The sequence below is a fragment of the Acomys minous genome (genome assembly GCF_964271855.1).
Source record: "Acomys minous genome assembly, chromosome: 12".
NCBI lineage: Eukaryota > Metazoa > Chordata > Mammalia > Rodentia > Muridae > Acomys > Acomys minous.
In genome coordinates this window covers 111796428-111932847 of record NC_140493.1, presented here as the reverse complement: position 1 = coordinate 111932847, position 136420 = coordinate 111796428, and the positions used below count along the sequence as shown (strand labels likewise).

Below are 136420 nucleotides of genomic sequence, written 5' to 3'. Positions count from 1 at the left end.
TTATCTCACCGGCTGGGAACAGGGTTTCTTTGGGGCGATGAGTGGACAGCAGCCCAGGAATGCTGAGGCCGCACTGGATTTACAGCACGTTCCGCACTGGTGACAACAGTTGGGAGGCAGGGACAGAACACATACCTAAACCTGTCCTGCAGTGTTCAGTTCCTGCCTCCCTCCCCACTGGGACGCATGACTCCCTGTCACTGGATGCCTGAGAGGGGGGTGCTGGTTATGAGCCCACCCAGCCTGTAGGCACTGACCACGAACTGTCTTCACCTTGATCCCTGCAGCAGGCCATGTCTGGGCTGGGAGCCTGTGGAAACTGGTCCTTTGTCCTACAATCCATTTGAAGGCTCTGGATCCCTGGAACCTGGTTGTCCTAAGCTGCGGGATCCCAGGATGCAGGGTCTCCTTCCTGCTCCCCACTGCCACTTGCCTGCACCCAGCACGGACTTTCCCTCTGATCTAGGTAAGGAAGGTGTGCCTGGTTCTGGGCTTTGGGGCTGAGAAGATGGAGCTGTGTGTCTGAGGCAGGCCCACGGGTGACCATGGAACCGACGCACCCGGAAGATAAGACACTGAGGCCCAGAGAGGGAGCACAACCTGTCGGGGGACACACAGCTCACAGGTGGAAAGCGGCTGGAACCCCAGGAAGTCAAAGCAGGTGCTCCACATGAAGAAGGCAGAGCCCGAGTTGGTGCCGGAGGCCCACCCGGACTCCTGGTTCTGAGCCTGGGAGACAGCCAAGCTGGCCCCAGACAGTGGCCTGCGGCCTGTGTGGGTGTGGGAGGGAGGCTGCAGCCAGCCACACCTGTCCTGCCGCAGGCCTTGGGCTGGGGGTTTCATCTGCTGCTCACTTCACCTGGGTGCAGGGAAGTGGGCACCTGTCTAGCCGCCCCGCATGAGTCATCCATCCCCCCCACTAGGCTGACAAACAGGGAAAACCAGTGGGAGCATCCTCTGTGGAGGCAGAGAAGCTCCTGCATCCTCTGTGGAGGCAGAGAAGCTCCTGCAGGGCGGTGCTGGCCCCCAAACTCCAGCCAGGCACCTGCACTGTGGGGAAGGTAATGGGGCGTCCACATCTCAGCTAACCCAGGCCTGGTGGCCTGCAGCCCTAGACCTGGTGGCCTGCAGCCCTAGACCTGGTGGCCTGCAGCCCTAGACCAGGCCTGGTGGCACATGCCTGTAATCTCAGTCGGGTGTAGAGAGGTGGTTTTTTGTGTGTTTTGTTTGTTTTGTTTTGTTTAGGTTTGTTTGTTTTCTGTGTGTGAGTGTTTTGCCTGCATGTGTACATGGCCGCATGTGGGTTCTGGGAGCCGGGAAGTGCTCTTAACCACTGGGCCAATCTCTAGTCCTACATAGAAAATTTGAAGCCAGCTTGGACTACATTACTTCTGAGGCTAGGCTACACAGTGGGACTCTAACTCAAACAACCAAGACATAAAACAAAACAAAAACCAAGGTGGCACCCCTGCCGTCTATGTCCCCTGCCCTGGGCTGCAGCCATTCACACTGTGTCAGTGCTGGCTTCACCTACCCTATGCTTATAATGTGAGAGCCACATTCTATTCTGTCTTCAACTGACAGATAAAGAGATGAAGAAACTGAGATACAGTGAGGGAGCTCCGAGCTCCGGCCTGTGGCTGGGGAAGAAACAGCACGGGTTCCGAGCTCCGAGCTCCGGCCTGTGGCTGGGGAAGAAACAGCACGGGTTCCGAGCTCCGAGCTCCGGCCTGTGGCTGGGGAAGAAACAGCACGGGTTCCGAGCTCCGAGCTCCGGCCTGTGGCTGGGGAAGAAACAGCACGGGTTCCGAGCTCCGAGCTCCGGCCTGTGGCTGGGGAAGAAACAGCACGGGTTCCGAGCTCCGAGCTCCGGCCTGTGGCAGGGGAAGAAACAGCACGGGTTCCGAGCTCCGAGCTCCGGCCTGTGGCTGGGGAAGAAACAGCACGGGTTCCGAGCTCCGAGCTCCGGCCTGTGGCTGGGGAAGAAACAGCACGGGTTCCGAGCTCCGAGCTCCGGCCTGTGGCTGGGGAAGAAACAGCACGGGTTCCGAGCTCCGAGCTCCGGCCTGTGGCTGGGGAAGAAACAGCACGGGTTCCGAGCTCCGAGCTCCGGCCTGTGGCTGGGGAAGAAACAGCACGGGTTCCAAGCTCCGAGCTCCGGCCTGTGGCTGGGGAAGAAACAGCACGGGCTCCGGCCTGTGGCTGGGGAAGAAACAGCACAGGTTCCAAGCCACAGAGCTGATTTACTTCCTGAACACTTCACCCCTTTACAGAACTCGCTGGGCCCAGAGAAGGCACAGGACGGAAGGAAAGAGTCTCATGCAAGGAGGGTCCCGCCGGGGTGTAGCTCGTGCCTGGTGAGTACAGGGCCTGGGGTCCAGCCCAGCACTGCATATGATAAAACATAATAATAATAAAACAAAATCTGGGCTGAAAAGGGAAGAGAGGTTTGGTGTCTCCTAAAAGTTCAATATAGAAGCCAGGTGTGGTGGCGCACGCCTTTAATCCCAGCACTCTGGGAGGCAGAGGCAGGCGGATCGCTGTGAGTTCGAGGCCAGCCTGGTCTACAAAGTGAGTTTTGGACAGCCAAGGCTACACAGAGAGACCCTGTCTCAAATAAATAAATAAATAAATAAAGTTCAACATAGAATTGTCACACCCCAACAATGCTGCCCTCCCCACTGTAGCCACCCGACCTGCATTGCTCTCTGTAGCCTCCTGATGCACAGGCTGAAGGAAGGAAACAACCCACGGGCAAGCCTGCCCATGGAGGAGTGGACAACAAAGTGTTCTGGGTCCAGACACCAGGATAGCACGGAGTCAGGACCGGAGAGACGGGCCAGGGGTTAGAAGTGCACACTGCTCTTCCGGAGGACCTGAGTTCGGTTTTCAGGACTGTCATGTTGGGCAGCTCACAGCTGCCGGTCACTCCAGCTCCGGGGCATCTGACATCGTCTTCCGGCCTCCACAGGCCCCTGCCCTCATGCACACATACTCACGCACAGACATATGTGCATACGCATACTTTTTTTTTTAAATACTAAACCAAAAATACGTTTAAAGAAAAGAATTCTGGGGGCTGGAGAGATGGCTCAGAGGTTAAGAGCACTGTCTGCTCTTCCAGAGGTCCTGAGTTCAATTCCCAGCTACCACATGGTGGCTCACAACCGTCTATAATGAGATCTGGTGCCCTCTTCTGGCCTGCAGGTGTACATGCAGGCAGAACACTGTGTACATAATAAATAAATAAATAAATATTAAAAAAAAAAAGAAAAAAGAAAGAAAGAAGAAAAGAAAGAAAAAAAAGAAAAGAATTCTGGTCCCTGTTAGCATACAGACCAAGCTTGAGGACAGGATCCACTCCTGTGAAATACCTACAACAGGCAAATTCCTGGAGACAGAGGATACCAGGGCCGGGAAGCCGTTGCCTTTAACAGTAATTGAGTCTCTGTTTGGGAGGATGAGAAATTCCACAGCAATGTGGCTGTCTGGTGCCAGGGACTATGTTCACCTGCAGGCCAGAAGACAACACCAGATCTCATTATAGATGGCTGCGAGCCACCAGGTGGTTGCTGAGAATTGAACTCAGGACCTCTGGAAGAGCAGTCAGGGCTCTTAACCTCTGAGCCACCTCTCCATGTTTTTAATCCCAGCACTCTGGAGGCAAAGGCCAGCAGATCTCAGAGTTCAAGGCCAGCTTGGTCTACAGAGCGAGTCCCAGGATGGCCAAAGATACACGGAGAAAGCCTGTCTCAGAAAACCAAGACACACACACACACACACACACACACACACACACACACACACACACAGAGGGAGAGAGAGAGGAGGAGGGGTGGGGGTGGGGGAGGGCACTGGGGTGATGGAGTGCTTGCCTAGTGTAAAGCAGATATGATTGTACAATGCTTGTAATCCCAGAACTTGGGTTGTAGAAGCAAGATTAGAAACTCAAGGTCATCTTCAGCTGTATGAGGAGTTTGAGCCTAGTCTTCACTATGTGAGACTCTGTCTGAAAAAGAGAACAGAGGTCCATGGGGGCCTTGGAGCTGCTGGCTGAGGGTTCCTCCTTGGCAGGTCTCTCCAAGGGAGTCCAGAGCCTCCTCCTAGTGCACCACCCCCCACCCCCACCCCGGCCCGGCCATTCAGCAGGAGACTCAGGTCAGCCCTGCCTGCTTTGCTTTGTGTTCAGAGACTGGATGGCAAGCAGAGTTTGCCAGTAGTGCAGGTGGGGTATGGGTCCTCTGTGACTCTTCACGGTGTCCACTGCCAGGACGCTATTGCTGCCCCCCAGGCCGGGGACCACAGGCAGAGCTAGCCCTGGTCATGAGGTAGCATCTTTCTCATCGTTGCCCCAGGAAACCTCTCTGAGGAGCCGCTCAGCTCTGTCGGTGCTGTTACAGCAGCCTACCATGATCCTCAAGCTGTGTCCTGGCCCATGGCTTTGGGAGGCAGTCCCCAAAGTATGACCTGTGTGCGGCTCCTTCTGTCCCTGCTCACTGTGTGACGATGAATCACGTGACAGCCCTTCTGGACTGCCTAGTCTGCACGGGGAGTTTCAGGTGAATGACCCTCTCCACGGACAGACACTAGACACTCGGGCTTAAGGCAGCACTTGGGGACAGTGTTCTCCTCTTGGCCAGGCGTCCATGCCCATCTTGGCCAGGCGTCCATGCCCATCTTGGCCAGGCGTCCATGCCCATCTTGGCCAGGCGTCCATGCCCATATTTCTGGACCTGGAGGCATCGAACTTCTATTGACTCGTTTCAGACTTAGTTCTACCGCAAAGCGCCGACCGCGAAGCCAGCTCATTTCACAGCTGTGCTGCCTCAAGGAAGATTGCAAAAAAAAAAAAAAACCTTGCCGGGCGTGGTGGCACCCGCCTTTAATCCCAGCACTCAGGAGGCAAAGGCAGGTGAATCACTGTGAGTTCAAGGCCAGCCAGGTCTACAAAGGGAGTCTAGGACAGCCAAAACTACATAGAGAAACCCTGTCTCAAAAAACCAAAAAAATCAGCCCGGTGTAGTGGCGCACACCTTTAGTCAATCCCAGGACTGTGGAGACAGAGGCAGGTGGATCTCTGAGCTCTACAGAGCGAGTTCCGGGACAGATAGAGCAAAATACACAGAGAAACCCTGCCTCGGACAGTAGCAAGCACTCTTAACTGCTGAACGGTCTCTAGTCCAGTGCTCCTCAACCTGTGGGTTGAGACCCCTTTGGCAAATCTATCTCCAAAAATATTTACATTACGATTCATAACAGTAGCAAATTACAGTTATGAAGTAGCAACGAAAATAATGTTATGGTGGGAGAGGGTCACCACACGAGAGGGGCTGTGTTAAAGGGCCGCAGTGTTCAGAAGGCTGAGAACCGCTGCTCTAGTCTCTCACTTAGGGATCCTGAGATGAGGCCATGTTGGGTTGGAGTGGGTCCCTAGCCCAATGGGACATGTTAAAATAAGGCAGGTGATAGAAGGAAGGCCCATGCCAGCAAAGACCCAGCTGCTGGGACAGGCAAGAGCAGATCTTCCCAGAGCTCCCGGGGGACCGGTGCCACACACCCTGATGCTGGGTTGCTGCTCCGTGCTGTTTAGCTCCACAGGCTGTTGTCAACTGTCACAGCTGCCTGGGTCCCACACGTGGCCAGCCACCAGCACTGTGCTCTCAGAGTGGGGTGCACTGTCGCCTGATGTCCCCCAGCTTCCTTCCCTCCGTAGCTGTGGCCACCACTGCTCCCCCTGCGGAGGCATCAGAGACACTCTTGCACCCTTATCTGCTGGGCTTTCTTTCTGCTCCCTGAGTCACCGGGAGCAGCTGGGCTGTCCCCAACGTCCTGTCCCAGCCTGTGACCCCATTGGCTTTCTTTGTTATCCTGTTTCCCACCTCCTACCAAACCGTCAGCGCCTCCTGTTGGGCCCCAGGAGGACAGTCAGAGCTGCTGGCCCCTCCAGCCCTTGCTGGTCACGCCCTGTTAACCTGTACCCCTGGAGGCCAAAGGTCAAACTTCCAGGCTCCTTTACAGGGGGGGGGGGGAGGCCGCGTCTTTGGAGTGTGTGGTTCAGAAGCCGGGTCCAGCCCTCCTCTATCATTGGGCATGTGGCACCTGGACTTTTCGTGAGCTTCAGTTTCCTCCTTGGCTATTAGTGCTGTCCTCAGCTTACTCCAGCCACGGAGGAGTCTTTTGTGTGGATGGAGAGGCCTGGGAGCCTTCAGAGCCCATCTTGCTAAAACTGCAGTGGGCATTACATCTATCTCCCCCAGCGACGAAGGCCCCAGCACTGCCATACTGGAGTGAGGTAGAGAGAAGACGGTTAGGCCCCTGGGCTAACCTGGGCATACCTCTGCGGGCCAAGTTTTAGCCGCAGTGCAGTGCAGTCCCTGGCTCCCTATTTGACCCTCTGAGGCCACCACAGAGCTGATGGACCACAGAGAGAGGGGAGAGGGGGAGAGCCTAGCCCGCGATCCTGACCGTGGCTGCCCTGGCAGAAACCAGGCCAGACGCAGAGCCCAGCCGGGGTGTGCCGGGGTGCGCCGGGGTGTGGGGCCCGTTTATCCGGTAGCTTTGTGGCTGATCAGTTGCAGGTGAAAGGGTGGCACGTGGTTTGCGTTGTAACAATATTTTGGGACAATTAGATTGAAACCACATTGTTGGCGGCCCTGCAGGAGGCTGGCCGCCACACTGCACTCTCTCTGCCCTTTGCGGCTCCTGGGATGTGGAGCCTGCCCCCAGCTCTCTGGGGCCCAGGGCCAGCCAGGCCAGGGGACCAGGGGCGGGGGTGGGGTGGGGGGATGGGAGTGGCTCCTGCGGGAGGGGTAAGGCTTCCCTCAGCCTGCTGGCCTCCTAGTGACCCCAGACTCTACTTGTTCCAGAAAAACATCTACTGGAACCATGCATGGCAGAGTAAGCCTGTGGTGCCAGCACTCGGGAGGCTGAGGCAGGAGAATTGCAACAAGTTTGAGGTCAGGCCTGATTACATATCAAGTTCCAGGCCTGCCACGGCTACGCAGTGAGACCCTGGGGAGCTGCTTGAGACATGTTGGTAGGGGCAGTCCGGGGGCTCGAGTGTCCAGCTCCCAACAGGGTCCCATCACTCGCCACCCCAGGAAGAGAACACAAAACTGCAGCCCTGTCCGCTGTCCCCACCCCACCCCCACCACACCTTCTCCAGGAAAGCAGATCAGAATCCTGGGGTGGAGGCCGACCAGGGGGGCCTTCTGCTCATCTCCTCACCCCCAGGCGCTGGCCAAGGGGAGCTAGAGGCCGTATGAGGAGCCTTCAGCGGGCCTGTCCTCCTATGAGGAGGGAGGTCCTTGGCGTGAGAGGCCACAGGTACTGAGCGTAGGGGCCCGAGTGGGGACCAGACCTGCCCCGAGCAGCTAAATCAATAACATCACCTGGACAGGGCTGCTACAGTTGCGACTCCAAATCCAGGGACCACACAGCCCACCTGGATGTGAGGCGGGGAGAGGGGGCCATGGGGTGTGGCTGTGAGGGGTCTAAGTGGTCAGGTCACACTGTAGGGAACCAGCCCAATCGGGAGCATCCTGGGCAGACCCTGGGTGGAGTGTGGGGAATTTTGCTCCCACTGTCCGTGATTCTGCCTGCCAGGGGGGGAGCTCAGGCACTCTCAGCGACCAGGAGGCTGTGTGACTTGGCAGTGGCATCCAGTGAGGCCCAGGCTTCTCTAGTTCAGGTGGGCTCCCTGGGGTCCTGAAGAGTAGGGAGCTGTGAAAAGGGATTTTCCTGCAGTTCTAGTCACTGTCCCCGCCTCAGCCTTGGCCTCCTCTCCTCGAGGGCCTGCAGGTCTCTCTGCCTGCCCAGAGTGCCTTGCTGTGTGACACAGACTGCTGTGCCTTCCTCTCAGCAGGGAGTCCAGGCGGGTTGGGGTGTTGGCAGGTAGGTGGATTGCCCTACCCCGAAGACCTGGCAAAGGGTGCTTCCACTCAGACCTCGAAGGAAGTGACACGAGCAAACAGACTTGGATTTCCTGTGCCATAGACCAAGCCACTCTATACCCCCAATGTCTCTAGGCCTCACCATGAACGACAGTAACGCTCCTGCATCCACACATCCAGGCGATAGACACCTATCCCCAGGGAGGGAGTGTTCCCGGTGCCCATGGTCCTCAGGAGAACAAGGAGGCTCAGGTGCAAAGCTGTCTCCTCAGAACAGGTCCCTTGCCCCGACACTCTGGACTGACTGTGGTCCTCCTGACACTCTCTCCCATAGACAGAGGCTTCTGGGTCAGAAGTAACTCCAACTCTGACGAGGCAGGGCTGGAGCCATGCTGCAGCGGCGAGATGACGAAAGCCTTTCATGTTGGGATGAAGACCTTGAGCCAGACAAGGTACCAGTACAGCTTTCCCTATTGACCGCTCTGGTTGTCAATCACGGTGTTTTAGCCCCGCCCAGTGTGACCAATCAGAGCCGACTATGCTTGATTGCCGCATCAGTCAGCCTTCCCATCAGAGACTGGGGTGGCCAGCAGAGGGCATCATTTGCAGGTTGGTCCAGTAGTTTTGGGATCTGCAGAGGTAAAGCCCCCTGGACCCCCAGCCCTGTCTGCTCTAACACGTGACTCTCCATTGCATGCCTTCAGTCGTCTTGGCTGCAGAGGGGAGGGCTAGGCTTCTGGGAGTTGTACCCAAGGTTAGACCCTTCCCTACGCCACAGCGCAGGCCGAGAAAGAGAGGCCCACAGTGTTGACTGCCTCCAGGGGGACTTGGCCTGGAGCCGTAGTTCTGAGTGTGGCCCCAGGCTGCTCTGCAGACCAAGTTGGAACCGTGTCTGGATGGCAGGTGGGACCCTGACAGGCCAAAAAGACCGGATCTTCTAAGGCGCTGAAACTGGCAGGGCGACACAACCCACACAGAGGAACAAGCATGCCTGTTAATTAAGAGGAATGTTAATTCACAACATGGCTGCTCTGATCACATCCAAAGACCTTCTGGGTCTGTGTGATACGGTTGGAGATCCAGGAGACTGAAACAAGCGAAGAAAAGTTCCTTTTACGCTGGGCGTGGTGGCGCAGCCTTTAATCTCAGCACTTGGGAGGCAGAGGCAGGCGTATCGACCTGAGTTCGAGGCCAGCCTGATCTACAGAGGGAATCCAGGACAGCCAAGGCTACACAGAGAAACCCTGTTTCGAAAAACAAAACAAAGCAAAAGGTCTTTTTACACATGTCTGATCTGTAAGAATATCACATCAATAGGAAAAGAAACTAAGACAGAAATTATGTGTACAGAATTTCACGGCAGGAGTGTGTGGTGCAGGAGGCCTGTTGCTCTGTAAGGAAGCGTTGCAAAGTCAGGAAACATAAGGGGTCCATATGTGTGGCGATCAATGACGGCCACGGGACAGAGTCCACTTGGGTCTGGTGGTTGTGGGCTTCTGATGGCCCCTAGTCAGGAGATGGAAGCTGAAGGATTGAAAGTTCAAGGCCTGCCTGAGCCACACAGAGCTTTTGAGCTCCGCCTGGGCGGTTTGGTGAGAGCCTGTCTCAAAACAGATGGTCAACAGAGAGCAGGGCCCAGCTCAGTAGTGAGGTGCTCACTGGCGCCCGGGAGGCCCTGGATTTGCTCCGCAGGACCAGAGCGAGGAGAAAGTAAAGTCGAAATCAAAGGCTAGGTTGCCAGCGGCAGTGAGTGGGGCCCCCGACCCACTTAAGGCCACGCCTCCCTGTCCGGCCCATTTGCAGAGAGAAAGCTTAGGCCCTGGAGCCACTTGCCCCTCCAGAGCTCTGTGTCATGTCCAGTTGTGCTAACAGACTCTCCTCCTCTGTGTGTGTATATAGATTTTCATAATTAAAAAAATAATAATATTTTCTAGGAAGTGTGACCTTGGTCCGCAGGCAGAGGCAGGTGGGTGGGGCCTCTGAGTGACAGCCGAGGTAGGCAGGCTGTGGGGCGGAGAGTCCAAGGCCGAAGTCTCGAGCAGGAGAGGAAGGCAGGAGAGGGAGGGTGTGTTTAAGTTCAAGGTTGGGCAGATGGAAGCAGGAGATTTCCCATCGTCCTCCTTTCTTTCCGGGGAGGTGGATCAGGGTCCTGGACCCACCTTCCGGAGCTTGGCCCCTCCTGCAGCAGGCAGCCTTGGGACTGTTAAGCAAATTGCCTGGTGGGGCCCTGGGCCTGGCTAATTCCAGAGTCTTAATGAGTGGGAAGATGAGGTTTTATTCATCACTGGGGCTTTAAAAATTGCAGTAAAGTGGCCCACTTTATAAAGAAAAAAAAATCAATCGCAAAAAGAAAACAGGAGTATGTAAATGGACGGGGTGACAAAAAGCGGGCCAATTACCCCCAAAATGAGCCGCAGTTATGGCTCCATTAACTCAATTATATTTTCTAAAGGATTTCTTACGAGGGCCCCCACCCCACCCCAGCCGTGTGCCTGTAATTTTTACATCAACTTCAAGCCATTAAGTTGCATTAAACTATTTTGTGGGAGAGAGCTTGTGTGTCTGGGAAGAGAGGGCTCCAGGCAGGCTTGTCCGGCCGCATTGGGGACCGTGAGTCCGGTGTAGGCTGGCAGAGGCAGCGGGCGAGGGAGAGCTGCGGCCTCAAACCCTCGGCCCTGAGAGAAGATGGGAAGAGGCCACTGTGCCTCCCACCCTAGCGACTGAAGCACAGGCTGCCAGGCACCAGCTTTGTTTCAGGTCTTCAGCCTGCAAGCCTCCTCACCCCACACAGGTGCTATCGCCTCCCAAACCGGAAACACCAGCCCACACGGGCCCCTAACTTTGCTGGCTTCTTGAGTTTTCTTTTGTTCCATCAGTTAGAAAACTTAAATTTTTTGAGACATAGAAAATAAATTTAGAGCCAGGCATGATGACGCACGCCTTTAATCTCAGCACTCGGGAGGCAGAGGCAGGCGGATCTCTGTGAGTTCGAGGCCAGCCTGGTCTACAAAGTGAGTCCACGACAGTTAAAGCTACACAGAGAAACCCTGATTTGAAAAACCAAAAACAAATAAATAAATTAATTTAATTAAATGCATTTCAATATAAAAAGAACACACACACCAAAATTCAGACCCAAATGGGACTATGTTTTGTGCCTATTTGCTGTACAGGCCAAGGACGGCCTGGGACACGGAAGGTAACCTCAGCATGACTTGTTTGTTCACGTCCAGTCACCTTTGGGTTTTCTCAGATGCCCCCAAATCTCAGTGTCTCCTGGTGGCTACTCACTGTTTCTTATAGCACGGTGGCCTCAGGCCTGGTGGCTGCAACCTGCTTTCCATGTCAGGTGGCCTCGTGAGCCGGGGCTGCCCTACATAAGTCTACTCCTGCGCCGTGGGGATCCGGGGCTTAATATCCTGGAGTTCAGATGGAGCTGAGAAAGAGGAGGGGGGAGCACAGGATGAGGGGGTAGAGAAAAGGCGGGGGGGGGGGGGCAGCCGGACAGATAAGAGGGCAGTGACCAGTGTGCCCAGCTCAGAAAGCTTGGGCACTGAGTTAGGGTGACCCTATGGTACAAGCCAGCCCTACTCAAGAGTGCAGGGCTTGCAGGGAGGTTAAAACACTAACTCACTTAGGCCAGGGGAAACACCGACCAACTATGCATTGGGAGTCAATTCCAGGAAGGCTGCAAGAGGGACCGACACAGGACCAGTCCGAGAGGGTGTGATCGAAGTCGGGGGCGGCAGAGACTGGTCCTGTGAGGGTCCCTCCAGCACTCAGGTCCCCAGAGGCTGGGCAGCAGAAGAAATGAGGGCAGAAGACAGATAAGCAAAGGCATCCACTGGACCCTGGACCCGAGGAGCCATCTTGTGAGATAAAAGCACGGGCTTCAAACCTCCCCGCCTCGGGGGCTGGAGAGATGGCTCAGTGGTTAAGAGCACTGCCTGCTCTTCCAAAGGACCTGGATTCAATTCCCAGCACCCACATGGCAGCTCACAACTGCCTGTAACTCCAAGATCTGACACCCCCTACACTAATGCACATAAATTTAAAAAACAAAACAAAACAAAACAAAACCTCCCCGTCTCAACGCCCTGCTCTTGCTGAGCACGTGGAGCTGCGGGGCAGGTCCCCACAAACCTGAGGGCACGCTCAGCCTATATTTGAGAGGACAATGGGGGTGCATGCACGTATGTACTTGTGTGCATGCATTTTTATTGATATAAGAGTGCACAGCCACTGGCCGAGGTGTAGGGACAACCAAGATGCTTGGAGTGGCCGTGGTAGCCCTGGTGAAGAGGGCCGGCTTTCAGGGAGATGGGGAAGCTGACGCTGGGGAGCCAGGAGATTTGGGCTGTTCTAGGGTCCTAAAGACCTCAGCCTGGGGAAGCTGGGAGTGCCAGGGATGGGAGTGCCAGCAGAGCCTGGACCTTTACAGAACTTGTTAGTCAGTAATTAAGGGCTGACAACCTATAGCTGTGCTAGCATGCCTTGGGCTTGGGCTAGCAGCCTAAGACCTCAGAGAAGCAGCTGAGAGAGCCTGTGTTCGGCGGTGCCGAAGGATGTAGGGAGGAAACGGGTGTGTTTGGCCCCCAGTCGGCACCTGCAGAAGAGTCCAGGCTTAGATCTGGTGGGAACTCTGGTCTGGATGAGCCCCGAGAGGAACACACCTCCGCTCCCCGGATGGAGGCCGTGCAGCCTGGCGTTCTCCTGGAAGACTGGCGCATACTCAGTCCCCGATCCCCCAGGTGGTGCCAGAGCCCCCTGTATCTAGACATGCAGGGGTTCAGGAGACAGGGTGGAGAGGAGGTCTGGGCAGTACTGCACCCCCGCAGGGCTGGGAGGCCCTGACCAGCTTTGTGTAGTGAATTCTGCTTCTGGGAGGGCAGTCGGGCTGGCTCAGCCCTGACCAGTCACTGACTTCCGCTCTTGGCTGTGCCCATCTTCCTGCCCTTGACTGCTCCTCTGGCTATGTCTCTTGCTAGATCTTCACCTCTGTCCAGCCCTTCCACTAGGCACGTGATCTCCATAGTCTGTGGCTTTGGCCATCCAGACCTGCCTGAGGGCCATGAGCCCTGTGGTCCCCTCCCCTGTAGACTGCCTCCTCCTAAGCCTGGGAGTTGTGCTCCAACCCTGCATCCTTCTTAGACTAGTACTAATAGAACATCTTCTCCCTGACCCCTGGTCATCAGGGAGGCCCCATGGTGCTCGGGGAAGGTTCCTCCCTCTCCTTGTCTTGGCTTTTGCCAACAGACAGAACACTCACCTGGCCTCCTAGAGTGTGCGAGGTGGCAGGTGGCCCTCAGGCCTTGGGAACACTGCAGCTGTGGCCCGGTGGCCAGAGGCTGCTCATAGCTGGGGAGCATTGAGACCTTGGGAGTTTGTGAGGGACACAGATGGACAAGATCCTAGGCCAGCCTGGCTGTCCACTAAGTGACTTTAGGGCAGCCTACAGAGCTGCCTTCTCTATGGGATAGTGGGCTGACAGCACACAGCTGGGTTTGCATCGGAAGCAAATCTGTAGATCAGGGCAGCTGAGCTCCTGGAGTCAGTGGTGTCAGCCTCCACTGTCCAGAGGGAGGGGTTGCAGAGGACCCTGCCTTCAGCTCAAACCTCAAGGGCCCCAGCCTAGGTTTCTAGACTGCCCTGGGCAGCTGCAGGTGGTGGGTCGCCGTGGATCGCCGTGGAGGGGGGCAGTTTCTTTTCACACCACAGCCAGCCTTCTCCCCCTCCCGCACCGTGATCTGGCTCCCAACACAGTTATTCAAGGTGAGAAGGGTGTCCTTGCTGCCTCTGGCTGCCTCACACTGAGGTCTGGGCACCAAGGTCACCTCCAGGAGTGCGGGAAGAGGGGAGGAGTGACTGGAGGTTATGGTCTGGAGGGAGGAGGGAGGGCAGAGTGGGGGGAAATAAAAAGAGATTACATTTTTTTTTTTAAAGGCACTCGAGCTGTCTTCCGACACCGTGCCTGGTCTCCGTCCGGTTTATAGCTTACAGGCTCTGCAGCTGGGCCTGTCTGCCAGGGGCGGGTGGAGGGGGTGAGGCCAGGGAGCTAAGCGCCTTGGGCTGCCTGGGCCAGGCCCCTTCTCCCTGGTGCTGCTGGGTGGTTGTAGTGTGCTCAGTGTGGGGGCGCACAGTGCAGGCGGGACCCCGGAGGTGGTGCCGGTGAGGCCCATCTATCCCCCCCGACAGGTCAATTTTCTCTTGTGTTTTACAGGAGCTTTCAGGGCAGGAAATGTGATAGGGCAGCTGATTTATTCCCACACCTGGTCTTTGTTCACAAACCCTCACTCCTGCCCCACCCTGTGGAAGTCTGAGTGCTCTTCTTCAGAGGGAATTCCTGCCCTGGTTCCTTCCAGTGACAAGCACTGACTGCTGGGTGTGGAGGTCACCTCTGAGATGGGGACATGATAAAGCATCTATGGTGACCCTCGCGGTGTGGTTCTTTTCTTTTTTTAAAAAAAATTGTTTTTTTTTTCAGTCAGGGTTTTGCTCTGTAGCCCAGGCTGGCCTTGAACTTTCCTGCATCCTCCCGTCTCTGCCTCTCAAGTGCTGGCATTGCAGACATATATAGCTACATTCTGCTTTGAGGTATGTGTTTGCCCAGGGGGTGGTTTGTGTGTATGTGTGTGTTGTTGTTTTTTGTTTTTTGTTTTGTTTTGTTTTTCAAGACAAGGTCTCTCTGTGTCAGGCTTGGCTGTCCTGGACTCGCTTTGTAGACCAGGCTGGCCTTGAACTCACAGCAATCCGCCTGCCCGGAGTGCTGGGATTAAAGGTGTGCACCACCAAGCCCCGGCCCTCCAGGGGGTGTTTTTTCTTGGTAGCATCTGGCTTTGTGTCCCGGTCACCTGCAGAGACATGGACAGGACCTAGGATTGCCCTCTCAGCCTGGTCTGTGAGGAGTTCTGAGGAGGGTGGGTTTTGTTACTTGAACTCAGAGCTCCTCTGTTATGCTGTACCCGCCTCTGCCCATCACATGTGGGGGATGGGTGCTTGCACCCCCCTTTTCTGTAGCCCACAGAGGCCTCCAGTCACCACTTTCCCGGCCACTCCTGAGAAAAAGGCCATCTTTGGTTGGAAGCTCTGATTTACTTATTTTGGTTTATTGAGACAGGGTTTCTCTGTGTCGCCCTGGCTGTCCAGGAACTTGGTCTGTAGGCCATACTGGCCTCAGACTTAGAGACCCATCTGCCTGAAATTAAAGCATGTGCTACAACTGCCTGGCTCCTCTGGTTTCTTTCAAATAAATATTTTTTAAAAAATATTTTCATTTAATTTTAATTTATGTGCATTTGGTGTGAGGGTGTCAGATCTTGGAGTTACAGACAGTTGTGAGCTGCCATGTGGGTGCTGGGAATTGAATCCGGGTCCTTCGGAAGAGCAGACAGTGCTCTTAACCACGGAGCCATCTCTCCAGCCCTCAAATAAATGTTTTTAAACGCATTTGTGTATGTCCCCAAGCGTATGTATGTGTCCCACATGTATGCAGTGCCCCATGGAGGCCAGGAGAGGGCGTCGCATCTCCACAGAGGCCTGGCATGGGGTCTAAGAGTGAAGCCCAGCCCGTTGCCAGAGCGGCAGTGCACTTGCCCGCTGGTTCTGCTTTGGATGGAGCAGGCCCAGAACGTACTTAGAAAGCTGTGAAGTAGAATCTGAGAGGGAGAACAGCCTGGCACTGCACAGCCCCTTGCTCAACCCTCCTCTGCCAGCTGGTGCCCTAATTTTTCTCAAGGAGAGTTCCAGAATGTAGGGTAAAGCTCTTGCTTCTTTCCCAGAAACTCCCTGTGGCTTGTCATGGACGGGTGCTGACTGGGGTCACACTACTTAACAAAAACAACAAGCCAAGCCAGGCATAGCAGCGCACCCCTTCAATCCCAGCACTTGGGGAGCGGAGACAGGCGGCTCTGGGAATTTGAGGTCAGCCTGCTCTACACAGTTCTAGGACAGCCGAAGCTGCACAGTGAGACCTGGTCTTGGAAACAAGCAAACAAACAAACCAAAAATCAAACTGAAAAGAAAAGAAGGAAAGAAAGAAAAGAAAAGAAGAAAAGAAAGCAGGGTCACAGGGCTAGAGGGACGGCTCAGCAGTTAAGGGCGCTGGCTGCTCTTCCAGAGGACCCAGGTTCAATTCCCAGCACCACATGGCTGCTCACAGCTGTCTGTGACTCCACCTATCTGATGTCCTCACCCAGATGTGCATGCAAGCAAAGTAGCTATGCACATTAAATAAATAGTAAATAAAAATTTAAAACTTTTTTTTTTCAAGATGGGGGTTCTCTGTGTAACAGTCCTGGCTGTCCTGGACTCGCTTTTGTAGACCAGGCTGGCATCAAACTCACAGCGATCCACCTGCCTCTGCCTTCCAAGTGTTGAGATTAAAGGTGTGCGCCACCACGCCAGCAATAATAAATAACTTTAAAAGTTAAAAAAAGTAAAAAAGCAAAAAACCAGGGTCTCATGTGGCCAAGGCTGGCCTTGAACTTTTGATTCCCGACTTCCACCTCCCTAATGCTGCTGGGATTATAGGCTTGAACACAATACCGGGTGTGATGCTGTCATTCCCAGGCAGGTGAGGTGCCACCCTTAGCGCTTTTCCCTAGGGCCTGGGGTCCTCTGTTCAGGGGTCTGTGACTCCCCACTTTCTGTTCTCACCAGGCAGCCACATGCTTTATAGTGGCTATGGGGACATAGGCCAAAAGTTCACCAGCCTGAAGTGGCTCCCTCAGTGTTCAAGATACAAATACCGTGTCTGGAAACCCCGCCGCGGGGTGCCGGGTTCTGCTGTGGAGACTGTTGGGACCGCTATAATTTTTGGCCGTGAGAGAACCGCTGCTACTATGGAGTCCCTGGTGACCAAGCGAGCAAGCAAGTGAGTTAAGATACTAGGCCCACTCCCTTGCTGCTGGGACCCCTGTGTGACCCAGGCCTCTGCTGGCTGGCAGGCTTTCCATGGCTCCTGACTAAGTCACTAGGTGACCTACCAGACAGAGTACAGATGGGACAGGAATCAGGCCAGGCCTGGCATCCTCTCCTGGCTTAGACTTGGCCTTTCCTAGACCTCCTGGCCACTGATGACACCTTGCCCTAAGCCCTTCTCTGCCGTCCCAGGCTCTGCCTCCATGCAGCCCCCCTGCACCCCCCCTCCCCAGCCTCGTCCACTCCAGCCCTGTCCCTGTGTAAGCCTATGGGAGCCCTGTGTGCACTGCTTCCCTGCCAGGGCCTTTCCTAGGAGCTCTGTGTGCGTGGTCTTTGGCACAGCTCAGGAGCTGGGGAGCTGGGCCTGGGCCTGCTGCATTCCAGCATACCTCCCTGGGGCTACTGTAGAGCCACCTTTGAGAGTGTGGGAGGTGCGGGGAGCTCGGGGTTGCAGCTGCTGCACGGGGACCTGGATGCAGCCCAACTGTGCCCCAGGACTCTCAGCTGTGTCTGCTTGATCTTTGCAGCCCCATCACGGCCCCATCTCTCGGCCTAACAGAGTGAAGGAGCACCTGGTTGGGGGGTTGCGGGGTGCGCACCAGAGGCTTCTATAGTGGGACCCGGCAGGGAGGTTAGGAATTCCCTCATAAGGTGAGACTCGCTGAGGTCCAGTTACCCTGTACCAGAAGCTCATCCGTTCCCTGGAGCTATTAGCACTCATGTTTTCTAGATGCGTCCTGACTGAGGCACAAGTTTGGGGGAGACAGGAGCACCCTCTTCTCTTTGGTCTGTTGATGGGACAAGCCAGAATTGAGCAGAGCAGACCTGTCAAGGTCTGGAATATGGCTCAGTGTAAAGTAGGTATCTAGCACGAGCAAAGTCCCTCAGGTTGCGTCCCAAGCACCATAGGGGGAGAAAGGGAGGAAGCTGGATGGGCCCCAGCCCTTCGCACCCACGCTGCAGGAAGCCCTGAGCAAAGCAGCCTTTCCCTTCTACGAGTTCTACGAGGGAGCATCACTATTTTCTTGTTTGCTTTTTTTTTTTTTAAGATTTATTTTATTTATTATTTATACAGTATCCTGCCTGTACACAGAAGAAGAGGGCACCCGATCTTATTATAGATGGTTATGAGTCACCATGTGGTTGCTGGGAATTGAACTCAGGACCTTTGGAAGAACAGCCAGTGCTCTTAACCTCTGAGCCATCTCTCCAGTCCTGAGCATCACTATTTTCATACATGGCCAGAGCCCTGGGGCGCCACCTCTCCCAGGGGGGCCGCCTCTCCCTGGCACGCCTGGGGATGGGGGTGGGTGCATCCACTACTGCTTTTCCATCATGCCCCACCATTTGCGGTGCAGTGTGAGGGGTAGGAAGTTGAGGGATGTTTTGTGATGTTTCCTCCCTGGCATTCCAGGGCCACGAGGTCCCTAGGGCAGGAACATGCATGGCTGAGTGCACACTGGCTGGATCTCAGCTCTGGCAGCACCTATGCTGGGGCCTGGACAAGGTGGCCCAGCTGCCTCCAGCTTGCTGCCCTAGGGGGGTGGAGGCCTGTGCTGGAGACAGCGTTGTTTCTGAGCTAGGCCTGTCCCTTCTGTCCCTAGGCCTCTGAGGCTCTGCCTCTTGTCTAAACAAGACACCTGGCGTGTAAGTTTGCTGGGGAGGAGGGCTGAGATGGTGCCTTTCCCACCAGGAGAAGTCTGCAAGGAGCTCTGGGGCAGCTTGTGCACGTGCCCTGTTGTGTTTCTATGTAGGAGGCGCAGACAGATGGGCTTTCTGCACAGAGACCAAGCCCACCTCTTTCATCTGGAATCTTAAGAAAAGGAGGGAAAAAAAAAAAAGTAGATGAAAAGCAGGTTTTCCATCTTGTCGGATTCTCAATGGCGCCCACTAATTACAGCATGATAACGTGAGGTTCAGGGGACATTTCCTCCTGGTGGCCAAGATTGTAATCTGCAGCCTTTGTCTGAGCTGGGGACATCTGCAAAGGTCACGCTGTCAGGCTTTCCCAGTGTGGCTTCTGGGTAGGGGGTGGGGGCCTGGCCACCCAAGCTCTCAGGCCCCACTTAGAAAGACAAAGACTTGAGTCTGCTAGGACAAGGCACCCCTCTTGCCCCCCACCTTCTGGGACTGGCCGTGGCTTGCACCTCAAGACCACTCCAGGAGAGGCTTTTAGGACCCAGTCCCCACTTCTGTGGAGGCCCACAAAGCTGGGCCCCAAGGCCCCACCCGGGCTGTGCTCTCCCTACGGCACAGTGAGCCCCAGCACAGCTGGAAACCTGCTCGACTCAAAGAAGGTGGGATGCAGGTGGCCCTGCGAGGTGACCTGTGTGTGTGTGTGTGTGTGTGTGTGTGTGTGTTATAATGATTTATTTAATATGTATACAGTGTATATTATGTATACAGGCCAGAAGAGGGCATCAGATCACATTATAGATGGTTGTGAGCCACCATGCGGTTGCTGGAAATTGAACTCCGGACTTTTGGAAGAACAGGCAGTGTTGTTAACCTGTGAGCTATCTCTCCAGCCCCTTGAGCACCTTCCTAAGCTTAGGGAGGACTCACCAGCACAAGTCAAGCGGAGGCGGGTTAAGGGCAGAGAGGAGCTTGGGGCGGACTGTGCACTGTGCAGGACACCTGCAGGGACCCAGCTAGGGAGTGGCGTGGATGGGGTGTAGAGAACCAGTCCCAGAGAGGGGGACCTATGCTGGCCAGCATGTGGGAAGGATTGCAAGCTTTGTCCCAGGTGAAAGCAGTCTTGGAGGGTTTTGCCCCTTGGAAACACACCACGGACTGACTAAATGGAGCCATCCTGGGTCTGAAATTCAGGAAGTGGACAGGAGTGGGGGGTGGGGGTGGGAGGGGTGGGGGAGGGGGACGGGCTCCAGCCGGGCTATTGTGTTTCTAATCGACCATTGATGGGGGCAGGGATGCTGACCCAGACTGACCATTGCACGCCCAGGAGAGATGCAGGCAGAGGAGAGAAAGAGAAGGCTGCAGCTTTTGGAGCAGAATCGCATGTGGATTTGGGGACCAGACCAGCGTGCAGGCCAGAGACACCTGGGGATCCGTCCCGTGGAACAGATACCGGAAGGTTTACTCTTGTTTCCCTTTTTTTTTTTTTTTTTTTGGTTTTTCGAGACAGGGTTTCTCTGTGTAGCCTTGACTGTCCTGGACTCACTTTGTAGACCAGGCTGGCCTCGAACTCACAGCGATCCACCTGCCTCTGCCTGCCGAGTGCTGGGATTAAAGGCGTGCGCCACCACGCCCGGCCCTACTCTTGTTTCCCTTTAACCCTTTTTCCTTCTTACATAGGATTGTTGGATTGTAAATAAAGTCTAATTGTCAAAACACAGAGCCAACACCCATGTCCCATTCCTGAGCAATGCGTCCTGGACTATCAACCTAAAAGGAGGTTTATCTGTGGCTCTGGGTACCAGAGGTTCAGTCCATGGTCGCTTGGCTTAGTTGCTGTGGTAGGGTAAATCAGTCACGGAGGGAGTGCCTCAGGGTGGTTGGGGAGCCAAGAGCGGTAGGGAGGGAAAGGAGGGGCTCTTCCACAATGACTTCCTTACATTAGGCCCCGCCTCCTAAAGGTTCCCTGCCTCCTGACAGCCCCATGCATGAGCCTCAGTATGTGGAGGGACCCTGGCGGGGCCATTTAAGACCACAAGTGTATAAGACAGCAGTGCTAACCCAGACTGAGAGACAGCATCACAGGAAGTGGTAACAACTCTGAAGGCGGGCTAGCCATGATTTCCTGGTTGTTTCTGGATGAGAGGTAGTGATGACATTGAAGTCAAAGATGATTCCACAGAGGTTGTGGAGACGCCACACATTATTGCCTCTGCGCCCCAGGCAGCAGGCCAGAGGGCTGGAGGGAGAACCAAGCATAGCCGAAAAGGCTTCCCTGAGACCCACTCCACCTTTATGGTTCTTGGGTCATAGGACCATGCCTGCCTGCCTGTCCTTCTGCCTGGCTGGCTTCAGTCTCTCTTCATCTAGTCAACGGAGCATTCACTGGGTTCCCCAACAGACTACGTCAGCCCTTCTCCTCCTAGGAAGACCCTTTTCTTTATAATATTTACTTATTTTTATTTTATGTGCATTGGTGTTTTGCTCTCACATGTATGTCGTGTGCAGATGTCACATCTTGGAGTTACAGAAAGGTGTGAGCTTCCATGTGGGTGCTGGGAAATTGAACCCAGGTCCTTTGGAAGAGCAGCCAGTGTTCTTAACTGCTGAACCGTCTCTCCAGCCCTGGAAAGACCCTTTTCTAACTTGACATTATCTTGGCCCTGTGTCCCGGTGCTGCTCAGTGAAGGAGGCCAGACTGAGAGGCCAATCCCAATGTCCCCAGTGTCTGAGGGGAAGGTCTCTCAGTCTTTGGGGGCTCAGGTCTCATGCTCAGTGCTCTTTCCCTGGTGGCAGATTATGCGGGTGTCGTGAACTTGGCTCCATTTGGGTGCCAACTGGCTTTGTGGTTAAGGGGTCATCTGGAGTGAGGCCAAGTCGGGGAAATAGTAAACACACAGGAGATTGCAGGAGGGATGACCACAGTGGTCAGGTGACTTAACAGGAAGGCTGTGGGAGCCTCATGCGTGTGCACGTGCAGCCATGTGGGCTGGGACCCTGAGACACGGCGTGGACAGCCAGCCTTAGTTGTTCATGTGTACTGGGGATATGAACTCAAGTCCTCTTGTTAGGTGACAAGCACTCTTACCTGTTAAGCCATTTACCCAGCCCCTATTTTATATATGTATTTATATATTCATTACTTTATTTAGTGTGAGTGGGGTGTGGTGGCGCAGGCCTTCAATCCCAGCACTGTGGGAGGCCGAGCAAGGTGGATCTCTGAGTTCGAGGCCAGCCTGGTCTAGAAAGCGAGTCCAGGACAGCCAAGGCTACACAGAGAAATCCTGTCTCAAACAAACAAACAAACAAACAAACAAAAGAAGACCAAAACAAACAAACAAACAAACAAAAAACCAACCAAACAAACAGAAGAAACTTTTTAGTTTTTGTGGCTTAGTTTTGTGGTTTTGAGCACAGAGGTGTCCATGTGTGGACGTAGGAGGTCAGCTTCAGGTGTCATCCTGCAGGGGCCATCCAAACTAAAACAAACAAACAAACAAACAACCCAAAACCAAACCAACCTGTAAACTTTATGTTTCTGTGTCTTTTTAATGATTTATTTATTTATTTAATGTATATGAGTGCTTTAGCTGCATTCCAGAAGAGGACACCAGATCACATTATAGATGGTTGTTAGCCACCATGTGGTTGCTGGGAATTGAACTCAGGACCATTGGAAGAGCAGGGGCCCCTCTTAACCACTGAGCCATCTGTCCAGCCCATTTCTGGGTGTTCTGCCTGCGTATGTCTGGTCGCCACAGTTGTAGAGGCAAGAGGGTGTTAGATCCCTTAGAACTACTGTTACAGGCCGTTGTGAGCTGCCATGTAGGTATTGGGAATTGAACCTGGACCCTCTGGAAGAGTGGCCAGAGCTCTTAATCCCTGAGCCATCTCTCCAGCCCCACCTTGTGTGTTGGGATAGGGTCTCTCACTGAACATGTAGCTCACTGAGTCTGCTAGGCTGTGTGGCCAGCAGGTGTCAGGGATCTTCCCCAGGACTGGGGCTGGAGTATGTGGCACACCCTGCTTTCCAATAGCGTTTTTTTTTTTTTCTGAGACATGGTTTTTCTTTGTAGCCTTGGCTGTCCTGGACTTGCTTTGTAGATCAGGCTGGCCTCAAACTCCATCTGCCTCTGCTGGGATTAAATGAAGGTGCTACCACCAATAGAGTTTTTTTTTTTTAAATTAAAGATTTATTTATTACGTATACAGTACTCTGCTGCAGGCCAGAAGAGGGCACCAGATCTCATTACAGATGGTTATGAGCCACTGTGTTGTTACCAGGAATTGAACTCAGGACCTTTGGAAGAGCAGCCAGTGCTCTTAACCTCTGAGCCATCTCTCCAGGCCTCCAATAGCGTTTTTAAAGTGGTGCTAGGGATTGAGCCCAGTTCCTCATGATTCCCTTTGTAGACTAGGCTGGCCTCGAACTCACAGCGATCCACCTGTCTCTGCCTTCCAAGTGCTGGGATTACAGGCATGCGCCACCACAGCCTGTCTGCATCCGCTTTGTTAACTGAGCCAGTCTCCAGTCTCCAGGCCTCTTGTATTTATCCCAGTGACATTGCAGCTAGCAAACACTCAATTCAGCAGGACCCTTTGACCTCAGTCTAACTAGTGACATCTTCAAAGAACCAGGTTCCAAAGAAGGCTGTATTCTGAGGTAACCAAGACTTCAGTGTGTGGATTTGGAGGGCAAAACAACATATATAGAGAGGAGCTACAGATGGAGGCCCCTTATCAGTTGTAGCCCCTACAGACTGGATGGTAGGAAACTTGGGATGGGTCCTACAGACAAGGGACAGGTCAATAAAACAGAGAACACAACCCAGACAGCATGGTGGCGCACGCCTGGAACCCCAGCACTCAGGGAGGCAGAGGCAGGCAGATCTCTGAGTTTGAGGCCAGCCTGGTCTATAAAACGAGTCCAGGATAGCTAAGGCTACACACAGAAACCCTGTCTTGAAACCTCCCTCCTAAAAAAAAAAAAAAGAAAAAAAAAAAAAAAAAAGAACAGAACCCAAATCATATCATGAGACTGATTGCAGAAAAAAAAGCCCTTGGAAAATATGTCCCCTTTAATTCCCACAGCCTGTGAGAACGTGTCTATAGAGCCTTTGTGTGTGTACTTGAGGCAGTAGGCCCTGGAGGCAATCAGAAACTGTCCCCAGCTGAGGCAAAGATGCCACATAAGAGACATGATTGTCCCTCCCTTTGTCGGTGACTTGGGAGATGGTGGTGGGGACCCCTGAGCCAGGGACACTCGTAACTACTTTCAGCTTTTCAGGCAGCAAGAGAACGGGTCCCTGATGCCTTAGGGAACCAAGCTCTGCCAACTGCCAAAAGAGCGGGAGCCAGGCTCGCCTCTGAGTCTCTGAGAGAACCAAGCGCGCCCACACTGTGAATTCAGTTCAGTGACACTGACTAACTGATCTCTGCCTTCCAGAATCAGGAGACAATATCCTCGTATCCAGAGTCTGAAACCGTGTGTATTGATAGTCACATGTGTGTGGGCTCCCTTGTGTGAGGGTGTGTGTACATGTATGTATGTGAAGCCAGTGGTTGACAGTGGGCGCCCTTCACGATCACTCTGCCTTTTACGTTGGGTCACACACAGTCTGTTACTTGAGGCAGTTTGTTGGTTTGCTCTGGGGACCTGTCTCCACCACTAGAGGGCTGGCATTGCGGGCAGGTCTAGGGCCCTAACTGGTCCTCAAACCACTGCAGTGAGCACATCACCTGTGGAGCCATCTCCCCAGTTGGTGCATTTGTAACTGTTACAAACCTGATGTGATGTTGGGATACAGCAGACAGACCCGGAATGCATGGCCACAGGGTTAGTTAGCAAGCACACAAGCGGAACCCAAAGTTCCAAAGAACAAATTGCTAAAAAGAAGAAGGAAAAAAAACAGCATGCATTTCACCAAAGAATAAATAGATGATTAAAGATATGAACAGATGATTAACCTCAATCATAATTAGAAAGAAGTTCAAAGCACAACAATATTTTTCGAGACATCAGATTGGCCAAACATAGACTACAGCCCTTAGGCTAAATTGGGTAAGCTCTTTTTTGTTTTTGTTTTTTGTTTGTTTTTGAGACAGGGTTACACTGTGTAGCCTTGACTGTCCTGGACTCACTTTGTAGAGCAGGCTGGCTACACTGCCTGGCTGCAAGCTCTTGTTTTTATAAATAACATTTTATTGGAATACTCACCTACTCGCTTATAAGTTGCTCATGGCAGTGTCTGAGCTACAATGGCAAAACTGAATAGTTGTGGTCTGAGAGGCCATTCCAAAGGCAGTCCATTTTATTTTATTTTTATTTATTTATTTATTTTTGTTTTTCAATCCAGGGTTTCTCTGTGCAGCCTTGGCTACCCTGGACATGCTTTGTAGACCAGGCTGGCCTCGAACTCACAGCAATCCACCTGCCTCTGCCTCCTGAGTGCTGGGATTAAAGGCGTGCGCCACCATGCCTGGCCAAGCGATCCAATTTAATGATAAGCTTGTTGCAGTGCTGCAATCAAACCCAGGACCTAGTGCATGTGAGGCAAGTGCTCTGCCTCTGAGCTGCTGAGGGACGGATGAAGCGGTCATTCCCTCCTAATAGAAGTTGGATCGCCTTTGAAGCCAATCAGGAGCCTTCTAGAGACTTTGAAGAGCAACTAGGCGACCAAGAGAGGCCAGAGTAATGTGTACACACTTGAATTTGCATTTCTACTTCTAGGTGTTTACCTGAGAAAAACTCTAACATGCATGCACACATTAAGGAGACAGTGGAAAGCCAGGGTCTCCTTTGGCCCCAGCTTGCTATATAGCTGAGGATGACTTTGAACTTCTGACCCCTCTGCCTCGGCTTCCTGGGTTCTGGGACCCTAGGTATCCACTGCCACACCTAGTTTCCGCAGTGCTGGGGTTGAACACAGAGCTTTTGCATACTAGGCAGGCAGTCTCCCAACCGAGCCACACCATAGCCCCATACTTTTAGTGGAAAATAACTGGAAATAACTCAGGTGCGCTGCGCAGAAGAAAGGGGACGCGCTCTGGGGTGTTGGCAGTAAGAATGAAGGACTCAGTGCATATTCAGGACGAGGGGGAGGTTTGTGAGCAATGCTGCACAGCACAGCGAACCAGCAAGCCCACAGCTCAGCCTCATGAAACAGTCCAAAGTCACAGGCGGCTCCATCGGGTGGTCTCTACGGCATCGGTCACCTGGGAGGGACTGGCCAGGCACTGGCACAGTGGGTCTGCTCTGTGATGGCGTCCAGGCCACTCCTGACTGTGGCTCCACTCCTGTCCAGGTCCTGTCCTGTTCGCCAAGGTGTAAAACGGCTCTCTGTCTGCGTTCTAAATCCCACGATCAACTGAGAGGTTGCCAAGGACTGACCTAGAAGCCCCAGCTGTCCTTTCTGCTTACTTCTCATTGGCCAGAACGCAGTCACGTGCTCCTGAGACTGAGGTTCTGAGCTTCTTCATTTTTGGCAGTCCACATTTCTATTAGGTTGGAAGATGGAGGAACTGAATGTTAAGGCACAAATGGTAGTCCTCCCCAGGGAAATATGCACACACGGTACGTGCTGTCGAGCAGCAGTGCTCTCAAGAGAGGAATACTCCGAGATGGCAGAGAGAGGGGTGGTGGGATGGAGTGGTGGCCCTCAAAGGGCGTGTCCAAGTTTTTGACAACAACCCCTGGATCCATGGATGTCAGGTACATAAACATGGAAACACAAAAGCAGTTAGTATAGACTGTAGATGGCTTTACTTTGAAAAAATTAATACAGACATTTATTATTTTGGCTTTGGATTCAATAACTTTTTTCCCCCCTTCTTCTGAGACAGGGTTTTTCCATGTAGCTCTGGCTGTCTTGGAACTCACTGTGTAGACCAGGCTGGCTTCAAACTCAGAGATCTGCCTGCCTCTGCCTCCTGTGTGCTGGGATTAAAGGCGTGCATCATCGATTACTCTTTATCCTGGCTTCTCCTGTTTTTTTTTGTTTTTGTTTTTGTTTTTTGAGACAGGGTCTTTCTGTGTTCGCCTTGGCTGTCCTAGACTCGCTTTGTAGACCAGGCTGGCCTCGAACTCACAGTGATCCACCTGCTTCTGCCTCCCGAGTGCTGGGATTAAAGGCGTGCGCCACCAGGCCCTGCCCCTTTTTTTCCTTCTTTCTCACCTGAGGGTGAGTACAGCTCTGCCTCAGAGGCTGCTCTGCCTGACGCTGCTGTCAGAATTTTCCCCTTGTCTTGCGTGGGCGGGCCTCAGCGCAGCCTTCTAGGAGAGCCTCTTTTGGCAGCTTGCAGGTCCTCCTCGCATGCACAACTCTGGCCACACGGAACTGTTGTGGGGTCTTTCTCGGACTTCGGGTCCCTAAGGCATTCATCCACCACCGACACCGCCATTCCAGTGTTGGAGATTTCTCTCCTCTCTAGTTTCCTGAGGAAAAACTCTCACAGTCCTTCAGGTCCAGAAGAGGTCCTCCTCGCTTTCTCTGGTCGGTCCCTCCCTCTTACCTTTCCTTTGCTTTTTTTCATATTACGGCAGGAGATTACCTTCGCATCCCCTTGCTCACTCCTACAATCTGTGTGACTCTGGCTGAGTCTCTGAACCTCCCGGTCTCCCGGAGATTTATCTGTAAAACATAAGTGCCAATTCTGTCCCAATAAGCTAGCTTTCAGTCTGGCCAGTGACGGTTCCCGCCAATCGCGACCCAAAATCCTCCCTGTGGGCAAGGGCCTGAGAATTAACCCTCAAGATCCTACTCCTCGCCGGAAGGTTAGCGCTTCCCTTCCTCCTCTCCTGTTCTTCCGGTTAGAGGCTGTAGCCCGCGAGGCACTTGTCACCCAGCGGCCATAGACACCGGAGAAGCAGCAAAGCTTGGAAGAGTGGGCGTGGAACCCGGAACACAGTTCGTGGCCCCGCCCCGCCCCCAGGCCCCGCCCCCTCACATGCTTATTGGCTAGGGTTGCTCCTGGCCCCACCTCAGGGTCCCCGACCAAGCCACGCCTCCTCTGGGCGTACACATCCGCTTTTTGTTGGCTGGCGTCCTGCTTTCTCCCGCCCTTGGTAGCGTCACTTCCTGGCAGAGTTCGCTCGGAAGGCGGAAGTGTGTGTGCGGGAGGCAGCGAAGCGGAGCTGAGGTGGTGTTAGCTAGCGTTGCCTGCGGCTCTTCCGGGTCTCTGCCCCACTCCCGGGAGGCGGAGGCGGGAGCTGGGAGCATGGCCGCGAGGCTGCTGCGTAGCCTGGCAGGGTCTGGAGGCTGACGTCCGCCGCGGCTGTCCGCCCGCCGCTTGCTCCAGGTTCAGAGTTTAGCTAGGGTCGCGCTGTCCCGGCCGCCGGACCCTCAAAATGACCGCGGCCTCCACCTCCAAGTGGGGACTCGTCACGAACGTGGTAAACAGCATCGTGGGGGTCAGCGTCCTCACCATGCCGTTCTGCTTCAAACAGGTGAGGGGGGTCGCGGCGGCAGGGGGGGTGGGGAGGGGTGGGTGGGGAGGGGAGGGAAGGGGAGGGGCGAGGAGGGGAGGGGAGGGGGGCGTCTCGGTTGGAAGTGCTCCTTGTGCGAGCACAGCAGGCAGGCAAGAGCCGGCCAAGCCAGGTCGTCGTTTGCATCTGTGCGCTCGGCGTCCACTAACGCCGCACGGAAGTGCACAGAGGACGAGAAGTTAGCGGACTGATAGTATTTCTCTTCGCCCGGTTGTTGTTGGTTTTTGTTTTTGTTTTTTGTTTGTTTTTTGTTTGTTTTTTTTTTACTCTGACGGACTGCACCCAAGGAGTCCTCAGCTCCGGCTTCATAAAGGTGATCTAAAAAGCATCCGTTTGGTCCAAACTGTGCATATAGCACCCCGGTTGGAAAAGCAGGCATTAACCAAAAAGTTTGGTGCTATTCCAACGTTGAGTAACGCGTGAAAGGATGGCCATTTCTACGTGGCTCTGTTGACTCTACCAGTGCTTTGCAGAGGCAGATGGAAACGTCAAATTGGACAATGAGTCTTTTTACCAAAGGAAGTGGTGGGGCTTTCCCTGTGGCTTCTCGGTTCACTCATTCGTGCCACGTGTGCAGTTGAGACAGGGACGTTAAGGCAAAGACCAGCTCCTTTTACCTGATGACACCTAGGAGGTGAGGTGGAAGATGAAACCGTGATAGACGTTTTAAAAGTGAAAATGGGTTGTTGATAATTTAATATTAGACTAACAGCCACTTTGCATGTTTTATATTTCACATCTCAGGGCAAAGGTAGAAAAAGGGTTTTCTGATCAGGGGTTCCCGTGTTGGGTGTTTGTTACGGTTGATGGGTGTAGGTAGAAGGCCGGAGTCTGGGTTGACATCCGTGTTGTGAACCCCCGTGTTGAGTCAGTCGATTTTGGCGTTTCTGGAGTGTCTACGTGTCCCAGTGCCCACAGGAAACCTGCTTGTCAGCTGAACTGCATCCTGGGACCTGAGTGGTGACTGGTTTCAAATCTCTGAGTGAACCCTGTCATCTTGGCTGCGGGTCTGTGAAGTGTGTCCGACCCTTCGCTGGGCTCTGTTGTGGATGCCTGGGAGAGAGCAGTGTGGGCACAGGTGACAGAGCAGGCTAGGCCTCTGCTAGAGCGTATGACGGACGGTGAGCCAGGTGGAGATCTGCTGTGGTGCTGTGAAGATTTTGTTTTGTTTATTTGTTCATATATTTTTTTTAATGCTGAGGCTCTATTAGACAAATATTCTACTGCTGAACTACATAATCAAACCACTAATTTTTTTTGAGCTATTGTCTCACTATATATTCCAGCTAGGTGTGTGTGTGTGTATATATATAGTACATATATATATGTATATGTATATATAAAACACATGCAATAGAATGCAGCTGTTTTAGGGTGTGGCCCCTGGGGTTTGGTGAATGTATATAATCTGTGGCTACTGTGGTCAAGGTATGGAATAGAGGGTTTTTTTGTTTTTTTTTTTAGAGGCTTTTCGGGACAAGGTTTCTCTGTGTAACAGTCCTGGAGTCCTGGCTGTCCTGGACTGACTTTTGTAGACCAGGTTGGCCTCAAACTCAGCAATTCTCCTGCCTCTGCCTCCCCATTGCTGGGATTAAAGGTGTGCCACCATGCCCAGCTGGAATAGAGTTCTTTTATCCCAAAAAGTCACCTCTGCCCCCTCTGAGACCGGCTACTCTCCCTCCCTCAACGTTGTGGCTTGTTGCCTGGCCCTGTTTTTAGCCTTTCCTAGACACTTGGTTCTTGGCCATGCACAGTAAGCTGCCTTTATGGCCCCTTCTTCTCTGCAGCACGGTGCATGGGTACCATGATATCCTTTTGCATGGTTGGGCTAGAGTTGGGTTATGGCTACCCACCCCCCTGCACCCTGCCCTTGGAAATGGTTTGTGCATAACAAGCCTTTCATTTCTAATGGGGAAAGACCTAAGAGGAGTTGCAGGAAGGAAGGCATGGCTAGCATGTTTAGTTTATAAGTCAGCCACACGGCATTCTTAAGCCTTTTAGACTGCTTACCACCTAGGGCCATTGAGGAAGGTGGTTAAAGATGCTGCATGTGAAAAAAGCTGTAAGAACAGTTGTGGGGGCCTGTAAATGTTTGGGCTGCAGGCCATGGGAGAAGATGTCTTTGTAAAAATTCTTTGAACTGTACAGTTAAGGTATGTGAACTCCACCATACTGTTTCAGTAAAAGCAAGAAATAAATTTTAAAAAAGATGCTGCATGTGTAGGGAGCGTGGGGGGTGTGGGGGTGTGGGGAGCGTGGGATGCTACCTGATGGCCTCGCCCAGCAGACCTAGGATTAACAACGTCCTCTGAAAACAATGCTCAGAAGGGCAGGAGAGATGGCTCAGAGGTTAAGAGCACTGGATGTTCTTCTAAAGGTCCTGAGTTCAATTCCCAGCAACCATATGGTGGCTCACAACCATCTATACGTGAGGTCTGGTGCCCTCTTCTGGTGGGCAGGCAGAATGCTGGATAAATAAATAACTAAATACAACACTCAGGGTTCCTGCTTCTATTTTAGGGGGGCCTCCCATAGGAGATCAGGGCCTCCCATCAAAATAGATAAAGCAGTGAGGACCCGCAAGAGCCCCTTGTGGTATAGGTGCACGAGGCGGAGACTCGGAGAGAGGCTGGGTTTGCAAACGTGTCTTTTCCTCTCCGTCCCACAGTGCGGCATCGTCCTGGGGGCCCTGCTCTTGGTCTTCTGCTCCTGGATGACGCACCAGTCCTGCATGTTCTTGGTGAAGTCGGCCAGCCTGAGCAAGAGGAGAACCTACGCCGGCCTGGGTGAGGCCGGGCTTTCAGAGCCCTGGGAGCCGCGCTCAGGCCCCTCCCCCAGGAGGGCGGAGCTCTCGCCTGGGCGTCCTCGCTGTCCTCTCGTTTGCTTATCGTTCTTCGTAAGGGGCCTTTTGGAGAGCATTGTTTTGTTTTTGTTTTTGTTTTAATTTTAATGCTCTCTGGGTATCGTGGTACCCAGTGTAATCCTAGCACTTGATAGGATAAAGCAGGAGGGTAGGAAGTTCAAGACCAGCCTCTGCTTGGGCTACTGTCTCAAAAATCAAAACGGGCCAATGCGGTGGCGGCACAGTGAGTTGCTGCACGAGCCTGGCAACCTGAGTTCCATCCCTGGAGCCCACAAAAAGGTAACAAAGGTGGAAGGAGAAGACCTCTACATCTGCAGCGTGCACGAATGCACACATACACGTACGCACACATAATAATGAATACAACTGCACACACGCACGTATTATTGTGTGTTTTTGTTGTTTTTGAGTCAGAGTTTCACTGTAACTGTACCTGGCCTAGAGCTCGCTTTGTAGATCAGGGTGCCCTAGAACTCACAGAGATCTACTTGCCTCTGCTTCTTGAGTGCTGAATAAAAATTTTAAAAATATTTATTTATTTTTCATGTATATGAGCGCTCTGTCTGCATGTACTCCTGCATGCCAGAAGAGGGCATCAGATCCTAGTACAGATCTGAGGTTGCTGGGAATTGAACTCAGGACCTCTGGAAGAGCAGCCAGTGATCTTAACCACTGAGACATCTCTCAGGCCCTAAAATAAAAATGTAAAAACATACAATTAATAATACTGCTCAAAAATAAAAAAAAGTCTGGTGGGGCACACCTTTAATCCAAGCACCTGGGAGGCAGAGAGAGATGGATCTCCTGAGTTTGAGGCCAGATTTGTCTACAAAGTGAGTCCAGAACAGCCAGGGCTGCACAGAGACACCCTGTTGCAAAACAACAACCCAGCCAACCCAACTCAACCCTAACCCAACCCAACCAACCCAACCAACCCAACCCAACTCAACCAAACCCAACCCAACCCAACCCAACCCAACCCCAAGCCCAACTCCAACCCAACCCCAACCCCAACCCAACTCAACCCCATCCCCAAACCAACCAAAACCAAACCAACCAAAACCAAACCAAACTAACTTAACCCCAGCCCAACCAAACTCAACCCAACCAACCCCTGTCAGCTGAGATGGATGGTGCGGAGCAACAGGCCTCCTGCTCTTGCCCTCAGGCTTTCTTCGTGCAGATCACACGCCCACCCTTCAAGCGCAGTAGGTTCACTGTGCCACAGCCTTCGGCTGCCTTGCTGCTCTACTCCCAGGACCTGGAAGCCTTCCTTGGAGTTGCTGGAGCATCTCAGACTCCTGGGGCTCCGTGGAGGAGACGCTTCAGTCCAGCTGTGGCTGAGACTCAGTGCCCCATCTGCCCAAAGGGCGGGCCTTTCTCCCACAACTGCCGACTGCATTCTGTTCCCTCTAGCTCTTAGTTAAAACTGGTGCCAACCACGAGGACTAAACGCTGCTCGTACTGCCTGTCCCTAGGTGGTTGGCTTCAAGGGCATTGAGGGTGCCTTACTTTCTTGTCCTACCTCATTGTAGCTCACTCTGGGATTGAGCATGGCATGGAGGTCACAATGTCACTCTTCTGCTCTTGGTACTTAGCCTTGTGGAGGATGTGGAAAGAAGATTCCTGGCCTCCTGAGGATGTTACCGACCCCCAGCCAGTGTGTGGCTGTGTTGTGCCTGGCTTCTGCTCCTCACCTCACTGTCCAGGGAAGAGAATGCTGCAGAGTTAATGCAAAATAAAGTCATTGTTAAAAACTGAATTGGAGTGATAAGCAAAGGTGTGAGGCACCACGCCTCTGCCTTGCCTCCACTCCGCTAGAGAGCACACGTGGGCTTCTGTGCTGCAGCCTCTTGGTTTTTTCTAGTCTTTGTGAAGGCACCAGTGTCCTGCTGTTCACTCCTGGCCTCAGAACCCCAGGGGGGCCTTCCTTCTCTTTCTTCTCTGATGACAATGGTGTTCTCTTTTATGCAACTTAGGGAAGTAAGGTTTATCATTCAAACTTGGCCCACACTGGGCTCTGCTCTACAGAACCTAGGGGGCAGGCGCTTGGGGGTGGTGCGCTTGGTAGTGTGGAGGCACGTTGTAGTGTGTGGTCCTTTCCCTCTGAGATCTCTGTCCTGAAAGTTATGAGGCCCTGGGCTGGGGAGGTCATGGCATGTGAGAGCTGGTTGGCCAGTGAGTTATTCTTCAGAGGGCCCTGAGAAGTGAAACTGGTTGGCTTGTGCAGCTGTGACGGACTGAAAGCAAGCTGGCAGATGCCCACTCTGTGCTAGCTGCCTGCCGCTCCAGCTTTAACTGAATGTGCCAACTGCGGGAGACAGCAGGTTCCCAATGCCAGTGGTCTTAGGTTACGCTTTTGATCCTAAACAAGGTGACTTACTTGTACGGGCCCCCCAGAGAATCTTCTAGACCCCAAGACAAGCCTTCTGTGCCCTCAGTCTTCCAGATCCCCAGAGCTTTCTGGATGTCTAGACAATTTCTCAGAACCCTGATCTCCCTGGTCCCCAGTCTCTCAGGTCCCCAGACAGTCTTCTGGGCCTGTCAGCTCAGCACCAGTTTTCTTTGTCTACAAGGTGGAGTGACTGATTATATGGGGGCCAGAGTAGTAGAGGGGAGTGTCTCCTGTGCCACCTCCTGCCACGGGCTGACCCTGCAGGTGGTGCGGAGCCCTCTTGTGTAGCTGGACGGACACCTGCCTTTCTCTCTGTCCTTCATCCTCTTGATGGGCCAGCACTCCCTGTGTGCTTGGGCTTGTAGCCCATCTGTGCTTGAGGTGAGCCTGTCCTTCCCTCAAGGTGCGGCTGACCTGACAGATGGCACTGTGTGTGTGGGTGCATGAGACTGGACCCTGGCCTGGGTCATGGCAGCTGGAGGTGAGATGGGCAGGTGGCCTTGGCCCTCACTGCAGACCAGGGAAGAAGATGAAGAATTTCCAAGGTAGTAGCCATATCTCTAACAAGGAGCCTGGTCACCATTTGCACTCCATGGGAGTGCATTTTAGTCTTAACAATGTCAGCAGCTGTGGTAGTGACCTCACCTATGGCTCCCTGGCTCTGGAGGGTCCTAGAAGCCCGGGGTGTTGGTGAACTTGGGTACTAGCTTGTTTGGCTGTTTTTGCTGTTGGGATTTTTGGATGCTTTTTTTTTTTTTTTAATATAAACTTCGAACCTTCTGCTTCCGTGTCCAGCTTGTCATATTCAATATGACATTCTTTTTCTTTTCTTTTTTTTTTTGAGACAAGGTTTCTCTGGCTGTTCTGGACTCACTTTGTAGACCAGGCTGGCCTCGAACTCACATCAATCCCCTGTCTCTGCCTCCCGAGTACTGGGGTTACAGGTGTACGCCACCACGCCTGGCACCAACACGACCTCCTTTAGACCTCAGTTCACTTGAGACGTGTGTTAGTGAGGGATCCTGTGCGTGACAACGCACCACGACCAAATCAAACCATGAGGAAAGATCACACTCAGGCCGAGAACTGAAGTGGAGACACCAAGGACCACTCCTTGCTGGGCTGCTCCGCATTCGTGTCTGGCTCAGCTTGCTGTCTCATATACTCAGGACCACCTGTTTGGGATCGGGTTCTCCCACACCCATCGATAAGCAGGACATGCTACAGGAAATCTGATGGCGGCACTTTCTCAGTTGAGGGTCCCCTCCTACACGTGTCCAGGTGGTGATCAAACCAATGAGGGTAGAAGGTAACACAGACACCAGTGTCTCCTGGGAGACTCTTCTGAGCTTAGACCCTGCACTAGGCCCATGTGGCCTCTTGAGTTCCCAGCTGTGGGATGGATGCCGCTGGCTCTCTGTCAGCACGTCTCGTGGTTGGCGTGCCTCTCCTCTTCATAGGCCTAGAGTGGTGTCTGATGGAGCGTGGTAGTGGAGTGCCTCTTCTTGCACTACAGCTGGGCAGATACTCAGCTGTTCTAACCCGGCAATTATGGCCTGGCCCACCTCCCAGCCGTGCGGCCCATTACCTGCCACCTTAGTCTCCCTCTGGCTCCTCCTCCTTCATTCATGTCTTCATGGTCCCTTGCTCTGCCTCACCCCCTCTCAGTCCCCACCTGGGAAGTGGTGGCCTGTAATCCTAGCACCCTGGGGAGGCAGAGGCAGACAGATCGCTGTGAGTTCAAGGCCAGCCTGGTCTTCACAGCGAGTCCAGGACAGCCAAGGCAACACAGAGAGACCCTGTCGTAAAAAACCAAAACCAAACCAAAACAAAATTACAATGCCAATGTCTGGCCTGAATCAGATGTGCACAGGCACAGCCATCAGCATTTGAGTATACAAGGGTAATCTTTACACAGCTTATAACTGGCTTACCCCAGCCAGCAGCCCTTGGTGGCACGGCAGGTAGCTGTGGATGCCATTGCCTCTGGAGTTCCTTTCCTTTTTTGAAATTCTCTGTCTAGACTTTGGGTGACTTTCTGGTTTCAGTTATTGCTAGATGAGCTTGCAGGGGATGCTGGGCTCCCTCCCCGGCTGAGTCTGGGACAGGCCAGGGTAGCCCCTGGCGGCTGAAGTCTTTGCTGTCCTTTTGCCAGCACTGTGCCTCTTCCTCAGCTAAAAGTAGCAAGGATTTTGTTTGGGTCGTTTGTGCCCAGTGGATGTGCGTTTCCTGCTCTCACAACCTCAGAGGGCTGCTGGCCCAGACTGAGGGAGCAAACAAGGGGCAGGAAGCTGGGGCTGTCACAGACTTGAGGCCATCCTGTCACATGTGCTGCCTTTGGCTGCTCCCAGAACACCAGAAGTTCCCTTTGTCTTCATGTGGCTGGAATCGGGGAAACAGTGGGTGACCAGGGAGCTGTTAAGGCCCTCTGAGGCACCGCGTTGAGTCAGCGTTTACTTGGTCATCTGCTGGAACTAGGTCTGGGTCAGGAAGGACAGGCAGAGAGACCCCTGTCCTGGATAGACCCCGCCGTGGCCATGCATGCCAGCCATTGTTAGGCTGTCCCTGGCTGTAAGTCTCAGAGCTCTAGTTCCTTCCTGCTGCAGAATGCCATGCTCGAAAGGACTGTTTCCTTGTGTAAATCACAGTCAAAGGATGAATATGAAGCCCCCAGCAGCATCCCTGTGGGGGAGGACATGAGTGCTGGGCTCTGGGCGGAGCTTGGACCTAGGGATCCTCTTGTTCTCCCTCTTCCCCTGTCCCTAAGTGTGGGTGCCCAGCTCCGGCTTTCTGGCACTGCTCCAGCCCATTCATGGCCGCCATAGGCAGGAACCACTACTTTGCAGGTCCTGGCCTCCTTTCCCCTTTTACTGTTTCAACAGCAACAACCCTGCCTGTGTTTCCCTTGCTCTGTCCTTGTTCCACGTTGTTTTGTTGGGGGGATGGTAGGTCTAAAGAAAGTCTAGGACCAGAGGTTTAAAGTGTCTCCTCATCCACGGAACTCCAAGCCAACTGATGCTCGCCACACTGCCGTCCGCAGCTCCCCTTGTCGCCTTTTTACCCAAGTGCTTCCCCCGGCTTCACTGAGCTCCCTCTCTTCTCTTGGCTAGCGTTCCATGCCTACGGCAAGGCCGGGAAGATGCTGGTGGAGACCAGGTAAGTGGTACAGCTCGCCTCGTCCCACCCTTCTTCCCGCAGCGGTGGAGGGACTGGGGCGTGTTGGGAGGTGAGCGCTGTGCTCCACACGTGGGTGGCTTGTCACTTCTGCGTGCTCCTGAGCAGTTACCTACAGACTGGTCACAAGTCAGTTTACCTAAAAGTTATTGTTGCTGAAGGTGAAGGTGAAAGCTTCCTAAGTCTCGCTAAGGTGAACAGGAGCGTGGGGACCTTGGGGAGCACAGCAAACAGGAGAGAGAATGGGAGCCTTGGGGAGCACAGCAAACAGGAGAGAGAATGGGAGCCTTGGGGAGCACAGCAAACAGGAGAGAGAATGGGAGCCTTGGGGAGCACAGCAGACAGGAGAATGGGGACCTTGGGGAGCACAGCAAGTAGCTCTCCTGGAGCGGTTAACCTCAGTGCCCTTCCTTAGACTGTGTCCCCAATCCTGCTGCAGAAGGGAGGCACCAAACTTAAGCATCACATTCTGTCACTGAGAGTAAAATTTTACGAGTTGAAGAAATTGTCAGGAGATTACACTTTTAGGCTTCCAAAGCAGGGAGTCACAGACACAGAGGCGGCTGATTGTTCTTGTAACTTGCCTACCATTACTGAGAGTGTTTGTTGCACCTAAAAGACTTTCTGAAGCTCCCTGGAGAAGGAACATATGCTACCACAGAGGGTAGTTAAGTGTGGCTCAGTGTTTGCCCCAAGTGCAATGCAGAGCCCCCAAACAGCCACAGTTCTTCCACAGTGAGCACAGACGTTCAGAATCGCCTTTCACTCAGCCAGTTCTCTGGCAGTGCCGTGTCCGCACAGCCCGGGCACTGGCTCTGGCCCCGGGTGCCTGGGTCTGGAGTCTGCAGAAGTGTCTAGCTTTGATTGCAGAGCAGCACTCTCTTGGAGATTGATTTGAAAGCCCGGGTTTGCTTCTTCGCAGCATGATTGGGCTGATGCTGGGGACCTGCATCGCCTTCTACGTCGTCATCGGTGACTTGGGCTCCAACTTCTTTGGCCCGCTGTTCGGATTGCGGGTAAGGCCCTGTTCGCCGTCTGCTCTGTTTTAATGCTGTGGTTGCTGCCTGATGACGCTGCCTTCCCTTAAGCCAGCCGAGACGAGTGTGCTTGGCATGGAGAAGCTTCCCATGCCTGCCAGCCACTCTGTTCCCTGGCTTGTAGTGTCTGAGAGGTACCAGGGGAGGGAGGGAGGGAGAGATAGAGAGCAGGCTGTGCTAGAGCCTGGCAGTGTGTGCATCCTCCAAGTCTGCCACTCCCTGTCACTGAGGGGTCCCACCTGTGAGTTGGGCACCACACACCTTTCTTCTCTGCTGGGGAGCAGAGGTGTAGCAGCTGGCTAGGAGGCGTGTCTTCTGTGGAGAGCCCTTCGTGTCTGTCCGTCAGATAGGTACAGGCATTTGAGGTTGTGAAGATGGCCACCGGGGAAGGGGTCTTTCCCTGAATACAGCGTGTTGGATTTGCATGGTGCTGGAACTCTCCAGTGAGTGTCCTGCAACCCTGGCCCTGCTCTGTGTTCTGAAGCTGTCTTCCCAAAGCCCACTCTCCCATGGGCCCAGCAGGGTTGTGGGCCAGTCCCTCACACAGGTACTTGGGTCTTTTCTCAGAACCTACCGGTCTGTGTCAGGGCCAGGCATGTTTCCCACAGTTCTGAGACGTGCAGGCTGGACAGTGTTGGCCCCTGCGGCCTTGCTAATGGTTCCCACACAGCAAGGAGGCATGCACAGAGCCGGCCTGTCCTCATCCTCCGCTATCTACACTGCTCCCGTGCTCAGCAGTGTGGGTTGTTTTAGGTTTGCAGGTGTTTGTAGCTAGGGAGCTCTTCGCCTCTAGCCGGTGCTGTCAGCTATGAAGGATCCAGAAAGTCGGCCTTGCCGGCTGCAGCTGAGTTAGGTGGAGATGCCCCTGACTGTTGCTTGCTAACAGGTGCCAGTCTGGAGTTTTGTGATCAGAGTTTGCTTCTGCTTCTGTAGTAGTCGGCTCCAAGTTGTGTGGAGAACTGGCGACCTCTCCCGCCGGGGCGAGGTGTGAGGGTGCTCTCAGAGCAGGACAGGCCTACCCACTCCCCTCACCCTTCCCTGGGGAGTGGGGGAGGGGCCGCTGATCTTTTGTCCTCACTGTCTCTGTGGAGCCTGGCTGGGCTGATCAGGGCCGGGGGTGGGGGGTTCGGTTCTTGGATCCAGCTGCTGAGCGGGGCTTTTGGAGTGAGCGCGCCAGCGTCATGGTGCCCCAGCCTGTGCTGGCTCCTGTGCTGGCACCACCAGTGGGCTGGGTCTCAGGGTGAGGGACAGCGAGTCAGCTCAGGGCTGCAACTGTCTTCCAGGTGACCAGCCACCTGCGCGTGTTCCTGCTCTTCGCAGTGTCACTGTGCATCGTGCTGCCACTCAGCTTGCAGAGGAACATGATGGCCTCCATCCAGTCCTTCAGCGCCATGGCACTCCTCTTCTACACCGTCTTCATGCTTGTGGTGAGCCCGCACACGCTGCCGAGGGCCTGGCCTTCCCCGTGGCCACAAGTGTCCTGCCTGAGTCTGGTGTGGCTGTCCGCTGCCTTGCGGGGGGTTTGAGTCTTGCAGGTGTGGTGAGTCCCTGTGATGCCGTGAGGGCTGTGTGTGGCCAGTGAGCACCAGGGGCAGGGGCCAAGTGTCCTGCAGGAGCTTTGCGCTGGTCTGGGCTCCAGGTTTCTCACTGCAGCCATGGCCTGCCTGCGTCCCTTAGCTCTCTGAGGGCAGCCAGTGACAGGCAACTCCTTGCTCTCAGGCAGCTGTAGTGGGTTGAGCTCCTGAAAGAAGACTGTGTCTGCCTCCCCAGAGTGGGGAAAGAAAGGGCATGAACACATTGAGGGGATTGCTCCCTGTAATTTGAGACAGACATCAGGGCTGGGCTGGTGAGTGAGGTTTTGCTTCTGTCTCCACTAAGAGGCCCCATATAGGAGCTGCTTTGCCATGTGCAGAGCTTCCCTGCGGGGGCAGCTTTGCATATAGACTGAGGGTCAGTCAGCAGGGCCAGGGAGGCTGACGAGCGGAGCCCCTGCCCCTTCAGCAGCCCAGGCTCTGACGCAGGGAAGAGCGGCTTGTCCCCGGCCTCTTCTCTGTGGCATGGTATCTCGTGGTCGAAGCTGCACATTTCCCCTGACCCCCACGCCCGCTCTCTTCCTGGTCTAGATCGTGCTGTCCTCCTTTAAACACGGCCTCTTCAGTGGCCAGTGGCTGCAGCGGGTCAGCTACATCCGCTGGGAGGGCGTTTTCCGCTGTGTCCCCATCTTTGGCATGTCCTTTGCCTGTCAGTCGTAAGTACTACTGAGGGGGGAAAAGGGGGAAGGGGTGGGGCTGAGGGTGTAGACTGGAGGAGGGGTGACGTGAGGAGGTCTCCTGTCCCTGGTCACTGAGGAGTCATGGCTTGCTCTGGTGCGGCCTGTTCCCTCTAGGCTAGGGGAGAGTTCTGGGCTAACCGGGAAACAACTGGCAAGGTCACCTAGTTTCCCAGATCCCACGAGAGGAGAGTTGGCTGTGGGGTACAGCAGCAGCCCAGCCATCTGATTGTGCAGAGTCCCGAGTGTTTTGCCAGAATTTAGCTGTTCTTCTGAGAATATTTAAAAACACGTTGCACAAACATTGACTTCAGGCTGTTGCTAGGATGTCGCAGAGTCCTGGGTGTGCGGGCGGGCTCTCTGGCATGTGGGGCTCCGTGAGCACAGGACAGGCTGCGCCACCATCACAGCAGCGCTACCTTCTCCGCCAGAGTGGCAGGAGCTGGTGAGGCAAGCCCGGGTGGGAACAGTAAGCGCCAATCAGACATGGATGGGAAAAGACCCTCAGCGTGTGTGTGTAGGGGGGCTGGCAAAGAAGACCCCCTCCTGTGGTGTCAGTGGGCATGTATTGTGCCAATCGTAAGCTAGTGTGACAGAGAAAATTTGCTCACACTGCTGTGTTTACACCCACATGCGAGATCCAAATCGTCACTTCCCACTTACCGGCTCCCTCTTGGCAGCTCTGTCTCCATCAGAACGTGCTCTAGCCTCGCTGTTTAATGTCCCCATGATCATCAGTGACAGAAGTTTCATTCTTGTGCGGTGTGCCTAGTTACCACTTGTCCTTTCTGCCTGTGTGTTTGCTTTTTAAAAAATAAGCCCGCCGTTGGGCTGCCTTGACGGTGGCCACCAGGCAGGTGGGGGGGGAGGCAGGGGGGGCCTCAGCTGTGGGTTGGTTCTTAGTGGGAGTTAGATTCCAGGAGGACGGACACACCTGCTGTCCAAGCAGAGGGCTCATCCCCCTTCCAGGGGGGTCTGGGACATGTGCCCTCTTCCTATGTTGCTCATATACTGTCCCCAGGCTGTAAGCACTGCAGTGTTTGCCAGGTGAGGTGACAGGGGTCTTCTTCCCTCAGTGGCCTGGACCAGAGGGCCTGTCTCTGCTGGGGTGGTGGCCAGCCCTTACCCTGTGTCTGGTGGGGTGGTGGCCAGCCCTTACCCTGTCTCTGCTGGGGTGGTGGCCAGCCCTTACCCTGTCTCTGCTGGGGTGGTGGCCAGCCCTTACCCTGTCCCTGCTGGGGTGGTGGCCAGCCCTTGCCCTGTCCCTGCTGGGGTGGTGGCCAGCCCCTTACCCTGTCCCTGCTGGGGTGGTGGCCAGCCCTTACCCTGTCCCTGCTGGGGTGGTGGCCAGCCCCTTACCCTGTCCCTGCTGGGGTGGTGGCCAGCCCCTTACCCTGTCCCTGCTGGGGTGGTGGCCAGCCCTTACCCTGTCTCTGCTGGGGTGGTGGCCAGCCCTTACCCTGTGTCTGGTGGGGTGGTGGCCAGCCCTTACCCTGTCCCTGCTGGGGTGGTGGCCAGCCCCTTACCCTGTCCCTGCTGGGGTGGTGGCCAGCCCTTACCCTGTCCCTGCTGGGGTGGTGGCCAGCCCTTACCCTGTCTCTGCTGGGGTGGTGGCCAGCCCTTACCCTGTCTCTGCTGGGGTGGTGGCCAGCCCTTACCCTGTCTCTGCTGGGGTGGTGGCCAGCCCTTACCCTGTCCCTGCTGGGGTGGTGGCCAGCCCCTACCTTGTCCTCGTACAGTTCTTCTGGCATCGTCTCTGGCCCTTAGGATCTTATATTTTGACAAATGAACCTTGTATTATGCAGAACTGTCATCATGGGTCCAGAAATGGCCGCATTGAGCACAGCCGTGGTGGAACAGTCACCCAGGATCTCACTCTCAGCCTAGGGGTAGTGAGGTCACTTCAAGACTTGTGTGACGCTGCAGAGGCGCTCTCTGAAGGGCGGGGCAGTTAGGATTGGATGAAAGCCTAGGATCAGCCTTTCTACTGTGTCCAGGCACACAGGCCTGCAGCACTGTTGCCTGTATGTGCACATGTGCATCTGTGTGTATCTGTGTGTGCATGTGCATCTGTGTATGTGCATCTGTGTGTGTACATTTGTGTGTGTACATCCATATGTGTGTATGTACATCTGTGTGTGCATATGTGTCTGTGTCTGTGCATCCATATGTGTGTATGTGAATCTGTGTGCATGTGCATCTTCGTAGGTGTATGTCTCTGTATGGGCATACATATGTGTGTATGTGCATCTGTGTATGTACATCCATATGTGTGCATGTGCATCGGTGTGTGTGAATCCATATGTGTGTATGTGCATCTGTGTGTGTATGTACATCCATATGTGTGCATGTGCATCTGTGTATGTGCATCCATATGTGTGTATGTGCATCCATATGTGTGTATGTGCATCTGTGTGCATGTGCATGTTCATCTGTGTGTGTGCATGTGAATTTGTATGTCATCTGTGTGTGTGCATCTGTGTACGTGTATCTGTATGTGTGTGTGCACGTACATATGCACATGTGCATCTGAGAAGCTGTTGCCGTGTCTGAGCTGAGTCAGGACTCATGCTAGCTTCCCTCTGTGTCCCTGAAGCTGCTCAGGGCGCGGCTGCCTTGTTTCCTCCTGACTGGCCTCTTTTGCTGAGGTTGACTTGTGAGCCTGGGGGTCAGGGGTCTCAGCTTCCCTTTACCAGGCCCTCTCACTTGGTCTTGGGCTTTGCTTTTCTTGAACTTTTTAAAGACATTTTTGGGTGTGGCCCCACTGGTTGTTCTGTTTGTTGTTCTGTTTGTTGTTGCTGATTTCCAGCATGCACATGTGTACAGTTGTGCACACACACCACATGCCTGGTTGTTCCTAGTCTGCCTTCCTTTGTGCCTTTGCTCTTGTCCTGGAAGCCCACAGCCACCTGGGAGTACTTGAGGGAGGCGACCAGATTTCCTCTCCTGTTCTAGCTTAGCTCCTCAGCTAGCGTCTCAACCGCTCATCTCAAATGAGCTCGTCTTCTCCTCTTATGTGCTCTCACTTCAGGCTTAGCTCCCACACCTTGCAGGTGCCCAGATCCTGCGTGTTCCTCTCAGTTGAGTTTTCTGTCCCAAGTGCTCAGATGTGCTATCCGCAGTGAGCCTTCATGAGAGTGTCATATCCCTGTCCCACCAGTGACTTGAGTCCCTCGCCCTGCCCAGTAGCAGTGCACTCCTAGCACCGGGCCTAGGACAGAAGCCAGTTTACTCATCACACTGACGAGAGGCTGTGAGTTGGAACTGCGCCTAGGCTGTCTCCTCGTCCGTGCTCACCTTTGTGTCTGTTCATGGTGCCGAGGCGGCTGCAGCCGGCTAGCCTTGGGTGTGTGTAACATTCCCCTCCCTCGGCCGTGGTGCTGCACTGGCTTCTGTTTCCTCTTTCCTCAGATCTGTGTTCATCCCCTGCCCAGTCACGTTGCAGTCCACAGCAGTGCTCCTTATAAGGCACTGCTAAGGTGTCCACATGGAACCTTCTAGGGTGTAGGTTTGAGGGTCTTATCACGGTGCTGTTGTCCATAGTCCTTGGCACCAGGAATCATGGTCTCTGGTGTTTTGGGAAGGAAGTGCTGGAGGCTTGCTGCCAGGCCATTGTGGTAGAGGTCCTGGAGTTGTCAGGAGGGGCGGGGGCGGCTCTAGAGCTGCTTGTCTGGAGTCTGTGTGACTCGCTTGTCTTTACACAGCCAGGTCCTGCCCACCTATGACAGTCTGGACGAGCCATCGGTGAAGACCATGAGTTCCATATTTGCCTCCTCCCTCAACGTGGTCACCGCCTTCTATGTCATGGTAGGAGCTGTCCACACCCGCTCCCTGATGCACACTCTATAGGAGGCTGCTTCGTGTACTCGGGACCCTGTGTGGCCTGTGCTGTCCATCTTCCGGGGTCACAGACACACCATTGGCCCCCACCCTTTCCACGCCAGCCGGTGTGTGTAGGTGACCCGGAGCATCTCACCTCTGCAGGCCCAGGCACCTGAGCTGCTCTGTCCTGGACCATGCTGCGTCTTTGTCTAGTTTTAAAGACAGGGTCTTACTTTGTACTCCTGGCTGGCCCAAAACTCACTGTGTAGATGAGGCTGATCTCAAATTTGGGGTGATCTTCTTGCTTTTGCTTCCCAAGTGCTAGGATTGTGGGTGCGCACCACTGTTTCAGTTGTGTCTGCATTATGTAGTCTGAAGAGCTCGGGCTTCTTGGCCAGCGCTGGCTCCGCGTGGCTGTAACCCTCCCTATGGCTTGTTAATGCTCTACAGAGATGCATTTCCACTAAAAAGAAACTAGGGTGCATAAGCTACCCCAATCCACAAACAGCATGAGCATTCTCAGTAGCCCCCCAGTCCCTTCAGCTCTTCTTGTTAATATACCGGTCTCATTTGTTTGTTTGCTTAGTGAGACAGGGTCTCACTGTGTAGCTGACCTGGCCTGGAGCTCATTGTGTAGCCTAGGCCTTGAACTCATGGTCCTCCCGCTTGCTCCTCCTAAGAGCTGGGATTATACCACACCTGCCTTCCATGTGTTGTCCTTAAATAAGAATTTAGAGATAGGTAAGTAGTCTAGTTGGTAGAGAGCTTGCCTTGCATCCATGGCCATTATGCTGTCTGAAATGAGGATGTACATGTGAGGGGTAAGGTAGGCGTGTTGCGGCTTAGCCCCCACCTTTGCCTGTGCAGCAGTCTTCTCAGTGGTCATTGGGGCATCTTCCAGTCCTGGCTCGTCTGTCCTCTTAACCTCACAGTTACTTGACTGGTTTTGTTTTATTTTATTTTTGTTTTTTTGAGTCAGCGTCTCACTATGTTGGCCTGTAACTCTGTTCATCCTCCTGTGTATGCTACCTGAAGGCTGAGATCACAGGCCCTACACCCAGCTCCTGAATGAGTTTGAAACCAGACTAAGCGTGGGTCCTCTGAAGGAGGCGTTCTAGAACCTTCCTTTTCACTTGTCTCATTTATGGTTCTGCTGAAGTTATGTTGATGTTATGTGTCAACAGTCTGCAGGAGCCCTACTGCTGAGGAGCTGAGCAGTGCTTGCATTCTTGCCTCCGAGGGGGTGCTTGTGCCAGCTTCCTTGGGGAGGTATTCTGAGGCAGAGTGGGACAAAGACAGGCCGGCGGGCTGGCACACAGGCAGTCACAGGGTAATCGGTGGTGGACTGGCAGTGACAGAGCCGTGTCTCCTCCTCCAACAGGTGGGCTTTTTTGGTTACGTCAGCTTCACTGATGCCACTGCAGGCAATGTGCTGATCCACTTCCCCTCCAGCCTGGTGACCGAGATGATCCGAGTGGGCTTCGTGATGTCTGTGGCCGTGGGCTTCCCCATGATGATCCTCCCGTGCAGACAGGCCCTGAGCACACTGCTGTTTGAGCAGCAGGTATGACCCTCCTTCATTCTCTGGGCTACCTCTGTCGCCATGGCAGTGGTGGGTGGAGCATTTCCTAGTTAGAAATAAACAAGATGTCTGTCTGTGTGTGTGTGTGTGTGTGTGTCTGTCTGTCTGTCTGTCTGTGTCTGTGTCTCTGTGTGTGTGTGTGTGTGTATGTGTCTCTGTGTGTGTGGTGTGTGTGTGTGTGTGTGTGCGTGTGTCTGTGTCTCTGTCTCTGTGTGTGTGTGTGTCTGTGTCTCTGTGTGTGTATGGTGTGTGTGTGCGCGTGTGTCTGTATCTCTGTGTGTGTGTGTGTGTGTGTGTGTGTGGTGTGTGTGTGTGTGTGGTGTGTGTGTGTGGTGTGTGTGTATGTGTCTGTGTCTCTGTGTGTGTATGGTGTGTGTGTGTGCGTGTGTCTGTGTCTCTGTGTGTGTGTATGCGCACGCATGTGCACATGTGTGTGTGTGTGTGTGTGTGTGTAAGTCAGAGAACAACTTTTAGAAGCTGATTCTCCCGTTGTGGGTCCAGAGGTTGAACCCAAGTTGTCTGGCTTTTGTGGCAAGTGCTTTTTTAATCTCATGAACCATCTTGCTGGTTCAAACAGATGAAGTGAAATGAAGTCCTGGGGTTATTTTGAGGGGAGTCTGCCATGTTTTCCAGGCTGCTTCTGCCTTCTGAGTGCTAGGACCATAGGTGTGTGCCACCATGCCCTGTGAGATGAACTGGTGTTTGTTGTCTGTCTGTAATTTAGGTTTTTACCTAGTGCTGGCTGTGGGCTTACATGCCATGTGTGTGATGGGAGGTCAGAGGTCACACTGGTGGGACCCAGTTTTCTCCCTTCACCATGTGGGTTCTAGGGATCAAATTCAAGTTGTTAGACTTGTTGATAAACTGCTTTGCCTGCTGAACGCATCTTGCTGGCCCCTGTCAGGGTGTTTTTAATAGAGATCCGCCCTCCCTCCCTCCCTTCCCTTTTTTTCTTCTTTTTCCTTTTTTGCTAGGAATTGAGACTCATATGTGCAAAAGTGTACTCACTGCTCCTGAGCTGCACTCCCAGCCCCCTGACAAGGCATGGCTCGAATTAACCTTGGTAAAAAGAACACAGAAGAGCGGCCTGTGGGCCATGCCAGCTGTGTAGGCAACTCAATTCATCTCTCAGATTTGCCAGCATTAGTGCTAGCAACATCAAGTCTGAGGGGCAGTGGAGTGGTTCTGGGGAGGCTGTGGCAGGGACCCAGGTTCACATTGATCACAGCTGGCATCGTGGGATGGGCTTGTGTTCTGTGCTGTGGTGTGACTTCTGAGTAGTATGTTGATAGAGCCCTCGTACAGTGCGTGTGTGTCAGCCCTTCACAAGACGCTTTCAGACATGGGGGTGAAGCTCAGATGCTCTCTGCTCCTTGCTTGCTGCTGCCCTTGGGTTGCCTCATGTACACCTGCAGGCTTCCCGCCCTTGCTCACAGGCGAGGTAGCCCTACCAGCTGGGCAGTATGCTATGGTGGCAGCTTTTGCTCCAATGCCTGATGTCTGATCAGCCAGGACTCCTGGAGGCCAGAAATACAGGGTCACTTAAGCACTTAGGGTGAGGGAAGTGGTGGTGGTCCCAGCGTGTAGAGTCCAGGAGAAACAACTCCTGTCCTGACTATGCGTCTCCTTCCTACTGACTCTGCTGCCCGGGACAGGAGAGGCTCAGTTTCAGACGGACACCTCTCACATCCTGTCTCTTGATCTGCCTCTGCTAGTGGCTATACACCTGGATGCCGTGCGAGGTAGAATTTAGGACTTTGTCCCGTCAGGGGAAAGATGAGACCAGCTCTGTGGCCGTAGGCTCATGCTGCTCCACCCTGGCTCGTGCTGCGCCTGTGCCGGTGGTTGCTGAAACTACTTCTCACTGCTTAACGTGAGCTTGGTGTGCATGGGCTTCAGACTGGACAGCATTAGTGTTTTCTGCATAGTGCCTCCCTTCTTTTTTTTTTTTTTTTTTTCATTTTTTGAGACAGAGTTCCTTTGTAGCCTTGGGCTGTTCCAGACTCACTTTGTAGAGCAGGCTGGCCTCGAACTCACAGCAATCTGCCTGCTTCTGACTCCCGAGTGCTAGGATTAAAGGCATGTGCCACCATACCTGGCAGCACCTCCCTTCTTTGGCAAAGTTTTCTTTGTTTTGTTTTGTTTTTGTTTTTTTGAGATAGAGACAATTTTACTATGTATCTCTGGCTGCTCTGGACTTTGATATGTAGTCTAAGCTGGTCTTGAACTCAACATAGACTTGCCTGCCTCTGTCTCCCGAGTGCTGGTGGCCAGCTCTTTCATAAAGTTAAACATCAGTAACAGAACAAGAGGAAGTATTAGGAAAGTTCACTGCTAGCCGGCCGTGGTGGTGCACACCTGTAATCCCAGCACTCGGGAGGCAGAGGCAGGTGGATCTCTGAATTCAAGGCCAGCCTGGTCTATAAACTGAGTCCAGGACAGCCAAGGCTACACAGAGAAACCCTGTCTTGAAAAACGGAAAGGAAGAAAGGAAGCAGTTAGTTCACTTGCTTCCTGCTCTGACTCCGTCACATGCAGTGGCCGCTCGCCCATGTTTGTGTCTGTTTACAGTGTTACTTTCCCTCCTTTCCCTGTTTTCCGTGGATTTACAGGGATTTCCGTGGGTTTCTCCGGGTATTCATGGAAACCCACAGCACCTCTCCTCATTGCTTGTCCCTCTTGTGGATGCTCTTCTGTTGGTGGCTTTTCTGCCTGCCCTCAGGAATGTCTGCCTGCCTGTCTGCACCACGTTTCCACTTCCCACTTTAGCGACTTTCTTTCAACTTCCAGTGTGCTGTGACTGGGACTCCTGGATTATGTGCAAACTGTTATCCTAGTCAGCGAAGATCCCAGCTGCCTCGGTCTATCCTACGCTGATGTCTGTTACGGAAATAGACTGCTTTGAAATTTGAGTTCTGGAAGGCTCAGTTGTTCCTAGCCCGGAGTGATCATTACGGCCCCACTGGTCCTGTGTATCAGCTCACGTGAGGATCGACAGTGTGATGGGAGATACTTCTCTTGTTAGAGGGGAAACAGCCACACAGCTGCTGCTGGCAGGGCCGGGCTGTGTGGGACTCTGAGGCCACCAGCTCCTCTTGTGCTGCCACAGCTCAGATGAGCGTCCTGTGTGCCACGTGTGCCGGGTGATGGGCCACATCAGAGCCTTCTCTACTCTCCCCCTTCCTGGGCTTGGAAATTGTTAAGTGCCCACCATGGGTGTGCTGGGAATGGTGATAACAGCTTAGCATGCGTGCGTGTGTGAGCACCTGCGTGTGTGCGTGTGCATGTGAGTGCTTCGTTGTGTGCGTGCGTGTGTGTGTGTGTGCATGCCTGTGTGTGTGTGCGTGCGTGCGTGTGCGCGTGCATGCATGTGCATGTGTACATGTAGAGCTTTAACATACACTCTGAAGCTGCACGTTGAGGAGCAGCTGGCTCACTCAACAGGGCTGTCTGTCTGGAGTCTCCACTCTTGCGTCTAGTTAGTGTGTCCAAGACTCTGTTTTGGAGTGCAGCGTTCACGGTTTCCTGGCCTTCCATTAAAGCTGCTCAGCCAAATCTGATTATGCTGGGACGTTCGCCTGCCGCATGCAGAGATAGGCTCTCTTGGCAGGGCCCTGCGGGGCATTGTGCCACTGGAAAGTGGTCGTTTCAAAACTAGTTGTTTTTGTTTTCTTTCATGTAGCAAAAAGATGGAACCTTCGCTGCTGGAGGCTACATGCCCCCTCTCCGGTTTAAAGTCCTCACTCTCTCCGTGGTGTTTGGAACCATGGTTGGTGGAATCCTGATCCCCAATGGTAAGTTGGCAGCCCCCGCCATGCCTGGCCCTGCTGCCTCTTTTCTGCCCTTAGTTTTGCTCTGTTCTTGTTACATGGGGGACCTAGGGATATATTCCCCAAGTCTCACGCATTTTCTCTGGTATCCTAAAGACTGCCTAGAAATTCAGGGCCACACCCATTCCTCAGCAGAGCATTGTAGCTGTCAGTCAGCCAGTCACACCCATTCCTCAGCAGAGCATTGTAGCTGTCAGTCAGCCAGTCACACCCATTCCTCAGCAGAGCATTGTAGCTGTCAGTCAGTCAGTCACACCCATTCCTCAGCAGAGCATTGTAGCTGTCAGTCAGCCAGTCACACCCATTCCTCAGCAGAGCACTGTAGCTGTCAGTCAGCCAGTCACACCCATTCCTCAGCAGAGCACTGTAGCTGTCAGTCAGCCAGTCACACCCATTCCTCAGCAGAGCACTGTAGCTGTCAGTCAGCCAGTCACACCCATTCCTCAGCAGAGCATTGTAGCTGTCAGTCAGCCAGTCACACCCATTCCTCAGCAGAGCATTGTAGCTGTCAGTCAGCCACACCCATTCCTCAGCAGAGCATTGTAGCTGTCAGTCAGCCACACCCATTCCTCAGCAGAGCATTGTAGCTGTCAGTCAGCCAGTCACACCCATTCCTCAGCAGAGCACTGTAGCTGTCAGTCAGCCAGTCACACCCATTCCTCAGCAGAGCACTGTAGCTGTCAGTCAGTCAGCCACACCCATTCCTCAGCAGAGCATTGTAGCTGTCAGTCAGTCACACCCATTCCTCAGCAGAGCATTGTAGCTGTCAGTCAGCCACACCCATTCCTCAGCAGAGCATTGTAGCTGTCAGTCAGCCACACCCATTCCTCAGCAGAGCACTGTAGCTGTCAGTCAGCCACACCCATTCCTCAGCAGAGCATTGTAGCTGTCAGTCAATCAGCCACACCCATTCCTCAGCAGAGCATTGTAGCTGTCAGTCAGTCACACCCATTCCTCAGCAGAGCATTGTAGCTGTCAGTCAGCCAGTCACACCCATTCCTCAGCAGAGCACTGTAGCTGTCAGTCAGCCAGTCACACCCATTCCTCAGCAGAGCACTGTAGCTGTCAGTCAGTCAGCCACACCCATTCCTCAGCAGAGCATTGTAGCTGTCAGTCAGTCACACCCATTCCTCAGCAGAGCATTGTAGCTGTCAGTCAGCCAGTCACACCTATTCCTCAGCAGAGCATTGTAGCTGTCAGTTAGCCACATCCATTCCTCAGCAGAGCATTGTAGCTGTCAGTCAGCCAGTCACACCCATTCCTCAGCAGAGCATTGTAGCTGTCAGTCAGTCACACCCATTCCTCAGCAGAGCATTGTAGCTGTCAGTCAGTCACACCCATTCCTCAGCAGAGCATTGTAGCTGTCAGTTAGCCACATCCATTCCTCAGCAGAGCATTGTAGCTGTCAGTTAGCCACATCCATTCCTCAGCAGAGCATTGTAGCTGTCAGTCAGCCAGTCACACCCATTCCTCAGCAGAGCATTGTAGCTTGCTGTCATGAAACACAGGAACAACGGCTTCAGCCAGCCAGCACATTGTAGCTTTTTTCACACACATCTTAGGACAAGGCACTAGGTCACTTGCCAAGTGATGGTAGTGTGTACTAGGCCGAATGGAGCCAACATCTGATTTTGGTAGGAAACCCCCTGTAGTTGGCCATTTAAAGATGAGCTGTAGGAATTTCCTAGGACGCTCTGTTCTGACAAATGTTAGTGTACGAGGAGGAAGAGAAAGGTGGAGGTGGTAGTAGCCCCCCTGGGTACAGCAGATGTCTGTTCACTGGCACTCAGGCAGTCTTTACAGTGACCCAGTTCACCTTATGCCATGTGAGCGCAGTCTCCAGGTCACTCCAGGTCACTCCATGCTGTTTGTTCATTTGCAGTGGAAACCATTCTTGGCCTCACAGGGGCAACAATGGGGAGCCTCATCTGCTTCATCTGCCCGGCTCTGATCTATAAGAAAGCCCACAAGAATGCCCCCTCAGCCCAGGTGAGTGTGCCCCTCCCCTAGGCCATGTGCATCTGGCCTGTGGATAGAGGTGAGTGTTGCCCAGCACATGGCCTGGCTGGTCAGTATAGTCAGGGAGGGGTAGCAGAGTACAGTCTCTGAACCCCAGCGGCTTCAGACTGGTTCTGTCCACTCATTCCCAGTGTCAGTCACAAAAGAAACTTGGTCACAGTGATGTGGGAAATGGGCCAAACGGGTGTCTCAGTCTCTACTCCATGTGTATCGGGGCTTTCCCCAGGGGAAGCTTGCTCCTCCTTACCTGAGCACAAGGCACTAAAGCGTGCTCACATGTGACCACTCACTCCTACAGAGAGCACACTGCTGCAGTAGCGGGGCCCCAGGAAGATGATGCCTGTGCGCGTGTGTGCGCATGCTCCAGCTTTCCTGTTTTGTCTTTTGGTAATGCAGCTCCCTGTTATCTGTGCTTAACATCCACCGCAGGCTGCTCCTCAACCGCGGGCGAGCATCCAGTACTGCCTTCTGTTTTTGCCTGTTTCCTAGGAGTTCACCTCAGGGAAATCTCATAATTCTATTCTCCCACATAGCCACCTAGCCTTTGGCTGTTACAGCCCACAGGTATTTCCACATACGTGAGGATATGTTCTTAGAAAATATTCCAGAAATGAGATTCCTGGTCAGAATGCGAACCTTTCACTCTGTGCCTGCTGAGGTCCCAGATCCAAGGCGTGTCTGTCACATGTCTGCATTTCCATCCCCACTGTCCTTGGCTTTCACAGAGTGAGTGAAATCGTCGTCTCGTAGGCACAGATGCCAGTTGTGCTCTGTCTCTGTGAACTGCCTGTAGCTTTGCCTTTCTTAGGGAGCTGTTGAGTGTTTCCCTACTGATGTGTGCTGGTGGGTATTTAAGAGCAGTACGGGTGTGGACAGTGGTAAAGCACTTGTGCAAGGCGAGGCTGGAGTTTGACGGTCCAGACCTCTGTAAAGCCAGCCAGTGAGCACAGCTCCTGGGAGGCAGAGGACATATTCCGGGAGCAAGGCTGGTAGCTAGACTCCGGGCTCTGCGAGGGGCCCTGCCTCAGTAAAGTGGAGAGCAGTTGAAGAGGACACCTGGCAGCACCGTGGGCCTCCACGTGCACGTGTGCGAGCACTCACAGAGAGGTGCAGCACCGTGGGCCTCCATGTGCACGTGTGCGAGCACTCACAGAGAGGCGCAGCACCGTGGGCCTCCATGTGCACGTGTGCAAGCACTCACAGAGAGGTGCAGCACTGTGGGCCTCCATGTGCACGTGTGCGAGCACTCACAGAGAGGCGCAGCACCGTGGGCCTCCACGTGCACGTGTGCGAGCACTCACAGAGAGGCGCAGCACCGTGGGCCTCCACGTGCACGTGTGCGAGCACTCACAGAGAGGCGCAGCACCGTGGGCCTCCACGTGCACGTGTGCGAGCACTCACAGAGAGGTGCAGCACCGTGGGCCTCCACGTGCACGTGTGCAAGCACTCACAGAGAGGTGCAGCACCGTGGGCCTCCACGTGCACGTGTGCGAGCACTCACAGAGAGGTGCAGCACCGTGGGCCTCCACGTGCACGTGTGCGAGCACTCACAGAGAGGTGCAGCACCGTGGGCCTCCATGTGCACGTGTGCGAGCACTCACAGAGAGGTGCAGCACCGTGGGCCTCCGCGGGCACGTGTGCGAGCACTCACAGAGAGGCGCAGCACCGTGGGCCTCCATGTGCACGTGTGCGAGCACTCACAGAGAGGTGCAGCACCGTGGGCCTCCATGTGCACGTGTGCGAGCACTCACAGAGAGGTGCAGCACCGTGGGCCTCCGCGGGCACGTGTGCGAGCACTCACAGAGAGGCGCAGCACCGTGGGCCTCCATGTGCACGTGTGCGAGCACTCACAGAGAGGTGCAGCACCGTGGGCCTCCGCGGGCACGTGTGCGAGCACTCACAGAGAGGCGCAGCACCGTGGGCCTCCATGTGCACGTGTGCGAGCACTCACAGAGAGGTGCAGCACCGTGGGCCTCCGCGGGCACGTGTGCGAGCACTCACAGAGAGGTGCAGTGGATGTACAGAGACCACAGTCCTGACATAGAGCAGCGACCCCAGCCAGAAACCACGTAGGGTGGATTGAATATCCTGGTACCCCAAAATTCCCTGTGACCCCTCTCATCATCTAAGCTTGCCTTTCAAGCTTCCTGTCTTTTCTGCTGTGGCTCCAGCTTGATGCAGGAGGCTCTCATGGTCCCTGTCCTGAGTGCTAGCCAAGTCACTGCACGAGGGCTGTGTCTGTCGGTCTGTCTGTCTGTCTATGTGTTTATTTTTGAGACAGGGTTTCTCTGTGTGGTCCTGACTGTCCTGGAACTTGGTCTAAGGACCAGGGTGGCCTCCTCTGCCTCCTGAGTGCTGGGATTAAAGGAGTGTGCCACCACCACCCGGGGACTTTTTTCTTTCTAAACAACATCTCTTTTCTCCCTTAATTACATGTATTTCTTGTGTGTGGGGGGGGTGGGTGTGGGTGCGCGCACGGTCTCATGTGGAGCCTAGGGGATTTGTGGGATTCATGTCTTTCCTCCTATCGTGCAAGAAGGTGTCAGATCCCCTGGAACTGAAGTTATAGACAATGTGAGGCTTGTGTGGCTGCCGGGAACTGAACCATGTGTCCTGAGCCTGCCGAGCTGTCTTGACGGCTGTTTGTGAAACAGGAAGAATGTGAGGCACCTGACCTGCTCTTGGACATCTTTTGGTGACAAGTTCTGAAATTTTACTTTGGCCCAGTTTATTGACTTTTCCCCCCTTTGGTGCTTTTTTGGTTCTATTTAAGAAAAGCAGAAATGTCTGTCTACCCCAAGTTCTAAAGATCTATTCTGGTGGCTTTTATCTGTCACCCCACTTGGGATCAACTTAAGTGAGGCGGGGCTCATGTGGCTGTCCAGTTGATCCACTGTCCCCTGCTGTGTCCTTCTCAGCCCCTGTTGTCTGTTTGAGGCTCTTGGGGTGCCTCTGTTCACTGGTGACAGGTCCTTCCTGTGCTGCCTGCCTCCTGTGCCGACCCTTTGTGCTTTTTCTCCGTGGCTGGTGGGGGGTGCTGTCCACTCTGTTCCTCTTCAAGGTGTTCTTTCGTGTCAGTGGTCTTTGGCATGCTCTTCAACACCTAGAGTGGCCTTTTGGTTTTTCCAGAATAATTGCTGACATTTTCAACAAGATTAGACTGAAGAGGCAGCAGCATCCTTCACTCATAGTATTTTCTTTCTATTCTTGAAGGTTTATTTTGTTTTAAATTATGTGTGTTTATGTGGGTGTGTGTGTGTTTAGTCTAGGCTGCTGTGAGCTGTCTGACATGGGCGCTGGGAACTGAACCCAGGCCTCTGAGAGAGTGGAGGATGCTCGTGACCACCGAGCCTCTCTCTAGCTCCTCCCAGGGTTGTCGATTCCCTCTGATTGCTGCTCTTGGCCACAGCCTCTTAGACTTTTCATCATTGTGACAAATGCCTGTGAGAGCAGCTTAGGAGGAGGAGGATTTATCCTGGCTCATAGTGTCAGCGTTTTGGGCTGTGGTCCTTGGTCCCATCTTAGGTCTGACTTACAGTTGTTACAGTGATGGCAGTGTGTGCCAGAGGCTGCTCACCGGTGGCATCCAAGAAGCAGAGAGCAAAGGAGGTGGAGGACCACCACGCCCCTCCCATAGTCATGGGATTGATTCAGCCCTGATAGAGGCAAAGCCTCTGTAAGCATGTTCTCCCTCGGAGACTGGTTCTATCAGTTGGAGACCAAGCGTGCAGTACGAGCCTTTTGGGGGTGGTTCAAATCCCTACGATAACACTTTCCAGATAGTCAGGGATTAGTAACCCTGGCACGCATTGCCGAGATTCAGTCCTTTGCCAGTGGCTGCACTGTGTGTCAGGGTCCAGTGCACGGCCTGCTCATGTGAATGCTCAGCACACACCAACTACAGTAGTCCCTAACTGTAGGCTATGTCCGTCCTTGAGCTCTCTGGTCCCCACTTCCGCCTGAGGCTGTGATGTTGCTAATGCTTTGCCTGGTGAAGTGCCCACACCTGTGCGTACTGTCCCTGAGTGGTATTGGAGCCGCCTTAGTCGGCTCTGCTCACGTTAGCTTTTTCCACTCTGCTCTTGGTGGGGGTGTCTCTATGCTGGTCAATACTGTAGAGTCACGTAGGAGTCAAGCCTCCGGCTGTGGGAAGAGCCACTCTAAGCGCCATCCCATGGGCTGGGGTCCGGGAGTGAGTGAGTGAGTGAGTGAGCGAGCATAGGACTCATCTCTGCTTCCTGCCTGCTGGAGCAGAGTGGCCAGCTGCCTCACACCCCTGTCACCAGGCCTCTGCCATGGCGGGCCATCAGCTGGGGACGAGTCCTGTCACCAGGCCTCTGCCTCCCTAGTTATTTAGATTGGGTTAGCCTCTGAATGCTTGTGAGGGGTCATTTTAGCAGTGGGCCAGGACCACCCCTGGCCTTGGGTGCCAGGCTTCAAAGAAGGAGGAAAAGTGAGCAGAGCAGGGACACTAATCTCCCTGTGCTTCCTGCCCCAGGGCGCAGGGACTGTGAGCCGGGACAAGCCTCCTCTCCCTTAAGTTGCTGCTGTCAGGGTGTTTTCACCACAGCGACAGGAGGGGAACTAAGCCCGCACCCGTAGCTGTTATTCCAACTTCAGGTAGTTTCAAGTTAGGTTGGCTTATCAGGGTGTGACTCCACTGTGACTGTCAGAGTGGCTGCCCTCAGTTCTGACTGATGGTCTGTGTTTGGTCCTTTGCTTGCTGTGGTTTAGTCTTGTCTCCTGGCATGCGTAGTGTTTTTCACTCTGAGTTAGAGAGACTACAGAGGTTCTAAGTGCTGTGGCTCCTGGTGTGCCCGCGACAGTTTGGGTAGCCCCTAAGTGCTGTGGCTCCTGGTGTGCCCGCGACAGTTTGGGTAACCCCTAAGTGCTGTGGCTCCTGGTGTGCCCGTGACAGTTTGGGTAGCCCCTAAGTGCTGTGGCTCCTGGTGTGCCCGCGACAGTTTGGGTAACCCCTAAGTGCTGTGGCTCCTGGTGTGCCCGCGACAGTTTGGGTAACCCCTAAGTGCTGTGGCTCCTGGTGTGCCCGCGACAGTTTGGGTAGCCCCTAAGTGCTGTGGCTCCTGGTGTGCCCGTGACAGTTTGGGTAACCCCTAAGTGCTGTGGCTCCTGGTGTGCCCGCGACAGTTTGGGTAACCCCTAAGTGCTGTGGCTCCTGGTGTGCCCGCGACAGTTTGGGTAACCCCTAAGTGCTGTGGCTCCTGGTGTGCCCGCGACAGTTTGGGTAACCCCTAAGTGCTGTGGCTCCTGGTGTGCCCGCGACAGTTTGGGTAACCCCTAAGTGCTGTGGCTCCTGGTGTGCCCGCGACAGTTTGGGTAGCCCCTAAGTGCTGTGGCTCCTGGTGTGCCCGCGACAGTTTGGGTAACCCCTAAGTGCTGTGGCTCCTGGTGTGCCCGTGACAGTTTGGGTAACCCCTAAGTGCTGTGGCTCCTGGTGTGCCCGCGACATTTGGGTAACCCCTAAGTGCTGTGGCTCCTGGTGTGCCCGTGACAGTTTGGGTAACCCCTAAGTGCTGTGGCTCCTGGTGTGCCCGTGACAGTTTGGGTAGCCCCTGCTTCCTGCTGCTCATTATCCCACCTGGCTCTCGTCTTGAGCTGCTCCTCCTTCACGCCCTGCTCTGCTGCCTTAGACCTCAGGAGAGTGGCAAGCACCTGGCAGCACACGCCATGGCGTTTGTTCTCCCCTTCAGGCTGCGGCTGCTGGAGCCCGTGCTCCCAGCTCTCAGTGCCCAGCTCGGTGAGTCATTCTGGAGTCTAGACTGTGGACTGTGGTGTCTGGCTCCACGACCGAGTGTCCTGGGCAGCATGTCTAGCCTTTCCCTGTGTGCTTACCTGTGTTCCCGGGAGTCCTCTGCCATGTCTTCCACTTGCTGACTTTCTAGTTAAGTGGGAAGACGGCGGTGACACCAGCTTCTCTGCTGTAGCAATTTGGTAGTGAGGCTAAGGAGACTAACTCACTGCCTCTTGGTTTGTCAAGTCCTAGCTTTAGCCTCATCAGGTGCTTTGCAGAGAGTGGGTGGGAGGGACCCTAGTTAGACTGTGCCAGGGCTGGAGGGTGGGCCCAGCAGCTCATGGGGTTTGTGGCTTTTGAGGGGGACCCAGCACCTGCATGGTGGTTCACAGCCAACTGTAACCTCTGACCCCAGAGGACACTAGGCAGAGGCAGGCTGATCTCTGTGAGTTCGAGCACAGCCTGATCTACAGAGCGAGTCCAGGACAGCCAGGGCTACACAGAGAAACCCTGTCTCAAAAAGCCAAAAAAAAAAAAAAAAAAAAAGTCTTCTCTTCTCTTCTAAAGAACCCAAGTCGGGTTCTGAGCTCACCGAAGGGTCTTGGTGTTGTATGATACCTTCTTGGTCTTAGTCTGGTTGGGAATCTATTAGTTTGCTGGGCTCTTTCTTCCTCACTGTTTTCTTTACTATGGCGTCACAGCACTTACTGCCTTTTATTTGTTTTTTATATTCTGGCTTTGAGACAGAGACTTATCCCAGGCTGGCCTCAAACCTTCCAAGTAGCCAAAGATGACCCCAAGCCTCAGTTCCGGCTGCCTCTGACTCCCAAGTATAGTGCTAGAGATTGAACCTAGGCGATATGTGTGCTTGGCCACGTCTTTACCAGTCCAGCCACAGCCCGAGCCCACTTGCTGCGTTTTGACCTGTGATTCATTGTTTAACCCGCCCTCCCTCCTTTCCTTGGCTACCCTGGAACTCCCTTTATAGACGAGGCTGGCTTCAAATTCAGAGATCTACCTACTTACCTCCGCCTCCTGAGTGCTGGGCCTAAAGATGTGCACCACCACCACCTAGCTTCCTTTTTTTATTTTTTTTTAGATAGTTTTACTGTGTGACCCTGGCTGGTGGGGATCTTTTTCTGTAGACCAGGCTGGCCTTGGATTCCCAGAGCTCAGCCTTTCTAGTGCTGGGTCTGAAGGCTCATGACCTCACGCCTGGCTCTCTAGTCTCCTCCTCCTCTGCTGTTCTCATTATCAGTATTTGCTTTACTTTATGAATGAGATTGGAATCAACTAGTGTAAGAAACCTGTCTGCCTTTTGTTTTTGTTCTCCTTGGAATTCATTAATGCTACAGCTGAATTGCAGAATGTGTCTGTGTAGCTGCTCTTCTGCCAGGCACAGAACGAACTTCCTGTGCAGCAGGTGGCCATGGCTGTGATGACTCAGCTGTCACAGGTCTTCTCTGTCTGGCTCCCCAGCCTTGTGGGCGTGGCTGCTGTGTCTTGTGGGCGTGGCTTCTGTAGGGATCTGTTTTGCCGGCATGCTGTGTGTGTGCAGGGAAGCTGTGGGGCCTTCAGTCATTTTTTTCCTGTTCAGCCGTCCCTGGATCTCATGGTTCACTTCCTTCTTTCCCATCATTATTTTTCTGTTCTTTTGTCTGTGTGTGTCACTGTGTGCTGTTGTCATGGTTCTGTAGTGGCAGTGGACAGTTGCTGGGACTGCCTGTTGGCTGTCCTTTTAGGTTCATGTATAGGAAAGAGCAGGCCTGGCCACAGCTTGAATGCTGCATCATAGACACACACACCGCAGCTTGCTAAGGCCTGGTGTGCGCCAGTTTAACTGTGTTTCTGAGGATCCTGAATGCTTGAGTTCCATTCAGGCTGAGGCAGGAGTAGGCTGTGGTTGTGCAATGAACCTACCAGCCCCTGCTGCTCTTGACTGGGCCATCATTCTGGCGGATGAGGGCATGCTGTAGCTTCCATGCTGTGAAAACATCAGCTGGGAGTCTGGCTGGGTCTGAGACCCTTTGGGAACCAGGTCCTGTCTCAGGAACTCTCCCTGCTCCTGCAGTCGGGACAAGCTGAGCATTTGGCTCAGTGCAGTGTTTGTTCTCTGCTCGGAGATCTCACAAAGAGCCAGAAAAGGAGTCCATGCCCGGTGGGCAGCTGCTGTGAAGGAGCCTGGTGAACAGTAACCGAACACCCTATCTCACCCAGGAGCTGAGGCTTCTCTCTAATCTGAGGCAGGCTGGCTGGCCTTGAAGGTTGTGATTTGAGGCTCTCCTGCCATGAAACCAGCAGGGGGCGCTGGAGCCTCAGGGACACTTACAAGAGCTGTGGGCTCCTCCAGCAAAAAGGCCCTGTTGGCCCCTCTCAGGAAGCAGCTGCTCCTGGGCAAGTGTGAGTCATGCACACCTGTGCACACTGCAGTGAGTTGTCAGCAGGTCAGCTTCTGCCCTGTGGCCACCAGAGTGAGGCTGCCTGAAGCTGGGCACCTGGTTACCCCCTGGTGGCCCCTTAGTCAAGGTGCTTGGCCATGGAGCCTAGAGTAACGGGGGCCTGGGTACGTTCTGTCTCTGAAATTCAAGTGTATGGGCTGTTTTGTTTCTGCCCAGTCCTGGGGTTCTACTGTGTTAGGAGTTGGCCCCGCGTGGTGCTGTGGTCTTGGGTGGCTCCTTGAGGAGAGAGTGGGGCTATAGGATGTCTGTGGCCTGTGGCCCTGCTCAGACCGCTGTACTTCTCAAGGCTGAGCTGAACTGTAGCGGATGGATCTGTGTCTCTTCTCCTGGCTGGCTCTGGACCACATTAAGGTGGATCGATGCCAGAATTGCCGTCAGCAGGGTGCTCTGAAATCAGATGTCTGGAACACCGGATCCTGCTTATCGACCAAGATCCCCGCTTCGAAAGCGGCTCTTCCACTGCAGGGAGCTGTAGCACAGTGCGGGGAGCCAGGCTGGGCTTCTCCCTGGCCTGAGGCTGCCCTGAGCTGGCTGCCTTGAGCTGGCTTTTTAGCCTTCTTTGCAGCTGACTGTTAGAAGACAGGGCTGGATTCCCTTGCTCAGAATTCCAGAGGAGCTGTTTCCACTGTGTTGCATGGCAGATAGGGGGTGCCGACCCTCGGCCCAGCCCAGCTCAGGCTCCCTACACCACCCAGGAAGTGTGCTCCGGCTTGTCTGCATTCACTAACAGAAGCCTCTGCCTGTTTGCTCAGCAGCACTGAGCGCTGTTTGGGCGTGTGCTCTTTTGGCTCTGGCAAATGTGTGACCAAATGTAGATGCACTCACTGCCCAGGCCGCTCAGCACAGGAAGGAGACTATCTGATGTCCTGAGTCTGTTCCCGTGACTCCCTCAAGCTGAGGAGGTCTGGAGCTCTAGCCTGGGGTCTGCTGCTGCTTCAGAGGAGAGGGCATGCGTGACTGAGGGCGAGGCAGGCCGGACCAGCAGCTGCATAGACAGAGGCCAGTGCCCACAGAGCCCACAGCTTGCACACATGTGTGTCAGGATGAGTACAGGCTCAGCAGAGGCTGGGTGTGTGTCCAGTAGACATCCTCACAGCATGCAGAGCCGTTTCCCTGCCCTCAAGAAATTCGTCTGTGCTCTGTAGAGCGGGAGCCAGCATCTGTTATCAGGGTGGAGGATGGGGGTAACCTGAGGTAGGAGCGCCTCCGGCAACAGGTGGCCTGGGTCTGTTTTCTGGGTCCCACAGATTGTGGTTGGAATATCCTACTTACTACAGTCTCAGTGAGCCTCTGTGCTCTGAGCTGGCTTTCCCACCTGTCCTCAGGAAATGGAGGGCAGGTGGAAATTGAGGACCTCTTGTCAGCTCCACTCTGTCTTGAGAACTTTGTGATACAAACTAATTTTCTGAGGCAGATCATAATAGGGATTTTTCTTTTTGTTTTGTTTTGAGACAGGGTCTCCCTACATAGTCCTGGCTGTCCTGGAACTCGCTTTGTAGACCAGGCTGGCCTTAAACTCACAGAGATTCCCCTGTCTCCACCTCCCTGGGATCAAAGGTGTGCGCCACCACACCAGGCCTGTATTGGGAGTTTGCCTCTTAGCATCAGCAGGCCTAATGTTCTTGTTTTCTAAGTGGTTTTTGTTGTTGTTAAACTCCAAAAGCTGAAGGTTGAAATAAATCATTCCAAGTCATGGGTGAGATGTTGCCTTTCCTTGTTTCCATGGAGTTGGTAAATGATAGCTCCCATTGGGACAACTAACATAAAATGACCAGCAAATGTCCAGAGCATTAGGAGACCCTACTTGACTGTGTGCACAGGAGAGAGAGCACCAGGGCCTGTCAGAGTCCTGGGGCTCTGCTCTCCTCACAGAACTCCGTGACAGAGCAGCAGCCCTTTGTCTCCCGCCCCACTCTCTACTCTTTCCAAGGCCTTGTCTTGCCCACTGGTGGGTGGAAGTGCATTTAGGGAAAAGCACTTTTCTTGTGTCTTCTGTAAATCATCTCTGCCTTCAGCTCGAGACATACGGGCTGTGTTGAGCTGGGTTAGACAGTGGCCGGGGAGCCTGGCTCTGTTGTCCAGCGGGTGTCACCCGAGAAGGGCTTTGTGGGCACAGACCATGGTGCGATGCCATCTCAAGGCTTCTTTAGTGACTCACTTAAACTTCCATCCTGACCCCTGACCTTTGTATTCAGAGTCTGGCTTCTGTTCTCTGCTGGCTGGGATTAGGGGATGAGGGCCTTGAAGACAGAGGAACAGCCTAGGACAGGCCACGAAAGCACAACAGCAGTCATCAGGGCTCTGAGGAATTTCCAAAATTCGCCTCCTGTGACAGCCTCAGCACCAGTCAGGCATCAGTGTGCTAGCTCCCACCATGGCCTCCTTGGGCAGCTGGTGCCCCCTGGAGGCTGTGACCACACCTGTCATTTATGCTGAGCTTACTGTTTGTCATCCAATAAGCATTGTTTCCTGACTCTTCTTCATGGGAAAGATTTGTATGCTGAATTTCAGGAAGCTGGGCCTCCACAGAGCTTAAGAAAAGAGTTTCGGGTGCGAGGCATGGTGGCGCTTGCCTTTAATCCTAGCACTTGGGAGGCAGAGGCAGGTGGATCTCTGTGAGTTCGAGGCCAGCCTGGTCTACAAAGTGAGTCCAGGACACCCAGGGCTACACAGAGAGACCCTGTCTTGAAAAACAAAACAAAAAAAGAGTTTTGGGTGGGGCCAGGGGTCCTGAATCCCTCAGTCCTGTGCAGCGTATGTGCTGACTGGAGGGCTACAAGTAAGACAGTACCCCCACATTTATTTTGGCACAGTGGATAGCCACAGTTCCTGCCAGAGAGCCTCACACACTTGTGGGGCACACTAGGCTCTAGCTGCTGGGTGCCAGACCAGCGCAGGTATCTGCCCACAGATGGGCTTTCCCTAAAACTTGAGAGTGTTGTGCCAGGCGTGGTGGCGCACACCTTTAATCCCAGCACTCAGGAGGCAGAGGCAGGTGGATTGATGTGAGTTCGAGGCCAGCCTGGTCTACAGAGTGAGTCCAGGTTATCCAAATCTACACAGAGAAACCCTGTCTCAAAAACAAAACAAAGCAAACAAACAAAAAACTTGAGAGTGCTGAGTCTTCCTTGCTGTGGAGATCAGTCTTCTGTGATTGCACTGGGCCTGGGAACATCTCTCAGCTCTAAGCTGCCAATTTTATTTGCTTATTTTTAAAAAGTATGCCAGGGCTGGAGAGATGGCTCAGTGGTTAAAAACACTTGCTGTTCTTAGAGAGGTCCCAGGTTCCATTCCTTGGTGGCTCATGACTGCTTGTAACTTCAATTTCAGAGGTCTCTGGCACCTTCTTTTGTCTTCTATAGGCACCAGGCATGCACGTGGTACGTATACGTGTAGACACACAAACAGGACAAATCTTTAAGAGTCAAGAGGCCATTCAGAAAAGCTGTTTGGGTTTTGGCTCTGAGACATCAAGGCAGGGAGCAGTGAGGGTCCTCTAGCTAAGCAGGAGGCCACCTTGCTGGTTCCTCTTGCAGAACTGTGGAAGCAGAAGCTTGAGGGTAGGCCATGGCAGAAATGGCAGCTGTACTGGGAGCATCCCGGACACACAAGAGGGGAGGGGCCTAAGCAGGTGTTTGGTGCTTGATGAGGGGTTTGTAGAGCCACAGAATTTATCATCAGTCTAGGGCACTTGAGGAGGCGAAGGCCCCGAGAAAGTCAGCAGCACATTGCATGTAGCTCTGGGGCACTGGTGGCCACTCCCACCTCAGAGGAGAGGTGGGGCACTGTGCCCCGGTTTAGCTGGCAGGGTATCCCCCCTTGCCGGGTCAGATGTGTTCAGCTGTTATTCAGCATTGATGTGGATGTGAGCACGGGCTGTCTAACCTGTGTGGCCCACATCCGCTACACAGGCCACCACTCCGTCAGGTCCTGTGGGAGCAGCATGCACAGCCACCACTCCATCAGGTCCTGTGGGAGCGGCATGCACAGCCACCACTCCATCAGGTCCTGTGGGAGCGGCATGCACAGCCACCACTCCATCAGGTCCTGTGGGAGCAGCATGCACAGCCCACCACTCCGTCAGGTCCTGTGGGAGCAGCATGCGCAGCCCACCACTCCATCAGGTCCTGTGGGAGCAGCATGCGCAGCCCACCACTCCATCAGGTCCTGTGGGAGCAGCATGCACAGCCACCACTCCGAGCTGGGTGGTCGCCGGGAGAGTCTTGCTTCTCTTGCCTCAGTGGTTGGGGAACTTGACCTCAGCCTGACCCTATGGGTAGTTCACAGGTAATCCCAGCACTCAAGAGGCTGAGGCAGGAGGATTATGACTGGCTGGGCTATGTAGCAAACCCTGTGTCAGAAAAAGGAAGAGCGAGCCCTACCCCTCCCAGGGGGCTTCTGAGCCTCCGTAGCTTTCAGCTGGGGACAGGCACTGTCATCAATCCTCCTATCTTGGGGTCTTTGGTCCAGGTGGTACTCTGGGTCGGCCTGGGCATCCTGGTGGTCAGCACAATCACTACCCTGTCTGTGAGTGAAGAGGCCCCTCTGGACTTGACGCAAGAAGCTCGTGGAGGCCGGCGAGGAGATGCGGAGGGCGGGATGAAGGTGGAGGCAGCCCGGCTGTCAGGTATGTACCACAGGCCCTCCCCAGATCCCCTGAACTTTGTCAGTGTGAGTGTCTAAGCGTCAGCTCAGGGTCCTGGGTACTGCTTTCTGAGCAACCCCTCGTCTGCCTCGAGGGTTCTGGTCCTCTGTTGGTAGCCTCTGTCCTATGAGTGATGAAGCTAGTGAGGGTCCTAGGCCTGGGCTCCACCAACCCCATCCCATGAAGGTATGCTCTCTACATGGAGGCTGGCCAGTGTGCTGCCACCTCTGCAGGTGACATGGGGGATGTCACAGGGCTAGCTTGGTCTCAGCTCTCCATGATTGGCCATTGTGAACACCGAACGGTAAGTTCGTTTTTGGATGTTGCCTACATTTATTTGTTTTAAGAATGTAAATTTGAGCCAGTTTCCCCCTTGATGAAGCCAGCTAGTATGTCTCAGCTTCGTTTGCTGTTTCACATTTTTTACCTTTGCCAGACTTACTGGCCATATTTCCTTACACAGTGGCAAGCCACCTCAGCAAGCCTTGATGGTGCCCCATCTCCCTGCCCTGTGGCCGTGCCACAGGGGTACAGGATGTGTATTTTCAGAGTTATTTTCTGTGTATGTCTGTTTACGATGGTTGATGCACCCTAGCCGTCCCAGGCATAGCTGGTAAGGGTAACGCAGGCCCAGCATCAGCCATCAAGCACCCACCCATGGCTGCCTTGTAGCTGTGAGTGGCAGCAGGTGTGGGCATTGTAACGGGTGGGTAGTGGTGGGTGTCACACATTAGACTGAAAGTCAGTGAGGGCTGGGTGCAGATGTATGAAACATTTGTCTAGCTCTAGCTCTGAGGGGAAGGGCCCCATCCTCCCTGGCAGGTTTCAGGCCATTGTGGAGGTGTTGGCTAGTCGCCTGCCTCAGAGATAATGCCTGAAGTGTCCAGAAGAGAAGGTGCTAGTGAAGGGCACTGAGTGGATACGCTTGCTGCACGCTCCTGCGCTCTTAGGTATCCCCAGGTCTCTGTTGTCTCTGGGCCCCTCATCCAGTGCCATCACCGTAGTGCTGCCCCAAGCTGCTCTCCTGGGCCATCGCCCTCATTCGGCCCAGACCTTTGCGTAGCTGTGTATGCTCTCATCTCCCTCCTGTTGGCAAAGGCAGAGAAGGCCCTCCTGTCCCAGATCCAGGAATCAGGAGGTTGAGAAGACGGCAGGACCATTGGGGCCCTGGTGATAGTTGGGGTTCTCAGGGTGAAGATGGCGTGTTGGGAGGCTGCAGAGCTCCATGTGTGTGTGTGCTGAGAGGACTAGAAGAAGCGTGCTTGAGGAAAGGGGTGCACATTGTGTGCCCGTCCTAGCTGGTAAAGATTTCTCCTGGAAAAACCAATCTGATGCCACTGCCAGTGACACTAGACAGAGAACAGGTGTGGACATGGGAATGACCACATGAAAAGGAAGAGACGATGTGCATGGCATCCTGGTGAACCCCTTGCTGTGGGTAGCGAGGCATTGGTGGCTCCGTGTACTTTGAGGTCACCCCGGCAGAAGCCCGTGCAGTTCTGTCTCACTGGGCTGATAATGAGTTTCTCCTCCGTCCACATCCAGGCTCCTGTGGCTGTCCTGTGCAGCCTTTCTCCTCTGTCCACATCCAGGCTCCTGTGGCTGTCCTGTGCAGCCTCTAGTTGTAGCCAGCAGCTGGGTCCCAGCTCTGTAGCATACACAGGCCGCCGCTCACCTGCACCCTCTGAGGCAGCATCTGGTTTGCATTTCATCACGAGTCTGTAAGAACACACATGGCTCCTCAGAGCCACATGCCGGCTGTTTTTAGCCAGTTCTGTTTTCCAGCCACCCAGCCTCCCGCTTAATTGAGGGCTTGCTTCGTTTGGGCAGGGCTGGGACTAAGGGCCTTCTCTGACTGCCCTGTCAGCTGCACATGAGGATGTTGAGAGCCTTGTTATTGGTCTCTTTGATGTTATGGGGCCACAGACGGAATCTGTGATGTGAGAGCCTGGCATGTGCTGTGACTGCACCGTACACTCCACATGACACACGTGACCATCAGGTGCAGCCTGGGGCCCCGTGCTTGGCCTCCTGGGCCTTTGATGAGCCTGGCTGAGTCCCTGTGAAAGCTCAGGAAGACAATTATCCATTTAAAAAGTCTAATTAGGCCACTTACCCCTGTGCCCGATGCTTCCCTAGACAGTCTTGGGGACCGATTTGGATTTTGTGATGTTTCTGGCTTCTTCTTTGAACACTGTCGCTTCCTTTCGTTCCTTTTCCCCACCCACCTTGTGCAGCATGGGGCAGCTCAGCTAAAGCCTGCACCCTTTCTCCTGCAGCACGGGGGTCGGGGGAGGCAGCACTCGTTAGTGGAAAGCAGACGTTAGGAGAACATGCTGGCAGCCATGGGGTCCTGTGTGTGCCAGGCAGGCACACAGCTGTACGCGACACTCCTCCAGTGCGTGACCGCCTCCATCTTCCTGTCATCACTCCCTCTCTGCCGCCGCCTGCTGCTGCCTTGGGCACTCCTCCTGGCCCCAGCACCTTTGACCCCCGGGAGAGACCTTGCTGCTAGGAGCTCCTTTCTCCTTGGCTGACTTCTTGACGGGGCCTGTCATCTTGCCTTTGTGCCTTGGTGAGGTTTCTAAAGCTCCTTGTGTCACGTGCTCCTGGCCTCTACTATAATCTTGTTTAGTTTTACTGCTGGTGTGCCAGGGGGTAGCAGTGGGCTCATTTCCCTGGCTTCTCTTGAGGTGGTGGCCCTCACGGGAGCTGCTGAATTAGAACGGGTCCCTTGGGTAGCTGCTGTCTTACATGAGGCCTGTGTGCACTAGGGCTCTGGTGCTGCTCAAGGGCTGCAGCCCTGGCTCCCCGTGCACCCACTGCACATGCTAGTTTGAGGAGGAACCCAAAATGAAGAGTGGAGGCAGCCTTGCTGGCGCGGAGGCCTTACAGTGGTGCTCCCGGCCACTAGCCCGGCCCTCTAGCTCTCGGGAGCTTATGGTGTGAGCCGTATTTGGAAAGGTGAGCTACAGAGCCAGCCAGCTAAGCCCAGAAGATTGGGTTTAAGTCAGACCTCAGCAAGCGGTCCCTTCCTCAGAAGCCTAGAGTCAAAAGCAGAACCTGGCTGTTAGGAATGCTCCCTAGAGCAGGCGCTGACTTTGAGAAAAACGTTAGGCCCTTTCTTTCTCTTAACTTCCTCAGGACCCTGGGTTGCTGAGCCCCTAAAGATGGGGCTGTTCTTGCACCACTAAGGAGCTCATCCACAGGACAGTGTTTTAGCATCTCTGGGCTGGATGCCAGCATCCAGGGCTGAGCATCCCCATCTCCACCAGACAAGACATCCAGGGACAGTGGGAGAGGCCAGCGGCCAGCAGAGCTGCATTGGGATGTGGAGCTGCTGTCCACTCCTAGCTCCCTCAGGTGGAAGCAGCCTCAAACCTGGAAGTCAGGCCGAGTGGTAGAGACTGTCTCCAAGACGGCCAGGGCTCGGGGAAGACAAGGGAGGACTTCAAGCCTGTAGTAAGCCTGGCTCCGCAAGCAAGGCCCTAGGAGGCAGGCCTTTGGGCCCTCTCTCACTGACTAAGGAAGAAAGGACACCCTTGGTGGAGCTGCTGTCTGCTATCTGTGAGGCAGGATGCCTGTCTGTCTGTCTGCTAGGGAAGACTGCAGCAGGTGAGCATGTGCCGTGCTACCTCACTAGTCCATTCCTGTGTGTGGGCAGAGCCCAGGACCTGCTGGAAGTGTGGCAGCAAGAAGCTGTCATTGGGGCTGGAGAGATGGCTCAGAGGTTAAGAGCACTACCTGCTCTTCCAGAGGACCTGAAGTTCAATTCCCAGCAACCACATGGTGGCTCACAACCATCTGTAATGAGATCTGATGCCCTCTTCTGGCCTCCAGGTATAAAGCAGTCACATACATTAAATAAATAAATAAAAAAAAAAAGGAAGCTGTCATTGGAGGCCAAAACACGGGCCTTTCCTGGCTCCAGTTTCTAGTGCTGTCAGCAGGCCTGGTGACTACAGGAAGAGCCTAGAGAGTGTGAGGCTCTGTGGCCTTCCTCCTTGAAGCCGTGCCAGGCCTTCACTTCTTGGTTGTCAATTGGCCTGTGGGGCAGGTAAGCCTGTCACCACCACACTGTTTCCTGTTTCTACCCTGTGGTTGCCTTGAAATTGGAAACAAACAGCCCAGGGGTCCTCAGAGGTGTGGGCTTTGAAAGCTTCTGTTTTGCTGTAGCCGAGGGCATCGTCAGCACCCGTTCCTAATGAGAAGACTGTTTCTGTCTTGGAGAGCCTATGTCCAGTGCTGGCCAGCAGCCACTGATGACTGGGGCTCAGCCACTGCTTGTGGGGCTAGACCGCCTCATAACCTCACAGCTCTGCCCGTCAGTGCAGCTCCTGCCTTAGAATACAGGCAAGCACATACTCCTGAGAGGCCTCCCAGAGGAGCTTCAGGCAGCTCCATCCCTGCGTGGTCACTGTGCAGGATGCTTAGCTGGGGCTCCAGACAGTGAGCAGCAGGCTGCCTCCTCACCTGACTATGAGAGAGACATCACTCAGAGGAGACTGTCCTTTGTTGTTTTTTTAAAAAGATTTTTCTTAACCAGGGACGAGCACTCAGGAGGCAGAGGCAGGCGGATCTCTGAGTTCTAGGCCAGGCTGGTCTAGAGAATGAGTTCCAGGCCAGCCTGTTCTACAGAGTGATTCCAGGACAGCCAGGGCTACATAGAGAAACCCTGTCTCAAAAAATAAACAGGATTTTCTTCTATGTATGTGGGTGTTTCCCTGCATGTTTATGTACGTTTGTGCCTGCTGCCTGAAAAGGCTGAAAGAGGCATCAAATCCCCTACAAGTGGAGTTACAGAAGGCTGTGACCCCTGTGTGGTTGCCTGGACCAAACGGCTCCTCTGTAAGAGTGGCCAGTGCTCATAACCACAAAGCCGTCTTGCCAGGCCCAATTCTGCTTCCTTCTTTCTTTCTTTCTTTCTTTCTTTCTTTCTTTCTTTCTTTCTTTCTTTCTTTCTTTTGTGATATTTTTGGGACAGGGTTTCTCTGTGTAGCCTTGGCTGTCCTGGACTCAATTTGTAGACCAGGCTGGCCTCAAATTCAGCAGAGATCCACCTGCCTCTGCCTTCCGGGTGCTGGGACTTAAAGTGTGCACCACCACGCCCGGCCCAATTCTGTTCCCTAAAGTTGTTTTACCTCTGCTTACTCAGTTCCTACTATGACTGCCCAAGACGCACAAAGTGGTGGTCTAGGTTTTTGTTTGTTTGTTTGTTTGTTTTTGTTTTTACATAGGATCTCATGTACCCCAGGCTGGCCTGAAACTCTGTGTAGTCTGAGTGAATTTATAATGTTCCTGCGTCCATTATACTGAGTTTGTGTGCGTGCATGTGTGTGTGACATACTATGGCGTCATCCTAGTGCCTAGTTTATATTATGCTGGCACTGAATCCTGGCCAAGGCCTATGCATGCTACCTACTGAGCTAGATCCCCAGATCTCAAAAGTAGTCTTTTTCAGAGAAGCTAGTTTTCTCCAGTTCTGTGGCCCTAGTGTGCTATGGGCATAGAAGGCCCCTTTGGCAGCCTCTCTTGTCCTCACCCTGTGGTGTAATTTCCCCCACCAGCAGCAAGAGGTTGACTGGGCTGTCCAACTGTATCCTTTAAGGCCTCTCAGCCTGTGCCTGAGGGCTGACAGGCTTGGTTTGGCTCCTGCTGGGAGACCCTAGGGACTTTGCCTGGCTGCGTGCCCATGCTGCCACCTGGTGGTTGAGGGCAAGTGTTGTATAGAGTGTCACCTGCCTACAGGTATAAACTGAATTATGACATTTTTCATCATGAATAAAAAAGCTTCTGTGCCGCTTAGCTGATAACCACGATGGCACAGGAAGAAACCTACCTTCACTCTGCCACTTGGCTACACAAGTGCTCCTGACCGCAGGGGCGGCCCAGCCTGAGCAGGCGCTGCCAGCTCACTGTCCTGTGCTTGTAGTCCAGGATTCCATTGAGGTTGCTGATGGCCAAGAGAAGCCAAAGCCACCAGAGGACAAAGAGGCGCTGGAGCAGGCCCAGATGAAGGGCCCAGTGGATGTAGCTGGAGGGGAAGCCCTCAAGGAGAAGCAGGAAGCCGCACAGCTGGATCGCCCAGGTCAGGGTAAGTGGCTAGGTGGCACAGGCTGCCTTGGCAGAGAAAGGCTTAAGCAACCTTGTGAGGCGCTCGCATGTCTGCCCTGTGCTCTGCCTTCCCCCTGGCCAAGACAGCTGCCCACTGAGGTCCTCTTGTAACTTTAACATTCTAGGAACCTTGTCAGTCCTCAGATAGCTGTGGAGGCAGCTAGGCCCACTGCTGAGAGCCCGAGGCCAGTGCAGCTTCCCTAGGAAGGTAAAGAGGGGTGTCTGTTCACCCTGCGCTCCTCAGCCTTCCTGTCTCTTCCAGGTGTTGCTGTCCCTGTGGGTGAGGCCCATCGCCATGAGCCTCCCGTTCCTCATGACAGAGTGCTTGTGGATGAAGGTCAAGACCGAGAAGGGCCAGAGGAGGAGAAGCCACCCCCCAGGCTCCCACATGAAGGAGACCCTGGGGCCAGGGGCCAGGTGGCACCACCCCCCAGGCTCCCACATGAAGGAGACCCTGGGGCCAGGGGCCAGGTGGCACCACCCCCACCTGAGTCCGAGAGAGAGAAGCAGGAGCCTGAGAGGGGAGAGGAAGGGAAGAGACCCGAGCAAGCACTGGCAGTGAGGGAAGCCGAACATCCTCAGAAGGTTCCAGAAGCAAATGGTCAGCCACCTGTGCAGCCCGGGAAGGAAGATTCCAGACCAGGCAATAGCGATCTGCATCCAGTCCCCCAGGCCAGGCTCTCTGTGGAACAGAATGCTCTGGTGGCAGGTGACGGTGAGGAGGCCGCACAGAAGGCTGGAGGGGCCCCATGGAAGCCCATGGAGAGTGCTGTGGAGAGCAATGCTGGTGAGTGTCGGCTTCCTCGGAGCCCACCTCAGGAAGCTCCCTTGGTAGGTGCAGCAGAAATGGTTAGACCTTCTCAGCCCCCAGCACTCTCTTCTCACAAGATTAGCATGTGGGTATAGGGGCCCCGTCAGCAGCTGGTGGAGTGAAGACGAGCCTGTCTCTTGACAGCTTCTGTGATATCTGTCACACCGTTGTTTGGAAGGCCACTAAATGTCAGGAGCCACGCTGTTCTCGTGTGTCTGGGCGCACACAGGGGACAAGTGCAGGAACGCTTGACAGTTACCACACTGCTAAGTGTGGGCTAAGAGCTGGTCAGGGCGGGGCTTGCATTTTAATTGATGAAGGTAGTTAACACTGGCTTGCTGCCATCAGCCTGTGCGATTGTTAAATATTTTTGTATTACTTCCCTGGTAATAATCAGGTTGAATATAAAGTGCGCTGGGGGGGGTTAGTTATAGAGTCATTTTAGGAACCATCTGCGGGCTCCTCACCCCACCCCCAACCTTTTGACTTTCCAACAAACCAGCTGAGTCTCCCTGTGTGCAGGTGGGAAGGAGGGCCTCCCTGTGCAGAGGCCGGAGGCTGCAGATCAGAGGGAGCAGGCGGAGGCCGAGCAACCCGGTGGAGACCAGGCAGGGAGCAAGCTGGAAGGTGAGGTTGGCCTTAGCCCCTTGGAAGGAGCCCCAGAATGAGGTGGGGGGGGGTGCTGCTGGGTCCCTCCTGCCTCTGTTGGCACAAAAGCCAAGGACACACCTTGGATGACCCCCTTTACCTCCCACCAGTAGCTTTCCTCTGGCGCCTCTCTAGGACTGTTTTTAATCTCCCTTTTTTGCCCTTTAAAAGTGTCACATGGTCACGTGGCTTTAATTGCCATTTTAATTTTATCTTAAAGCAAGTATGTTTATATTTCCACCACTTAAAGGCTGGACGGAGGCCTCGGTGCGCAGGTGCGAAGGGACAGCTCTGTGTGCAGGTGTGAAGACTCCCTTGAAGGCCTTAGGTGGATCCATCTGTGCACTAGTCGGGCGGGGTGGCGCTGGTGGTCAGCAGCTTACCCTGTGGCCTGCCCTGGCACTTAAAGCTCACGGGGGTTGACTTGCCCAGAGTTCTCCAACCTTTCATGTCCATTTTGAATTCTTTTTCTTGTTTGTTTGTTTGTTTTTTCAAGAGACAGGGTCTCTCTGTGTAGCCCTGGCTGTCCTGGACTCGCTCTGTAGACCAGGCTGACCTTGAACTCACAGCGATCCGCCTGCCTCTGCCTTCCAAGTGCTGGGATTACAGGCATGCGTCACCACGCTCGGCCTATTTTTACTTTTTATCGTCGTGTGTTTCGTGGGAGGCAGTGGTGGCCTTCCCAGGAGGTCTCCAGCTGCACCCCCACCTGGTCTGACCCCGGTGCTTTGTACGGGAATAGGCAGTGGTCTGCTTGGCTCTCCGGGATCAGACTCCAGCAGTGGCCGTGGGCAGCTCTGAGCTGGGCCTGCCCTGGGTGTTCATGCTCCTCCCCCTCTGCCCCATCCCCCACCCCAAGGGTTAGCTCCTCATGCAGCCCTGAAGGCCAGCCTCAGCAGCTGCCCAGCTACTGCAGCCGACACGCAGGCCTGGGGGGCAGAACCCAGAGGCCCCTTCTGCTTGGTTGGCTCTCACAAGTTGTTTGGGAAACTTTCTGACACTTGTGGGGTTTTGTTTTTTTGCCTCTGGTTTTAGTCTGACTATATTTGTTGGTTCCAGTTTCTCTTATCTGTCACCAAAACATGTTTGATTCTTTGATTGTTTTTCTTTCTGGAGAAGAGACTTTCATGGTTTCCTATTGTGCCTCTCTTCCATATGCCTCTCAATGGGACGGACAGCTGAGATTAAAAAGCTAGTAGCAGGTACGGCTCAGGGCTGTGACGCAAAGGAAGCATGCATGTGGAGGCCTGCGAGTGCCCTGCATGGAGATGTGTCAGTCCCCAGGCGCGGCCCCTCCAGACACAGCACGGCCCCCCAGGTGGGGTCTTTGACACCCCAGCTCCCTCTTCCTCCTCAGCCCCTGGGGCCTTGTCCTTAGAGGACGGCGGAATGGTGTCCTTAAGTAACCTAACCCTGAGCTAGGGACAGGGTTGGGGCTGCATGTTCCTGCTGCTGTGTGTGTGGCCTGCACCCATAGGTCCCACTGTGTCTAGCCTACCTGCTGCTGTGTGTGTGGCCTGCACCCATAGGTCCCACTGTGTCTAACCTACCTGCTGCTGTGTGTGTGGCCTGCACCCATAGGTCCCACTGTGTCTAACCTACCTGCTGCTGTGTGTGTGGCCTGCACCCATAGGTCCCACTGTGTCTAACCTACCTGCTGCTGTGTGTGTGGCCTGCATCCATAGGTCCACTGTGTCTAGTCTACCTGCTGCTGTGTGTGTGGCCTGCACCCATAGGTCCCACTGTGTCTAACCTACCTGCTGCTGTGTGTGTGGCCTGTGTCCATAGGTCCCACTGTGTCTAGCCTACCTGCTGCTGTGTGTGTGGCCTGCACCCATAGGTCCCACTGTGTCTAGCCTACCTGCTGCTGTGTGTGTGGCCTGTGTCCATAGGTCCCACTGTGTCTAACCTACCTGCTGCTGTGTGTGTGGCCTGCACCCATAGGTCCCACTGTGTCTAGCCTACCTGCTGCTGTGTGTGTGGCCTGTGTCCATAGGTCCCACTGTGTCTAACCTACCTGCTGCTGTGTGTGTGGCCTGTGTCCATAGGTCCCACTGTGTCTAGTCTACCTGCTGCTGTGTGTGTGGCCTGCACCCATAGGTCCCACTGTGTCTAGTCTACCTGCTGCTGTGTGTGTGGCCTGCGTCCATAGGTCCCACTGTGTCTAACCTACCTGCTGCTGTGTGTGTGGCCTGCACCCATAGGTCCCACTGTGTCTAATCTACCTGCTGCTGTGTGTGTGGCCTGCACCCATAGGTCCACTGTGTCTAGTCTACCTGCTGCTGTGTGTGTGGCCTGTGTCCATAGGTCCCACTGTGTCTAGTCTACCTGCTGCTGTGTGTGTGGCCTGCACCCATAGGTCCCACTGTGTCTAGTCTACCTGCTGCTGTGTGTGTGGCCTGCACCCATAGGTCCCACTGTGTCTAGCCTACCTGCTGCTGTGTGTGTGGCCTGTGTCCATAGGTCCCACTGTGTCTAGCCTACCTGCTGCTGTGTGTGTGGCCTGCACCCATAGGTCCCACTGTGTCTAACCTACCTGCTGCTGTGTGTGTGGCCTGCACCCATAGGTCCCACTGTGTCTAGTCTACCTGCTGCTGTGTGTGTGGCCTGCACCCATAGGTCCCACTGTGTCTAGTCTACCTGCTGCTGTGTGTGTGGCCTGCACCCATAGGTCCCACTGTGTCTAGTCTACCTGCTGCTGTGTGTGTGGCCTGCACCCATAGGTCCCACTGTGTCTAACCTACCTGCTGCTGTGTGTGTGGCCTACACCCATAGGTCCCACTGTGTCTAGTCTACCTGCTGCTGTGTGTGTGGCCTGCACCCATAGGTCCCACTGTGTCTAACCTACCTGCTGCTGTGTGTGTGGCCTGCACCCATAGGTCCCACTGTGTCTAACCTACCTGCTGCTGTGTGTGTGGCCTGCACCCATAGGTCCCACTGTGTCTAGTCTACCTGCTGCTGTGTGTGTGGCCTGCGTCCATAGGTCCCACTGTGTCTAGTCTACCTGCTGCTGTGTGTGTGGCCTGCGTCCATAGGTCCCACTGTGTCTAACCTACCTGCTGCTGTGTGTGTGGCCTGCACCCATAGGTCCCACTGTGTCTAGTCTACCTGCTGCTGTGTGTGTGGCCTGTGTCCATAGGTCCCACTGTGTTTAGTGTGGGGGTTTCCACCCTATGTGCACACCTGTCTCTGGTAGGTTCTGGCTTAGAAAAGCCAGTCACCATGCGGTTTCACATTTGCCGCATGAGGCTTCCAGCTGGACACTGTACCTTTCTTTTTCTCCCAGAACCAACTCATGGCTAGTCTGCTAAAGAGTACATGAGGCTTAGGCCTGCTCTTTTTTTTTTTGTTTTTTTTTTTTGTTTTTTTTTCGAGACAGGGTTTCTCTATGTATCCTAGGCTGTCCTGGACTCACTTTTGTAGGCCTGCTCTTTTAGAGCCCTGTTCTTAGTGTAACTGTGTCTTTATACAACTGGTAGCTCTGTGGTTGTGCAGTCAGGGTGAGGTGTGGCCGGTGGGGACATTGCTTTGAGCCCTGTGTTGTGAGGCCTTTCCTTCCCAAGCCACTGAAGTCAACTCTGTTCTCTTCATGGCGGGCCCCCAGCATTCTCTCCTTGGTCCAACCTGCCTTTCTTTTCTTGCACTGGCCACTGAGGGATCTGGGGGAGCCCTAGGGTGTGTTCATAACTGCTTCAGCTAGTTACTGGAGTGGAGCCTGTGAGTGTGTGCCCTACACCTTGGAGCTGAGAAGCCCTGGCTGGCCTCCAACTCACAGAGATCTGCTTGCCTATATCTTTTGTGTGCTACAGTTAAAGGCATGCTCCCTCCCCACCCCACACAAGATGTTTTTATGCTCTGATACCTAGTCCCTAACCCATCAACTTCTGAAGATGCCTAATTCAAAAGTGTTATGAGTTGTGAAAATTAACCTGCCCTGGCTGCTTGCTTCAGATAACTGGTCCAGTGCTGCAGTGAAAAGCAAGCCAGCCCTTGCTGCACTTGTGGGTGGCCACCAGTATTGCGTGGATAGGACACAGCAAATTTGAACAGGCAGGTCTTCATCTTTCCCGTGCTGTTCCTGTCTCTTCCCCTCCGTTGATGAGATGGAGCTCCCTCGCTCCCTGGGGCCTCCCACATGTCCAGGCCACACAGACAGCTTCTCATGCTCCACAGACTCTTGTTTTTAAGATTCTCTTCATCTCAGAAGACATTTTTTTAAAATAGTAAAACTTTTTTTTAAAGACCTGTAGGTTTTATTTTCTCTTGTGTTAGTTAGTTAGTTAGTTAGAGCAACTGTGAGAGGTAGTAAGTAAGTACCCAATTCAGAGAACCTACAACTAACTTTCTGGTACATTCCTTCTCAGATTTTATCTGGACATGAATTTTCATCCAGCGACAGACAGGGATGTGGGCTGTGCCAGTGTATCTGATCCACTGAGGGGGGAGGAGAAGCAGGCTGGACCGCTGCTGGCCAGGGAGCTGTCCTTGGGGCTCGCGGCTAGGGCTGTGGTTAAGTGCTCCACTGCTGTGCCAGTGGGATTGGGGTGACACAGATGGTGTGGCTGATAGGGCACGGCAGGCCCGGTTCCCCACAGTCACTGTCTGCAGTGTGAGGCCAGCAGTCCCACAGGTGTGTGGCGTGCACTGACTGCGTGTCTCCCCACCAGAAGCTGGGAGGGCAGAGATGCTGGACCATGCCGTGCTGCTGCAGGTGATCAAAGAGCAGCAGGTGCAGCAGAAGCGCCTCCTGGACCAGCAGGAGAAGCTGCTCCAGGTGATCGAGGAGCAGCACAAGGAGATCCGGCAGCAGCGGCAGGAGGACGAGGAGGACAGGCCTAAGCCTGGTAGGTAGGGCCCAGCCCCAGGGAGCAGGCAGCCAGCCAGGCTGGGGTCTCAGCCTGAGGTGTGGAAGGAGCAACTCTCGCTTATAGGCTTATGTAGTTTTAGTATGCATGTGTCTGTGTGTGGAGGGGAGAAGAGGGTGTCAGATCCTTTAGACCTGGAGTTACAGACCGTTGTGAGCTGCTGGATTAGGTGCTGGGATCGTAGCTCTGGCTCTGCAAGAACAGCAAGCATTCTTAACTGTCAAGCTATCTCTCCAGCTCTCAAGAATCGTAGCTGCTTTAAATTTTCTTTTCAGTCAGCACATCAGCAGTGTGTGTTCATGTCTCTGGCTAAACTGACACTCACCTTCCTTTGCAGCTGACATGCAGCCAGAGCCCGGGGCGGCTGCACTCAGAGGACAGGAGGTGGCCCTGGATGAACATGCTGGGGAGACACTGGAAGATGACCCTTCACAGCCTTTGAACCCTGTGCTTGGAGCTCCCAGGGGTCGCCCTGCTCCATCCCAAGAGATGGGCCAGCACTCCCTGGGGGAAGCCAGGGTGGTGCCAGGCAGAGACCTTGCTGACCTTCCTGCTGGTGTCTCTAATACGAAGCCCCAGGGGGCCCCAACAAAGCTGAGAGAAGATCAGAAAGGTGCTGTGCTCAATGTTGGAGCTGGTGCTGTGAGGGAGCTGGTCCCAGGGGACTTGGGACCAGTGCCCAAGCCAGACCCTGCTGGGGAACCCAAGAACACAGAGAAGCAGCGTGCAGAGGCAGTCGCCAGGCAGCACCAAGCTGTCCTTGGTGGCGGTTCCCAGGAGAGGAAGGAAACTGAAAGGGAAGCAATGGCCCCTGGTGCTGATACACGAAAAGAGGCTGCCCAGCCCTTGGCAGGGGCGGAAGCTCAGGACTCTCACACAAAATCCAGGCGATCTGGACCCACCATGCTCCCACCCAGTAGGCCAGCAGGTGTAGGCTCTCAGCCCCGGGCCAGGCTTCAGCAAGAACTCCAGGACGACTTTGACAAAGGTCGGGGTTCTCACCTCGAGGTAAGAAGTGAGGCTCCCCGAGGGGTTCACATACCTGCTGAGGAGCAGCCCAGGGGAAAGGGGGGTGCTGCCATCCAGGAGGCAAAGCAGAGGCCAGATCCTAACTCTGGGCCCAGACTAGCTGTGCCTGAGGGTCAGAAGCCAGAGAACGCTAAACCCAACCGAGACCTAAAAGTGCAGGCTGGCTCTGACCTCCGGAGGAGACGGCGGGACCTTGCCTCGCATCCCGAGAAGGAGCCGGCCCCCAAGGATGGGGTCATCATTAGCTTTAACTCCCTGCCCGACGTACAAGTGAACGACCTGCGCAGCGCTCTGGACACCCAGCTCCGCCAGGCTGCGGGGGCCGCCCTGCAAGTGGTCCACAGCCGGCAGATCAGGCAGCTGCCTGGAGGTGGAGAGGAGGCCTGAGAACCCGCTGTCCAATGTCAGGCACAGCTGACGTGCTCTGGTGGAACCGCTGCTGGAGGCCACATTCTCATGTGATGAGTCGTGAAAGTCTGACCTACCACCCCACCCTAGACACCCTGTCACCCCAAGGCTATGCCAAAGCACTCACTAGTCCAAGTATGGTCTGGGCCTTGAGCCAGCCCAGGAACGGCAGTGCTTAGGTTCCACGCTGATGCTGCACGGGGGCAGCTCGTCTGTTCAGACCCATGGTGCAGCCAGTGGCAGCTCTGACAGGGCAGACAGCTGCAAAGTTGCCAGTCTTCATCTAACCTGTGTCAGCTGGCCACTCTGATGGATGTGTCCTGTGTTCTCCACGGTGTGGGAAGTGGGAAAGCTGCAACAGCATCTGTCTGCCCTGGGGTGGGGATGACTTGACCTGGGCCAGGGAAGGAGGTAATGGCTCTCCTGGTTTCCCGTCGTCCACATTCTTTGAAATTGATTATGGAACAAAAAATAAAATGTCGCTAACATCTAGTGAGTCAAGTTGGTTTACCTAAAGGAAAACCCACCAATTCATGGCTGATACCAGACAGGGCTCAAGGTCATGGGGTCCGTTCATTCCCCAGTCATCGTTAGCTGAGTGGAGCTGGGGGCCCCACAGGCAGCTTAGCTCCCTGTGCCAAGCTGATCCCCTTTGTAGGAAGCACAGGCTGGCCACAGGGTAGGCTTTGAGATGTTTTATCTGTTCTGCATCTGCTCAGAGGGTGGAGCTGCTGTCTGGCCAGTGGTACAGTCAGGGCCGTGTTCCTGGGAGTCCGAGCAGGAAGACATAATCCTGTTGTCTTTGAGTAGAGGATGGTCTTTATTTTCTCACTCTCCAGCCCTGTGAGGCACTTGTGAGGCTGAGGGACAAGAACCTGGTTTGTCCCCGAGCCCTGCCATGAACCTCAGTGGGTCATATGTGGCCTTGGCCACACCTCAGTGTGTGCTCTCTGTACCTCTTGAAATATACTATAATTTTTAAAGTTTAGATTTATTTATGCACATGAGTGCTTTACCAGTCTCTGCACCAGATGCATGAAGTGTGCCCTTGGAGGTCAGAAGAGGGTGGCAGATACCCTGGAGCAGGAGCTGTGGATAATCGTGAGCCACCATAGCAGTCCTGGGAACCAAACCTGGGTTCTCTGTGAGAATAAATGCCCCAAAACACTGAACCATCTCTCAAGCCCTTGTCATAAGTTTTTTGTTTTGTTTTCTTAATGAGACAGGGTTTGTCTGTGTAGCCCTGGCTGTCCTGGACTCACTTTGTAGACCAGGCTGGCCTCAAACTCACAGAGATCCGCCTGCCTCTGCCTCCCAAGTGCTGGTGTGTGCCATCATGCCCGGCTCCTTGTCACAATTTTTAATTAATTAATTAAATTTGGTTTTTCAAGACAGGGCTTCTCTGTGTAGCCTTGGCTGTCCTAGATTCACTTTGTAGACCAGGCTGGCCTCAAACTCAGATATCCTCCTGCCTCTGCCTGCTGGAATTAAAGGCATACGCCACGCCAGGCCCAATAATTTTTACAGATGATGTTGGATAGCTAGCTTGAAAACCCAGAGAGTGACAGTGCTGCAAACTTCACAGGCCCTCTGTGACTGTTGCTAACCCAAGGAGCTAGGCAGGACCAAGTGTGGCTCACGCCGAAGGGGTGGTGCGCCAGTGAAGGGGTGCACCAGTGAAGGGGTGGTGTACCAGTGAAGGGGTGCACCAGTGAAGGGGTGGTGTGCCAGTGAAGGGGTGCACCAGTGAAGGGGTGGTGTGCCAGTGAAGGGGTGCACCAGTGAAGGGGTGGTGTACCAGTGAAGGGGTGCACCAGTGAAGGGGTGGTGTACCAGTGAAGGGGTGCACCAGTGAAGGGGTGGTGTGCCAGTGAAGGGGTGCACCAGTGAAGGGGTGGTGCGCCAGTGAAGGGGTGCACCAGTGAAGGGGTGGTGTGCCAGTGAAGGGGTGTGCCAGTGAAGGGGTGGTGCGCCAGTGAAGGGGTGCGCCAGTGAAGGGGTGGTGTGCCAGTGAAGGGGTGGTGTGCCAGTGAAGGGGTGCACCAGTGAAGGGGTGCACCAGTGAAGGGGTGGTGTGCCAGTGAAGGGGTGCACCAGTGAAGGGGTGGCGCGCCAGTGAAGGGGTGGCGCGCCAGTGAAGGGGTGGCGCGCCAGTGAAGGGGTGGCGCGCCAGTGAAGGGGTGGCGCGCCAGTGAAGGGGTGGCGTGCCAGTGAAGGGGTGGTGTGCCAGTGAAGGGCAGGTCATAGGCTTCTTCCCATGGCTTCTGGGTAAAAACAGATCCAAATACACCATTGTTTGGTGTGAGATGCCACTGGCCATCCTCTCGGACTAGGACTCTTGTCACCCTGCTGTCACTGGGCTTCTCACATTCTCACAGCTCAACAGCCCTGAGTGTGTCCGCCCCCCCCCCCCTGGTTTTCTTCCCTGAGGCCATTCTGGCCTCCTGGCCTGAGAACAGTCAACTGTCCTACAGTGAGCAGGGCTGTCCTTGTCCCCAGCTCTTCCTCCAGGCCACCCACAGCCTTCAGGTAAGGGCACTTCTTCCTTTAGATACAGACCTATGTGTTGCTGCTTAATTGCAGAAGCACTGAAGCAGACAGAACCCCCCGCTGGGTCCTGTAAAGGCCGGGGTGCCAGCTACTGCCTTTAGTGGGTGTGGGGTCAGGCCTGCCTGGAACAGGCTGCTGGGATGTGGCACCTGTACAGGATGGTGCTGCAGAACAGGTAGGCACGCGACCAGGCCAGGATGCATGCTTCTGTTCCCAGGGCAACGGAGTGGGGCGGAAACACAAAGGAGCTCAAGCTCTCAAAAAAACAGATGGCTGGAGTGGTGTAGGGTGGGGCTGCACGCCTTCAGTCCCGGCACTCAGGAGGCAGAGGCAACCTTCGTCCTGTGTTCGCTGGCCCAGTGAAGATTCAGCAGGAGGCCCTGACAGTCCTGAGCCCTGACTGTTAACCTCTGGGCTCCCAGGCTGTGAAGACTACATTGCTTTCTTTATGAACCCTCTAGTCTCAGTATCTGCTCCAGCAGCCTCACAGTCGACGGCACGCTTCAACAGTCAGTGCTATGAGGCTGACAGCCACAGCGACCGTCTGTCTGTAGGCGGCGCTCCTGAGCCTGAGTTTGGAGGCCTGAGAATACTGCAGGCGCAAAGGCGGCAGAATGGATTTATTTTGCTCATTCTTAGTACTGTGGTTGCCTGGCCTGTGCGGCGGGTCAGCACTTCACAGCATATGGTAGAGGTTTCCCATGTCCTGTTGGACAGGAACTGGGGATCAGCACAAGCTTCAGAAGCATGGCAGCAATGACCTACTTGCTGAAGTTTCTAGAACCTCCCAAAAGCACACCACTAGCTGGGGACCGAGACTTCACTAACAGTAGTCCTTGGGAATACGGTGTGTATGTGAGAAGCAAATGGTCGAACCATGACTAGGCAGGGAGGAGGCCTGCAGGCCTGCATCTGTCTGCCACCTCAGGTTAGGGTAGAGGATGACGACACAATGAGAACGTGTTGCCAGACAAGTTTGAGGGAGCTTGAGTTTGGTGGAGCAAAGTTGGAAGTCTTCAGAGAGAAGATGTAAGAAGCTACAGTCAGTGCGCTTTCCTGACAACTTCAAGATGATGGGGCAGGTTGGCGGGGAGGCTGGTCTCGGGCTGCGAGCGCAGAACGTGGGTAAAACCCGTAGGTAGAGCTGCTGACTTGTGGAGAATGATGCGTAATCCCTGGGAGTCGCTCGCTCCGCTGCCGTGGCAGCAGCAGGAGAGGTGGCCTGCCCAGAGTAAGGTCCCTTTAGCTTGGGACAGAAGCACGTGTTGCTCTTGCAGCAGCAGGAGAGGTGGCCTGCCCAGAGAAGGTCCCTTTAGCTTGGGACAGAAGCACGTGTTGCTCTTGCAGAGGGCACTGGTTTTGAGTCCCAGCACCCACACGGCAGCTCACAACCATCTTTACCTCTAGTTCCAGGGGATCCAGTGCCTTTGGGCCTGCTTGGCCACCAGGCACACACAGAGAGCACACACACACATGTAGCTACACTATCCGTACACACTGAATAAATCCCAAACTAAAAAGCATGGGTTTTCTCACCCAGGTAAGGCAGGCCAGTTCCACAGTAGCTGTTAGATGCCCTTGCTTTGAAATTTTGTAAAGCTCTTTATGTAAAGAGGAAGGAAAGAAGGCAGGCCAGGAGCCATCACCCTTGACAGGATGCAGGGATGGCTGTCCCCTCACTCGAGGTCCCAAGGAGACCCTCCTTGTTGACTTTTGTCCAGAAAAGCCCAATTCCTGGACAGCCGTCTATAGGGCATTGCTTATCCTGTGGGTTCTCTCCCGTGTGCTGTTGCTGTGTTTTTCTCTGGTGTGCCCTTCTCATAAGCAGTCAGATCGAGGCCTGGGTGCCAGACCTAGACTACAGACTTTTGGTGAGAAGAGTAGGGCTTTTTGTTTTAAGATTTAATTTTATATGTTTTGCCTACATGTATGTGTGTGTACCACATGTGGGCCTGGTTCCTGCAGAGGCCAGAAGAGGGTGTTGGACACCCTGGAACTGGAGTTAAAGATAGTGTGAGCTGCCATATAGATGCTGGCGGCTGAACCTGGGTCCTCTAAACGACAAACAAGCGCTCTTAACTGTTGAATGTCTCTCCAGCCCTTGGTGAGAAGTTTTAAATGAGGGCCCTGCGGCAGAGTTCTATGGCCCAGACCTTGGGGTGGGGTGGGCTGGGGTTGGGGTGTAGGTATGCTCTGGATATCTTGTCCTGGGGAGACCAATTCCTTACACCATGCTCTGTGTATGAAGTCTGAGCCTGTGCCAGATTAAATAACCACCATCGCTCTTTATGTTACAGTTGTGACCAAATCCAGAGCCTCATGCACACTGCTGGTAAACAGACCCTGCCCCCGCCCAGGCTCAAGCTGAGAAGAACCATAAAACACCAGATCTTCGCTGCCCACACCTTCTGTCAGTCCCCAAAGCTCCTCCTGTGCCATCGGCGAGGCCCCGTGCCCACAGCCCCCTAGGAGCCTCCCGTCATGGTCTTCTTGGCCTGAAAGAAAAAGCGTTTGTTTATTCCCATGTTAGAGATGGCTTAAAAGCCACATCCAATGCCACAGTCCCCAAAGGCTTTAAGGCCTGAAGTGTGTACGTGGGTGTGTGCACTGGGTCCCTGCCTGAGGCCACCTAATACTGTGACTGGGTGCAGGTGCTACTAGGTGCAGGGCAGGGTCAGAGGGGCAGTCACATGGGATGCAGGCAGAGGAGGAGGTGGTGTCAACAGTTTGCCAGCCACACACCACAGAAAGCAGAAACATAAACACTGGGAGTGTGTCCAGGGTCTCAATGACAGCTGCTGGCCACCAACCACAGAGTGAAGGCTTGTCTGGTTGCCTTCCCTGACCAGGGAGGGACACAGGGTTGGAAAGCTGCCAGAAGGCAGGGCTCAAATCAGAAGGGACAAGAAAAGTGCAACACCTGATGACTGGCAGCCTCGGATGGGAAGCTAGCCAAAGGCTGAGAGGTAAGGCCGGGCTGGAGTAAACTCAAGGACCAGTTGCCTCTCCCACACACTGCTTTCTGCCTAAGGCTATTGTGGAACACTGATTTACTTTATCCATCTATGTTTTTAAAGTTTTTTGAGACAGAGTTTCTCCGTGTTATCTTGGCTGTCGTGGACTTGCTTTGTAGACCAGGCTGGCCTCCAACTAACAGCGACACACAGCCGCATCTGCCTCCCAAGTGCTGGGATTAAAGGCGCATGCCACCACGCCCCCTTCACTCTGGCTTTTTTGTGGTTGTTTTGAGACAGGGTTTCTCTGTGTCGCTCTCTGGGTTCTTCACCAACGGCCCTGTCTTTTCTGCATTAGCAGCTTCCGGTAGCACTGGTATGAATCAGCAGCGCCCAGGAGGGGGTCAGGCCAAAGCCTCTATTATCCGGTAGCACCTACCAGTTTTGTTCCAGAACATTCACTATGGTCTGTCCCACCATTTTCAGTATTCCTCCAGGGTTTTACCAACTCAATACTCCCGAGTCTTTAGCCTTTCTCAGTACTGGCTATCTTTACAAGGCTGAAAGTGAGACAGACAGCAACTGACAGGGCCATGGCAAGGCAAAGGCAGAGGGGACTCGGCGTGGAGGGGCCATGGCAAGGCAAAGACAGAGGGGACTCGGCGTGGAGGGGCCACAGGCACAAGCTCAGGCAGGACCAAGGACCTAAGCGGCTGTCGCCGCCTCTTCTGCGCTGCAGTGAGACCCGGCCACGGCCCCGCTGCGCGCGCTCCCAGGTGGCAGGACCGTCCCACGACATCGCACGGGGACTTGGGGGAGGGCTGGGGTCGGTCCGGCCATGCTGCCCGCCCGCCCTCGGCCACAGTGCCAGCGGTTCACGCAAGGCCTCTCCCTCCTGGAGGCTGACTGGCAGAAAAAAGGATGTTCGGCCTCGCCCTGCGGGGGGACGCGCCCACCTACCGCGGCGGCGAAGCAGCTCCGCAGCGCCTCGAACTCGCGCACGCACAGGTCCTTCCTCAGGCGGCCTCCCGGCGCGGTGGAGGCCTGCACGCACTTGCCGTACGCCGAGGCCTGAGGGAAGAAGACCCGACGGTAGTGGGGCCTGTCGCTTCCTTCCTTCCCTCCCCGCTTCCGGCCACCCTCCAGGCCCAGCTCGGCCCGCTCCTTACCTCAGCCCCGCAGGCCGCCAGATGCTCCGGGAAGGCTCGGAGACGGTTCCGCACGCGCCCCCACACCGCTCCGTTGGCGGACATGAGCCGTTCTTCCAGGCCCCCCTGTGGGCGCCGCCATCTTGGCCCCGCCCCCTTCCGGAGTCGACTGCGTGAACATCCGGCACCTCCGCCCGTACTGTTTCCCGGTTGGTCAGAGTCACCTTCCTGTGCTTCTGTAATTGGTACTAGTCCTTGTCCGTCTCTAACTGGGACTTCGGATTGGGTAAGACGCAGATGTTTTCGGCCCCTCCCTCCTTGTGCCCGCCTCCTGCGAGCGATTGGCCGTGGGGGGAGGCGGAGACGCGCACCGATTGGAGGGCCGAAGCCTGGCGGAAGCGGGGCAGGCTGGGAGTTTACCTGGACCATGGCGGCAGCGCCGCCTCTGCGGGACCGCCTGAGCTTCCTACATAGGGTGAGTGAAGTTGGCCGGGTCGCTGACACATGGCGCCCGGGACAGGCTGTCCGGCAGCTGCTGAGGATGAGCGAGCCGGAGGACAAGCCCAAGGGCGGCGGGCGATCTCCGGCGGGGCCCGAGCCGCGCCTCCCGGCTTCACTTCACAAGGAGATCCTGGCTGCTTCATCTCGGGGGCGCAGGAGGCGTGAGGGAGGACGTTGACAGCTGCTGACTTCCCTGGGCTTTCTGACAGGAGCCTGAGGGCACTGGGTGGCCGCAGGGACCTTCCTTAAGGGTTCATGCTCCGGGAGGCCTCTCTCGTAGGGCCGGGACACGTTCTCAAAGTATTAAACTCTGCAGCTCCCTTCCTGCAGATCCCCCTCAAAGGCGCTGAGGACAAATAGCGTGGCCGAGGCCGTGTGGAACCCTGCGCAGTGTCTGCATCCTTGTCTTGTTTGTTTGTTTTTTATTTTGGTTTTTCGAGACAGGGTTTCTCTGTGTAGCCTTTGCTGTCCTGGACTCACTTTGCAGACCAGGCTGGCCTCGGAACTCAGAGATCCGCCTGCCTCTGCCTCCCTGAGTGCTGGGATTAAAGGCTGCGCCACCACGCCCGGCTTGCATCCTTGTCTTAAATCTTCCTAAACCCCATCCTGTTGTCCGGATACTGAGTGATGAGAAATAGGTGTCTCCAGATTTCAACCCAAGAGACGCTATATGCTTTGAGTAACAGGCAGGCCAGTAAATAAGCCAGCGCGATCGATCTTGCGGGTGCGCGACTACATAAAGTTTAAGTGAGCCATTCTCTAGGAACCAGGAAGCCAGTCAGGCAAATCAATTCTGTCCCGTCCGGACGTTACTCAGAAAGGCTGGCACCACACCCGCCCAGCACACACAAGGCTCTGAGGTTCTTGCTGTTGCTGGTTGTTAAGTACGTATGTTTACAATGTCTTTACACGTATGAACGTAAGAGCTGGGCTGAACCCCGTCTTGACCTAGAGAGCCTTCACTGATTTTCCTCTCCTGGGCCACTCCTCCACGCCAGAGCAGAGCCTGTCTGGTCCCGCTTAGGCTTTCTCCTGGGCAGTTTTAGCACCAGTGAGCGCGAGTCTTGCTCCTGTACCCGTTAGTAGTGGCTGGGCCCCACCCTGTGTAAGATGGCGTCTCACCATGGTCCTCACTCCCCTTAGCTCCCCATTCTCCTGAAGGGGACCTCGGACGATGACATCCCGTGTCCGGGCTACCTGTTTGAAGAAATTGCCAGTATCCTTCTGCGCCTTTCTCGTTGGTGAGGCTTAGTGTTCAGTAAACAGTGCTGACCTAACATAGCAGGAAGGGCTGCGGGGGCAAGGGTCGGGTCTTCCGGTATCCCAGGACCACCAACGACTTCTTTTCCCTAGTATCCAGATGTGTGTGGCAGGGGTGCACCTAAAAACCGCAATACCAATGGTGTAGAGACCAGGACACCCTAAACATCCCAAGGCCTGTGGTGGTGGGCCTCGTGGACTGAGGCCTGAGAAGGCCTGTGGTCATGGGAGGGCGAGTTTGTCTCAGCTTGTGTCAGCTTGCTTCTTCCCTAACCCAAATGACTCAGAAATTTCTCACGAGTCGCTGGGCAGCAGCCAGTGCCTGCTGGAGTACCTCCTGAACCGCCTGGACAGTAACTCTGGCCACGTGAAGCTCAAGGTGAGAGTCCCTGAGTGGCGGGCAGGGGTGGGGGTGGGGAGGGGGGCAGGGGCGGCGGGAGGGGCAGTTAGCGTGCTGCCTGTGCTGTGCCACAGCTGCCAGGCCCTGAATCTGCCCAGGTGCTGAAGATCTTGCTTTACCTGTGTGGTCATGGCTCTTCCTCCTTCCTGCTCATCCTCAGAAGAAACTCTGCTCTCATCCAGGAAGCCACAGGTATGGAAAGACACAGGTGTGCCCAGGGAAAGCAGGGGCTGGGGTCGGGAGGCACAGCTCTTGGCTGCTGTGCTTGGGCCCTGACTGGTCCGGGCTTGTATGTGGAAAAGGTGTCTGTGCTGGAGGTACCCACTAAGGATTCTCTGAGGAATGGCTCTTAGCCCTGAAGGATGAGGAGAACAGAATGCATAGGGCTGCTGTGGTGTTGTCCAGTGTGTGAAAAGGCCCTGAGCCAAGGAAAGTTTGGGCATGGCCTGATGGGACATAGGAAAACCTTATTTTCTACGAGGGAGGCTTTTAGCAAAGGGACTTTAGTCCAGGCTGAACTGGCCTGGGAATCAGGGCCTAAGCCACACCTGAAAGGCCTTGCTAGAGAGCTCAGGTCTACCTCAGGCCCTGACAAACCTCAGAAAGGTGGGTTGAGGAGAACAGACCCAAGAAAGCGGGTAGGTAGGCATAGCTCCAGCGTGTGCGGGAGGTCAGGGGTCGCTGGCAGACACAGTGGCTGTCTATCTTGGAGCTGGATGGCCGACTTGCTACTGTGAGTGGTCAAGGGAAAATGTTAAGTGTTAGACCCCGACCCCGCTGAGGAGGCGCCTGGGGGATATCCTGTCTGGGATGGCTGGGTTTTAACGCTTGCTCTGTGGGTAGCAAGCAGTGCCCAGGCTCAGCCTGCCCCGTCTGTCTGTCTTCTGCCCTGCAGCTTTCGCAGGGCCCCCCGATCCTCTTCATGGAAATAGCCTCTACCAGAAAGTGCGGGCAGCTGCGCAGGTGAGCAAGTACAGAGTGTCTGTGTGGGGTACAGAGGACCCAGGTCTCCCCTCCCTGCTGAGCCTTGGCCCCGGGGCCTGCTTAGACAGCTCAGGAGAGGTGTCTAAAGCAGCTGTGCTGGAGGGGTGGGTAGAATAGTAGGCTCAGGTGGGACTCTGAGCTCCCACTTCTTCCTTCAGGACCTGGGTAGCACCTTGTTCTCAGATGCCATGCCACTGCCTTCGTCCCAGCCGCCCCAGGTCCTGCCTCCAGCAGGTATGCCACAGTGGCGACCACCTCAGCCATCAGAGGCTCCCTCTTGTCCTAGATGTCTGTGTCCACGTAGGCAGGGCTGGGGGAGGCCCCCACTGATCCCAGTGTCTTCTAGGCATGGGCGCCCAGGCCAGACCTCACAGTGCTCTCCAGGGCTTCGGCTACACTAAGGAGTGGGGCCGGACAGGTAAGGTGCAGGGCCCTTGCGTAGAGATATGAAGGGATCAGGGCCAGGCCTTGCTGACACCGTTAGCTGTCCCCCAACTGTACCACATGTGGACTCATACCCTCCTGGATGTGCCCCTGTGTTGTGTCCTCTGCCCAGCTGAGAGGAAGGTATGACAGAGTGACAGACAGGGAGGAGACACTAGACTGGGGTCAGCCAGCTATAGTGGCCTCTTGTGCTGCCTGAGAGGCCACGGTCCGGGCCATGACAGGCCCTCGAGGGTCATCTGTGCAGGTTGTGACAGGGTAGCGTGTGTGAGGACTGTGTACCAGACACTTGAAGTTTGCTTAGACGGAGCAAGTGATCTCAGCTGTCCTGGAGGCTGAGATCCAGCTATGTCCTTACTGCTGTGGGGCCTCTGACTGATGCTTTAACCTGCCTTCTTCAGGGAGCTCTTAGGCTCTTAGGCAAGCATGAGCCCATGACACTACTGTGTTTGTACCCCTTGAGTGAAGAGCCAAGGATGTTTCACTTCCCAGGGCAGCCCCCCAGAACATCCATCGAGCAGAACTGCTTGTTGCAGGCCAAGTGTCCATAGCACAGCACTGCCGCTCTGCTCTACCTGCGGCCCACGCCGTTCCTTCCCCAGCTCTGAGCAGGCAGTGACCCTGGCCCTCTCTTGGAGAAGGTGGCCGAAGTCGGGGAGGAGGGCTGAGGTGCTGACATGGCCTCAGCTTGCTGATGCCGCCTCCTCTGTGCACAGGCTCTGCGGGTGAGAGCTTCCTCTCTACGATCCAGAGGGCTGCAGAGGTTGTGGCTAATGCAGTGCGTTCTGGGCCTGAAAACCCCAGCACCCAGGGGCCGTTCCCACGTGGTGACACCTACCAGCCTGCAGTGACGCCCTCAGCTAGCCACACGCTTCCCAACTCCAAGAATCTACTCCCTGGCGCCATCCTGGGGTCCAGAGGTATGGAAGCAAGCGTTGCCACCCTTGGAGTTCCAGGTGGCTCCTTCATGTCATGTGTCAGGGCAGGGAACGGGGCACACACAGGTGTAAAGACAAACTGATGGTGCCCTGGCTGGCAGGAGGCAGGAGGCACTCCCCCATTTTGAATGCTGGAGTTTCTGCACCTGCCCTGTGAGCTCAGAGTCCCTAAGGAGGTGGTGTGAGGCCTTGGAGAGCACTGGGGCCTTGCCTGCCATTCTCCTCTCTTTCAGCCGTGAAACACCAGCCTGGGCAGCCTGCAGGGGGCTGGGATGAGCTGGACAGTGGTCCTAGTTCCCAGAATTCCTCCTGCACCAGCAGCCTGAGCAGGGCCTCAGACTCAGGCAGTCGGTCTGGCAGTGACAGCCACTCTGCTGCCAGCCGAGACCTGGCAGAAAGGTATGTGGGCTAGGTGGCCACCTCTGCGGAGGGGCTGCCAACAGCCTCCCTGACCTCCAGGCCGTACCTTAGCGCAGTGTGGGAGCTTAGGAGATGCTGCCCCACCCACCGACCTGGGACCTCGATGTCCTGACGGGGCCATGTCATTGTGCTTTCCCAGGGCTGAGGCCATGCCCCCAAATGACTGCCAGCTAGAGCTGACGCTAGTGAGAGCTGTGACGCAGGGGCCGCGTGTCTTTCTGAGCCGTGAGGAGACACAGCACTTCATCAAAGAGTGAGCTGCCCACCTGCGCCTGTCCCCTGGGGGAGACGGGAACTGGCTGTGGCCGCCCCCAATTCCTCCCGTATGTCCCTTCCCTGTGCAGGTGTGGACTGCTCAACTGTGAGGCTGTGCTGGAGCTGCTCCTCCGCCAGCTGGTCGGGACCAGTGAGTGCGAGCAGATGGTGAGGCTGTGAGCGTGCTGCATGTGTGAGGGAGCACGTACTGTGGGAGTGAAGTAAGACAGCAGGGTGTCCTTGGCTGATCAGGGTCAGCCTGGGGAGCACGGTGCAGATGGTGAGGGTAAGGTCAGCCTGGGGAGCACGGTGCAGATGGTGAGGGTAAGGTCAGCCTGGGGAGCACAGTGCAGATGGTGGAGGTAAGGTCAGCCTGGGGAGCACAGTGCAGATGGTGGAGGTAGGGTCAGCCTGGGGAGCACGGTGCAGATGGTGGAGGTAGGGTCAGCCTGGGGAGCACAGTGCAGATGGTGGAGGTAGGGTCAGCCTGGGGAGCACGGTGCAGATGGTGGAGGTAGGGTCAGCCTGGGGAGCACGGTGCAGATGGTGGAGGTAGGGTCAGTCTGGGGAGCACGGTGCAGATGGTGGGGATAAGGTCAGCCTGGGGAGCACGGTGCAGATGGTAGGGTAAGGTCAGCCTGGGGAGCACAGTGCAGATGGTGGAGGTAGGGTCAGCCTGGGGAGCACGGTGCAGATGGTGGAGGTAGGGTCAGCCTGGGGAGCACAGTGCAGATGGTGGAGGTAGGGTCAGCCTGGGGAGCACGGTGCAGATGGTGGAGGTAGGGTCAGCCTGGGGAGCACGGTGCAGATGGTGGAGGTAGGGTCAGTCTGGGGAGCACGGTGCAGATGGTGGGGATAAGGTCAGCCTGGGGAGCACGGTGCAGATGGTAGGGTAAGGTCAGCCTGGGGAGCACAGTGCAGATGGTGAGGGTAAGGTCAGCCTGGGGAGCACTGTGTAGATGGTGGGGATAAGGTCAGCCTGGGGAGCACGGTGCAGATGGTGGGGATAAGGTCAGCCTGGGGAGCACAGTGAGGGTAGGGCGTTTAGTTGTCTGCTCCTAGTCCAAGCCAAAGGGTGGGGCCACACACAAGCCTCCTTGTAAGGAGCCTTGAAGCTCTGACTCCCACCCTCCCCTGCTTCTGGCCCACAGAGGGCGCTGTGTGCCATCGCCGCCTTTGGAGGTGCTGATCTCCTGCCGCAGGAGCATGTCCTCCTCCTCTGCAGGCAGCAGCTGCAGGAACTTGGCGCAGGCAACCCTGGACCTGTGACCAACAGAGCCACCAAGGTGAGCACTGGGCCCTGGGAGCAACAGAGCCTGTCTCAGAGCTCACTACCTGGCAGGGGCCCTAGATGGCCTTGGTCAGCACTGTGGGTGCCTTGGCCTCTTCCCAGGTCTGGACACCCACCCACCCACTCACACCGCTTCTGAGCCTGGCTCACAGCCTTGTGTCCTACACACACTCAACCCTCTCCAGAAGGTGGCCTCTGGCGGTCATTCACCTGTACGCCCCTGTGTGTCCCCACCCGCCCCCCCCACCCCCGTGCGTCCCCTCCTCCCGTGTGTACCCCACCCCCCACCCCACCTCCTACCCCACCCCACCCCTGCCAGCTCCCCTCATGCCTGCCCTTCCTGCCTGCCTGGTTGCATTCTTAGCGGCTGCTTTTGATTGCTTGTCTGCCCTGACTGGCCTGGAACTCGCCAGGCCGGGCTCTACTCACAGAAATCCCCCTGCCTCTGTCTCCCGAGTGCTAGCACTAAAGACGAGCACCACATACCTGAGGTTTCCTGTTTTCTCTTGCTGCTAAACTTGCAGTGTCAGCCCAGGTTGGCTGTGCCATTAGCACCTGTTAACTCACTTTTATCACAGCACCAAGTAAGCTTTGGGCGACGTCACAGGCGCATGTGTCCAGAGTGACCAGGTGTATCAGGTCTCCTTGGTCCCGTCAGCTCCCTTGACGCCTGGTTGAAGGTTCTGAGGCTCAGGCTGCCCATCCATCTATTTAGTAGGACTTGTTTCCTGTGTTCTACCATTTCATCCACAGATGACACTGTGTCCCTTCCACTCACAGGAAACGAGCCTTGTCCCTCACTGTTCCCAGCACTAAACAAGACCCCTCACTCCTTCCTGTTCTCCTCCAGATCCTGAGACACTTTGAAGCTTCCTGTGGACAGCAGCTCCCTGCCCTAAAGCCCTGTGCCCAGCCGACCTCTGCAGCTGCCCTTGTGGGCCCAGCCGACCTGCTGACCAGCCCTGTGCCTCCGCCTGCGAGCCAGGTCTTCCTCCAGCCTCTTAGCTCCACCACAGTTGTGCCCAGGAGTCCTGTGCCCATGCCATCCCCAGACACCTTTCCTCCGTCGGCTCTGGAGGGAGCCAGTGAGGTCAGAACCCAATTGACATGTTCTGGTGAACAGGGGACAGGATCTGAGCGGAGCCCAGAGAACACAGACACCCCAAAGGGCAGCTCCAGCCCGAGCATGTGGAGCCCCAACTCTTTGTTTGCTGGCATGGAGCTGGTGGCTTGCCCCCGCCTGCCCTGTCCCAGCTCCCAGGATCTGCAGCCAGGTTTACAGAAGGTGACCACAGAAGCTCCAGTTTCAGAGCCATCAGCATTTGCATTTTTAAACATGTGACTGTCTGGACCCCACTGTACAGTCCCCTCTGGCTCTCATGGAGGCCCCAGGACCTCCTGGCCTCATGGTCACCTCAGTTCCTGAGTGTCTTCAGGCTGTCTTTTTGCTCCCTCTGGCCCCTTCCTTTCACCTAGGAAGGGATACAGCAGTCTCTGAGCCAGGTGAGCCCTGGGTGGACCGCCCACTGCTCAGTCAGTCACTGAAGAGGGCACATGGACCTGACTGCCGACCAGCTAAGATGGAAGTGTGGGAAGTGGGTCAGTGGGTGCCGCAGAAGATGTCTGCACACCCATTGCTTCTTGGAAAGTTGACTCTCTGGCCGTGCCCCTGAAATTGGCTTAGCAGACCTTAGCAGTCTGTCGGTGGCTGGAGACACCTCAGAGGTTCGTACTGTCCATCTGCAGGGCAATGTTTCCCCAGGGCCGTTGGCCCCAGCCTTCCGCCCCATGCTGCTGTCTCTAGGAGGCTGAACGCAGAGGCCAACAGAGGCTACCTCAGTCCTGGCCACCTGTCTCTTTGCTAGGTGCTGGTAATGGTTGTATGGGCTTGAATTCCTATGGTAGCAACTGGCAAACAGCAGGGCTGCAGTGCTGACCTCGGGTGCCCTGGGCAAGCCCTGTCTGCCCGCCCCTCAGACAAGCATTTGTTGAGGACTGGGAACACTGACTTGGTTCATAGCTACGGTTCTGATCTCCTGTCTTCCTCTAGGGAGGTCACAGCAGCAGGGAGCCACAGCCTTCAGGGTAGGGCGCTGAAGGGCGGGGCTTCTCAGCTTCCTCAGCCAAGTGCCCTATGGCCAATTCCAGTGTCAGTGTAGGGCCCAGCTCTGGACTCTCGGCTTGCCACAGCTGTTTTCTGCAGAGCCTAGGAGGGTCTAGTAAGCCTTCCTGTCAAGAGCCTGTGGAGCTGCCACTGCACTTTCCCAATACACATGTTTACACAGCCTGTGCCACTTTGACTGGTTCTTTATTAATCAGGGCACACTTCAAGGACTCCCTTTCCTGCGTAGCACAGATGGTCCTGGAGAGCTTGGGCAAACAGTTCAATGGTACTGCTTTGCCCTCACCAGCTACCAGCCAGGAAGAAAATCTGCACGGAAGCTGTGGTGGCTTCACTACTCACATATGGGCAGTGAACACGGCTGCCGAGGCAGCATGCCCAAAGAGGTGGTGTCCCAAAGGCCACCAGAGTCCACAGTCGAGCTGTGTGAAACGTGCGGCCTTGTGTGTGCCACTACGCCCGGCTTATCCCTTTGATATTTTTATTCCTCTACAAGGCCTTAGCATGCAGCCCTGGATGGACTAGAACACCTTATGTTGACCAGGTTGGCTTCATAGAGAGCCATCTCTCTGCCTCCTGAGTGTGGTATTAGGGGGCACACCGGCACACCTGGTGTTCTAGATTCTTAGGCTGTGGCTCACTTGAAACTTTTGTCTAAGGTATGGGCCAAGGTGTTTTAAATATCTTTTCACACTGACAGCTCCAGCACCATCACTGGAGGCTACCACCTCCCCCTGAACTACTGTGATGCAGAAAACCACCTGACCGAAGGTGTGGCTCAGCAACCTCGGCTTGCCAGCACACGCAGCATGCCAGGTTCTACCTCCAGGATGTGGCCACTGTTGTTGAGCCTATTTGTGTAGATCTATCATTTTCCTTGAGACCTGAACAATACCAGTCTTGGCTAGCACCGCTGTGGTGTGAACTCTGTCCTCGGGACGTGGCATTTCAACTTAAAACCAGCCACAGGAGACTCTCAGTATCAAGCGTGTTGCCGTTCCCTCATAGGAGGGAAGGGATTGCAAGTGACCCCCCCCTTCTGCCCCCATGTCAACAGTTACTAGGGAAAAGGACACTCTTCAGTAGTACACTTGCCACAAGCCTTGCCCTGCTCTGCAGCCCCCAGTGGAAGAGCCCGGTTCCCCAGCTGAACCTGTAGGAAGAAACACTCCTTCCCAAGATTTTTTTTTCAGAGACAGGGTTTCTCTGTGTAGCCTTGACTGTCCTAGACTCACAGTGATCCTCCTGCCTCTGCCTCCCAAGTGCTGGGATTAAAGGCGTGCGCCACCACGCCTGGCGGCTTCCCAGGATTTTCCTAACTACTGCTCTCTGGTGTTCCCTGTGACCTTACGTCAGTTCATCACTGTATGAAACACTGAGCTGAGGCCGGGCAGTGGTGGTGCACGCCTTTAATCCCAGCACTCGGGAGGCAGAGGCAGGTGGATCACTGTAATTTTGAGGCCAGCCTGGTCTAAAAAGTGAGTCTAGGACAGCCAAGGCTACACAGAGAAACCCTGTCTCGAAAAACCCAAAAACAAAAACCAAAGCGGGTAAAGGAGCTGGCCAGACCTGAGGTGAATGAATGGAGAGCACACACAGACAAGCACACTCAGACCGCATCTAGCAGGTAACCGCAAGCAAGCCACGTGGCCTACGAACCACTCACCTATTAATGTGACTAAAAAAGACCCCAAACACTCTGAGAGCTGAGGGACCAGACACCAACTGGAGCTTATAGGACACTGGCCATGTGCAGCGTCTGGAAAACATTTTGATGGTTTTTTAAATAGCACTGATTGCTGTCATAGGAATTTACAGAAGACAAGTGAAAACCTATGTTTACACAAAAGGCAGCTGCTTTCAGCACGGAACAATCAATGGGTCATTCTAGAGATAAGTAACATGTTGGCGACAGCCTGGAGCTCTGAGCGGGGTGACGCCCCAAGCTCGCCAGTGGAGGACAGGAGTCTGACATTCTCCCAGGCGCGGATTAGGCAAGGAAGGCTCTACAGGGCTGCGCGTGGTGGGAGAGCAACTCCATCTGAGTGGGAGGTTCTGTACACCAAAGGGTGTGGATTTTGATATGTGTAAATCAAACCTTTCTGTTAAGTTTTTAAAAGAGGCCACCAGTGTTTCAGAAGCACAAAGTACCGTTGACGTGGGTTTTAGTTCCCAGCACCCACGTGGTATCTTACAACCATCCATAACTCTAGCTGCAGGGCCTCCAGCAGCCTCAACATGGTGCAGAAATGTGCAAGCAGGCAACACACACACACACTCTCTATCTTAAAGAGGGAAAAGGGGGCCGAGGGGGTGGAAGCCAGCTGTGGTGGCACTTTGCCTGTCATTCCAGACTCAGGAGGTGAAAACAAAAGGATCAGGAGTTCAAGGTCATTCTTAGCCATATCTTGAGTTTGACGACGGCCTGGGTTACCTGCTATGTGAGTCCCTTCCTCAGAACAGAAATGGCTGAGGCTCACTGGCAGAGCTCTTGCTTAGCGCGTGCAAGGCACACACACAAATTAATAAATACACGCGGATAATTGGTTAAAGCGTTTAAGTTTATAGAATGGTTACTTAACGTAACTTCTGTTGGAGTGGGCATCTGAGCTCCGATGCCCTGAGTCCTGTCTGCAGAGGGAGGAGAGCCCACAACTGTACTCTAGCAAGCGAGTGGAGGAGACTCGGTAAGCTTCTCCGAAAAGCAGTTTGGGAAAAACGGAAAGAGGCGCGCAGACACCTCCTCCTCCTCCTCCTCGCGGTGGTCCTCCGGGGCCGGGCACAGGCTCTGGATGCGCGGGCAAGCGAGACCCGAAGCGCGGCCGCAGGAGGCGCAGGGGCCCGCAGGCTCCGCCTCCTTAAGGTCCCGCCCCCTGCCAGCCAACCACGCCGGAACTTGCAGGACAGCCAAGCGGACCAATGAGCCAGCCGGTGGTCAGAGCGGGCGCCGGGAGAGCCAATCGCTGGGCGGCGCGCGCTGCGAAGGCGGGGCCTGCGTGACGGACAGCGGAGGAGGCGCCAGGCTGGTTGCTAGCCGCCGCCACTCGCCCCTGCGGACGGACGGCGCTTTATTGTCACCCACGGCCGAGGCCGCGCCGGTCCCCGTGGGGCCCCGGGTGGCTCTGCAGCGGCTCCCGACAGGCAGAGCGCACGGGCCCTGCGCCGCAGGCCGGGCCCGCGCAGGTGAGAGGCGTCTCGCGGTGAGGGGTCGGGCCCTGCAGGGAGGCCGGCCTGTGCCCAGTACCTATATACCCCGCCCCGGGATAACGCCGTGGGGTCCACTCGGGCGGCTGGGAACCCCTGCCTCAAGCCCCGAGAGGCCTGGGGGGATGTGGGGCGCCCGCGAAGGGTCCTGCCTATCCGCTCCGGGTCAGCCGGCCCCCCAGGGCCTGAGAGCAGGCTCCTGTCCCCTCCGGTTGTGCGAGTGACAGGGTTTTGCCCAGAGTGAGGTTGGCCTTCCCAGCCTCCCCTCATCTGGCTTGTAGGTTTCCATGGAGAGGCTGTGTTTACCGCCCAGAACCTCACTGGCTGCACGTGGTGCTAGGAAAGCCGTGTGTCCACCAGCTCAGGAGCCACCAGAGTCCACCAGGATGTAGCCAGTGCCAAGGAGGGGACGGTGTTAGGTTTTACCTACACAACCTGAAATGTGTAACTGAGGACGCTGGGCCTCGGTAGGGACACTGCCCACCACCACACACACCTGGACGTCAGGACCAAGGCAGCCTCACTTTAAGACCATGGTGACTAACGCTCTTGGGTCCCTGGACCCTGAAAGGCATGTAGTCACTTAGCGTTTGTCCCACGTTCCTACCTCTCGCCTCTGTGCCTTCCCCACGCCAGGGGCTGACACTGCACCGTCCCTGTTGTCTCAAGGGTGTCCTAGAGAGAGTAAAAACAGTTTGATGGAAGGGAAACTGATGGGCGTTGTGGAGGCAGGGGGATTGCAGACGCAGAGGTGTGCTGGGATGCAGGGCCTAGGTCTGAGGAACGGGAGAAAGGCCCGTTTGGTTAGTGTAAAGTGGAGTGGTTGCAGAGAACAGGGTCGGAGCTGGCCATGTCCTGTGTTCAGACTCATTCTGTTGTCCTGTGCATGTGAACCGCTGAGAGGGGTTTGGAATGAGCCCTGGCCACATAGGGCTGCTGTGCGTGCGTGCGTGTGTGCGTGTGTGCAAGGACCCGGTAGCTGGAGCAGGCATGGTCAGCAGGTGAGAGGGTCGATAGGGGAGAGAATGTGGGTTTGAGTCCAGTGGGCCTTGGACTTTCAGGGGTGAGAAGAGCCAGTTAAGGAGAGTGCAAGAGTGCCCTGCAAGGGAGCTAGCAGGGTGCCGTGTCCCTAAAGCTCACAGATGTTCTGTGATGACACAGAAACTCACGCTCCCACATCCTGCTAGAGCAGCCGGACGCTGTTGAGGAATCTCCAAGGTCCAACCTTGAAGTCACAGTTACCTCAGAACGGCCCAGGAAGGTGCACTTTTTAGAATGCAGAGAATGTCTTGAGCAGGTAGAGTGCCTTGGTCAAAGCCTAGAACTGGGGCAAGTGGCAGGGCCAGGCTCACACCCAGGCGGCCTGCTGCTCCTGCCCAGTCTTGCTTCCCAGTGCCGCTGGCTGAGCTCCCCTCCCTGGTGGTGGCTTCAGAGTTGGCTGGCAGGCAGGCCCAGAGGTCAGGGCTAGCTGAGGTGGTGAGTGCAAGGGCTGAGATTCCTCCATCGTGTCTCGTCGTGCCTTTCTCCTCCTCTTCTTCCTCCTCCTCCTCTTCTTCTCCTCCTCTCCTCTTTCTCCTCTTCTTCCTCTTCCTTCTCCTCTTCCTCCTCTTCCTCTTTCTCCTCCTCCTCCTTGACAGCAGGACAGCCAGGGCTACACAGTGAAACCCTTGTGTGTATGTGTCTGTGCCTACTGAGGCCAGAAGAGGGTGTCAGTCTCCTGGAGCTGGAGTTAGAGGCATTATGAGGGCTGACATGGGTGCTGGGAACCAAGCTCTGTCCTAGAAGAGTAGCAAGCACTCTTAGCTACTGGGCCATCTCTCTCATGGGGCTCAAGCTGGCCTCAAATTGAGTTCACTGGGTATCTGAGAATGGTCTTGCAGTTCTGGTCCTCCTGAGTACCAGGGCTACACTCATTACACACCCGGCGCCTTCCCACCATGCTACATCCCCAGCCCCTGCCGTGGTGACTTACTGTGTCTTTCTCTCTCAGGGCCAGCCTGATCCACCATGAAAGGTTCACGGACCACCAGTGCTGCTCCTGAAGGCGCTCCAGAGGGGGTGGACTTGAGTCTGATCGGCCTCCCTCCTCCGGTGTCTCAGCGACCCAGCAGTGCCTCGGCCACCAAGTCCATTGTCCGCTCCATGTCTGTGGCCGCAGGCAGTGAGCCAAGAAAAAAGGCGCTGGTGAGTGTGGGGGCCAGGGCTCTTTTGGGGTGGCGTCTGCTCTCCTCACAAGAGCATATATCTCATTTCTATGGCTATCCTGTGGGCAAGGAGGAGCCCAGTCAGCTCTGCTGTGGCAGACCCACATCCTTCTGCCATCCAGCCTTGCCCCTCTTCTTCCAATGTCTTTAGCTTTCTTTGGTTCTTCAAGCGGGTAGACCAGTGGGATGGTGACAAGCTACTTGGCCTTGTAGAAACTGGGTGGACAGCAAGTGGGCCTTCCCTCTCTCAGCCTGCCTCCATGGGGCATGGGTCAGGAGTGTCACTCAGAAATCCACAGGTTGCATGCCCCCTTTCTCCCCCTTTTTAAAAGACTTATTTATTATATATCTGCCTGCATATACTCCTGCATACCAGAAGAGGCACCAGATCTCATTATAGATGGTTGTGAGCCACCATGTGGTGGCTGGGAATTGAACTCAGGACCTTTGGAAGAGCAGATAGTCCTCTGAGCCATCTCTCCAGCCCTGGTGGCATACACCATTAATCCCAGCACTCAGGAAGCAGAGCAGGTGGATCTCTGTGAGTTGGAGGCCAGCCTAGTTTACAATGCAAGTCTAGAGCAGCCAGGACTACACAGAGAAACCTTGTCTTAGGGGGCAGGGATGGGGAAGAAAAGAAAAAGAAAAAGAAATCCATGAGAGTGACCATGAGGGGCCATGTTGGACTCTGGCAACCCAAAGCAGCTGTCTGCTAGGCATTTCTTCGTGCCAGGCCAAGAGCAGAATCAAGTGCTTTGGGAGCCAGGGCTGTGCCTGAGTCTGACCTGAGCTTCTGGGTGGGAGGGGCCTGGGTGTGACCTGGGCACTGCCAAGTCTAGTCTGTGACTCTGTACCTGAGAAGCAGGTCCTTGCTGAGGGTGAAGGGCTGACTGGTGGCCTGAGCCTCCCTTCCTCCTAGAAGGTCACTTCTTCCTCCTTCCTGAGCTGTCCCTGTGTCAGGTGGGGTAGGCCTCCTTGCTCAAGTGGAGTTCTGGAACAGGGAGAGCACTATAGTAAAGGACATTTGGTTTGGACAAGTTGCTGCCGTGGAGCAAGGAAGGACCTGGGGTGTCAGACCAGTCGCCTGCCTTGACAGAGGGATGGCCAGCTCAGACTGGCATGACTCTGGTCCCCACCTTCCTATCTGGATCCCTCCACTGCCCTAGAGCCCTAAACACGGTGGCGAGCCAGCGCCACATATGTGGGCCGAAGGTCTGCTGCCATGTGGACACAGTGTTGTCTAGTCGAGGACCCCTGCTGCAGGGCTGGCGTCCTCTGTGGCTTCCTGTACCCTCAGCCGCCTCTCCCAGGCCTCCTGCTGAGAGCAGTCCTATCAGGCCAGTCTTTCCTTCGGTGACAGCTTGTGTGGCTCAGTTCTGGGTGGAGAAAGCTGCCAGGTCCTCTCCCTGTGGGAATGATCCAGCCGTCTGTTTGGTAGGATGGCACTACCCCACCTGGCCAGGACCTCCTCCGGACGGGCCTCGCTTTACTGCTGGTCCTCATCTCATTGGAGTTCTGAAGGACATTTGCTCTGGGCAGGCCTTTAAATCCCAAGAGACCCGGCTTGTCGCTGGGGCAGACCACATATGTGACAGTGGAGTGAGCAAGCTGTGTCTGGGGCTGGGGGGTCCTGCACCTGGGCTGATGACATTTATCTAGTGAGTACAAGACCCTCCCTCATCTCTTTCCTCAATGTGCAGAATGTCGGACTGCCGTCAGGAAAGTGGGGGGAAGGAGAGGGTACCCCAACCATCAGCGATGCAGTAGCTGTTGATGTATTGTATAGCTCCACTGTTTAAAGTGCAGAGGCCCAAAGAAGGGAGCAGTGAGCCTGCTGCTGGGTACCGGAGCCGCTCCTGGTCTGTGGATGGCCTGTGCTTCACCGCCTGCTTTCTTTCCCTGGCCCTGCAGTGCAGCGGCTCACCCCTTGGGAACGCTAGGCTTACTATTGATAGTAGACACAGCCGGAGCCCTGTGCTACCGCCTGGGCCGTCCCTGCTGCAGCGGTGAAGGACAGTACACCCAGGCTCTCCAGGGCCCTTCCCCCACACCCACTGACGCCTAGGCCTGCTGTTGCTTGTCCCCGTTCCGTCTTCCCACTTATAATCCATGTGCCACTTGAGGGCTTCCAGCTTGTTTAGAACCTAGGACACTCTTTGTCCCCAGTGATTTCTCCAAGGCCTGGCCTGGTGCTGAGCAACCTGCCAAGTGCCTAACCCTTCTCTCCTGACTAGGCTCTCTCCCTTCTGCAGGAGGCCCCGGGGCCTGGGGGATCCCGGGCTATCAACAACCTTCGAAGATCTAACAGTACCACACAGGTCAACCAGTCATGGACCGCCTCCCCCAGGTAACCTATTGTGACTCCGGCCACCCGCAACCTCCTCAAGTGATCCTTGTCCCATTGAGTACCCAGCCCTTCCTGCATCGCCATCCCTTGTGGTCTTTGCTGGGCATGGGGATCTGGCAACCTTCATACTGTCTGGCCTTTGTGTCCCACTCTGTTCTCGTGTGCTGGGAGGGTTAGGAGGGGTAGGGACAGCCAAATGCATCTGTCCTGTCCTGCTACACCTGTGCTGGACATCAGTCCGGGCCTTCTGGGTAAGTCCCACCTGCTCCTCCACCTCTTCTTTGTCACACCTTCTCTGGGAACTTGGTGAGGTGAGTAGTGCAAGTGAGGTGCCTGTGGGCCTGGATCTGCACGTCTTCCCACTGTAGCCTCTCCTGCCCTTTGGATGTTAGTGGGAGGCGTCAGTATTGCGACTTCTGAGTCTTCACTTGGGCCCCATGGCTGTTGTCAACCAGCATAGCTGTCTTGGAGCCTGAGTGCTGGGGAGGATGGTCAAGAGCCAGCAGTGGCCAGTGCTACTGATCTGAGGAGGACCAGTGAGGCCCTCCTGCACGACCTGTCCACAAGCAGCAGTGAGACTCAACCATGTACTCGCAGGTTCTGAGGTGTATGGATTTGTGCAGTATGCTTCATGTGTGGCACGTGTTACCGAGGATTCGTGGTGTGTACTGTTTGTGGGGTGTGTGGTGTATGGTGTGTGTAGAGGGCTTGGTGCAGATAGTGTGTGTGCTCGTGTGGTGTGTGTGTGCGGGGTGGTTATGCTCATTAAGTGACATCCAGGAAACCTCTGCAGGGTTTGGAGAGCTGTTGGAGAGCAGGCCTCTGTTTTTGTTTTTGTTTTTTTGAGACAGCGTTCCTCTGTGTAGCCTTGGCTGTCCTGGACTCACTTTGTAGACCTCAAACTCACAGCGATCCACCTGCCTCTGCCTCCCGAGTACTGGGACTAAAGGCGTGCGCTGCCATGCCCAGCCTGGCCTAGTTTTGTTAGCAGTTGGATGTCTGTGTTAGCACTTTTCCTGTTGGCTTTGAGAAAGTACCTGACGAAAGCCTCCTAAAGAAGAGTGTGTTCATTCTGAATCACACTTGAAGGGTCTCCTCTGTCACTGCGGTGACATCAGCATAGCTGGAGCTCGAGGCAGCTGGTCACAGAGGGTAGCGGATGTGTGCGCCTCAGCTCCCTTTCCCTTTCCCGAGTGTACAGTCCAGGATCCCAGTCAAGGAATGGTGCTTCCCACAGTGGGAAGAAAGACTGGACACGTCTTCCCACCTCACGCTAATGGAACACAGACGAGCTCACAGAGCCACGCTTAAAGGCCCGTTCCCCAGGTGCTTGTAGATTTCCTTAAGCTGACAGCAAACGCCAGCCTTATCGGTGCCGCCAAATATATCCCTGTTAAGCCACAGCCTCCCACGCCTTCTGTTCATAGGCTTCTGACCGTATTATAACATAAAGTGCTTTCTGTCCACTTAGAAGTCGCTGTGGTTTGTAACAGTGACACCCTGTAAAACAAAACAAAACAAAACAAAGCAAATTACATATATTTACCATGTCAGAGCACGGAGTAAGATTCATATTCCAAAATGGAAAACGCGAGACAGCAAGGAACATTCACCCAGCAGGGCACACAGCAAGTCTTGCAGCCAGATCTGGCGCTGGGGCCTCATAATGTATTCAGTTGGCTCCAGAAGGCGTGGACACACATTCTGGGGTCCAGACTGCAGCCTTGTCTTGACCATGACAGCTTCCTGCAGAGCTTGCTCAAGTGCCCCGTGCAGCCTCACTGCACACAGCCTAGCCCCCTTGGACATTACAACTTTTGCAGTCTGCACGCTGTAGCCCACCACCGTGTGGGCAGCACCTGGTTCTGCCAGCTCAGGATGCATCTGGGCACAGCTAGCGTAGGTGCCGGCGCCTCAGCCACTGAGGCAGGGAAAGTCTGCCTGCTGCTTGTCTTGGAGCGGGTATCCCTAGAACTCTGTGCTGGCCCCATTCTGTCTCACGTCCCTCTGTGCCCATGCTTACTGAATGCTGCCTGTTACAAAAGAGCTGAGCTTCCTTTTCAGTCCTGTGGTCCCTCTGGTCCTTTCTTTGTGATCTTTTCATGAGCTCTGCCAACTTCCACCAACCCATGTCCATGAGAGCCTTGCCTATTTCCTGCTAGATAGTCCAGGCCTTGCAGTCCCTGCCATGGTGTGCCGGGTCTTCTCCTCCCCCCTTGCCCTCCCCCCACCATTTCTGATGGGTTTCAGTGCTGACTCTGTGCCCAGTGGCCTTTCTGCGTCCTGTCTAGTCTCTAGCACTGTTCGTGAACCAGGGCACATGGTCTCTCCGCCTTTACCTTCCTGCCTTGTGTGTTCATGTAGAATGAGGCTACCCATCTCCACATGAAAGTGGATTTTATGGTACCTTCTTCTGTGGCCTGGCAACATGGCTGGTGATGCCAACACTGTGCCTTGGCCTTTGTCAGGGGTGATGGGTGAAGCCTGTAACGGGTGTGGAGTCTGCCCTGGCAGGGGTATGTCTAGGCTGAGAAGAGGCAGGACGCAGCTGAGGAGCCTTCTGGGAATTGGCTGTCCGTCTTCCCTCCCTCTCTCTGTAGGGTGTGGAGATGACAGTCTGGAGCTAGTGATGCCAACTTTGCTGCTTTTGTTTGTCTACTTTGTTGGGCTACAACTGTGTCAAGAATACCCAGGACTGTGCATGCACTGGGCAGGCGCTTGGCTACTGAGCCAGACTTTTGTTTTCAGTGCCGCCCTCACCATGGCCCTGTTTAGAGGAATCATACCTGCTAAGGCTCTCTGTGTCCTCCCGCTTCCACCAGCCACTAGTCTGCATTCTGTCTGTGGATCTGCCTGTCCTGGGCCTTCCTTCTGACTAGAGTAGATAAGGCGTGGCCTCCTGCATCCAGCCTCCTGCCTAGAGTGATGCTGTCCGGGCTCATTGTGGGCCGGTGGGCCAGTGCTTCCCTCTTCAGTATTGCTGGACTGTGTCACCCGGTGCCAGCCTATAAAGAGCTCCGTGCCTCACACAGGCCACTGGGCCAGGTGCCTTCCCTCCCATCAGGCTCAGACCTTGGGGCATCGCATGTCCATGGCTACTTGGGGGACTTCCTGCCAACTAGCTCATCTTCCTTGCTGCCGGTGACACTCTTGAGCTGATTGCCGTGTGGCTCTTGTCTGTAGGGAGATCAGGGTAGTGGCCGTAGCTGGAAGCCACATGTCTTGAGGCCTTTGGTCCTCAGGCTCAGTGTAGCTACCCAGACTTTCCAGGCTTCCAGACTTTGTTCCACTGAGCCATCTCTGTCAAGTAGGAATGTATGTCAGGGCCAAGAAAAAAACTTTTTTTAATGTATGTTTGCTTATATGCATGTATGTGCACATGCTATCAAGTCATCTGGGGTCCTGCCCCTCAGAGGCCAGGACACGCTGTCAGGTCATCTGGGGTCCTGCCCCTCAGAGGCCAGGACACACTGTCAGGTCATCTGGGGATGGAGTTACAGGGATTGTGAGCCTCTTGTGTAGCTGTGGGAAACCAAACCTGGGTCCCATGCAAGAGCAGAAGCGCTTGCAGCCTCAAACCCCCAACCCGTCCTGGAGCCACGCCCTCCCGCCCTCTGTAAGATGTAGGCCTGCCTCCTTCCTGGCGGCCCTAACACTTGACTTTGTGTGCTCACCTCTCTTTGACACAGGCCAGCAGAGCCCACCGACTTCCTGATGCTCTTTGAGGGTGGCACCAATGGGAGAAGGCGGGTGGCCAGTCTTAGCAAGGCGTCCAGTGAGAAGGGAGCCACGTGGAATGTCCTGGTAAGGGTAGGCGTGAGGCAGTCATGAATCCTGGTGTTCTGCCAGGATCACCGATGGTTTCTTCCACATCCTTCCTGCCTCCGTGGAGAGAGGGGCAACAGCTGCATGGAGGGTGTGTCTTGGGCTTGGTGAGCTTTGATCCTGACACTGGCCCCTTGGGGCATCGTGTCTGCTGCCTCATGATACCTAAGGGCCTGCTGTTGGTATTGGGGTGTGCTCCCTGTGTCCCAGGCTGAGAAATGTCCATGTGGCCCACAGGATGACCAGCCTAGGAGCTTTGCTTTGCCACCCAGTGTCCAGAGTCCCAGCACCCTTGACTCTGCATTGGGCCCACGGAGGAAGGAGTGTGCCCTGGCACCCAGCTTCACGGCTAACAACAGGTATCAGCCCACCATGACTCCTGGCCCAGGAACTCTGTCCCTTTGTCTTTTATGTAGTGGATTAAGCTATTGTAACGCATGGAGAAGTCAGTGGCTGACTGAATGGCTTCCTTCAACCTCAGGAGGAGCCCATGAGGTGGGATCTTGCGTAGAAAGGACCCTTGGCCACTGCTTAAGGGCAGCAGCTATGCTCAGGCCCAGCAGCCCTCCTGGCCTCCTGGAACACTCCTCCCTTGGGACAGCCTTTCCTTCTAGAGGCCTGAGTCACTCACGTCCAGACAAACCAGGCCCAGGAGGCTCCCTCAGGGCCAGCTGTACCCCACCTTGGAAGGTTTGCTTGGGAGGTGGTCCTGTGTCACCTTGGGGCTCCCATTCTGCCTGCAAGGGTCAGAGATGTGTGTGTGTATGTCACTCTTGGGGTCACCAGGGACATGACAGACCAAAGCCTGAGGGCTGTGACCTCACGGATAGACCAGGAGAAGGCGCCACCTCCAAAGCAAGTGGGCTTCCCTTGCTGGGGGCTGGGGATGCTGCCCACTTCCTTTGAGTGCAGGAAAGGGCTCTTCTACCCAAAAACAGCTTGGTCCCTGGGGTGCAGGCTGCGGGGCCCCAGAAGTGCTTGGCGTTGCCACAGTGCGCACTGAGTTTCATACCAGTCTTGCACCACAAGGCTGCGTCCTCCAACCGCACCCCTTCCTGCTGTCTCTGTCTCCTCCAACCGCACCCCTTCCTGCTGTCTCTGTCTCCTCCAACCGCACCCCTTCCTGCTGTCTCTGCCTCCTCCAGCCGCACCCCTTCCTGCTGTCTCTGTCTCCTCCAGCCGCACCCCTTCCTGCTGTCTCTGCCTCCTCCAGCCGCACCCCTTCCTGCTGTCTCTGTCTCCTCCAGCCGCACCCCTTCCTGCTGTCTCTGCCTCCTCCAGCCGCACCCCTTCCTGCTGTCTCTGCCTCCTCCAACCGCACCCCTTCCTGCTGTCTCTGCCTCCTCCAACCACACCCCTTCCTGCTGTCTCTGCCTCCTCCAGCCGCACCCCTTCCTGCTGTCTCTGTCTCCTCCAGCCGCACCCCTTCCTGCTGTCTCTGCCTCCTCCAGCCGCACCCCTTCCTGCTGTCTCTGTCTCCTCCAGCCGCACCCCTTCCTGCTGTCTCTGTCTCCTCCAGCCGCACCCCTTCCTGCTGTCTCTGCCTCCTCCAACCGCACCCCTTCCTGCTGTCTCTGCCTCCTCCAACCACACCCCTTCCTGCTGTCTCTGCCTCCTCCAGCCGCACCCTTCCTGCTGTCTCTGCCTCTTCCAGCCGCACCCCTTCCTGCTGTCTCTGCCTCCTCCAGCCGTACCCCTTCCTGCTGTCTCTGTCTCCTCCAGCCGCACCCCTTCCTGCTGTCTCTGTCTCCTCCAGCCGCACCCCTTCCTGCTGTCTCTGCCTCCTCCAGCCGCACCCCTTCCTGCTGTCTCTGCCTCCTCCAGCCGCACCCCTTCCTGCTGTCTCTGTCTCCTCCAGCCGCACCCCTTCCTGCTGTCTCTGCCTCCTCCAGCCGCACCCCTTCCTGCTGTCTCTGTCTCCTCCAGCCGCACCCCTTCCTGCTGTCTCTGTCTCCTCCAGCCGCACCCCTTCCTGCTGTCTCTGCCTCCTCCAACCGCACCCCTTCCTGCTGTCTCTGCCTCCTCCAACCACACCCCTTCCTGCTGTCTCTGCCTCCTCCAGCCGCACCCTTCCTGCTGTCTCTGCCTCTTCCAGCCGCACCCCTTCCTGCTGTCTCTGCCTCCTCCAGCCGTACCCCTTCCTGCTGTCTCTGTCTCCTCCAGCCGCACCCCTTCCTGCTGTCTCTGTCTCCTCCAGCCGCACCCCTTCCTGCTGTCTCTGCCTCCTCCAGCCACACCCCTTCCTGCTGTCTCTGCCTCCTCCAGCCGCACCCCTTACTGCTGTCTCTGCCTCCTCCAGCCGCACCCCTTCCTGCTGTCTCTGCCTCCTCCAACCGCACCCCTTCCTGCTGTCTCTGCCTCCTCCAGCCGCACCCCTTCCTGCTGTCTCTGCCTCCTCCAACCGCACCCCTTCCTGCTGTCTCTGCCTCCTCCAGCCGCACCCCTTCCTGCTGTCTCTGCCTCCTCCAACCGCACCCCTTCCTGCTGTCTCTGCCTCCTCCAACCACACCCCTTCCTGGTGTCTCTGGCAGGAGCAACAAAGGAGCCGTGGGCAACTGTGTAACCACCATGGTGCATAACCACTATGCCTCCTCGAAGAAGGTGTCACCCCCCAAGAGCTCTAACCAGACAGCCCCCTCCCTCAAGTAAGGCCTGCTTGCATGCACACAGGAAGCTCGTGCCTAGGGGCGGGCCCAGGGAGAGAGCACAGTGCGTGCAAGTGAAAAATGCTGGGACAGGCTGTGGTTCCAGTGATGCTGCAGGTCCCATCTGGACAAAGGCAGCCTCTTGTGGAGAACAGTGAAGTGGGGAAGCTCAGGTATTGCCCAGGGTGGATCCCGGAAGGAAGCTCCTGTCCACAGACAGATGCAAAGGATGCCACAGTTGGGGTAACTGACGAGCAGAGGTGCCTGTACCCCGTGTCAGTGGCCCTCAGTTTCTGGAGTCTGCCTCTGGACTCCTGTACTGAGAACCTTTTTCTGTTTTTAAAACGTAAAGGATGTCTACCCAGGTGCCAGCCAGTGTGACTTTGGGGTACAGGTCATTCTGGGGACCAGCAAGGTGGAGGTGAAGGGCCAGTTTTGCACCATGGTTTGTGGGCCTCCAGGCTTGGAGCAATGGGATGGCTCGGGGACCCTGCCTGGAACTGGGGGCAGAGCTAGGCTTCTCTTTGTCTTCTCAGCAATATTGTCAAGGCAGCAGCTCGCGAGGGCGGTGAGGGCGGCGACTTCGGGAGGCCTCGGAAGAACTTCTCCAGTGGCAATCATTCCACCCGGGGCAGCACTGGTCTGCTGAGGCGGAAGGAGGTGACTGAGGAGGAAGCTGAGAGGTGACTGCTCACAGGGAGCAGGGTGGGGAGTGTGGGGCGATGGGGGGCGCGAGGGGCTTGGGACCCCTGACCCCAGTGATGAGCAGTTCCACTTAATAGTTGGTTTTTAGACACCATGAGTGGGAAGACCGTATGTGCTGAGACTCCGGGCATATAAAATGCAGAGACATGATGGTGATATGGAGAAGGGGCTGTGGTTGCTTGGGGCTTGGCAGGAACCAGGATTCCACAGGGATTGTTCTTTAAGGGTGATGGGAATGTTCTAGAATTGGATTGTGCTGATGGGTGCACAGCCCTGTGCATTTGCCTCAAAAAGCACTGGATTGTATGCCCCAAATGGGAGGGTTTTATAGCGTGGTAATTATACCTCTGCAAAACTGGTGATTAAAAGCACATTTAGCAGAAAGAAGATAAAAGACTGAGGAGAACAAAAGCACCTGCCTGTGGGGCTGTCCTTGGCAGTGCCCTCTGGGGCTTCGGGGTGGGCACAGGCAGGGCCTTCTGTAGCTACCTTGGCGGCTCCTTGCTAGGCCCCTTAGTGCTTGAATAGCTGCATTGGAGCCTCCCAGGTGGCCACAGGGCCTCCATCCTGACCACCCACCTGACCTGTGACTCAGGGTTGAGCATAAGGAGGGGGGTCCTACAAGTAGACAGTGGGAGGGAGGGTGTCGAGTAGTGAGGCCAGGAGCCATCAGCACCCCAAAGCCTCGTGTTGCTGCTCCACTGTGGATGGGCCTCATGGCAGAGCCAGGACTCCTGTGGCAGGCAGCAGAAAGTGCTTGACCCTCCATTGTCTTCCTTGGTAAATGGACCTAGGCATAGCCCTTGTAGCCAGGGTCGTGTGGCTTTGTTTAATCAGCTTTGTTGAGGTGTTAGGTGTTTTCTTGCAGTGCTGGGTTGGGACCCAGAGGCTTGGATGTGCTCAGTGAGATCTGCACCACTGAGCTTTCTCCCCGGCCAAAGGGTTACCTTTAAAATGTACCCACTTGACAGATGCATATGGTGGCACATGCTTGCCTTCCCAGTGTTTGGGTAGTAGAGGTGAGAGAGTCAGGCGTCCTCAGCTACAGAGCAAATTTGAGGCCAGAGTGGAATGCATGGGACTCTGTCTCAGAAACAAATAAATGACTGGGCGTGGTGGCACACACTTTTAATCCCAGTACCCGAGAGACAGGGAAGGAGGGTCTCTGTGAGTTCAAGGCCAGCCTGAGCTACATAGCAAGCTCCAGGACAGCCAGGGCTCATAGAGAGACCCTGTCTTCAAAACAGAACATGAAACCCACAAATAAGAAACAATAAAAGTAGTTAGGCTATTTCAACTTACCCTAGTTCCCTCAGCCCACCCACCCTGTCTGCCTCCTCTTTGGCCCCAACCTTAGCAACCACTGACCTGCTGGCCTCATGTGCTGTCATGGTCTTACCTCTTTGCACACTGCGGGGTTCTGTGCTTAGCACGAGCTGCTGGTGCTTGCTCTTGCTCGCAAGCAGCACCCTGCCACCTGGAAGCACCACTGTTCACTCTGTAGCCAGTTGCCACTGAGATCCTCCTCCCTCTGCCTCCCTAGTGCTGGGATCACACGGGCGTGGGCCACCATGCCCAGCTGCCATTACAGGCATGCGCCACCATGCCCAGCTGCCCATTTCACTTTCTGATGACTAAGCACAAAGCCACCCAAATCTACCGTAGACAGACACTAGCGCCCCCTGGGCAGCTTCCCAGGAGGGTGAGTTGAGGTTCTAAAGAAATCTAGAAGGGCTGGCCTTGCACATCATAGCCGGGCAGGAAAGGGGCATGTGTAGCCACCTGAACACTTGACTAACAGGTTCCTGTTCTAGGGGCAAAGGGATGCGGAGACCCCTTCTGGTCCTGAGTCTAGTTCTTTGGACAGGTTTATTCACCAGGTAAACCAGGCTGCGGTCACCATTCAGCGCTGGTACCGCTGCCAGGTACAGAGGCGCCGAGCAGGAGCAGCAAGCCTCGAGCACCTGCTGGCATCCAAGCGAGAGGTCAGTGTGATTGTGTAAGCCAACCTAAGCTCACCCGAGGGCTGGGCAGAGTCCTCAGGGTCTCACTGCACACAGTGCAGTTCTTAAGACAAATTAAATGGAATTCAGACCTGGAATTGCCCACAGGCGCATATGGCCTCCATGGGACCTATTTGGTCCTTGAAGCTGCTGTTGGATTGATGTGTCAGGAGACCAGCCAATGCCAGGATGACACCCTGAGCAAGCCCCTGGCTAAGTGCCACGGCACTGTCTCTCCCTGTGGCGTATCTGTGCAGATCCCTATCTGGCCCACTATGGAGCCAAGGCAGCAGCTTCATTGTCCCAGGGACCTCACCTCTTCTCTGCCAGCGGACTCTGCGGGTTCCGGGCTCTCGGGTCCTTGCAGACCTCCCAGCTGGCCCCGGGGTCTTTGCAGACCTCCCAGCTGGCCCCGGGGTCTTTGCAGACCTCCCAGCTGGCCCCGGGGTCTTTGCAGACCTCCCAGCTGGTCCCGGGGTCCTTGCAGACCCCCCAGCTGGTCCCGGGGTCCTTGCAGACCCCCCAGCTGGTCCCGGGGTCCTTGCAGACATCCCAGCTGGTCCCGGGGTCCTTGCAGACATCCCAGCTGGCCCCAGGGTTCTAGTGATCTTCCAGTTCTGTAAATTTGTGGCTTTGGCTTCCCTGGCAGGAGCAAAGGCAACGGTTGAGTAGTGGGAACCTTCTGGACCTGCACCGGCAGGAGGAGGCAGCAAGGAAGAAAGCCCGGGAGGAGAAGGCCCGCCAGGCCCGGCAGGTGGCCATTCAGGTATCACCCCACTGCCCGTTCTGAGTGACACTAGTGCTTGGGAACACTGAGCTTCAGGGTAGCGGGGCTGCGAAAGCGTAAAGGGACATCCTGCTTTAGGGTACTGCTCAGAGATGCTCCTCTGTCAGGAACTGCAGCAGAAACGGGCCCAGAAGGCAGGTGAGACTGAGCCCAGGCTGCCTAAGGACAGACCAGAGGCCAGAGCACTGGAGCGGCCTCGACCGACCCAGGTGCATGCACCCTCAGTGCACGTCAGCGCCGTCCACCCCAAGGCCAACAACGCTGGTGAGTGGTTCTCAGCCCACCTGACTCTGCGAGACCTATAATGGAAAGAGGCTGCAGGCTCTGCCAGACTTCAGTCCTCATGTGGCCAAGGCATGGGGACTTCCACCTGCAGAACTGGGATCTCAGCCCCAGATCCTTACCCCTCACCTCCGCTGCCAGGGTCACTTACAGTGCTGCACTTGAGAATGGTCAGGCTGTGACAAATTATCCTGGCAGTGGGACCTGTGCTACCACGGCCCAATGCTCTGGGGTCGTGCTTGCTCCCCAACAGCTTTACACCCTGGAAGGCCAGGGGCCCCTCGGTGTCTCTTTGGGCTTATACCTGGCTCCTTCCCGGCTCACCTCTGAGTTCAGGCTCTGGGAGGGATGACTGTGTTCTGTCTCACAGGTGCCAGCATACACCCCACAGGCCCTGGAGACCCCTGCCCTCCTGCCTCTGAATCATCCCCTGAGCCCCAGCCATCTCCAGAGGACAGGCCACAGGTACCCTTTCCCCTGTGACTTTGGCTTTGGGACAGTCCGTGCCTGGGTGGCCTAAGCCGACTTTTCCCTGCCGTCTCTTCAGCATTGGGGTCCCTTGTGTCCTGAAAGGATGCTGAGAGGGCTCCTGCTGTGACGTGAAACAGCAGCCTGGTGATCTCACTGGGAGAGGTTTCACAGAACTGCTCTGGAATCCTGCTAAGTCGCTTTTACCAGGGGAAGGTTCCTGTGTCCTTCTCTATGGAAGATTAAAGGGGACAACAGGACTGTTCAGCGTGACACTGGGCAGCATCTTGAGGAGTGTAGTGGACGCACTGGCCCAGGGGAATGGGTACAAAGGCCCTGCCCACTGGGCAGGCCATGTATGTGGGGGCTGGCCTTGTACGTGGTGTGGCTCTCAGCTACCACTGGCCTTGCTCAGGGCCCTCCCTGCCTGTCTGCTGCAGGATAGGCGTTCCCAGAATGTAGCCAGAGAAGACTTTGAAGTGTTGGGCACGACCAAGAGTAAGGCCAGGGCCAAAGCAACCCTGGATGACCTGCTAGACACACTGAGGCTGCTGGAGGAGGAGCCTGAGCCACTGCCCCGCCCCAAGACCTATCACAAGGACAGATACGCCTGGACTGATGAGGTGCGTAGGCACTGGGCACTCTCACCATCCATATAGGTCAGGAGGCCTCCAGACCGGTCAGAGAAGGCTGGTGCCACTGTATTCCTGCTTTAATTGAGACCCTAACAAGGACCAAGCGGCCTGTTGGCCTCTGCTCTCCCTTCCTTGAGGGTGGGACACGGTAACCCATGAGGGGACACATCTCTCTTGCTGTAGCAATATTCTCAGAGGTCTGAGCAGCTAGGGAGGCATTTCTATCCATGTTCAGGTTCCCCCCACCCCCACATTACTGCCCGCTGTCCCTGAGGGACCTCAAGTTCTCAGGCTCCCCTGACACCCCTGATGCTGGGCCACCTGCAGGAAGATGATGCCAAGTCCCTGACGGCTGACAACCTGGAGAAACTCGGGAAGCTCAGCGCACACCCTGGCCCACCTGATGACGGCACTCTGCTCTCAGAGGCCAAGCTGCAGAGCATCATGAGCTTTTTGGATGAGATGGAGAAGTCAGGACAGGAGCGGCCGGCACCCCGGCGGGAGGTAGCCAGCCCCGGACACCTGTGGGGCTCCCAGTGGGAAGTGGTCACTTGCAAGGCCCCTATGTAGCCAGCGGTCCCACTCCTGAGTTCTGAAGAGGTGAAAACTGACAGATCTGCCTCGTCCTACCCTGGGCTCCTCTCTAGATAGGTCACCCTGTCCAGGCAGACGGTCCTGATGTCCCTGGGCTCCCGTGTCCTTGGGTTGCCTTTCCTGAGTGAACAGCAATGACTGTGTTGAGCACAGGGATGTCTTGTTTGGTGGGGGTGGGAAGGTCATGACCTGTGTTTGGGCATCCCGGCCACAGCCCTCTTTCTGCACTGAGTAATGAGCAGTCTGCGTGGGTGGACCTGCCACCCACTGTCCCGTGACCAGATGTCCTGTGTAGTTGTTCCCTCGCAGCAGGGTGGCATGTAGTGACTCCCCATGGAGGGTGGCATCAGGTGGGCAGTAGTGTGTGACCTGCCTGAGGCTTGTCGTACCTGTAGAGCCTGGTGCTGGAGGCGGGCCCAAGGCCCCCGGAACCAGGGCCCGATGGGGGTGCGTCCATGATGCGGCTGAAGCTGGAGGTGGAGGAGAAGAAGCAGGCCATGGTTCTGCTGCAGAGAGCCCTGGTGAGCCCGCCAGCCGTCTCCCCGACGTGGCCCTTGGTGCCCAGGGCCTGGTGTCTGTCAGGGACACAGTGCCAATACCTCTTGTGCATACTCCCGCAGACGCAACAGCGTGACCTCACCATCCGGCGTGTCAAGGAGACTGAGAAGGAGCTGAGCCGGCAGCTGCGGCAGCAGCAGGAGCACTATGAGGCCACCATCCAGCGGCACTTATCCTTCATTGACCAGGTGACCTGGCTCAGGGAGGCGCTGGTGAGAGGGATGGACCCAGACCCAGGGCTGTTCTAGAGCTGGCTGGCCCAGCCAGGGTACCGTAGGGTGAACACCAGAGCCTCACCCCACCCCCATCACAGCTGATTGAAGACAAGAAAGTTCTGAGTGAGAAGTGCGAGGCAGTGGTGACCGAGCTGAAGCAAGGGGACCAGCGGTGTCGGGAGCGTGTGGCCCAGATGCAGGAGCAACACGAACTGGTGAGCTCCCTGGCTGGTACCAGGTTGTACACAAGCTCCCTGGGTCACGTGGCAGTGTGTTCTGGGGACCAGTGGGAAGGATTGCCAGCCATTTTTCCCTCGGTCTTCACTCCCTTTCCTTCTTGAGATTTTTTTGGGGGAGGGAGGTGTCCAAGACAGGCTTTCTCTGTATAACAGCCCATTTGTAGACCAGGATAACCTTGAACTTACAGAGATCTGCCTGTCTCTGCCTCTCGAGTGCTGGGATTAAAGGCGTGTGACACCACCACCTGGCCTGGTGGGGTTTTTTGTTTGTGTGTTTGTCTCTCTGTGTAGCCCTGGCTGTCCTGGACTCCCTTTGTAGACCAGGCTGGCCTCAAACTCACAGAGATCCACCTGCCTCTGCCTCCCAAGTGCTGAGATTACAGGCATGTGCCACTGCACCCAGCTTTGTGTGTGTGTGTGTCTATGTGGTGCCTTTTCCTCTTCTTGAGGATCCAAGTGTTCAACAGGGACAGGTCCTGAGGTGCAGGCTGCCATGTCTCAGGTAAACATGGGTGGCCTACCTTGTCCTTGTCATAGGATGGTGGCCACAGACCCAGGAGTCCAAGCCTGGCCTACTTCAGTGATATCCTGAGAAACAGTCTGCTCAGCTTAGCTGTACCAGGCACCTCCAGCTCCTCCCTGACTGGCCAGCAGCATCTGGTTAAAGTCTGACTCAGCCACTTGTGTGTGCTTCTCTGAAGCATAAACCTGATGTCCCTGAAGCCACCGAAGCCTGGAGCCAGACCCCAAGTGATGGTGGGCTGACTCTGCTTAAAGAGACTCCAGTGCCCAAAGCCCACAGCCAGGCTGGGAGACCACATGGTGTTCTCGGGTGGTCCGTAAGCTTCAGCAGGAATGGGGTCGTGTCTCCAGGCAGTCTGTAGCGGCCTGAGGAACTCTCTTCCCCATTAGGGGCCTTCCTCTCAGGCAAAAGTAGGGTCCTTGGCTTCCTCGAAAAGAATTTCAGTATAAAGCATGGTTGGAGTTCACTAAAAGACTTGGGTTTTTGTTTTTATTTTTTAAAGATTTATTTATTTATTATATATATAGTGCTCTGCCTGCATGTACACCGGCATGCCAGAGGAGGACATCAGATCACATTATAGATGGTTGTGAGCCACCATGTGGTTGCTGGGAATTGAACTCAGGACCTTTGGAAGAGCAGCCAGTGCTCTTAACCTCTGAGCCATCTCTCTAGTCCCCTAAAAGACTTGTCATGTAGATCTTAGGCTCAAGAGACCTACAAGTGTGAGTGTGGGCTTCTCTGGGAGACCCAGGCTTCCTTCACAGTGGGGTATGTACAATCCCATTGCCTTTTTTTTTTAATGGTTTTTTTGAGACAGGGTTTCTCTGTGTAACCTTGACTGTCCTGGACTCACTCTGTAGTCCAGGCTGGCCTCAAACTCACAGCGATCCTCCTGCCTCTGCCTCCCGAGTACTGGGAATAAAGGCGTGCGCCACCGGTGCCCAGCTTCATTGCTTTCTAAGTTACATTGCTAGAGCGTGCAGTGTGCAAGGTGTAGGGTTAAGGGGGCTCTCTCTGTCGGCAGTGTGGTGAGGTGAGTGTCTGAGGGTTGTTGCTTAGATTTGGAGATGAGAGAATTGCTAACGCAAAGTCATAAATCATTTTGGCTGTAAGTGTCCCTGTGTCTTTAGCATCTGTGTTGGAGGCATCTTTAGGAAGACATGCACTGTATGCAAGGCACACCAGCTCCTGGGCAGAGGGCTCCCCTCCCTCCTGTGTCCCCTCGAGCCTCAGTTCCCGTGGTTGTGGGTTCCTCTTGGGGACAGGACTTCTACAAGCCAGTGCTGGAACTGCCCTATGTGGTGCCCCAGGCTGGAACATGTGTGGTAGGGTGGTCCCCACCCGATGGGGGGAGGAAGGAGCTCTGCAGCGTCCAGGCCCAGGTGGACGGGGGCTTGGTGCCCCTTCCACCTCTGCATTCTTTACCTAGGAGATTAAGAAACTCAAAGAGCTCATGAGTGCCACTGAGAAAATCCGCCGCGAGAAGTGGATCAATGAGAAAACAAAAAAGATCAAGGAGATCACAGTCAGAGGTGGGCCTCCGCCCTGTGGTGCTTGGAGACAGTTTCCAGAGAGAACGGTAACTTGAGTGTCACACGCAGTGGTGATGAGCGTAGATGCTCCTGGGTGAGGCCTGGTGACGGCAGCCTGTGGCAGGCAGATGCAGACCCATTTCAGCTGCTGCTACCAGTTCACAGAAGCCTCTTGGAGCCTGGTGTGGGAACATCAGGGCATGTAGGTCACACTGTAGAAAGCAGAGGAAACTGTGCCGAAGAAGTTCCAGGGCCCCTTAGGCTGACAGAGTTGGTATGAAGGAGCTGTGGACCCTTAGGTAGTTTTGGGGGGCACCTCAGCCTGGCCTCACGGTGAGTCCTCTTCTTCCGGGATCCTGGACACCATGCCATTGGGGGACCCGGTGGTCACAGCACCAAGAGACTGGGTAGCCATTGTACCACAGGCTCCAGGGCACGGCTGGGGCTAGGTCTCTGGAGTGCCTCCCTGCTCTAGTCCACAGGCTTGCTGCGCTTTGGGGCAGAAGCTGGGTGGGAGGGGCCTTGAAGCCCTCTCTGCGCTGCAACCCCACCCCCGCAGGTCTGGAGCCGGAGATCCAGAAGCTAATCGCCAAGCACAAGCAGGAGGTGAGGAGGCTCAGGGCCCTGCACGAGGCCGAGCTGCAGCAGCGGGACGAGCAGGCTGCACAGCGCCACCTGCGCCAGGCAGAAGAGCTGCGGGAACACCTGGAGCGTGAGAAGGAGGCGCTGGGCCAGCAAGAGCGCCAGCGCGCCCAGCAGAGGTAGGAGGCTCTGCAGGCTTCTCCCGCAGCGGCCTGTGCGGTCTGCCTGCCAGGCCGGTGGTGTGAGGCCCCCTTGTGGGTTCACAGGCGGTTGCTGGTACAGCACTCATGCCCAGGCTGGCTGAGCTGACCCCAAAGTGATGCGCAGGCTGCCCTGCTGCAGAGGAGAGTCCAGTTCATTCCCTCACTCAGGCTCACCACTCTAAGGTGTGACCAGGCTGTGATGTCAGAGCTTGAGACTTGGTGGCCAGGGGACGTGGCTGAGTGAGTTGGTATGCCTAGGCACCAGTGACCAGTGGACAGCCCGTCCTTCACTGTCAGTGCCTCCAGGCCAGGTCCTCTAAGGCTGTCTTCTCCTCTCAATGACCCACTGGCCCTCTCCAGCATCTGGCTGACCTGTGCTCCCCCACAAGTCATGGCAGGAGCTTGCTCAGGCCAAAGAACCTGGTGCCTGGCTCTCAGCTGAGAGTGGGGCTAAGCAAAGAGAGGCCAGTATGAGGATACATTAAGACACAAACTCACCTGAGAGAGGGCCCCTGTGAGCTGATGCAGGGCCCTCCACCCCCCCACCCCCCCCATGGTGTAAGCATGCTCGCTGCCCTGCAGGCTTGAGCAGCACCTGGAGCAGGAACAGCAGGCCTTGGAGCAACAGCGGCGGCGGCTCTACAATGAGGTGGCTGAAGAGAAGGAGCGACTGAGCCAGCAGACGGCCAGGTGCCACTGAGGGCTGTCCTCGGCATGGTGACCCGGCCTACCCGGCCCCTCTCACAATGAGCCTTCTGGCCTGCAGGCAGCGGGCAGAGCTGGAGGAGCTGAGGCAGCAGCTGGAGGGGAGCACCGCAGCGCTGACTAGAGCCCTGAGAGCTGAGTTTGAGAGGAGTCACGAGGAGCAAGAGCGGAGGCACCAGGTTGGCGTCCCACCCGCCTTGGCGCTCCAGTGGAGGAAGGGGCTCTCTCCTGCCTGACCCCAGTGGTATGAGGGCCACTCACGGTCTGTCCCCTCCAGACGGAGCTGAAGGCCCTGAAGGACCAGCTGGAAGCTGAGAGACAGGCGTGGGTGGCCAGCTGTGCCAAGAAGGAGGTAGGTCCAGCCAGGGTGGGCTGCGCGTCCGGGCCTCCTGGGGCCTTGCTGCTCGGGGGATTAGCAGTTGAGTCTCCGCTGCTCCGTGCACAGGCGGCTCCAGGAAGCTTAGAGTCAGAACAAGAGGAAGTGAGGCCCGGCAGCCTGGAGACCTGAGAGGACTTGCCCTTGCTCTCCAGGAGTCAGCCCATCCGTGCCCGTCAGGGTCAGCTGATACGCAGGCCCTGGCCCCTTGGTGTTGGACTATGGTCCGGTGCTGCCTCCCCAGATTATTACTGCAGACTGTCACACACCCCACGTGTTGCTATTCAACCTGTTTGACTAATAAAGAAAGGCAGTACCTGCCAGGGCCGGGGGAAGGTAGCCGTGGCGAAGGTTAGAGGGCTTTTGGGGAGAAAGAGAGAGAGGCACAGAAGAAGGAGCTGGCGCTGGGATGGGCTGGATGGACGACATTAGCACGTATCTGAGTTATGGCTGGGAGGTGGCTCAGTGGCATCATTAGAAGCAGGCGGCACGGCATGGGGCTGGGAGATACACAAGGTAGCTTAGGGGATTACTACCTGCCCTGCCCCGCCCCGGGTGAGCCAAGGCTATTCTAAAATACAGCAGGTGTCTGTCCTAAGGATCGATAGCGGCTTAGATAACACCGCCGTCATGATTATGGCCTAATAATAAGCATTTACTAGGCCATGCCTCTAAATTAACCACGGCACCTTGGCCTCTGGTGTTTCCTCTTGGGAATTTGCAAGTCCTTTGGCCACAGGGCAGGTTTGTCATTTTGAGGTAGCCTGGCTAGCAGACAGTAGTCGTTGGTTTCCTTGCGCTGTAGTTCTCCAAGAGAGGAACAGCCTGTTGCAGTGGTGGCATCCTTGGCTAAGGAGCCATACTACCCAGGGCCCATCCCAGGAGGTCCTGAAAATAAGACACGGTCCTCCTGGGGCCTGGGGCCTGGGCTGGAGCCATCACCCTGCTCTGTGCTTCTCCCTGGCAAGGCTGCTTCTGGCACTGTCCCCAGCTTCTCCTGTCCTCCGCCTTCCTGGCAGCGGATTCTGAGCCAGCTGTGTGTCCTACAGGAAGCATGGTTGCTGACCAGGGAACGTGAGCTGAAGGAGGAGATCCGAAAAGGCCGCGACCAGGAGATCGAGTTGGTCATCCACCGGCTGGAGGCTGATATGGCGCTGGCCAAGGAGGAGAGCGAGAGGGCAGCCGAGAGCCGGTGAGCTGCCTCCTGCCTTTACTTCCGCATGCAGCGGACGGCCCAGGGCAGAGGCAGTGGGGACAGCAGCTTGTCCCCACACTGTCACCTGCTCTGCCTGTTAGTGTGAAACGTGTGCGGGAAAAGTATGAAACGGAGCTCTCGGAGCTGGAGCAGTCGGAGCGGAAACTTCAGGAGCGGTGCACTGAGCTGAAGGGACGCCTGGGGGAGGCCGACGGGGAGAAAGAGCGCCTGCAGTCCCTGCTGCGGCAGAAGGAGAAGGAGCTGGAAGGCCTGCGGGAGGTGAGTAGCCCCGGCCGGTTCTGTATCGGAGCCCTCCTGCCTGCCAGCCCGCTCACAGCCTCCCTGCTGCCCAGGTAAACACACAGCTGTGCGGGGAGCGGGCCAACCTGGCCCAGGTGGTCCGACAGGAGTTTGCAGACCAGCTGGCAGCCGCCCAGGAGGAGAGCCAGAGAGTGAAAGCAGAGCTCGCCCAGCTACAGGCCCACCAGCAGATGGAGCTGGATGAGGTGCATCAGAGGTGGGTGGTCAGGACTGCAGGTGGGGGTGGAGAGCCACCGTGCACCCCCTTGTCTTCCACATAGTGCAGGCATTGCCCATGGGCAGGCACTCTCATGGCGTCCAGCTTTGTTCCCAGGAAGGCTAGGTCTTCCCCCGGGTGTCAGTTCTGGAGCAGTGAGTGTCTCCAGGCTGGCGAGGACCCATGTGGGCTTCTCCAAGGGGCTGGGTGGGTTTTGACTGGAACAGGTGTTGTTCGGCAGAGGGCCAGAGAGGGTGGCAATGGGCACCCAGGATCTCCTCAGCTGAGGGTGCCCGCCTAGGCGCCTAAGATGAGAAGAAGACTTCACCCCTAGCTTGGTCAGCACAGCACCCTGCCCCAACCCCCTCCTTTCCAAAAAACTTAGGGTCTGGTTCCCATGGAGACAGTGGCCGAGGGCCAGCTGCTCAGGTCCAGGTCAGCAGGGCTGACCAGAGGGTAGGAGGCTGCCCTTCAGGCTGACCTGGGTCTGAAGTTGGGGCTGCGCAGAAGCCCATTGCACATCACCGCAGGGTGAAGACGGCTTTAGCAAAGAAGGAGGAGGCCGTGAACAGTCTTCGGAAACAGCATGAGGTGGGTCCCTCTATGGGCCTGCGGTGGTCTTGCCTAGGGGAGGAGCATCGCGGGCCTGACGGAAACGTGTTGCAGGCTGCAGTGAAGCGGGCAGACCACCTAGAGGAGCTGCTGGAGCAACACAGACGGCCGGCTCTGAGTGCTAAGTGATGTCACCGTTGGGATGAGGAACAAGCCGGAGGCAGACGCTCAGCCCTGTAGCCGGTGTCCAGGTTACGTCAAGACCCAGGCTAAGGGTAGGACAACAGCTGGTGTGTGAGGCGCCCTCGAGGAGCCCGGTGCTCAGGACATTGCTGTTGGCAGGCCTGAAGCTGGTCATAGTAAAATCAGATGGGTTTGTGTTTCTGTTTTAAGTGTTTCCTGTCATCTGCTTGTCTTTCTCTGCTGTGTTAGGTGTGGGGGACAGGGGGCTGGGGACCACCGAGAGCCCCGCAGCATGGCCAGGAGTGCTGCTCATGGCTGCAGGACTAGCTCCCACCCTTACCTCTCTCTCCTCCCACCTGTCCAAGCTGGCAGGGAAGCAGCTTGCAGCCATTGGCTGTTTGTCCCCACCCTGGCCTCTCCAGCGTACAGAGGACTCACCGGGAAGGAACTCTGCCTCTAGCCCAGCCCAGAAACCTCAGCGTCGTCTTCTTTTATATTTATTTATTCATTTTTAAAAAGTGTGTGTGTGTGTATGCGCACACGTGTGTGTGTAATTGTCTGCAGTACCTGTGTGCCTGGCACTGCGGAGGCCAGAGAAGAACATTGGATTCCTGTGAACTGGAGTTACAGGCAATTGTGAGCCACCTCAAGGATGTTGGGGCTTGAAACCAAGACCCTGTCAGTACCCTTTGCCTTGCCTGATAGGCTTAGGTGGCCTGTCTACACAGATGGGGAGCAAAGGCTGTAGCCCAGACATGGGGGGCAGAGGTCTTCCCAGACAGGCCATGGCCCGGAGCCAATGCCTTGGAAGAGCCCCTGGGAGTAGCAGCAGCTGGCTACCAGTCCACTCTGCTGTTCCCTAGAAGCTGCTGCCTGTGAGGGCCTGACCCGTCCATGCCTCCTCTGCACAGGGCCACCTGTTGACTGAGTCCCTGGCCTGGTCTGTGCCTGGGCTCCTCAGAGAAGGCTGGGCACAGGATTGCGTATGCTGTGGTCTTACTCCGCATCTCCCAGTGGCTCAGTATGTGGGGACTCAGCTTACAGTTGACAGGTTCAGACCGGAAGCGAGAGGTCAGCACTTGATATAAGGCTGTGCACTCAGCCCGAGGCAAATGTGAATTCAGGGCCCACAGTGCTTGAGGGCTTGGGCACAAGAGGCGGCTGAGGTCAGCCTCAGGGTCTGGATCCTGCCTTGAGCTGTGGTTCTGTTGGGTTGGCAAGATGGCCTAACAGGTAAAACCTTCGTCACACAAAGCCTATCACCCTGAGTCCCAGAATCCACCTGTCTCAGTCAGGGTCCCTATTACTGTGGTAAAACACTATGACCAGAAGCAACAGAGGGAGCAAAGGGCTTATTCACCCACCTTCCTCAGCACTCTTCATCCAAGGAAGTCAGGGCTGCTGGGGACCTGGAGGCAGTGGAGGGGTGCAGCTCACTGACTTGCTCCGCCTACTTCCAGAGCCCAGGACCACCAGCCAGGATGGCTCCACCCACAATGGGCTGGGCTCTCCCACAGCTGTTACTAATTAAGAAAATGCCCTCCAGGCTCACCTGCCGCCTAACCTAAGGGAGGCATTTTCTCAACTGAGGATCCCTCTCTCCTTAACTCTAGCTTACGTCAAGTTGGCATGAGCTAGCCAGTGCACCACGTAAACGTGGAAGAGAACCAGTGTCACAAGTTGTCCTCTGACCTCTGCATAGACACTGTTGCCTGCTGCCCACACAGAACATAACCCTGTGTTACAGAAGTTTTTGTTTGCTGGGAGACATTTGAGGGAGGGAGGAAGCATTCCACAACTAGGGGCTGCGCATGGTGCCTGCAGCAGCAGTGTTGAGAATGCGGAGGGCAGTGGCCAGGCAGACCTGCTGTGTGGGAACTCTGATTTTCATTGAGAAACCCTGCATCAAAAAATAGTGATCAGCGTCATGCCTCCATATCCAAGCACCTCTACATGTATGAATAATACATGTAAGTATTCACGGCTCACACACATGCAAAGAGAAAAGAATGTACGTCAGGTTTGGATATAGCGTGCTACCTCTCTCCGCACGGTCTGGTTGGTTCTTGGCATCTTGAGTCACTTGCGGCCCTGCTGGTTTCTTTCTGCCTTGCTCTGTCAGTTCTGAGAGCAAGCTGCTCCCGCCTCCTGCCACATCATCTCTTCGTTGTTCTAATAAGCTTGCCTTTGCTGTACGTGTTTGGAAGCTATGCTAGTAAGCGTCCACACGGTGAGAGTAGGTCTGAGTCGCTGAGGGCCGTGTCTCTGCCTCCTTCATCTGGCAGTTTGCCCCCCCCCACCCCCCCTCCCCCGCTTCCCCAGCCTCATGCTTGTGTGGGGTCTTTCCACTCTGCTTCCAGCCTCTGTAGCCTGGTTAAGCATCATGACAGAGCAGCCGTGGGTGGCTTGCAGACCAGTTTGCTGTATCTGGTTTTTTGTTTTGTTTTGTTTGTTTGTTTGTTTTTTGAGACTGGTCTTACTATGTAGCCCAGACTGTCCTGAATTTTTTTTAGATTTTTTTTTTTTGAGACAGGGTTTTTCTGTGTAGCCTTGGCTGTCCTTGACTCCTGAATTTTGTTTTAAAGATTTATTTTTATTTTAAGTGTATGAGTGTTTGTGCATCATGAGAGCACATGGTACCCACAGGAACAGAAGACATTAAGACATCGTCTCCCTGGAAGGAGAGTCACAGATGGTCGTGAGCCATTGCGTGGATGCTGGGACCCAAACGCAGGTGCTCTGCAGGAGCATCAAGTGCTCTTACCCACTGAGCCATCGCTCCAGCCCTGTCTTGTGTGCCTGTGCATGTGGTGTCCTGTGTGTGTATGTGTGTGATGTCCTCAGTCTGGCCTGGGTGAGAAGGTGGGTTCCAGTGTGAGCACTGGCCAGGTTCTCTATCCTAATCCTGGTTAACCCTGAAGGGGCAGCAGACACAGGTGCTAACACACCTGAGAGATGGTTGGTCACCCTCCACAGCTGCTTGACCTTTGACCCCCCACCAACTGGAAAGTGGCAGGGAAATGCACGGCCTTCACACCTGCCTTGCAGCCTTCCTTTCCTGGGATCTCACAGTGCCATGTCTTTTAGTCTAACCTGTGGCGGATGCTCACTGTGCTGGGAGGTGGGACCTGCAGGAAAACAGGTGCCAGTGACATTTGTGAGAGGTGGATGTCAACTGCACTGGAATGTGATCCCAGAGGGCAGCGTGAGCAGGGTTCTTTCTCCATGCAATCCTGGAGCAGCCTGGCTGAGGGGTGACCCAGCACAGGCCCTGGGGTCAGATGTTCCTAGCAGAGCACTAAAGGAAGCCACCCACTTCCCATGAGCAGAGGCAAGGTGCCATTCACCCGTGTGACTCCCCTGGTGCTTCTGGACAGCCAAATGGACAGGATCTTGTCATGGACAATGAGCACGCAGGGAGTGTTTCTACCATGAGATGGAGCCCAATTGGAGCACGAGAGAGCACTGGGTGCCATGGGCCTTGCCAGCCTATGGACCCCAAGACAGAGCTAACAGCACCAGCATCCTGCCTGCAGGTGTTTTACCCTTCAGCACACCCCACTTTGGCTTCATCTGAGGCTGCACCGGGCTGCACCTACCATGCCTCAGCTGCTATGACTACCAGACAGGCCGCAGGGGAGATGGGGGAAGGGAGCCTAGAGGTTGAGTGAGGGATGCAGGGCCACTGCCCCAGCCAGAGATGGACTGTCCTCAGGGTGCTCACAGGGAAGTGGGAATAAAGGATGGAGAGGGGCAGGCGGGCACACCTACCTGAAGGATGGAGAGGGGCAGGCGGGCACACCTACCTGAAGGATGGAGAGGGGCAGGCGGGCACACCTACCTGAAGGATGGAGAGGGGCAGGTGGGCACACCTACCTGAAGGATGGAGAGGGGCAGGTGGGCACACCTACCTGAAGGATGGAGAGGGGCAGGCGGGCACACCTACCTGAAGGATGGAGAGGGGCAGGCGGGCACACCTACCTGAAGGGTGGAGAGGGGCAGGCGGGCACACCTACCTGAAGGATGGAGAGGGGCAGGCGGGCACACCTACCTGAAGGATGGAGAGGGGCAGGCGGGCACACCTACCTGAAGGATGGAGAGGGGCAGGTGGGCACACCTACCTGAAGGGATGGAGAGGGGCAGGCGGGCACACCTACCTGAAGGATGGAGAGGGGCAGGCGGGCACACCTACCTGAAGGATGGAGAGGGGCAGGTGGGCACACATACCTGAAGGATGGAGAGGGGCAGGTGGGCACACCTACCTGAAGGATGGAGAGGGGCAGGCGGGCACACCTACCTGAAGGGTGGAGAGGGGCAGGCGGGCACACCTACCTGAAGGATGGAGAGGGGCAGGCGGGCACACCTACCTGAAGGGATGGAGAGGGGCAGGCGGGCACACCTACCTGAAGGGATGGAGAGGGGCAGGTGGGCACACCTACCTGAAGGATGGAGAGGGGCAGGCGGGCACACCTACCTGAAGGATGGAGAGGGGCAGGCGGGCACACCTACCTGAAGGATGGAGAGGGGCAGGCGGGCACACCTACCTGAAGGATGGAGAGGGGCAGGCGGGCACACCTACCTGAAGGGATGGAGAGGGGCAGGCGGGCACACCTACCTGAAGGATGGAGAGGGGCAGGCGGGCACACCTACCTGAAGGATGGAGAGGGGCAGGCGGGCACACCTACCTGAAGGATGGAGAGGGGCAGGCGGGCACACCTACCTGAAGGATGGAGAGGGGCAGGTGGGCACACCTACCTGAAGGGATGGAGAGGGGCAGGCGGGCACACCTACCTGAAGGATGGAGAGGGGCAGGCGGGCACACCTACCTGAAGGATGGAGAGGGGCAGGTGGGCACACATACCTGAAGGATGGAGAGGGGCAGGTGGGCACACCTACCTGAAGGATGGAGAGGGGCAGGCGGGCACACCTACCTGAAGGGTGGAGAGGGGCAGGCGGGCACACCTACCTGAAGGGTGGAGAGGGGCAGGCGGGCACACCTACCTGAAGGGTGGAGAGGGGCAGATGGGCACACCTACCTGAAGGATGGAGAGGGGCAGGCGGGCACACCTACCTGAAGGGTGGAGAGGGGCAGGCGGGCACACCTACCTGAAGGATGGAGAGGGGCAGGCGGGCACACCTACCTGAAGGGATGGAGAGGGGCAGGCGGGCACACCTACCTGAAGGATGGAGAGGGGCAGATGGGCACACCTACCTGAAGGATGGAGAGGGGCAGGCGGGCACACCTACCTGAAGGATGGAGAGGGGCAGGTGGGCACACCTACCTGAAGGGATGGAGAGGGGCAGGCGGGCACACCTACCTGAAGGATGGAGAGGGGCAGGCGGGCACACCTACCTGAAGGATGGAGAGGGGCAGGCGGGCACCAGACTTTTTTTTTCCTTTTTCTTTCTTTCTTTTTGTTTTTGTTTTTTGTTTTTCGAGACAGGGTTTCTCTGTGTAGCCTTGGCTGTCCTGGACTCGCTTTGTAGACCAGGCTGGCCTCAAACTCACAGTGATCCACCTGCTTCTGCCTCCCGAGTGCTGGGATTAAAGGCGTGTGCCACCACTGCCTAGCACCAGACTACTTTTAAAAGGTGCCCTGGGGGCTGGAGAGATGGTTCAAACATTAAGAGCACTGGCTGCTTGTCCAAAGGTCCTGAGTTCAATTCCCAGCAACCATATAATGAGATCTGGTGCTGCCTTCTGGCAGATAGGCACATATGCAGGCAGAACACTGTATATATAATAAATACAAATAAAAAAAATTTTTTTTGAGACAGGTTTTCTCCGTGTAGCCTTGGCTGTCCTGGACTCACCATGTAGACTAGGCTGGCCTCAGACTCACAAAGATCCACCTGCCTTTGCCTCCCAAGTGCTGGGATTAAAGGTGTGTGCCACCACCACCTGGCCCAAAAAAAAAAAATTTTTTTTTTTTAAAGAAAAGGTGCCCTGTAATCATTCCCCCCCCCCCTTTTTTTCAATAAGGAAACAGGCATAGAACAGCTGAGAGCCTGAGCCTGAGTAGACACCTTGGTTGGCTGCCTTTAAGCCTGTGGCATTACTGGACCAGGCAGGAAGGGCTGGGCACAGCTAGGCAGTGGCACCCTGTGTTGTCATCGTTTATACAAAGCTCCAGTAACCAGGCCTGGATGGACATTCACTGGATTGTCAGTGAGGCTGTGCTGTCCGTTCTGGTGGGGGGATGCAAGGCTCCCCAAATAACCCCGGCCCTTCCCAGATCCCCATGTCTCTCCCATCATCCATTGTCAAGTTTCAGAGACTGCCAGCCACCGCACAAGTCCCCAGCATTACTGTGTCCTAAGAGTGTGCGTCCCCCCTGCCGCCCCCGGAACAACAAACCACACAGCTCTCAGGCGACTCCAGCAGCCAGAGGGTAGTGAGTGAGCGAGGTCTCAGGCTCCCCATGCCGCCCCAGCTTCTGGGCGCCCCCATTCACACCCACAGAGTTTATGAGTGCACGTCTGAGACTGAGCTGATGAGGTTGCCTTTGGAAGGGCTCCCTGGGACTCGGGAGCAGCACCAGCGGGAAGGGTCACCAGAATCTGATGCTCCAGCTTTCCTTCTCCCTAAGGCAGGCTTCCATTCAGCCTGGGGTGCTGACCGGCCTAGGGACTCAGAGTTTTACACCTGTGTCTTCTCAGTTTATTTACATCATGGGGCTGCAGCCATCCCTCACCTACCCCTGGGCACACGAGTTTGGCACTGGGTACTCCCAGGGGCTCCCTGGCACTTGACACATCTACACTAGGCTGGCGAGCCTGGGCATCCGCAGCACCTGGCCTCCGTGGTGTCTGGACAGGAGTGCTGACTACTGTCACAGATTGGAACCCAGACCTGGAGCCCTGGGTGGCTGCAAGGCAAAGGCACTAGCAGGAGGGGCCATGCAGTGGGAGCCACCAGAGAGGGGCAGACAGGACCCTGTTGCGTGGCTACCCAGCTCAGTGGAGAGGAGGCGGGCACCATGGAAAGGTAGATGCCACATTCAGGTAGACTCAGCCTATCAGGCTCTCATGACTGGGGGGATCCCAGATTATACAGGGATTTGTTCGGTGTGTCCAAGCCACACCCTCTCTCCAGATCACAGTCCTGTCCCCGCCCCCACCCCTAGGAAGGAGGCCCCTGGCTGGCTGTGAACACGAGTTGCTTCTCACCGCCTGCCAGATGGCTTCACTCAGCTTGGAGCCTGGAACCCAGGCTGACACCTGTTAGTGGTCATTCTGAGCTGACCAGGCGGGGAGAGGGGAAGCTGTGCTGTGTCCCATAGGAGTGTGGCTTTCTCTCAGAGGTCCCTGTCCCTGCCTCATGGTGACATACCAAGCTGTGGTACAAGGGATTTCGCCTCACTAATAAAGAAGGCAGTCATTTTGATATGACTACAGCAGGTGACAATGAAGGTGCACCTGCCACTGCTGGGCCCCCGCCGTGGCCTCGGTGACCCTCACAGCAGCCCCCAGGCTGACTCCACTGTTAACCTTGTGCAGGAGACTGCAGGAAGGTGAGCAGACAAGCCCCAGGGCTGGAGAGATGGCTCAGAGGAATTGGAGGTCAGCCTCATCTACACAGTAAATTCCAGAACAGCCAAAGCTACATAGTGAGATCTGGTCTTGAAAACAAAAACAAACCCCCCCAAAAAGGGAAAGAATAAAAAAGAGCAGAGACAGAGATAGACAGTCTGGGCCTGGAGAGAGAGTTTAACAGTTAAGGGTACTAGATAATCTCCCAGAAGAACTGGGTTCAGTTCCCAGCACCCACGTGGCAGCTTGCAGCTGTCTGTAACTCCAGGATCTGACAGCCTCACCCAGAAGAATCTATAGGCAGAACACCAATGCACATAAAAACAATTAAAATAAAATTTAAAAAAGACACGCCCCATATCTGGCTCCTGTGGCGGGCACTGAGGCTCAGACTAGTCAAATTTCAGTGGTGAAAGGAGCCACCTGGAGCTGCAAGGAAGACGTCAAAGACATGGCTCAGAACAGGATAGGGGACACCAGTTGTCCCTGTAGCTCACTTTACCAAAAGTGGACAGCCAGGGCACAGCTAAGCAGTACCCAGGTGTGGTCCCACCTCAGCTCTGGTCTTTGCTGCAGAGATGCGGGACAGCCTCCTCTGGCCGCCACAGGCTTCAGCCCCGTCCTTTCCCAGAGTGAGGTTCTTGGGGAAATTCCAGTTCCCTGGGATTCCTGGCTTCACCCTCTGATAGCCAGGGGGATGGGGGATACAAATGTCTCTTTACAATCTCAGTATCTTCACCCTGCCAGGCTGGCTACAATCTGCCTGTTCCTTAAATGCAAATCCTGTCCCTGACTGCAGGGCTTGGATAGACTCTGTCCTGCAGCTCCTTAAAGGAAAGCTACAGTGAATCCTTCCTCCCTTACAAGGCCTGTTGTTGGGTTTTTGAACATAGTAACGGGAAAAGTTCATGGCAGACCACCTTCCTTTTAAAATACCAATTCCGTAGCTTTCAGCACATCCTCGGTGCTGTGTAGCCCTCACCACCGCCCATTCTAGAACCTTCTCACCTTTCCAGATAAACAGTCTGTCCCTGTTGGAGCCTGTATTCTTCACCTCTCTCTTCCTTCCTTCCTTTCTTTCCTTCTTTCTTTCTTTTTGGTTTTTGAGACGGGTTTGTAACATCCCTGGCTGTCCTGAAACTTGCTCTGTAGACCAGGCTGGCCTTGAATTCACAGAGATCTGCCCGCTTCTGCCTCCCGAGTGCTGGGATTAAGTGCTTGTGCCACAGTGCCCAGCTGCCTCACTGACCTTTGCACAGGTCACTTGCTCTCTGCAGGGTTGTCATGCCAGTCAGCTAAAGACACTCCAGAAGTTCCCTGGCTGTCCATCTGCACCTGTCACCTTGTGCAGAGACCTTGTTGGCACCCCTGCTTCTGTCTCAGAAGATACTCCTCTGCCGTGGTCGGACTCCCAGGGCTGCTTCCTCCCAGGCACCAGCAGCTGCTTCTGACACACACACTCACAGACACACCCCACACACGTTCACAGATACACCACATACCCCCCACACACACCCCACAAACACAGACACACACCACACACACACCACAAACTCAGATACACATCACACATGGACCAGATATACTCACAGACACAGATACAAACCACACACCACACACTACACACACACACACACACACACACACACACACACACACACACCACACACATACCACACACACACCACACACACACCACACACACACACACACCACACACACACACTCACAGACATATACCATACATACACATCTCTCATTCACAGACATATAAACAACAGACACCACACACACACAGAGCCATACAGCCCAGCCCAACCATGGAATTTCTTTGGCTGCTGGGAAGAGCCTGCCATACGCTGGCTGCCGTGTGAGAGCCTTGGGAATTCCGCACTGAGTGAGGAAGCAGGAGACATGACATGCTGCAGGACTCTATTTTTAAGTAATGTCCAGAATAGGCAAACCCACAGGGACAGAACAGGGTCACAGCTGTTTGGGGCTGGGAGGGGGCTGGGCCTTGGGTGTTTCCTGGGGACAGTTTCCTCCTGGGATGAGTGAACTGCTCCTCAGTGGGCAGTGGTGATGTTCACTCGGTGGTTTGAATGTGTAAATACTACTGGCTCCTCCGCCTTAAGATGGTTAATTTCACGTTCTGTGGATTTCGCTGGTACTATGCAGAGTGGGGAGGGGTGGTTTTATTTCCTTCTCATTATTTTAGTTTGGGCTGGCCTGTATGCATCACCATGCCTGATATACGAGGTGCTGGAGTCAGACTGGGATCCCCAGGCTTGTGAGGCAAGCATTCTACTGACGGAATCACACCCCAGGTCCCTACGTAATACATTTACTCTTGTTTGCTTGAGACAGCGCTCTGAGCGGTCCAGAACTCACTATGTAGCCCAGGCTGGCCTCAGACTTGCAGCAATCCTTCTTCCACCCTCTTCTCAGTGCTGGGATTGCAGGTGTCCAACATCATACCAGGCTGACGTTCTCAGTGAAACAAAAGCCAAAGAAAAGAATGTCCCCAGGGGACACTGTAGGAGCAGCACCTGGCCTGGCTGAGGGTGCCTAGAAGTAGCCCTGCCCTCCACTGGCAGACACCTGCCTCTTGTGGGCCTCCCTGCCCCCCCCCCCAGGCTCATTTCCTGCTGTTGGAGCTGCTGTTTCTGTCCCAGCCCTGGCCTTGGCTTATGAGAGCCACAGGACCCACTTCATAGCTGTGGGGGCAACCGCACTGCTATTTCCCTGTCCCTTTGGGGATGCTGTCATGGAGCTCACACTGCCTACTCTCTTGTCTGGAGCAGCAGCAGGTGCAGCCTCCCCACACCAGTGTCCCCAGCAGCCTGCCTCCCCACACCAGTGTCCCCAGCAGCCTGCCTCCCCACACCAGTGTCCCCAGCAGCCTGCCTCCCCACACCGTGTCCCCAGCAGCCTGCCTCCCCACACCGTGTCCCCAGCAGCCTGCCTCCCCACACCAGTGTCCCCAGCAGCCTGCCTCCCCACACCAGTGTCCCCAGCAGCCTGCCTCCCCACACCAGTGTCCCCAGCAGCCTGCCTCCCCACACCAGTGTCCCCAGCAGCCTGCCTCCCCACACCGTGTCCCCAGCAGCCTGCCTCCCCACACCAGTGTCCCCAGCAGCCTGCCTCCCCACACCGTGTCCCCAGCAGCCTGCCTCCCCACACCGTGTCCCCAGCAGCCTGCCTCCCCACACCAGTGTCCCCAGCAGCCTGCCTCCCCACACCAGTGTCCCCAGCAGCCTGCCTCCCCACACCAGTGTCCCCAGCAGCCTGCCTCCCCACACCGTGTCCCCAGCAGCCTGCCTCCCCACACCAGTGTCCCCAGCAGCCTGCCTCCCCACACCAGTGTCCCCAGCAGCCTGCCTCCCCACACCAGTGTCCCCAGCAGCCTGCCTCCCCACACCAGTGTCCCCAGCAGCCTGCCTCCCCACACCAGTGTCCCCAGCAGCCTGCCTCCCCACACCGTGTCCCCAGCAGCCTGCCTCCCCACACCAGTGTCCCCAGCAGCCTGCCTCCCCACACCAGTGTCCCCAGCAGCCTGCCTCCCCACACCAGTGTCCCCAGCAGCCTGCCTCCCCACACCAGTGTCCCCAGCAGCCTGCCTCCCCACACCAGTGTCCCCAGCAGCCTGCCTCCCCACACCGTGTCCCCAGCAGCCTGCCTCCCCACACCAGTGTCCCCAGCAGCCTGCCTCCCCACACCAGTGTCCCCAGCAGCCTGCCTCCCCACACCGTGTCCCCAGCAGCCTGCCTCCCCACACCAGTGTCTTGTACATACTGGAGCTGGAAGGGGAAGACGCTCTCTCCTAGGGAGCCCTCAAGTCAGGTCCCAGCCTGAGAGCACGGTTTTCCCCTCAGGGAGAGCAGGATGGTTCCTGACTAGCTCTGAGCTCTGGGCAATAGCTTTCCCTCCCTGGAGAGGCCGTCTCTTTGGCACATGTCAGCACTTGGCTTGTTGAGCACAGCTGTGGTAGGTGGAGCTTCCTCCAGGCCTGTTGGGAAGAGGCAGGACTTTCCCCCAAGACAAGGACAATGTGAGTACAATGGCTCCCCTAATATTCCACCCATCCTCCACAGAGGCCAGGGCCCATGGTGTCAGCATCAAGGAGTGGATTGGGATCCCAGGCCCGGCTTCATCTTGCTATGTACAAAAATGTCTCAGTTTCCCTGTGTTCCCAGGAGGCTCACTGGCTGGGCTGGGGATGTGCATGGGGGTACCCGTGGTGGGGTGTGGACCTTCCGGGTAGGGGTGTAGGAATTCCAGGCAGGAATGTCCATTGTGATATCCAGCACACAGGTTTGTCTGCTGCCTCTGGGAAGCTCAGCTACCTCGCAGAAATGCTAATGTGCTGGGGTTTAAAGGCTGTAGAGTGCCTGGGGTGCAACTCACTGGCCAAGCACTAGGGTAGAATGCATAAAGCCCTGGTTTTTGATTCTCAGCACCTCAGTACTACACACACACATACACACAAACTCACACACTCACACACACACACACAAACTCACACACTCACACTTACACACATTCACACACATACACTCACATGCATAGACTCTTACACAAACACACACTCACATGTGCATATAGACAGACTCTTACACACACACACACACAAACTCACACATACACTCACACACACACACACTAACACACACACACACACACACACACACACACACAGGGAGAGGGAGAAGGAGAGGGAGAGAGAGAGATATCAGCCTAAGGTAGTCTCTAAATCCAGTGACTGCTGGCTTTGTAAGAGGGTACACACAGAACACCGCGTACCACAGAGACAGAGATTGGAGTCACACTGAGACCAGCCAAGGAAGGACACTTGAATCCCAGGAGAACGGGGAAGGACCCTGGCCAGAAGCCCTTGGAAGGAGTGTGGCCCTCCTGACATGTTGATTTCAGATGGGGAAGGACCAGTCCTGTGGTTTCAAGCCACCATCTGTGTCCTTTTGTTCTGGCAGCCCCAAGACCCTCCCAGGACACCCCCTTCCCCCAAGCTCCTACTTCATGCCTTCTTCCCTCAGCCATGCCTCCTCCCTGGGTGCTCACTCAGGTGCTCCCAGTCAGCCACAGGGGCCCCTGTTGGAGCTGCCCCAGGTCAGGAAGAAAACATGATGCAGGAAGGTTTGGATCCTGTGCTAATGAAGGGCACTTTTCTTTTTTTGCTGTGATGGAGCTGTGGGGCCTGGAGAGATTACCAAGGGCACTAGGCCTCTCCTGCTGTGAGAATGGCTGGAAGGAGGCAGGACAGAGCCTGGGTGCTGCCTGTGGAGCCTGGGTGCTGCCTGTGGAGCCTGGGTGCTGCCTGTGCTCTGGCTGTGGAGTCTGAGTGAGTGCTGGCTGTGGCCTCAGGCTCCAGGGCCTCAGCTGCCTCTCTGCACTTGCAGTCAATGAAAAATGGAATATTTTACTTCTTGTGTTTGGTTCTTTAACATAAAAACTGATTCTTTAAGAATACTACAAGCCAGGCATGGTGTCATACGCCTGTAATCCCAGCACTCGGGAGGCAGAGGCAGATCTCTGTAAGTTCAAGGCTACCCTGGTCTACAAATTGAGTCCAGGCAGCCAAGGCTATACAGAGAAACCCTGTCTTGTTTGTTTGTTTGTTTGTTTGTTTGTTTTGAAACCCTGTCTTGAAAAAAAAACCAAACCAAAAAGAATATTGCATTGAGGGGCTGGAGAGGTGGCTCAGTGGTTAAGAGCACTGGCTGCTCTTCCAGAGGACCTGGGTCTAACTCCCAGCACCCACATGGCTGCTCACAACTGTCTGTAATTCCAGCCCTCAGGGATCTGATACCCTCACAGAGACATACACACAGGCAGAATACCAATGTGAAGAAAAATAAATAAATGATTGGGAAATAAAAAGAATACTGCAGTAAGACATAATTACTAGATTACTAGGTTCCCACAAGGTTTATTGAGATGTCAAAAACTGTAAGACTCAAAAAACCAAAACCAAAACCAAAACAAAACTGTAAGACTCAAAAAACAAAAAACAAGCAAACAAACAACAACAACAACAAAAAAAAAACCCTGTAAGACACACACCCCCCCCCCCCCCCCGCCACTGTGCTGGGTGAAATGCTGCAGTCAGTTGTAATCCTCGAATTTCCAAAAGTGAAGACACAAGAATCAGATGTTTTGTTGTTGCTGCCTTTGGACCGGTCAGAGCTATTTGGTGTGTTCACTGGGCTTGTAACTCTCACTTCTTCCTAATTCTGGAACATATTTAAAAAAAAAAAATCACCTCCACAAGAAGGCCTGTGGTCACCCCAGCATTTCCCCTCCCCAGGGGTTCTGGCAGTCTTCATCTGTGGCTGGTCTCTGTGGACAAGGCTGCTGTGGACATTCCTGTAAACAACCATAGCCTCTGTGGCCTTCTGACTGGCCTATTTTTGTGGTCCATCCCCACCAGTGCAGCACGTGTCAGCATTTCACTTCTGACTGCACTGTGTGACGTCAGCCTCGTCTATTCGGCTACAGACTGGTGCTCCGCCCCCATCTTTCTCTGAGGTGGGTGCCTTCTTACCTTCCCTTCTTCTAGGCCTGGCCCCTCACCCTGTGCCCCTGAGGGCTCTTGGTCTGCTCTTCCTCCTCTTTCCCATCTCTCCTCTCTGCCTTCATCTCCTCAGTCACCTCTACAGGCCACGCCCCTGAGGCCAGCTGCTTCCAGGAAGGGCCCCCCTGGCACCCTGGCACCCCTTGCATGGGGCAGGACTACAGAACGTGGCCCAGCATCAGCTGCCAACATCTCTGTGATGCTATAATGTAGGTCCTAAGGCTCTGGTCACAGTCATGCGGGCGCGTGGTCCTTGGCCAACCAACCTCCAACTAGGTGTGAACGAGATACGGCCTTTGTATACGGCCTTGAAGGGTGTCGGGAACCTTGTCTCAACGCTGCTGGGGCACAGGGAGAGCCACACACTAAGTGTCCTCTTACCTGGAGGTGCTCGCTGCCCTGCTACGCATGAGAAGACCTATTATGGGCCAGTGATCACTGCATCCTCCAAGACTGCCAGGCCTGCCTTCACTACCCTTTTCTTGGGGCTCCAAGAGGATTTGGGGGGGGGAAATGTCCTCAGATGACATGAGCTCAAGGCCAACCCAAAAGCCCACTGGCCCTCCAGGTGAGCAGTCTTGGGTGTTCTGCTCACAACATAGGCAGAGACGGCCACCCCAAACTTCACAGTGGCCACTTTGGAAAAATCAGGCCAGGCCTTGATACGTCTGACCCTGCTGACCCTCCGCCCAGACACCTCCTCTTCCCTCAGTCCTTAGGCCCTCCTGCCAACACGGCCCCTCCAGCTAGCACAGTCCCCTTGCTCTCCAACTTCTGGCTCTAAGGGGCTGTGTAATTAGCCCAAGAGTGAATGAACGTAGGTATTGCTGGCTGTCCAGGACCCCAGAGCTGCAGGTGACAACCCCTCTTCGTGCCTCCGCCTGCATCCCTCCAGGCCCGCAGCTGTGTCGCAGCGCTGCAAGATGGCGCAGCGGCGAGGGGAGGAGGGGCGCAGGGCACAGCGTCGGTGCCCGGCGCCACCGCCGCCGCCTGCTCCAAGCGTTCCGGCTGTTCCGTGCGGGTGGGGCAGCAGCTGTTCGTCCCTGCATGGCACAGCCGCAAGCGGTTAGTGCAAAAACGGCGTCCCCCCCGCCCCAACCTGTGCAAGCTCCTCCCGACAAGCCCCCCCCCAAATCTTAGAGTGACCTTCTGTCCCCGCGCTCCTGGGTCCCCCACATATCTCCTTGCACCCTCCACTACTCAGCAGGACCTCCGTGTCCACTCCCGCGTAACCTCCTCTGTGACCCTTGGCCTCTGTGACAACCACCACGACCTCAGTGGTCTCGGTCGCTCCCCCATTCAGGGCTTCTTCATCTCAGCCTCCTCAGACCTCCGTGCCTCTCTCTTCTATCACAGCAACCTGCCTGGGTCCGTGTCCCCCCCCCGCCCCCCCCCACCTTCATCACCCTCATCCATCCGGCTCCCTCCCTCAAATCCCCCACCCACTTACGTACCAACTCCTCCATCTCAACACTCCGCCTCAATGTCCCTCCCTCTGTGTGCCTCCAGTTTCCATCCCGGTAGCGGTAGCGGTAGCGGAGGCCTCTATACCCGGTCCCTCCGCCCACACTCTTAGTATGCCAGGACCTGGGTGTCCCTTCTATGGTAGTGTCTCCACTCCGCGCTCCACAGCTACCATAGCAACAACCGCTGTGCCCTCTTCCCAGCCTACATCCTTTAGTGTCCCACAACCTGTATGTCCCTCCTTCAGCCTCTGTCTGCCACCCTTTCCCCCAGCCTCCGTGCCTCCTGTCTTTATCCCCTTCGGTTGCCCCATCATCTGCGCCCTCCGTGCCCCTTAGCCTTCATTCTGCCCACCCCCGAAGGCCCGGCTTCCGTGCCCCCTCCCCATCTCTTAGCGTTCCGCGACCTCCGTGCTCCTCCCCTGCCCCTGTCCCTGCTCCGTGTCCTCAGCCTTCGGGGAGCCCAGCCCCTGCGCCGTTCAGTCTTCATCCTCTCATCCCGTAGCCCCCCTGTCTCCGTGCCCCCTCTCCTTCCCCCATTGTCCCCCGAACTGCGTGCCTATCCCCTGCTTTGTCCCCGCTCCGTACCCCGCAGCCCCCGTGCCCCCTCCTCCATCCCCCCTCCCGCTCCGTCCCCGTCCCGCCCCCCCCCCACCTCGCGCGCGCTCCCGCGTGTTTTCGGACTGCACCAGCCGGAGCCCCGCGGCGCCGCGGCGGCGGGCGGAGGCGCCTCGTCTGTCGCCGCCCCCACTGGTGCCCGCGCTGCGGCGGTGGCTGGGGGCGCTAGGAGCGGGGGCCGTGCGCTCCGCACCTGCGGAGGCCGCCGGGCGA

General features: G+C 55.5%; 5 protein-coding genes and 3 long non-coding RNA genes across 25 annotated transcripts in view; 5 read left to right on the top strand and 3 right to left on the bottom strand.

The window, feature by feature from the left end:
* The first annotated feature begins 8102 nt into the window (after positions 1 to 8102).
* Positions 8103 to 14328, top strand: LOC311579553. Its single transcript, XR_014773186.1, has 2 exons — positions 8103 to 8344; positions 14113 to 14328. It is a non-coding gene; the product is annotated as an uncharacterized lncRNA (long non-coding RNA).
* Positions 14329 to 27515: 13187 nt separating this feature from the next.
* On the top strand, positions 27516 to 78140 carry SLC38A10 (solute carrier family 38 member 10). Of its 6 annotated transcripts, XM_084751418.1 has the most exons (18): positions 27518 to 27891; positions 30599 to 30716; positions 36299 to 36344; positions 37285 to 37378; positions 38683 to 38826; positions 39523 to 39647; positions 43373 to 43475; positions 44872 to 45054; positions 48755 to 48866; positions 50785 to 50891; positions 63603 to 63759; positions 69710 to 69871; positions 70154 to 70308; positions 70363 to 70678; positions 71225 to 71329; positions 72529 to 72552; positions 76018 to 76194; positions 76553 to 78140. In XM_084751418.1, the coding sequence occupies exons 1-18, from the start codon at positions 27793 to 27795 to the stop codon at positions 77629 to 77631; spliced, it is 3306 nt and encodes a 1101-aa protein (XP_084607544.1). In that variant the 5' UTR covers positions 27518 to 27792; the 3' UTR covers positions 77632 to 78140. The 6 variants fall into 6 exon arrangements, with proteins under 6 accessions (XP_084607545.1, XP_084607544.1, XP_084607541.1 ...); XM_084751415.1 differs by having other exon boundaries at positions 70154 to 70678; positions 76021 to 76194; XM_084751414.1 differs by having other exon boundaries at positions 70154 to 70678.
* On the bottom strand, positions 73065 to 74675 carry LOC311580143. The gene is made up of 3 exons (XR_014773380.1): positions 74459 to 74675; positions 73627 to 73678; positions 73065 to 73575 (listed from the first exon to the last, which is right to left on the bottom strand). It is a non-coding gene; the product is annotated as an uncharacterized lncRNA (long non-coding RNA).
* A 4327-nt stretch (positions 78141 to 82467) lies between the features above and the next one.
* On the bottom strand, positions 82468 to 84424 carry NDUFAF8 (NADH:ubiquinone oxidoreductase complex assembly factor 8). The gene is made up of 3 exons (XM_084751431.1): positions 84326 to 84424; positions 84117 to 84227; positions 82468 to 82697 (listed from the first exon to the last, which is right to left on the bottom strand). Exons 1-3 carry the CDS (start codon positions 84407 to 84409, stop codon positions 82668 to 82670), a joined length of 225 nt encoding a protein of 74 aa, XP_084607557.1. The 5' UTR covers positions 84410 to 84424; the 3' UTR covers positions 82468 to 82667.
* On the top strand, positions 84398 to 93081 carry TEPSIN (TEPSIN adaptor related protein complex 4 accessory protein). 4 transcript variants are annotated; one of them, XM_084751430.1, is made up of 13 exons: positions 84398 to 84779; positions 85949 to 86021; positions 86353 to 86444; positions 86564 to 86657; positions 87361 to 87428; positions 87608 to 87683; positions 87796 to 87867; positions 88610 to 88813; positions 89065 to 89230; positions 89391 to 89504; positions 89596 to 89674; positions 90658 to 90792; positions 91648 to 93081. In XM_084751430.1, exons 1-13 carry the CDS (start codon positions 84408 to 84410, stop codon positions 92137 to 92139), a joined length of 2037 nt encoding a protein of 678 aa, XP_084607556.1. In that variant the 5' UTR covers positions 84398 to 84407; the 3' UTR covers positions 92140 to 93081. The 4 variants fall into 4 exon arrangements, with proteins under 4 accessions (XP_084607556.1, XP_084607554.1, XP_084607555.1 ...); XM_084751428.1 differs by having other exon boundaries at positions 86540 to 86657; XM_084751429.1 differs by having other exon boundaries at positions 86347 to 86444.
* Positions 93082 to 95920: 2839 nt separating this feature from the next.
* On the top strand, positions 95921 to 120205 carry CEP131 (centrosomal protein 131). Of its 5 annotated transcripts, XM_084749432.1 has the most exons (27): positions 95921 to 96102; positions 96405 to 96659; positions 98120 to 98307; positions 100580 to 100674; positions 104364 to 104478; positions 104737 to 104858; positions 107031 to 107144; positions 107681 to 107827; positions 109717 to 109834; positions 110502 to 110618; positions 110747 to 110903; positions 111292 to 111386; positions 111830 to 112012; positions 112352 to 112528; positions 113014 to 113139; positions 113239 to 113364; positions 113490 to 113606; positions 115586 to 115688; positions 116248 to 116449; positions 117056 to 117163; positions 117240 to 117357; positions 117456 to 117530; positions 118604 to 118746; positions 118851 to 119028; positions 119103 to 119266; positions 119797 to 119857; positions 119933 to 120205. In XM_084749432.1, exons 3-27 carry the CDS (start codon positions 98131 to 98133, stop codon positions 120005 to 120007), a joined length of 3213 nt encoding a protein of 1070 aa, XP_084605558.1. In that variant the 5' UTR covers positions 95921 to 96102; positions 96405 to 96659; positions 98120 to 98130; the 3' UTR covers positions 120008 to 120205. The 5 variants fall into 5 exon arrangements, with proteins under 5 accessions (XP_084605558.1, XP_084605556.1, XP_084605559.1 ...); XM_084749430.1 differs by lacking the exon at positions 96405 to 96659; XM_084749431.1 differs by lacking the exons at positions 95921 to 96102; positions 96405 to 96659 and adding an exon at positions 96676 to 96694.
* A 13248-nt stretch (positions 120206 to 133453) lies between these two features.
* Positions 133454 to 136371, bottom strand: LOC311579556. 5 transcript variants are annotated; one of them, XR_014773190.1, is made up of 3 exons: positions 135581 to 136034; positions 134508 to 135169; positions 133454 to 133785 (listed from the first exon to the last, which is right to left on the bottom strand). It is a non-coding gene; the product is annotated as an uncharacterized lncRNA (long non-coding RNA). The 5 variants fall into 5 exon arrangements; XR_014773188.1 differs by lacking the exon at positions 135581 to 136034 and adding an exon at positions 136245 to 136371 and having other exon boundaries at positions 133454 to 135169; XR_014773189.1 differs by having other exon boundaries at positions 133454 to 135169.
* AATK (apoptosis associated tyrosine kinase) overlaps positions 136353 to 136420 on the top strand; it is a 34573-nt gene continuing 34505 nt past the window's right edge. For both annotated transcript variants that reach the window (XM_084750243.1, XM_084750242.1), the window contains exon 1: positions 136353 to 136420. This exon is cut by the window's right edge and continues 146 nt beyond it. The gene's annotated coding sequence lies outside the window, so the exon portion shown is untranslated.

Excerpts from the sequence above, each read along its gene's own strand:
- SLC38A10 (XM_084751414.1), top strand. The coding sequence starts at position 27,793 with ATGACCGCGGCCTCCACCTCCAAGTGGGGACTCGTCACGAACGTGGTA. Across the intron at positions 45,055-48,754 it reads CACTGCTGTTTGAGCAGCAG|CAAAAAGATGGAACCTTCGC; the intron begins GTATGACCCTCC and ends TCTTTCATGTAG. Across the intron at positions 63,760-69,709 it reads GGAGGCAGCCCGGCTGTCAG|TCCAGGATTCCATTGAGGTT; the intron begins GTATGTACCACA and ends CTGTGCTTGTAG.
- TEPSIN (XM_084751427.1), top strand. The coding sequence starts at position 84,408 with ATGAGCCGTTCTTCCAGGCCCCCCTGTGGGCGCCGCCATCTTGGCCCC. Across the intron at positions 86,445-86,539 it reads CTGGCCACGTGAAGCTCAAG|CTGCCAGGCCCTGAATCTGC; the intron begins GTGAGAGTCCCT and ends GCTGTGCCACAG. Across the intron at positions 89,231-89,390 it reads AGCCGAGACCTGGCAGAAAG|GGCTGAGGCCATGCCCCCAA; the intron begins GTATGTGGGCTA and ends GTGCTTTCCCAG.
- NDUFAF8 (XM_084751431.1), bottom strand. The coding sequence starts at position 84,409 with ATGTCCGCCAACGGAGCGGTGTGGGGGCGCGTGCGGAACCGTCTCCGA. Across the intron at positions 84,228-84,325 it reads TGGCGGCCTGCGGGGCTGAG|GCCTCGGCGTACGGCAAGTG; the intron begins GTAAGGAGCGGG and ends TTCTTCCCTCAG. Across the intron at positions 82,698-84,116 it reads GGAGCTGCTTCGCCGCCGCG|GCCAAGAAGACCATGACGGG; the intron begins GTAGGTGGGCGC and ends TTTTTCTTTCAG.
- CEP131 (XM_084749430.1), top strand. The coding sequence starts at position 98,131 with ATGAAAGGTTCACGGACCACCAGTGCTGCTCCTGAAGGCGCTCCAGAG. Across the intron at positions 110,904-111,291 it reads CCCCAAGGCCAACAACGCTG|GTGCCAGCATACACCCCACA; the intron begins GTGAGTGGTTCT and ends TCTGTCTCACAG. Across the intron at positions 111,387-111,829 it reads CTCCAGAGGACAGGCCACAG|GATAGGCGTTCCCAGAATGT; the intron begins GTACCCTTTCCC and ends TGTCTGCTGCAG.